Raw genomic sequence first — 136,794 nt, forward strand, 5'->3', positions numbered from 1 at the left:
AGAGGGGATTCTCCAATGTATCTGAAGGCAGGACAAGAAGCACAACAGATGGAAACTCATCAAGGAGGGAAGCAACTGAGAACTAAGGAGGAATTTATTGACAGTGAGAACAATTAATCAGTGGAACAGCTTGCCTCCAGGAGTTGTGGCTGCTCCATCATTGGAGTTTTTCAAAAAGAGATTGGACAACCACGTGTCTGAAATGGTATACGGTCTCCTGCTTGAGCAGGGGGTTGGACTAGAAGACCTCCAAGGTCCCTTCCAACTCTGCTGTTCCGTTAATCTGTTAATGAAAAGGATCCTCTCTTAACGGGGAAATATTTCGTTGTTTATACGATGAGCCAATAACAAGATTTTAAAGTTTGGAGACTAGAGCAGGGGTCCCCAGCCCCTCCCACCTGAGTCCATGGACCAGCACTGGGCCTCAGCATGCCAGAAACCTGGCCACACATCCCATCAGCAGGATGCAGGCAGCATGCAAAATTGATAAAGTGGACGAGGCTTTTGAGAGAAAAGACAAAAAGATTAACGAGAGAGCAGTTATTGGAATTTTATTTGTGGGACTTCAATATCGCTGGCCGAAAGAAGGATACATAATTAATTTGTTTAGGGTTCAAGTAATGGTTTGTTATCTCTGGTGATGCCTAAAGGTGTTTTTTTTTTTTTTAATGGGATTGGGCGATAATTGTTATTGTGGGGAGCAATGGATTAATTTGTAATTATTTTTCATGTTAATTATTAACTGGTATTACTGATTTTTTTTCCCCCTGTACTTTTAAAAAATGTTCTATGTATGTGCGTATTTTATTATGTATTTCTGTCTTAGGGATTGTATTATTCTTACTTGTTTGATAAAATCCTTCATAAAATTATTGGGGCAGGGGAAGAGATTACGCCCAAACTCCTCCTTGGTTCCCCCTAATTGCTGCATTGCTTCAGATATCTGACATATCTCGCTCTTTTCTAAGTATACCCTAGGCTCGGGGGCCGCATTGACTTTTAAAATTTGACAGACGGGCCAGGTCAGCACAAGATACGATACGTATACATCAGCAGGCTGACCCTCCCTCTTGAACCAACATCTAATTGGGGGAGCAAACCGGCCTTCAGTCTCTTGCGAGAAACTGCTGGCTAACCCTGCAAACCGCTTGCCGAGGTGTGTGTGTGTGTGGGGCTTTCGCCTGCCTTTCCCCCCGCTCAGGCCGCCAGTTGCTCCTTGGGGCGCAGCTCTTAAAGCCTGCTCCCAGCACCCGAGCAACTTCCCAGCAACTTTAGGCTTCCTTTTAACTAGCGGGCACTCGCGCCTGGCCCCGAGCCGCGCGGCGGAGGAAACCCGGAGCGCCGCCGGTCGCCTCCTCCAAGCAGCCCGCCCGCCCGCTGGGCGAACCCTTCCCGCTCCTTGGCGGGAAGACGCTCCGCCTGCAAACTTTGCCTGTGCAAAGTTTAAGCCTGAAGCCCGGAAACCGAGCAACTTCCCAGCAACTTTTGGCTTCCTTTTACTCGCAGGCGCCGCGCCTGGCCCCGAGCCACGTGGCGGAGGAAGCCCGGAGCGCCGCCAGGTCGCCTCCTCCAAGCAGCCCACCCGCCCGCTGGGCTTCCCCTCCGCTGTGCGGCTCGGGGCCAGGCGCGAGCGCCCACGAGTTAAAAGGAAGCCAAAAGTTGCTGGGAAGTTGCTCGGTGCTGGGAGCAGGCTTTTAAAGTGCCGCCGAGCAGGACCGCCGAGCCGGGAAGCGGGGCACCAAGGCAGGGCAAGGCTCCACCAGCAGCGGCCTAGCTTTAGGTGGCTCCAAGCAGCCCGCTCCAAGCAGCCCGCCCATCCGCCGGGCGGAACCCTTCCCGCTCCTCGGCGGGAAGACGCTCCAGCCTGCAAACTTTGCCTTTGCAAAGTTTAAGCCTGGAAGCCCGAAACCGAGCAACTTCCCAGCAACTTTTGGCTTCCTTTTACTCGCAGGCGCTCGCGCCTGGCCCGAGCCACGTGGCGGAGGGAAGCCCGGAGCGCCGCCAGGTCGCCTCCTCCAAGCAGCCCACCCGCCCGCTGGGCTTCCCCTCCGCTGTGCGGCTCGGGGCCAGGCGCGAGCGCCGCAAGTTAAAAGGAAGCCAAAAGTTGCTGGAAGTTGCTCGGTGCTGGGAGCAGGCTTTTAAAGTGCCGCCCGAGCAGGACCGCCGAGCCGGGAAACGGGCACCAAGGCAGGGCAAGGCTCCACCAGCAGCGGCCTAGCTTTAGGTGGCTCCAAGCAGCCCGCTCCAAGCAGCCCGCCCATCCGCCGGGCTGAACCCTTCCCGCTCCTCGGCGGGAAGACGCTCCAGCCTGCAAACTTTGCCTTTGCAAAGTTTAAGCCTGGAAGCCCGAAACCGAGCAACTTCCCAGCAACTTTTGGCTTCCTTTTAACTCGCAGGCGCTCGCGCCTGGCCCAGCCACGTGGCGGAGGAAGCCCGGAGCGCCGCCAGGTCGCCTCCTCCAAGCAGCCCACCCGCCCGCTGGGCTTCCCTCCGCTGTGCGGCTCGGGCCAGGCGCGAGCGCCCGTGAGTTAAAAGGAAGCCAAAAGTTGCTGGGAAGTTGCTCGGGTGCTGGGAGCAGGCTTTTAAAGTGCCGCCCGAGCAGGACCGCCGAGCCAGGAAACGGGCACCAAGGCAGGGCAAGGCTCCACCAGCAGCGGCCTAGCTTTAGGTGGCTCCAAGCAGCCCGCTCCAAGCAGCCCGCCCATCCGCGGCGGAACCCTTCCCGCTCCTCGGCGGGAAGACGCTCCAGCCTGCAAACTTTGCCTTTGCAAAGTTTAAGCCTGGAAGCCCCGGAAAAAAAAGGGGGATCGGCGGGGACTCACCTTCGGAGAGGTCGCACTCGAAGGTGATTTCGAACTCCCAGCCGAGGCCTTTGCAAAGTTCTTTTCTTTCCTACCCCAAGAGCGCTCCGCACTGTTTTGCAGCTTTGGGGGCCACGCGGCACAGGGCAATACGCCACGCCCAGCAATTTTTTTTCAGGGACGGGCCGGATTGGACAGACCAACGGGCGGATGTGGCCCGGGCCGTAGTTTGCCCACCCTGCCCTAGGCAGAGGTGGGCTGCTGCTGGTTCGCACTGGTTCGGACGAACTGGTAATTAAGATTCTGCACAATTCAGCGAACTAGCAAGTCCCACCACTGACTGGCCCCACCCCTGCTCATTTTTTGGCCTGGAAAAAAATGGCTGTTTTCAGGCTATTTTGGGGCTGTTTTCAGGACATTTGGGAGGCTGTTTTCAGGCCGTATTTCAGGCCGTTTGTGAGCCATTTTCAGGCCATTTTTTCAGCCGAAAAAACAGCCTGGAAACAGCCCAAATAATGGCTTGAATATGGCCCCAAAACAGCTGAAAATGCCCCCAAAATAGCCAAAAAAAAAAAAAAACCAGGCTGAAAAATAGGCAGGGGCGGGGCCAGCCGGTGGTGGGATTAGCCCCAACTGGCTAAATCCTACCTCTGCCTTTGAGGCAAGTGGCTGGGAGGCGGGACTGGGTGTGATGAGTGACATCACCTACCCAGTCACGTGACCAACTGGCCATGCCTACCCAGACAGAGAAGCGGTTGTTAAGTTATTCAAATCCCACCACTGACCCTTTGGATTGCATTTGTGCTTTTTTCTGCTTCTACATATTCTTCCAAAGATGCATCTTGTGCAGGCTCTGATTTGAAAAGTGTTCCAGGTGGAGAATTTGTGATTTCATTTTTCCAGAGGTTTCTAGGAACATCAGTTGCCTCCAGATCCGGTCACTTCTGGATTGGATACAAGTATCGTGCCCAGGACAGTAAATTTGTCTGGCATAACCCTGGAGTTCCAGCCTACGTAAGTATATCATTTCAGTTTGTCTGTAGCTTGGAATGGAGCTTCACATCTGGGGGAGAAGGCAGGTGATGCAATATGTGGGGTCCGTTGTGCTCCCAGCGCTTGGTGGTTTTCTTGCAGACGTTTCATTACCCAACTAGGTAATATCATTAGTCTAGAAGGAAGGGGGGGCTGTGGACAGGCTCTAATTAGGCCATGAAACGTCTGAAAGAAAAGAACCAAGCCCAGAGAGCAGCAAGGACCCCACAGTCGTTGTCTTCCTCCTCTTCCTCCCCCTTCAAACCCCACTTCCTTCCAGCACTGATGATGTTACCTAGTTGGGTAATGGAACGTCTGCAAGAAAACAACCCTGCTCAGAGAGCATCAAGAACACACAATCATCCTCTTCATCCTCTTCCTCTTCCTCCTCTCTGGAAGCCCCACTCCCTTCTAAGCCCTGATAATATTCCCTAGTTTGGTCATGAAATGTCTACAAGAAAACAACCAAGCTCAGAGAGCGCCAAGGACCCTACAGTTGTCATCGTCCTCTTTGCAAACTGCACCCCCTTCTAGCACGGATGCTGTTACCTAGTTGGGTAATGAAATGTCTGCAAAAAAAAGAAAACTACTGAGTTCAAAGAACACCAAGGACCCCTCATTTCAACCTTCATTTTTAATATTCTCCTTTATTAATGCAAAAGGGGAGGGGTGAGGCAACTTATTCTCCAAAGCGTATGAAGGCAAGACAAGAAACAATGGATGGAAACTAATCGAGGAGAGAAACAACCTGGAATTTTCCTAACAGTGAGGACAATTAACCAGTGGAACAGCTTGCCACCAGAAGTTGTGGGCGCTCCATCCCTGGAGGTTTTCAAGAAGAGACTGAAAAAGCATTTGTCTGGAATTGGGATGGGGGTCTCCTGCTTGAGTTTGAGAGTGGGTGTAGGGTCTCCTGCTCAAGCAGGGGGGTTGGACTAGATGATGTCAGAGCATTTGCAGTGTGATTGCTCTTGTGAGACAAAACAGGAGCAAACACACAGCACTCAGAGACTTAGACATTGAACCGTGGTTTATATACAAGACATATTCAAAAATATACATGGTAGGCAAAATACCTTACAAGCAATCAACCTTCTTAACTCTACACGGAGAACTCTGCAATGAATACCGGACACAAGGAGAAAGAAACCACCCTCTAATTGCTGCCTTATATAAACACCTCTTAAAGGGGTAGAACCCATCCTCAGTCTTAAAGAGGCAATACTAATGCTGATTCGTCTCCATTGCATCTGCCTTATTTTGCATCAGCTTCACTGCTGATCAGCTCTTAAATCCCAAGACCTTAACAGATGACCTCTGAGGTCCCTTCCAACTCGGTCATTCTGTTAAAAGATTCTTACCCTGTGTGGAGGACTGGTGGCTGTTGTTTCTTCTTTTCAGTTACTGGGCTGATGGATTTCCACAGCATCCGAAAGACAACCAGTGTGTCCTACTCAGCAGCAAATGTCCAATGCCTTATAAATGTTGGATGAATCACCCATGTGACGAACACCAGAAGGGGATTTGCAAGAAGTCTCCAGAGATGAGGTGGCTGTCCTAGCTCCTGGCCGAAGGACAGGCAAAACTGTTATTAGATCACCTCAGCGAGAGAAAAGCAAATGATAAAACTGCCGCTTAAAAACAGTAGCCCAAATCAACACTTTTGACATTTCTTCTCAGCCTTACTCTTTTTTTTTTTCTTTTTCTTTTTCTTTTTTGCAGATTAAAAGCACTGTCTTATTTGGCAACTTAGGGCTAGTAAAAAAAAAAATGAAACAAAGAATCAGTTTTCTTTCCTTTTTTTTTTTTTTACAAACATTTTTAGTTTATTCAAAAGGGGTGGTGCAATGGCCTAGAGGTGGAGCTCTCGCCTCACAATCAGGAGGCTGTGAGTTCGATCCTAGGTAGCATGCGGAGAAGAATATATCTGCTGAACAAAAACTCCACATTGGTGACAGGGAAAGGCATCCGGCCATGAAAATACTCAGTTCCATTCAGTTGTCCCCAGACTCCACCCCACAAGGGATTATGGGGCCAGTAATAGAAGATAATGATTTTTAGTTTATTCAAAGAAAATTATATGAATTTTGATCACATGATCAGGGGTGATGCTACCAAAAGTCGTTTGAAAAATGGTCATTGGTTGCTTCCTTCAGTGCTGTTGTAACTTTGAACGTTCACTTAGTAAACTGTCGTAAGTTGAGGACTATATGTATTCTGTTACTTGATCCCTTCGGGAAGGGAAGGTAAGAAGGATCCAAGCCATTGAAGAAACAAAGAAATAACAACAATGAACCAGACAAAGGAAGTGAGAAAACTCCCTCCAGGTCCTATCAGCAGCTACCAGACCTGTCAATCCACAAGGCCAGAGAAACTGTCACTTTTGAGAATCAATAACGAAAGGGCTTTGGGGAGGGAAAGGGGGCCCTGAAGCCCACCCACTCTCAGAATCCTCTATGGGTCCAGACTTGGAGGTTAGTTAGTGCAGGCCAGTCTAGTTGAGAAGGACAGGGTCAAGTGTGTGTGTGTGTATTGCAACTAATAGCTCTTTAAAGTCTCTATTCCAAAGAACAGAGGTGTTCGAAGTGACTTGTGTGTGGCTGTTGATCCGGGCTGGGAATGTGTGAATGAGTGACCCACAAGCCGAATCGACAGCGTGCGTAACATTACTCTACAATTCATGGGGACATCACAATGCCTCCACTGTATTTGAATCCTGACCCCCCCCCCACTAAAACCCAGCATGAAAAAAATGTGAAAAATTGCAGCATAGGTTTTTAGCATGATGATGACCTTTTACAATCCTTGTTTGTTTTATTTTGGGTTTTTTTTTCTTCTTCTTCTACAAAACCTCCTCCTGCATAACTAAGAACTGCTGCCAATTGGTAACATCTGCTTTTTTTTTTTTTTTTTTTTTGCTTTTAAGAAGTTCTACATTGTGCTAATGAATTTCTTAACCTCGGTGGAGTCTCTTGGGACCCTCCGTCAAAGGTTCTCATTCGGTTGCGGTGTACACAGGGGGGAGAAGGGGAGAAAACACATCCATCCTTGTCTCCATCTGGTCTTCCAGATGCTCCTTTAGTACCTCCCTCTCCCTCTCCAGCAAAAACCACCTGGAGGATGAAGACATCAAACGTCTTAATCGTTTAATAAAGACATTTCTGATATGTGGAAAAAATAGCAAATGACCATTTTCACGACATCCTTCTGGAGAGCCGCTGAAAAAGGGACTGTGAAAAAGCTTGATTAAAGTTGTCCGTCAAAGCCAGGAGCCTGGCATTAAGGGTGTGGCATGGATAGTTCAAGGTCAGAGCAGGTGTGGCATTTGCCAAGGCTGCCTTGAGGAAGGGGTAAAAGATGGGTCTCTTCTGATGTTGAGACTCTGGAGAGAAAAAAATGCAGAGAAGAGCAACCAAAATGATTTAAAGGCCTGGAGACTAACACATATGAAGAACGGTGGCAGGATTTGGGCTTGGCTAGTCTAGGGAAGAGAAGGGCCAGCGGGGGACATGAGAGCAGCCTTCCAGGATTTGAGGGGCTGCCCCAAAGAGGAGAGGGGCCCATTTATTTTCCAAAGCACCAGAAAGCAAGACAAGGAACAATGGATGGAAAATGTTAGGGATAACATTGTTTACCCTAATTGGTTTGGGTAAAAATAATAAATAAGGTATCATGGTTTGTTAGTTAAAGTGTGTGTAACTTTAACAGCAAGAATGTAATTAAGGGTGTGGTTGTAAAAGCACTATATAAGAAGCGAGGCAATAGCAGCTCTCTCTCTCTGGCTTACTGATCCCTAATTACTGGAAGGATTGATGACTGCGTTCTTGCTGGAACGGGGAGAGAAAAAGGAGTGTTGATATTTCTCAACGGAGAGAAGATAAAGATTGGACTGATTTATTGTAAGTGTACTGACATTGGCTATTCAACACGGACTTTGCAAATAGAGTATCCCCGACAAGACTTGACTGAAATTGATATATGACTAATGGACCGTTTATTTTGACTATGCTATAATTCTTAAATGGAATAAACTATATTTTTGATAGCACAAGCGTATCTGTATTTTTACTGCGTGTTAACTAAAAAACTTATCTCACACATTTACCTGTCTTCCTATCTGACTTCGCTGCACGTTCTGTTTAGTTTGTTTTCCTTAACACCCGTTGGGGAATCCAGGCTTAACAGAAATCAAGGAGAAAAGCAACCTGGAATGAAAGAGAAACTTCCTAATAGGACAATCAACCTGCGGAACTGCTTGCCACCAGAAGTTATGGGTGCTTCATCGTTGGAGATTTTTAAGAAGAGATTGGACAGCCACCTGTCTGAAATGGTATAGGACAGTGGTGGCTAACCGTTTTGGGCTCCTGTGCCAAAAATTGTGTGCGCTTGTGCCTGCACGCTCGCATGCCAGCCTCCAGAAGGCAATGCGCGTGCCCCCTCCCCGCCCTGTGTATGTGCACGCAATCCCCACCCCCTTGCTTGCACTGCACCTCCCAGCTGATTTTGGGCCCGTTTGAGGCCTTTTTCAGCCTCCCAGAGGCTTGAGGAAAGCCTCCGCAGGCTGAAAAATGGGCCCGTTTCGTCACTTCATGTATTTCCGGAAATACATGAAGTGACAAAACGGGCCTATTTTTCGGCCCGCAAAGGCTTTCTTCAAGCCTCTGGGAGGCTGAAAAAGGCCTCAAATGGGCCCAAAATCAGCTGGGAGGTGCACGCGTGCGCAGTGAGGTAAATTTTGCCTGCGGCTTGCGTGCAGGCACAAATGGCTCTGCATGCCATCACGGGTATAAGATCTCCTACTTGAGCAGAAGGTTAGACTAGAAGACCTCCAACGTCCCTTCCAGCTCTATTCTGATGGATTGATGTCACGCCGTTGTGAAGCTGGTAACACAGTTGTTAAGCAAATCCGGATTCTCCATTGACTTTGCTTGTCAGAAGGTCCCAAAAGCATCACGAATCTGAGGCAGCTGCAAAACATCTCTATGAACACGGGGATGGCGCAATGGTCATTAAGTGTGGAAAAACGGTCATAAAGTCACTTTTTTCAGTGTCGTGGTAACTTCGAATGGTCACTAAACAAATGGCTGTAAGTCAGGAACTGCCCGGACTGCTTTTCTGAATTACAGCCGCATCCCAACCATCACCAGATCTTCTTTCCCTGGTCTGGAAATCCCAAATTTGCTAGCCGCAGAGAAGGAAGATGCCCCCCCCCAATTAGTTCTCCACTCCTCTACTCGTTGTAGAATACCTTATGCCACCAGACTTGAAATTCTAGAACTTGAAAACCTAGAACTACGCCGTCTTCGGTCCGATCTAAGTATGGTATACAAAATCATACATTGCAATGTCCTACCTGTCAATGAATACTTCAGCTTCAACCATAACAACACAAGAGCACACAATAGATACAAACTCAAAGTAAACCGCACCAAACTTGATTGCAGGAAATACGACTTCAGCAATAGAGTGGTCAATGTCTGGAATACTCTACCCGACTCTGTAGTTTCTTCCCCAAACCCCAAAAACTTTAACCTTAGACTGTCTACTATTGACCTCACCCCTTTCCTAAGAGGCCTGTAGGGGGCGTGCATAAGCGCACCAACGTGCCTACCGTCCCTGTCCTATTGTTTCTCTTATTTTATTTTTCTTATATGTACCCATTTCATGTATTCACAACTATGTATACATTTATACTTATTATCTTGTAAACAATTGGCAAATCAAATAAATAAATAAATAAAAATAAATAAATAAATTTCCAGGCGTCTTTTATCATAGCAAAGTCTTTGGCGCCACCTCCTGGCTGAGTAAAGTCACGCCATTTGCTGTTTGATTCTTTGCTCCTTTTCAATCAATCAATCTGAGTTAGAGCTAGAAGGGACTTTAGATCAGCCCCCCCCTCTCCTCCCCCAGCCTTTGGGGCACCAGATACGGGTTCCGTGGACAGTGGTTTTTCCGTGGACCGAAAAGGGCATGGTTTCGCATGCTACCTGCATCCTATGAACAGGGCTTTACCTGTTTGTGTGTCCTGGTTTCTGGTGTACCATGCTGGCTCAGGAATTTATTTATTGATTTGATTTGATTTGTCAACCGCTTACAAGATAATAGATATAAGCATAAACATAAGTAAGAGTACAGGAAATAGGTATGAATAAATGGGGACAGGGACAGGGAGTATGCACGCCTTCTGGGAGTTGAAGTCCACAAGTTATAGAGGGACCCATCAGGGACCATCTTTCCATGCTTCTCCATGCTGCCTCAGGAATTCTGGGAGTTGAAGTCCACAAGTTATAGAGGGACCATCTTTCTCCATGCTGCCTCAGGAATTCTGGGAGTTGAAGTCCACAAGTTATAGAGGGACCATCGCTCCATGCTGCCTCAGGAATTCTGGGAGTTGAAGCCCACAAGTTATAGAGGGACCATCGTTCTCCATGCTGCCTCAGGAATTCTGGGAAGTTGAAGTCCACAAGTTCTATAGAGGGACCATCTTTCTCCATGCTGCCTCAGGAATTCTGGGAGTTGAAGTCCACAAGTTATAGAGGGACCATCTTTCTCCATGCTGCCTCAGGAATTCTGGAAGTTGAAGTCCACAAGTTATAGAGGGACCATCGTTCTCCATGCTGCCTCAGGAATTCTGGGAGTTGAAGTCCACAAGTTATAGAGGGACCATCGTTCTCCATGCTGCCTCAGGAATTCTGGGAGTTGAAGTCCACAAGTTATAGAGGGACCATCTTTCTCCATGCTGCCTCAGGAATTCTGGGAGTTGAAGTCCACAAGTTATAGAGGGACCATCTTTCTCCATGCTGCCTCAGGAATTCTGGGAGTTGAAGTCCACAAGTTATAGAGGGACCATCTTTCTCCATGCTGCCTCAGGAATTCTGGGAAGTTGAAGTCCACAAGTTATAGAGGGACCATCTTTCTCCATGCTGCCTCAGGAATTCTGGGAGTTGAAGTCCACAAGTTATAGAGGGACCATCTTTCTCCATGCTGCCTCAGGAATTCTGGGAGTTGAAGTCCACAAGTTATAGAGGGACCATCGTTCTCCATGCTGCCTCAGGAATTCTGGGAGTTGAAGTCCACAAGTTATAGAGGGACCATCTTTCTCCATGCTGCCTCAGGAATTCTGGGAGTTGAAGTCCACAAGTTATAGAGGGACCATCTCTTCTCCATGCTGCCTCAGGAATTCTGGGAGTTGAAGTCCACAAGTTATAGAGGGACCATCTTTCTCCATGCTGCCTCAGGAATTCTGGAAGTTGAAGTCCACAAGTTATAGAGGGACCATCTTTCTCCATGCTGCCTCAGGAATTCTGGAAGTTGAAGTCCACAAGTTATAGAGGGACCATCTTTCTCCATGCTGCCTCAGGAATTCTGGGAGTTGAAGTCCACAAGTTATAGAGGACCATCGTTCTCCATGCTGCCTCAGGAATTCTGGGAGTTGAAGTCCACAAGTTATAGAGGGACCATCGTTCTCCATGCTGCCTCAGGAATTCTGGGAGTTGAAGTCCACAATTCATAAAAGGGTTATCGTTCTCCACCCCAGTCTATGGACTCCATATGACAAGCTGATATTATCTTTAGCTACATTCCTTGATTTTTCTGGGTTTCCGCATTGAATCTACAAATCAGTAAGGAAAATACCAAGGGGAGTTCCTCATTATGACATACCTTCCTCTCTTCAGTCAGAAGATGAAAACAAACAGGCCACAATATATTTCCTCAGAGTAGAAGAACCAACAAAGGAGAATATTTGTTGCTCAGGTTTGAAGTATGGTATTTTTGGTGCTCTGGTTCCTTGCAGACGTTTCATGACCCAACTAGATAACATCAGCAACGGTAAGAGGGAGTGATGTTTGCAGAGTGCAGGACAGCTAGAGGAGGATGACTGTGGGGTCCTTGGATCTCTCTGAACTTGATTGTTTTCTTGCAAGACCTTTCATAACCTATGTAACATCATCAGTGCTAGAAAGATGCCCTGTCAGTGTTGGTGGGAACGGTCTTGGATATTCTTTGGCTCGGCTGTTTACCATTAGCTTGTTTGGTAGTTCTTTGATTGGGGTATTGTTTATTGTTTCTTTGATTGGAGTATTGATTATTGGTCTGTTGTTAATCATAGTCTTGATCTTTGGTCATCTGGGTGCCGATTGCTGGTGGGGAGATACCTTTTGGTCTTTTGGTTCCCTTGTTTGGCTTGGAAGGAGTGAATGTATTCTCCAAAGCACCTAAGGGCAAGGCAAGTGGAATGGAGTGGAGCAAGTGGCCAGTTTTAAATTTCTGGGTGTTACAATAAAAGAGGTCCTGACCTGAGGGGCTCACAACATTGCAGCCCTGGTCAAAAGGGCCCAGCAGAGATTGTTCTACTTGAGGCTTCCCAGGAAACAACAACTGCATGAAAAACTGCTCGTGACCTTCTACCGCTGCAGCATAGAGAGCATTTTAACATACTGCACCTGTTTGGTTTGCCAATTGCACAGGGGCAGATAGGAAAGCACTCCAGAGGGTTTAATGTCATTGCCCAGAAGATCAATTGGTTGCCCTCTCCTCTCCTTGGAAGAGCTTTAGAGCTCCCACTGCCTTAAGAAAGTTCAAAACATCCTCAAAGATCCATCTCATTCTGGGCAACCCATTTTTTTTTAACTATTACCACCTGGCAGATGGTACAGGATAATAAAAACAAGGACTAATAGGCTGAAAAACAGCTTCTATCCCAGGGCAGTAGCTCTTTTGAATTCTGCTGTATAGTGCAGTGTTGGTGCCGGTTCAATGTGCGAAGGGTGAAGAATGCATGTTGGTGTTTATTTTCATGGTCATGATGTGCACTGAAGATGGTGTTTGATTTCGTTGTATGAGTTGCAATGACAATAAACTAAACTAAACTAAAGAAGTAACAAATGGAAACTTATCAAGGAGAGATCCAATCTACAATGAAGGAGAAATTTCCTACCAGTCAGAACAATTACTTGGTGGAAAGGCGGCTTCCCTCCAAGAGTTTTAGGTGTTCCTTCACTCTTCAAGAAGAGACTGATACAGATTAATAGAGTTGGAAGGGACCTTGTAGGTCATCTAGTCCAACCCCACCACCACCACCACTGCCTAAGCAGGAGACCCTACTACACCATTTCTGACAGAGGGCGGTCCAGTCTCTTCTTGAAAGCCTCCAGTGACGAAGCTCCCACAACTTCTGAAGGCAACTTCTGTTCCATTGGCTGATTGTTCTGTCAGAAAGTTTCTCCTTATTTCCAGGTTGAATCTCTCCTAGTTCAGTTTCCATCCATTATTCCTTGTCTGGCCTTTGGGGGCTTTGGAAAATAGCCTGACCCCTTCCTCCTCTCTGTGGCAGCCCCTCAAATATTGGAAGACTGCTCTCCTGTCTCCCCTGGTTCCTTCTCTTCCCTAGACTAGCCAAGCTAGTCTAGTATAGCTAGTCTTCCTGTAACCATTCATTTAGCCTCCAGTCCCGTCATCATCCTGGTTGCTCTTCTCTGTACTTTTTCTAGAGCCTCAACAACTTTTTTAGTGTGGTGACCAAAATTGGATGCAGTACTCTAGCTGTGGCCTTACTAAGGCTTTATAGAGTAATATTAGTTACTCCCTTGATCTCGATTGTATCCCTCTGCTAATGCAACTTAGGATTGCATTGGCTTTTTTGGCTGCCGCCGTACACTGGATAGTATAAGATGGTATAAAGTCTCCTGCTTTGAGCCAGGGGGGGTGGACTAGAAGACCTTGAGGTCCCTTTCTATGAAAACCGCCTCCCAGCCCCCATCTGAAATAAAGACAACCCAGCTGCGGGCCACGGGGCGCTTCCGGCCATGCCCTCCAGAGGGCGCCCGAGGCGGAGGCGGAGTCCCACTCAGCCGAGCCGGAAGGAGCGACCCTCCCTCCCTAAACATGGCGGGGCTCAGAAATGGCGCCGCCACGTGGTGCCCTGATCCAAGATGGCCGCCGCGCCTTCGAGCGGGGCGTGTGACGCGCGGGGACGAAGCGGAGGGAGGGGGGAGGGCTCGTCGGCCCAGAAGGCAGCCGCCCCCCCCGCCTCGCCATGCCCCGCCGGTTGGAGCGGCTGGCCAACGTGGTGCTGCGGGTGCCCCCCGTGGTCCTCCTGGACCTGCTGTACCGGTGGGACGTGCGGGCCTTCGCCGACGCGGGGCGCCCCCTGGCGGACCAGCTTCAGCTGCGGGGAGCCCGCCTCTGGAGCCTCTACTACGCCGGTGAGGGCGCCGGAGGGGCGGAAAGGGCACCACCCGGAGAGCCCTCGGGGCGCCCCTTCGGCCAGGGGTGGGGGAGGGACTCCGCCTCCCATGGGGCGCGGGAGGGGCTGGGGAGAGTTGCAAGTGGGGGGGGGAACGGAGGGAAACTCCAGAAGGAATGAAGGGGAAGCGCAACCCACCAAAGGAGACGTGGGTGCAAAAGGGGGGGGGGGAGGCGGGACAGCCTGACTTCGCCTTGCACCCAGGACCACGGGGGCTGGGCTGCCCCCCCTCTTCCCATACAGACACACACAGCTCGACCTGGGAAATGGGGCAGGGTCTCCCTCTTTTTGTGCCTGACATGCAAACAAACACACATACATACACACACACACACACCTTTTACCTGGAAATGGGGCAGGGTCTCCCTCTCCCCCCAGTCCCCTCTACCTGGAAATGGGGCTGGACTTACATACACACACACACACACACACACACACACACACCCCTCTACCTGGGAAATGGGGCAGGGTCTCCTCTCCCCCCACCTGGAAATGGGGCAGGGCACACACACACACACCATCTACCTGGGAAATGGGGCAGGGGTCTCCCTCTTTTTCTGCCTGGCATGCACACAAACACACATACACACACACACCTTTTACCTGGAAATGGGGCAGGGTCTCCCTCTCCCCCCAGTCCCCTCTACCTGGAAATGGGGCAGGGCACACACACACACTCTACCTGGGAAATGGGGCAGGGGTCTCCCTCTTTTTCTGCCTGACATGCACACAAACACACATACACACACACACCCTCTACCTGGAAATGGGGCAGGGTCTCCCTCTCCTCCCCCGCCCCCCAGTACCTGGAAATGGGGCAGGACTTACACACACACACACACACACACTACCTGGAAATGGGGCAGGGTCTCCTCTCCCCCCATCCCCTCTACCTGAAATGGGGCAGGACACACACACACACACACACACACACACACACACCCTCTACCTGGGAAATGGGGCAGGGGTCTCCCTCCTTCCTTGTGGGGCGAGGGGCTCTGGTGATCCAGGCGGGGTGTGGGGAGGTTCTGAACTTTTTCGGGAGGCTGGCAAACATTTTATTTGTTTCATTTATTTATTTGTCGGTCAAACATGTGCAAGGCGACAAGTGTAAGTAGGAAGATAAAACAAGGACCCAGGGAGCTCAATGGGGACAGGCAGGGTGCGCTTATGCAGGACCCCCCCTCCCCCATTTGCAACATCCTTGCCAACCATGGAGGGAAAACCGGGGAGGGTGTGTGTGTGTGTGTGTGTGGAGGGGGCACTTCACGTCCACCCGCATCCGGGCAACCAACCTTGGTCCTCGATTTACAACAGTTTGTGTGACCGTTCAGAGTTACAATGCCACTGAAAAGACTTGAGTTATGACCCTGGTTTCCGGCCCCCCCCTCTTATGACCGTTGCATGGTCCTGTGGTGTACATTCGGATGCTTGGCACCTGATTCACGTTTATGACGGCCGCAGTGTCCCCCGCGGGGTGGTGGGGGTGGTGGTCAGCGATTTCCCCTTTCGTGACGGTGAAAAACGGATTCACTTTAACATCCGTTTTACTCACCGTAACAGCTGCAGGGATTCGCTTAACGGCGGCAAGAAAGTTTGTAAAACGGGGGCAAAGCTCGCTTAACAAGTGTCTCGCTTAGCAACGGAGATGTCGGGCTCAATTTGTGGCCGTAAGTTGAGGACTAGCTGTATTTTATTTATGAAAATCCGCAACGCCCGCCCGCCTGGCTGCGGAAGCGTCTGGGGTCCGCTGGCAAGGAGATCAAAGTCAGAGTTAAAACAAAGCGTCTGAAATGCGACTTTCTCCCCTCTTGTCTGAGGTCACCTGCTGTGCCTGATGGTCTTGGTGCTCCCGCTCCTCTCCCTGGTGCAACTCTACCTTCACCTGCTGGCCCTGCTGCTGCTCTACCTGTCCCACCAGGTAGCCTGGTAAGACGGTGCTTCCTCCCCCCAGGAAAGTCCATGGGGAGACTCCTGGCTTTGGAAGCCCACTGGGGATACCTTGTGCCAGGCACACTCACCTGAGCCTGGCCTACCTTGCAGGGCTGTTTTTATTTATATACTAGCTCGATACTCGTGCTTCGCTACGAAACTATGTGGTCGAGCTTAGTTTTTGGGGAGGAAAATAAGGAGGGGCGGGGGGGAATTGTGCCTCTGCCTACCAGCATCCATCAGTATTCATCTGGCTAGCGTCCTGTCAGTGTGTCAGAGAGTTGAGGGTTGTTTGGTAACTGAAAGAGTATTTGCTGTGTGAGCCAAGAAGGAGACAGCAAGGAGCCTGGGCGTGGCTTAGCTCAACTGTTCTGTACTAAAGCTGCCTGGTGCTGCTGTGAAAGTAAAACTGAAACTGAAACTCCTCTCCTCTGCTTGTGTTTTGCATTTGGAAGAGATTTCTTTTCAGGTGGGGAGGGGGAGTAGGACTCCTGAGCATCAGAGCGTGTTAATAATAATAATAATATAGGAAATACTAAATGCTCTAATGGTCATTTCGAAAAACCCTTCCTTAGGGAGCCCCTAGCAGCCAAGAGGAACATAGGTGCCAAATTTCAAATTTGTAGGCTTTACAGTTCTGGAGATTTTGTGATGATGTGTGAGGGGTATTTCATTTTTATATACATAGATTAAATTAAATTAATTAATTAAAGATACTGGCTTTATAAAATTCATTCATTTATTAAATTATTGATGCAATTTATTGATTTAAATGCACTGTTAGGTTTATTACATTTTTTCAATACATTAATTTCTTACATATATGACATACACATTTCTTTAGTAATTTACATTTGTCTCTTATTCGTTACATTTGTTTATTACATTTTATGACCTTTATTTACTAACGTTTTACATTTGTCTCCAAACTTGGCAACTTTTAAGATTTCTGGACTTCAGCTGCCTGGGGAATTCTGGGAGTTGAAGTCCACAAAACTTAAAAGTTGCCCTGTTTGGAGAGCACCTCCCCACTGCACCCCCCATCTAGGTGGCTAACTGGGGAATTCTGGGAGTTGAAGTCCACATAACTTAAAGTGCCCAAAGTCGAGAAATGGGGAGTTAGGGGGGTGCTGTGCAGACAATTGAGCAGGCAACATTGTGCTTATGTCTCCTTGGTGTCCCCCTCTTGCTTTTCCAGGGACTACATAGACCATGAGGTGGAGCGTGGACTCCAGGGCGCCATCTATGAGGACCCAGTGGCCTTTGGGCACTTTGCCACTGCAGTGACTGGTGAGGAACGGGAGTGGGAGATGGTTTGTTGGTTGTGGGACGGAAGGGTGATCTCCTGATGGTCTCCCTTGGTTGGTGTGTTGTTCCAGGGGCTGAAGGTGAGCGGGTGGGTTGCCAAGGCAGAGCATGGCTTTAGTTGTAGAGTATTTGGGGAAAAGAGAGGGAGAGGAGGGAGGGAGGGAGGAGAGAAAGAGGGGGAGAGGGGGAGGAGGAGGAGGAAGGGGGAGAGGAAGGGAGGAGAAAGAAAGAAAGAAAAGAGGCAAGGGAGGGAGGGAAGCAAGAAAGGAAGAAGGAAGGGAAGGAAGGAAGGAGACAAAGGGAGAGAGGAAGGAGACGAGGAACAAAGAAAAGAAAGGAAGAGAGGGAGAAGACGGAGGGGAGGGAAGAAGGAAGGAAGGAGACAAAGAGGGAAGGAGAAGGAAGGAAAGAGGAAAGAAGGAGACGGAGGGAAGAGAAGGGAAAGAGAGGAAGGAAAGAGGAAATGAAAAGAAGAGAGGAAGGAGATGGAAAGAGGAAGAAAGGAGAGAGAAAATAGAAAAGAGACGGGAAGGAAAGAAAGGAAGGAGACAAAGAGGGAAGGAGAAGGAAGGAAGGAAAGAGGGAAGGAGAAAGGAAAGAGGAAATGAAAAGAAGAGAGGAAGGAGATGGAGAGAGGAAGAAAGGAGAGAGAAAAATAGAAAAGAGACGGGAAGGAAAGAAAGGAAGGAGACAGGGAAGGAGAAGGAAGGAAGGAAAGAGGGAAGGAGAAAGGAAAGAGGAAATGAAAAGAAGAGAGGAAGGAGATGGAGAGAGGAAGAAAGGAGAGAGAAAAATAGAAAAGAGATGGGGAAGGAAGGAAAGGAAGGAGACAGAGGGAAGGAGAAGGAAGGAAGGAAAGAGGGAAGGAGAAAGGAAAGAGGAAATGAAAAGAAGAGAGGAAGGAGATGGAGAGAGGAAGAAAGGAGAGAGAAAAATAGAAAAGAGACGGGGAAGGAAGGAAAGGAAGGAGACAGATGGAAGGAGGGATGAAGGAAGGCAGGAAAGAGAGAGATGGAGAGAGGGAAGAAAGAGAAAGAAAGAAGGAGAATATACAATGATGGAATGGATAGAGGTCTAAGGGAAGGAAGGAAGGATGGAAGGAAGAAGAGAAAGGGGAAGGGAAGAAGATATGATGCCTGGCCTATTGGCGCCATTTTCTTGGCAAGGCCTTTCGAAAGAGGGTCCGATCTGCCATTGCCGGCTCCCGAGGGCCGAAAGAGAACGACTGGCCCAAGGCTATGGGTGCCGGCAGGAGGGAAAGGCAGCCCACGAGGAACCCTCCCCTCACTTGGCCAAGTGGCCGTGGGCAATCTGTGGGAGAGGCTCTTCACACACACACACACACACACACACACACTCAGTCTGCGTCCTTCCCAGGGCAGGTTGCGGTCGTCGCCCTCTGCGCTCTGCTGCTGAAGACCCGGCAGGTGGGGCTGCTCTGCGCCCCGCTCCTCCCGCTGGCCGCCCGGCTGTGCTGCCTCCCGGCCCAGGCTCTGCGCACCGTCAGCTCCTGCGGGGCGGTCGTGGCGGCCCTGCAGCTCCTCTATGGGGCAGCTTCCTACCTCCTGGGGCTTCTCTGCACGGCTGCGGCAGGCTGCCAAGAGATCCTCCAGGTAAGGAGGGGTGGAGGGATTCCTGCAGGTGGGGGGTAGGGGCCCGGCCTGCCCTTCGCTTCCTTTCCCTACCAAGCCCTCCTCCTCCTCCTCCTCTTCTCTGCAAACCCCACTCCCTTCTAGCACTGATGACGTTACCTAGTTGGGTCATGAAACGTCTGCAAGAAAACCACCAAGCTTCTCCTCCTCCTCCTCCTCCTCCTCCTCCTCCTCCTCCTCCTCCTCCTGGCCACTAACCCCGCTCCCCTTTTTTAGCACTGATGACGTTCCCTAGTTGGGTCATGAGAGGTCTGCAAGAAAACCCACCAAGCTCAGAGAGCACCAAGGACCCCACATTCCTCCTCCTCCTCCTCCTCTTCTAAAGTCCCACTCCCTTCTAGCACTGATGATGTTACCTCGTTGGGTCTTGAAACGCCTGCAAGCTCTGAGAGCACCAAAGACCCCCTATTTCCTCCTCTTCCCTCCTCCCCCTCCCAGGATGGTTTCTCCAGGGCAGCCTGGGGGCGAAGAGGGCTTGACAGCTGGGTGAGGAAGGCCCCCCCCCAGGAGGGCAACCCACGGGGCAGTTGTTGAGGCCGACCGGCGACCCCTGGGGTGGGAGAGGCCCTCCCCTGCGCCGCTCACACTTCCTCCTCCATCCGAGCTTCCCTTCCGTTGCCACCTCACCTCCCTCCCCAGAAGACCTTCCTCAGCTGCCCGCATCGAAGGGTCGTTGTGCTCTCCTCCTCCACCCCCTTAGCAACCCCCTTGATGCGGGCGGGGTGTTGCCAAGCCCCCCCTCCCTCACGGTCTTCCTTTGCAGGACCCCGAGGCGCATCGCGTGGTGAGCCTGGCCGGGTCCTCTGGAGGCGTCTGGCTGTGCCGCTGGTCTTCTCCGCCTTCTGGCTGGCCCTGTTTGCCCTGCAGATCCTCACCCTGGCCTCTTCCTCTTCCTCCTCCGGCCACTTTTTAGCCCAGCAGGGCTGGATCTTCCTCTTCCTCAGCAGGTAGGAGCTGCACCTGGGGGGCAGGGGCGGTGAGGTTGATGCGTGGGGGGGGGGGGACCTGCTGTCCGGAAGAGGCAGAAGCAGCCCTGAGGCAGCTGGTCCAGCTTGTCCCTCTCTTCGGCTTTCCCAGCGTAGCCAAATGCTGCAGCACCCCCTACTCGCTCGTCGGACTCACCTGCACCGTCTCCTACCTGGCCCTGGGGATGCTCCAGCTGGCCAGGCTCTACTTAACCGGCTTCGGGGCCTTCCAGGACGGCAGCGTCACCCACAGGTGAGAGCCTCCCCCTCCCTTCTTTCGCTTTTTCTCTCCCTTTCTCCCAGCTCTCTCCCTCTGATCCTCTGGCTGTATCTCCCTCTCTTCCTTCTTTCTCTCCCTCTCTCCTTCTCTCTCCCTCTTCCCTCTCTTCCTGTATCTCCCTCCCCTCTCCTTTCTCTCCCTCTCTCCTTCTCCCTCTCTTTCTCTCCCTCCTTCTCACTTCCCCTGTCTCTCCCTTTCTCTCCTCTCCTTCTCTCTCCTTCTTTCCCCTCTCTTCCTATATCTCCCTCCCCCTCTCTCTTTCTCTCCCTCTCCCCTCTCTCCTCTCCCCCTCTTCCTGTATCTCCCTCCCCTCTCCTTTCTCTCTCCTCTCTCCTTCTCTCTCCCTCTCCCCTCTTCCTGTATCTCCCTCACCCTCTCTCTCCTTTCTCTCCCTCCTCCCTCTCTTTCTCTCCCTCCTTCTCACTTCCCCTGTCTCTCCCTTTCTCTCCTCTCCTTCTCTCTCCTTCTTTCCCCTCTCTTCCTATATCTCCCTCCCCTCTCTCTCCTTTATCTCCCTCCCCTCTCTCTCTCTCTCTCCTCTCTTCCTATCATTCTCTCTCCCCCTCTCTCCCTTCCTTTTTCTCTCACTCGTTCCTCTCTCTCCTTCCCTCTGTCTCCCTTCCTGTATCTCCCTGTTTTTCCCCCTCTCCCTCTCCCTCCCTTCTTTTTTGTCTCTCCTCTCTCTCTTCCCCTTCTCTCCTTCTCTCTTCCTTCCTCCCCCGCTCTCCCCTCCTTCTCTCTTCCTCTCCCCCCTCTCTCTCCCACCCTCTGGAAGACCACTCCCTATAGCCCTATAAACAGGTGGCAGCCCCCCAGGGCTGGGATGGAGGGTGGGCTACAATATCTCCCCACCTCCTCCTGCTGACCCACCAGTACTTTCCGTCCCCTCGACCCTCCCCCTTTGGTTCAAGATTTTGACCCACAACTAAGCCCATTCTTCGATCCCTCGGTCAAAACCCGCCATCAGCAGACAGTCCTCGACTTATGACCAAAGTAGTCTTCGACTTAACAACAGTCCATTTAGGGACTGTTGTGAAAGTTAACAACGGCACTGGCAAAAGTGACTTACGACCGCTTTTCACGCTCCTGACCGTTGCAGCATTCCCCCGTGATCAAAATCCAGGCGCTTGGCACACGTGACTCATATTGACGACGACCGCCGTGTCCCGCGGGTCACGTGATCCCCTTGTGCGACCTTCCAGCGAGCAAAGCCCCCCGGGGGAAATCCAGGTTCCCTTAACAACCGTGTGACTTGACTTAACCAATGCAGCCATTCGCTTAACAACGGTGGCAAGAAAAGTCATAAAATCGGGACCAAAGCTCATGTGAACGCATGTTTCATTTAACGTTGGGCTCAGTTTCGGTCTCCAGGACTTCCTGTACAACCCAGCCCAAAATTTCCCATTGCCAAGCGAGACAGCTGTCGTCCCGTTTTACGACTCGTTTTTTTTTTTTTTTTGCTGACGTAGTTTAAGTGAATCACGGCGGTTGTTAAAGTGAACCATGCAGTCAATAAGCGTTGTGGTGGGCTGAGGTCTCGGAGAGTGAGGACTCAGGTGAGGGGCCTGCGTGAGATGCAGGGATGGGGCCAGGACCATCAGGGAGTGGAGTGCTGCCTTTGGAGAGCGTGGAGGCTGGCAGCAGTGAGGAAGAGGACCCCGAGGAGCCTGTGCCCAGTGTGCGTGCGCGTAGGGCTGCTCGAAGGAAAGAGCAGCTGTAGCAGCACGGGCGACTCGGGAGTAAGGCTGCAAGGTGATGGCCCCTCCCCTAAGGGATAAAAGCCAGCGGAGAAACCGGAGTTCTTTGCAGGAAGCAAAGAAGTTTTTGCACTCAAGCCTTGTGGACGTTCGGACTATATTGGTTGGTGTTTGGAGACTCTTTGTGTTTGGACTATTTCTTAGTAACTTTATCTCGTGTTCTTGGCAGCCTTGCACCACCTTGGCAAGGCTTGTTCTCATCAGAGACGATTAGTTTGAAACAGCCTTTTAACCGGGAAGGAACGAAATTTGTAAAGAATCATTAAAAGGTTTTCCTGTTACCTCCGTTTAGTGTTTGTTTCCTTGGAACCAGGTTTGGGTCAGAACCTTAAGCGAATCTGCCTGAGAAGGTCACAAAAGAGATCGCAGAACCCCGCAGGACCATCTTCATAACTATACACGCTGGTTGCTAAAATGCCTGGATTTGGGGCCACACGTGACCGTTGGGAAGGCTGCAACGGTCGTTAAGTGTGAACAAGATGGCTGTAAGTCCCTTTTTTCCCCCCCAACGCTGTTGCAACTTTGAACAGCCGCTAATTGAACAGTCATAAGTCTGGGTTCAAATATGTCTTCCCTCCCCCCGCAGAGAGTTCCTTTTCCAAAGAGGCAGCTTTCCCTTCTCATCCCAAGACCGTTGTGACGGTCACTAAACGAATGACCATAACTGGAGGACTACCAGGTTTTACCCTGCATCCCGAAACCCACCTGCGAGGGGGTCTCCCAAAATACTTGGCCCACCTCTCCATCCTTTCCGCCCGCCCACCCACTCACCCATCCCTTACAGGGGCGTGACGGAAGGGGTGACGCTGTTGTTGCTGGCCATCCAGACGGGCCTCCTGGACCTTCAGCTCCTCCAGAGGACTTACCTGCTCACCGTCATCTTCTTCATCGTGGCCACCTCCACCCTCCAATCGGTGACTGAAATAGCTGAGCCGGTCATTTTGGGTCTGGGGGCTTCGCAGAACAGGTGAGGAGGGGGAGGGGTTTTTCCATCCTGGGGGGTCCACGCAGCTGTGGAAGAGGGCAACGTAAAGACCCACAATCGTCCTCTTTTAAACGACCCCATAATCCCTTGTGGGGTGAAGCCTGGGCAACTGAATGGAGCTAGCAGAGTTTTTAATGGCCGGAGGCCTTTCCTGTTGCCAGTGTGGAGTTTTGTCCAGCAGATACATTTTCAGTGTGCCCAGAGAGAGAAATATCTGCCTCTGTCTAGGATCGAACTCACAGCTTCCTGATTGTGATTTGAGAGCTCCCCCTCTAGGCCACTCAACGTAAAGGCCACAGTGGAGCCCAACAGTGGCGTCTTTAAGCCAAAGACATTTGTTGAGTCAACTTGGCCTCATGTTGCCACTGTTGTTAAGCAAATCACTGCGGTTGTTAAGTCAGTCGCCCGGTTGTTAAGTGAACCTGGCTTTCCCCATGGATTTTGCTCGCCGGAAGCTCGCAAAAGGGGATCACATGATAGGGGTACATTGCAACCATCATAAACACGAGTCAGTTGCCGAGAGTCTGAATTTTGATCACGTAGGGAGGCTGCAATGGTCATAAGTGTGAAAAACAATCATAAATCACTTCTTGTTTCCAGTGCCATTGTAACTCTGAACAGTCACTAAATGAACTGTTTTAAGGCAAGGACTGCCTGGATCTATCTACAGGCAGTTCTCGGTTTACGACCAGACATTTAGTGACCATTCAAAATTACAACCAAAAGGTAAGTTCTTGTTGTGGTTCACCGGCAGCCGGTGCAGCCAGCAGCGGAATCGGTCAGTGGGGAAGAACGGGGACCAGTCAGGGAGTCTGGGGAGGACTCGGACGAGGGTCCTGCATCCGATGCAGAGATGGAGCCAGGACCATCTGGGAGTGGGGTGCTGACTCTGGAGCCTCCGGAGTCTGGCAGCAGCGAAGAAGAGGAACCAGGGGAGCCTGTTCCCAGTGCATGTATGTACAGAGCTGCTAGATGGTGAGAGCAGCTAAGACAAAAGGGGCAACTCAGGAGTAAGGCTGGGAGGTGATGGCCCCTCCCCTAAGGGATAAAAGTCAGGCCAAGATGACGCACTCTTTGCAGGAAGCAAAGTAGTTTGATCAGTTCCGAGTCATCCTTGAAACTCTTTTGTACTTTGGTTGGTTTTTTCTTGTACTTCAGTTGGTTTCTTTTCTAGTTCATTTGATACTTCTGTTTTTGGCAGCATTCCACAGCACTGACAGATATAGAATAGAATATAGAATAGAATAGAATAGAATAGAATAGAATAGAATAGAATAGAATAGAATAGAATAGAATAGAATAGAATAGAATAGAATAGAATAGAATAGAATAGAATAGAATAGAAATAGAACAGAACAGAATATGAATAGAATAGAATAGAACAGAACAGAATAGAATATGGAAGAGAAGAGAAGAGAAGAGAAGAGAAGAGAGAATTCTTTATTGGCCAAGTGTGATTGGACACAGAAGGAATTTGTCTTGTGCAAATGCTCTCAGTGCACATAAAAGAAAAGATACATTCATCAAGAGTTGAGAATCATCAGGTACATCACTTAATGATAGTCATAGGGTACAATAAGCAATCAAATCATACCAGGAAACAGTCGATATAGATCGTAAGGATACAAGTGACAAAGTTACAGTCATACAGTCACAAGTGGGAGGGGATGGGTGATAAGGAGTGATGATAAGATTAATAGTGATAGTAGTGCAGACTTTGTAATAGTTGAACAGGGTTGAGGGAATTATTTGTTTAGCAGAGTGATGGCATTTGGGGAAAAACTGTCCTTGTGTCTAGTTGATCTGGTGTGCAGGGCTCTATAGCGTCGTTTTGAGGGTAGGAGTTGAAACAGTTCATGTCTGGGATGTGAGGGGTGTGTAGATATTTTCACCGCCCTCTTTTTGACTCGTGCAGTATACAGGTCCTCCATGGAAGGAAGGCTGGTAGCTATTGTTTTTTCTGCAGTCCTAATTACTCTCTGGAGTCTGTGTCTGTCTTGTTGGGTTGCAGAACCAACCCAGAGAGTTATAGAGGTGCAGATGACAGACTCAATAATTTCTCTGTAGAACTGGATCAGCAGCTTCTTGGGCAGTTTGAGCTTTCTGAGTTGGCGCAGAAAGAACATTCTTTGTTTTGCTTTTGTGATGACATTTTTGATGTTGGGTGTCCATTTTAGGTCTTGTGATATGATAGAACCTAGAAATTTGAAGGTCTCTACTGTTGATACTGTGTTGTCTAGCATTATAAGAGGTGGTGGTATGGGAGGGTTTCTCCTAAAGTCTACCACCATTTCTATGGTTTTGAGTGTGTTCAGTTCCAGATTGTTCTGATTACACCACGAGGCAAGTTGTACAACCTCCCATCTATATGTGGATTTGTCATTGTCTCAAATGAGACCAATCACTGTTGTATCATCTGCAAATTTCAGTATTTTAACAGGTGGATCGTTTGAGATGCAGCCATTGGTATACAGGGAGAAGAGAAGTGGAGAAACCACACAGCCTTGGGGGGGGGGCTGTGCTAATTGTACAGGTATCACATGTTTAGTGACCAAAGTTACAACGGCCCTGAGAAAGGGGACTTAACAACCGTTTTTCACACTTAACTACCGTTGTAGCCTCAGGATCAAAATTCAGGTAGTTTAGCAACTGACTCACATTTACAACCATCGCAGCATCCGGGGGTGGGGGCATGATCCACTTTTGTGACCTCCTGACTAGCGTAAGTCAAGGGGGGAAGTCAGATTAAGCTTAACGACCGCGTTCCTAGCTTCCGAACTATGGGGATTCGCCTGACAACGGTGGCAAGCGAGGTCGTAAGATGGGGCAACACTCACTCGGCAACTGTCTCACTCGAAGCAACGGAAACGTCGGTGGTGGTCAGAAGCCGAGGACTACCTCCCTGGACGCCATCTTAACCCTTCTGGCCCTGAGAGATGGGGTGTAGGGTTCACAAGCGAGCCTGGGTTGGGGGCTCCTCCTGCATTGGCCAATCCAAACCACCCCCACCCTCCTTTTCACCCCCCTTTCTTGCAGGAATTTCTGGAAGCACTTCCGTGGGGTGACCCTGTGCCTTTTTCTCCTGGTGGTTCCCGGCTTCATGGCCTACAAGATTGCCCACTTCTTCCAGCCAGACTTTTGGCTGGTGATCCTCGTCTCCAGCTGCATGTTGACTTCCCTGCAGGTATGGCTCGGCATTCCCGAATCAGAATGGAGCTGGAGGGGGGCCTTGGAGGTCTTCTAGTCCAGTGGTCGCCAACCGGTGGGCCGGGGACCACTGGTGGTCTGCAAGAAAATTTTGGTGGTCCGCAGAGAAATGTCCCCCCCCCCCAAAAGCAATTAATCCAGGCTGCATGGGAACGCAGGGTTGCACAGTCCACATGGCCCGCAAGGCTTGCGTCGCTTGCATTGTGAACAACACGAGGTAGGGAGGGGAGGGGGGAAAGGGCGGAGGGGGGAAACTTGCCCCACTCTCCCCACTTGCCTGGCCAGGCCACCGGGCTGCTTCTTTCTTCTTCTGCTTTTGGCTGCACGCAAGGAAAGCAGCAAAAGTCTTTCTTTCTCTCCCCCAAACTCCACCAGAAATGAGTCTTTGGGACCCTGCAAGGCCTCCTGCTCCAACAGGCTGCACCGGCAAAGACTCATTTCTGGTGCAGTTTGGGGGCGAGAAAGAAAGACTTTTGCGGCTTCTGCTGCTTTCCTTGCACGAAGCCAAAAGTCTCTTTCTCTGTCTCTCTCTGTCTCTCTCCCCCTGAGAACGGAGCTGGAGACAGTATCCTGCGATCCCAAATAAAGAACGATCGATCGGTAGGAAAACGGGGTGGGGGATTTTCCCAGGGTCTCTGGTCCGCGGGATTTAAAATTATGAGTTTGGTGGTCCCCGAGGTCCCAAAGGTTGGTGACCCCTCTTCTAGTCCAGTGGTCACCAACCGGTGGGCTGGGAACCAGTGGTGGTCCGTGAGAAAATTTTGATGATCCGCAGAGGAATGTCCCTGCCCCAAAGCAATTAATCCAAGCTGTGCAGGAACACAAGGCTGTGCCGCCCACATGGCCCACCCACCCGCTGGCCCCCACCCTTCGGCCGAGCGCAAACCTTGAGTAGAGCCACGCGAGCTGGAACTGGAAGAAGATGAGACCAATGGCGGGGGAGGGAAATCCGCCCTGGGGTGGCTTGCTTGACATTGGTGGGAAAGTCGGTCCCCTATTCCAGAGCTGCAGGAGTCCCAGGACTGGCCATCCCGGAGCAGCTCCTCCAGTCCGTGGCAGGCCGGTGTACCGGGGTGGTGGAGCAGCTGCTCCGGGATGACCAAAGGGGCCAGTCCTGTGACTCCTGCAGTTCTGGAATATGGGACCGACTTTCCCACCGACGTCAGCAAGCCACCGTCGATCAAAATCCATATTAGTGGTCCGCGGGGTTTAAAATTATGAGTTTGGTGGTCCCTGAGGTCCCAAAGGTTGGTGACCCCTGTTCTAGTCCGGCTCCTGGCTCAAGCTGGAGGCCCTCGACCACTTCAGAAAAGTGACTGCCCAGGTTCTTCTTAAAAAAAAAAAAAAAACTCCAGTGATGGAGCACCCACAAATTCTGGTGGCAAGGAGTTCCACTGATTAAATGGTCCTCCCTGTCAGTAAATTCCTCCTTCGTTCCTGGTTGCTTCTCTCCTTGATTAGTTTCCATCCGTCGCTTCTCGTCCCGCCTTCAGGGGCTCCGGTGGACACAGGGTGAAATTATTAAAAAAAATAAAATAAAAAACAGAATAATTGGGCTGGAAAGGACCTTAGAGGCCTTCTAGTCCAACCCCACCTGCTTAGACAGGAAGCCCTATACCACTTCAGACAAAGGGCTGTCCAATTTCTTCTTAAAAACCTCCAGGAATGAGGCTCCCACAAACTTCTGGTGGCGAGCGGTTATATTGGGAGACTGCCCTCATGTGCCCCCCCCTCCCCCCGTCCTTCTCTTCTGAACTTTTATAGAAAGCAGAATGACAAAGAGTTGGAAAGGACCTGGGAGGTCTTCTAGTCCACCCCACCCCCCCCACCCCCTACACCAGGGGGGGGTGTCAAACTCGATTTCTTTGAGAGCCCCATCAGGGTTGTGTTTTGACTTCAAGGGCGGGGGAGGGTTTGAGGAGGTCACGTGGCCAGAGTGGGTGTGGCCAGCGTGACATCGCTTGTGTCGGGTGGGGTGGGGGGGGTGCCTGGGGCAGCTTGAGGGCTCTGCCCGTGAAAAAACAGCTTGGGGGGTGGCACATGTGGCCCTCACGAGCTGCGTTTTGGCCGGCGGAGGCCCTGCGGGCCGGATCTAAGCATTGACGGGGGCCTAGATCCGGCCCCTGGCCTTGAGTTTGACACCCTTGCCCTACACCGTTTCTGACAGGGGGCAGCCCAGTCTCTCCTTGAAAGCCTCCAGGGATGAAGCCCCCACAATTTCTGAATAACAGAATTGGAAGGGACCTTGGAGGTCATCCATTCTAACCCCCCACGCCCCAAAGGAGACACTACCTACACCATTTCTGACAGGGGGCAGTCCAGTCTCTCCTTGAAAGCCTCCAGGGATGAAGCCCCCACAATTTCTGAATAACAGAATTGGAAGGGACCTTGGAGGTCATCCATTCTAACCCCCCACGCCCCCAAAGGAGACACTACCTACACCATTTCTGACAGGGGGCAGTCCAGTCTCTCCTTGAAAGCCTCCAGGGATGAAGCCCCCACAATTTCTGAACGACAGAATTGGAAGGGACCTTGGAGGTCATCCAGTCTAACCCCACCCCCAAAGGAGACACTACCTACCATTTCTGACAGGGGCAGTCCAGTCTCTCCTTGAAAGCCTCCAGGGATGAAGCCCCACAATTTCTGAGCGACAGAAGCTGGAAGGGACAACCTTGAGTCATCCAGTCTAACTTACGCCCCAAAGGAGACACTACCTACACCATTTCTGACAGGTGGCAGTCCTCCTCCTTGAAAGCGTCCAGGGATGAAGCCCCACACATTTCTGAACAACAGAATAATAACAGAGTTGGAAGGGACCTTGGAGGTCATCCAGTCTAACCCCCCACACCCCAAAAGGAGACACTACCTACACCATTTCTGACAGGTGGCAGTCCAGTCTCTCCTTGAAAGCCTCCAGGGATGAAGCCCCCACCATTTCTGAACAACAGAATAATAACATCTAGATCCGTCCTTTCTCAGGTGGCCTCTCGCCTCACCCCCATTTCGATGGAGGGGAGTCCCCACCGCCAAGCACGGGACCCCACACCATTTCTGACAGAGGGCAGCAGGGGCAGCCCTTTTTCTCCTTGAAAGCTTCCAGGGATGAAGCTCCCGCAACCACCCATCAGGCCCAGCCAGGTCTTCGGCTCCCCCAAGTCGTCGGGTGGGAGCCGACCTCACTTCCCTTCTCCCCCATAGGTGACGGGGACCCTCTTCGTCTACGGCCTCTTCGTGGCCGAATTCCTCCAGAAGACCCCCGTGGAGAAGATGGACGAGATCCTTTACTGTGTCCAGGCCGTCAGCCGGGTGCTCGAGTTCCTGGTGGCCCTGTGCGTGGTGACCTATGGCGCCTGGGGGTCCATCGTGGGGGAGTGGACATGGCTGGGGGCCTCGGTCATCGTTATCCACTGCTACTTCAACGTCTGGCGGAGGGCCCAATCCGGCTGGCAGAGCTTCTCGCTCCGCTGGGAGGCGGCCAAGAAGATCGGCTTGCTACCCGGGGCCACCCGCAGGCAGCTGGAGGACCACAATGACGTGTGTGCCATCTGCTTCCAGGTGAGTCCTCCCCTCCCCTCACCCTGAGGTGTGGCTGGTGGCCTCCCGCCCTCCCCCATAGGGGCAAGGATGGGCTTTGTAGTGTAATGCCTCTGAAGGACAAATAGCTTGGGGATGTTTTCAACTCTGGGCAATGGGTCCTTTTTTTTCAAGGGACCACTGGATTTTTCCGGTTTTTCTCTGAAGACGTTTCACTTCTCATCCCAAGGAGCTTCTTCAGCTCTGACTGGATGGTGGGGAATGGAAGGATTTCTACTCCTTGCAGACACAGCTGGTCATTTGCATCCTTTTAGAGAGACGCTGAGGCCGCTTGGAGGTTTGTCTGTGTCCTCCGGGTCACCTGAGTGGTGCAAATGGGTGTGGAGCCTCCTTGGAACTGCTGAAAAGACGGTGTTGTAAAAAGGTTCCACACCCATTTGCACCACTTAAGTGACCCTGATGAGATAGACAAACCTCCAGGTGGCCTCAGCGTCTCTCTAAAAGGATGCAAATGACCAGCTGTCTCAATGGCTGTCAGTTGAAACCATTAGCAGCTGCTCTACATCCTCTTTTCTCCTGTGTACAACACAAGTCCTTTCAACAGTTCCAAGAAGGCTCCACACCCATTTGCACCACTCAGGTGACCCCCCCCCGCCCCCAGGACACAGATCCAAATGGCCTCAACAGCTCCCTAAAAAGGATGCAAATGACCAGCTGTCTGCAAGGAGTAGAAATCCTTCCATTCCCCACCATTAATTCAGAGCTGAAGAAGCTTCTTGGGATGAGAAGTGAAACCTCTTCAAAGAAAAAAAACAAGAAAGTCCAGTGCCCGCTTGAGAGGGGGAAAAAAACCACTTTTGACACAACCTGGATGACTTAAGAATACTCGTTCATTCATCTTCCACGGATTCTGCAGTCTCTTAAATCGACATTGAATCCCACAAATACAAATAACTTTCTTTCATACTTACGACCGTTGCAGCTTCCCCACAGTCACATGATCTAAATTCAGACGCTCGGCAACCGACTCATACTTACAACGGGCACAGCATCCCTGTGTGTGTGTGTGTGTTTGTTTGTATGCGTGTGTCATGCCGATCCCCTTTTGGCAACCTTCTGCCAAACTAAGTCAACGGGAAAAGCCAGATTCACTTAACAAACCGTGTGACTAACTTAACCGCCGCAGTGATTCGTTAAACGACGGTGGCCAGAAAGGTCGTAAAACGGGGCACAACTCAGTCAAGGGGTGAAGCCAGATTTCGCTTAACAATGGTTTCACTCGTTTAAACAATGGCAGGGATTCAATGAAACAGCTCTGGCAAGGAAGGATCCTAAAATGGGACGGAACTGACTTAAGGACCGTCTCGCTTAGCGACAGAAATGTTGGGCTCAATTGTGGTCATAACATGAGGACTATCTGTATCCCCTCAAGTTCACCATAGCAAGATCTTTATTCCAGATGAAATATTTGTATTTATATCCGGGGTTTTTTTTTTCCTTAGCCATATAAATTTTGCTATTCTTTATTCGAATCGTCCAAAAAAAATAAAATTAAAAATCCCCAATTTTACCGGCACCGTTTGAAATAGATATAAAAATTTGGGTAATATGCTCATTTTTATAGTTGCTATCCATCCCAATAGCGAGAGCGGTATTTTGGCCCAGTTATCCAGATCTTTTCGTATTTGCAATATTATTTTAGCGTAATTCTCTTCTTTTATGGAAGAGCATTTCGCTGTGAGCCAAACTCCTAAATACTTTACTTTTTTTTTTTTTTTGCTATCTGCATCCCTAGTTCATGTTCTAATTCTTCATTTTGAGTCTTGGTAAGATTTTTTTTTTAAGTTATTATTTGTGTCTTTTCCTTGTTAATTTTTAAGTCCCGCTACCAATTGTGGTCGCAACACAAGGACTATTTGTATCCCCTCAAGTTCACCGTAGATGAATTATTTGTCATTCTTGGATGTGGCTGAGATCCATCCTCGCCAAGCTTCGATCTACCTCTCCTCCTCACCTCCCTTTTCCTCTCTCTCTCTCTTTTTTCCCCCCCAGGAAATGACCCTCGCTGTGATCATGCCCTGCGGCCACTTCTTCCACAAAGCCTGCCTTCGCAAGTGGTTCTACGTACAGGACACCTGTCCTCTCTGCCACCAGCCGTTTCAGGTCCCGGCTGCCCAGAAAGTCCAGCGAGACGACGCTGAACCAGAAGCGACACCCCAGCCGGAGCGTGGAGAGACCGTCAGCCACCAGAACACAGCGGAGTCCCACGATGACGAGCCGCCGGACTCTGGGATGTCCAGTTGCCCAGAGCAGCCCGGCCCTTTGCCAGCGGGGTCCGCTGGGGAAGACCCCCATCGGGGTCATCCCCATCCAGGAGGGACCTCCCTCCCGGGAGAAGAAAACGACCAGCGGCCTGTGCTGGAAAAACTCGAGGCCCGGTCTGTGGGGCAGCACTCTTCCCAAAGTGACCTGAGATTACCCAGCATGCCAACGGACCCCGGTCCCCCTTGGCCCTCGGCTCCTCGGGGTGTCAAGGGGCATCGGGAGAGGCCCAGGCCGACTGACAGCCACCCTGCAGCCCCGGGCAGCGATGCCCAGACGGTGGGCGAGATGTGGGAGAAACTGGACAGTCTCAGCCACAGCCTCCCCGCATCGCTTCCTGACCCTCGGCCGACATTCGCGGGCATTTCTCCCGAGAAACCCTCCATCCCGTAACCTCCCTTCCTACTTCCCTTATCTTGTCGGTTCATCTTTTTTTTTTTTAAGGCTCAGGAAATCCATACTCCAAACACGGCAGGCTGACTTAAGCTTGGTAGCTCAGCCCTGCAGCTTCCTCATTGGTTTTTTTTTTGGGGGGGGGTAGGAGGCAGAGGATGGCATGTGGGCAAGGCCGGGAATTCTCCAGCAAAATCCTCCCAGAGGGTGACCCAGCCCATTGAGGTCACAAAGCACAAGAGAGGTGTGAATTCCTCTTTTTTTTAATCGTCTTCTGCCCATTGTGCGTTGTGGTAGAGTTGTGCTGCAGAAGATCCGTCCCAGGCTGGGGTTTGTTGCTCTTTGGATGAATAAAGCAAGGGATTCACAATACTGTACGGGCGACTTTTTAAGACCTGTGGACTTCAATTCCCAGAATTCCCCAGCCAGCCATGCTGGCTGGGGAATTCTGGGAGTTGAAGTCCACACGTCCTCAAGTGGCCCCCCAAAATTGGTACCCGTGAAATTCCAGACAGGTGTGGACTTCCAGGTGTGCAACCAGGAAAAAGAAGGAAAAAAACCCACAACTGGGCATAGGGCAGATTCTGTAAAATAATAATAATAATAATAATAATAATAATAATAATAATAATAATAATAATAATAATAAATAATAATAATAATAATAATAATAATAATAATAATAATAATAATAATAATAATAATAATGGGGTCATTAATCCCGAAGGAGGGGGGAAATACCTCAATCACCTTCCCCCACCCCCAAACCAGCTTTAGAGAATTCTCAAATCCCGCAGAATCGACAAATTAAAACTCGACGGGCCAAAGTGGGCTTAACTTTACCAAAGAGACTTTAATCACACCGTGGACTTTTTTTTTTTTAATAAGGGTGAAGGGAGAAGAAAGTGGGTTTGTCAAAGGACGGGCAGGTTTTGTTACGAGTGGATTCTTTTTGACCCTCTAAAATATCTCCGTTGTGACCCAAGGCGATGCTCGGTTGTGTTCCTTGCTCCCTGGGGTGCGTTGCGTGTTTGTGAAGCTAAGGTCGGTTGCTGAACTTTGCCTGCAGAAGTTGCGGCGGCTCCCAACACTTGAGGTGTTCTGTTTTTGTTTTATTAAAGAAAGAGACAGGATAAGCCATTCATCTGGAACGGTTTAGGTCTCCCGCTTGAGCAGCGGGTTGGACTAGATGGCCTCCAGGGTCCCTTCCAACTCTGGTTATTCCACTCCCAAAACTTGGCTCCAAAGGACAGTCTGCACTCCTCTGGAGAAGCCGCTTTCTCAAAACCAGGTGCGTTTCCTGTTTTCTTCGCAACTCAGCCGGGTTTCCGGTTGCCACCACACAACCGAGTTGTGTAACCCGGTGCAACAACTGGGCCTGCGAAGGGATGAACAAGCCGCCTTCCCAGGGGTGAGTAGCCTGCCCGTTAATCTCGGAAACCAGCATGCCTGGCTGGGGAAGTTTAAATGGGTTGTGTAGCCTTGGAAGATAGTGGACTTCACCTCTCTATATACAGGTGGCACACATGACACACTATATGAATACAGCAAACCCCGCTCCCTTCTAATACTGATGATGCAACCTAGACGGAGAAGGAAATGTCTGCAACAAAAGAGCCAAGCTCAGAGAGCACCAAGGACCCCCGCAGTTTTCCTCCTCACAAAACTCAACTCTTCTAGCACTGATGATGTTACCAGGTTGGGTAATGAAACGTCTGCAAGGAAACAGCCAGCCTCAAAGAGCAATACCCCATAGTCGTCCGTCCTTCCTCCTTCACCATCACTTCCTCCGCCTCTTTCTTCTTCTCTTCCTCCTGCTCCTTTTATCTTCCTCCTTCCACTCCACTGTCTTCTAGCACTGATGATGTTACCTAGTTGGGTCATGAAACGTCTGCAAGAAAACCAAGCTCAAGAGAGCGCCAAGGACCCCACACAGTCCTCCTCAAGCCCCACTCCCTTCTTGCACTGATGATGTTACCTAGTTGGCTCATGAAACGTCCTCAAGAAAACAGCCAGCCTCAAAAGAGCACCAAGAACCTCACAGTCCTCCTCCATTCCTCAAACCCCGCTCCCTTCTGGCACTGATGAGGTTACCTAGTTGGGGAATGAAACGTCCACAAGGAAACAACCAAGCTCAGAGAGCATCAAGGAATCCTTTTGTGAGTCTCGGTGCTTTGAGCTTGTTTCCTTGCGGACGTTTCGTTCCCCAGCTAGGTAATCTCATCAGCGCTTCCGTTGGGGTCTCTTCCGTTGGTCTATTAAACTTCTAAGTTTTTCTTTTTAAAAATTTAAAAAAAAAAAAGGCCGCACGTTGAATGGTTTTGGAATTAATACAAGGACTGGGTTTTATCCCTCGCCCTCCCTTACAAAACAATGGACCGGGCTTTGGAGATTTTGAAATTAAATGCTTTGGAAGCTGGTTTCAGGCCAGGCGCGCCATTACAAAAATAATGAGCTGCTGAAATTCACAGCGTGGAAGGAGAGAAAGTGGAATTTTGTTATTTCCTTCCTTCCTGGCCTTTCTGCTTGGTTTCTCCAAGTGTTTTTTCTCTTTTCTGACGCAACCAGAGCAATGGCATTTTGAGTCGGAGCCATAATCATTTTAGTGTAATGGTTTCTGCGGAAATCTACCCAAGCTTTGCTGTGTTTCCAGCTACGCCTAACATCAAGTTAACCTGGCCTCTTCCTGATTGGCTAGGACGTCTCCCAGAATTCTTAGCTAGCCATGGGGCAGAAAATAACCAGGAATTCTGGGAAATATACTCCCAGAACATCCCTGCAATTGATTGGAGAAGACGACCGTAAGCGCCATGTCAATACCCGCCTCGAGCTGAAGATGCCCTGCTAGCTGTTTACGGTTAGTGCTCGACTTACGACTACAGTTGAACCAAACATTTCTGCTGTTAAGCGATAGAACTTGGAAACTTGTACGCCGCTTCACGGTACTTTTACGGCCCTCTCTAAAGCGGTTTACAAAGTCAGCTTCTTGCCCCCAACAATCTGGGTCCTCATTTTACCGACCTCGGAAGGCTGAGTCAATCTTGAGCCGGTCAGGATTGAACTGTCAGTCGACAGAGTCAGCCTGTAATGCTGCAATCCCTGCGCGGCTCAGAAAGTCATTGAGGCCACTTGGAGGTTTATCTGTTCTCTGAGGGGTCACCTGTATAGCGCAAAGGGGTGTGGAGCCTTCTTGGAACTGCTTAAAAAGGACCGTATTGAAAACCTGTAAACCGCTGGTTTAAAAGAGAGGTCAAAGAGGCCACCTAGGTTAATATTAGCAGATTAACAGAGTTGGAAGGGACCTTGGAGGTCTTCTAGTCCAACCCCCTGCTCAAGGGGACCCTATACCATTTCAGATAGGTGGCTGTCCAGTCTCTTCTTGAAAACCTCCAGTGATGGACACCCACAACTTCTGGTGGGAAGCTGTTCCACTGGTTAATTATTGTTTTCCCTGTGAGCAAATTTTAATTCCAGATGGCTTTTCTCCTTGATTAGTTTCCATCCGTTGCTTCTTGTTCTACCCTTGGGTGCTTTGGGGAAAAGATTGATCCTCTCTTTTTGGGGGGCAGCCCCTCAAATACTGGAAGACTGCTATCCTGTCACTCCAGTCCTCCTTTCCACTAGATTAGACCTATCCAATTCCTGCAACCGTTCTTTATATATGATTTATTCTCCAGTCCTCTAATCACCCTGGTTGCTCTTCTCCGCACTCTTTCTAGAATCTCAACATCTTTTTCATAATGGGACCAAAAACTGCGGCATTCTAGGTGTGACCTTACTCAGGCTTTACGTCTCAACCAAGTGGGGGATGGAAGTACACCACCACGCATCTCCTGTTTCCAACATGGTCCTTTCAGCAGTTCCACCCTCAGGGCACAGGTAAACCAAGTGGCCTCAAGGACTCTCTGAGAGACTACCAATGACCAGATGACTGCGAGGACCGCAAATCCTTCCATCCACCACCATTTAGTCAGAATCGAAGCTTCTTGGATGAGAAGATGAAAAGTCTTCAAGGAAAAAACAACAACCAAGAAAGGCCAGTTGCCTCTTGGAAAGAAAAAGAAAAATTCACCTTTGGGACTTGTAATATTTTCCAACCACTCTCCACCTCCAGCATTGTGCAGAGCATAATAAGAGTGATTGGTAGGTAGTGCTTCTGCCCAGCAGCTGCTACCCGGTGGGAGGGAGAAGAAAAGAGGAACTTAAATTATCCACCATAAAACTGTAAGGATAAAACTCTGCACAAATTTCATCCTTGTAGATAAAAGAGTTCGATCATCTGGTTGCGACAAATTACACGGGCCTATTTTTTTCTGCCAACTCAGCCCTGGAGGAATGCAGATTAAAGAGACTGACGAAAACCCTTTGAGAGTTAGGGCCCTCCTACCTCCTCCACCAGGGAGAAAGCATCCATCACTAAGAGGACATCTGTAGACATCATAAGTTCTTGATTTAGGCCAGACATGCTCACCACGGTCCCAGCTGTTGAAGTTCTCCACCGGTTTGGTGGTCTTCTAGCTGAGCTTTGACCTTTGGGTTTCTTCAGATAGCCATGCCACAAGGAGCTGGCTTGTGGGACCCCTCGAGAGACCTAACGGGCAGGAATTCTGAAGTTTTGGATTCCCTTCATCCCACATGTGCAATAGTTAGTGTGGAGGAAACACCCAGTGCTTCTTCACGCAAGGTCAAGCAATCTTAGGGGGTAGGTCTTCCAAAACCACATGTCCATCTCCCTTTCCATCTCCTGCCTGGACATAAAAGTCCTTCTCAATTAAAGCTTGGCTCCAGATGATGATGTCACGTTGGTTTCTTGACAGCTGAGGTGTCCACTCAACCTCCTCCTGGCGTCTGTTGGGACCTTCTCAATGGGATGGCTGACTTGAATCTATCCCTCCAGATGGGAGTAGAAATATAGGTACAGAGGTGGTATATTCAGCCAGTGCTGACCAGTTCTGGAGAACCGGTAGTGGGAGTTTTGAGTAGTTCAGAGAACCGGCCAATCCCACCTCTGACTGGCCCCACCAACCCCCATCTCTTCTCTCTGCCTCCCATCGAGTCCCAGCTGATCGGCTGGGTCTCCTTTGGTTGCCCTGCACAGGAGAACGGAGCTGGAAAGCAGGTTAGTGGGGGGGGGAGGGAAGGGGGATTTTGCAGTATATCCTTCCCTTGTCCCGCCCACCAAGCCACACCCACCAAGCCACGCCCACAGAACCAGTAGTAAAAAAATAATTGAATCCCACCACTGTACAAGTAGTCCTTGATTTACAACCATTCACTTAGTGACTGTTCAACCATTGCAACGGAACTGAGAAAAGTTTATACGCACACACATTGTTATGCTATATATTAAAAGCAAACAAATGAGTTACTTATAATAATAAAAGTGGCAATTTAAAAATCTAATCAATAAATTTATTAGAAAGAAATCTAGATAAAGTGAGCCAGAATAGGATGCGAGTACAGATAGTGAAATTTTAGGAAAATAATTAAACCTGCTAGAAAAGTAGAGAACTAAATGATTTTTTTTGAAAAAAAAAGGATTAAAACTACTGAGGTCTCCTCCACCTCACTCTCCCTCCAGCTAAGCTATGCAAAACTTAGCATAGGCAGTTCTCAACTTACAACTGCAATTGAGGCCAATGTTTCCGTTGCTAAGTGAGGCACCAAGTTTTTTGTCCCATTTTACGACCTTTCTTGCCATGGTTGTTAACCGAATCACTGCAGTTAAGTTAGTAACACGGCCATTAAGTGAATCGGGCTTCTGCATTGAGTTTGCTTATTGGACAGTCGCCATAGTGACCTGATCCTGGGACCCTGCAAAACCATCGTAAATATGAGTCAGTTGCCAAGCATTTTGATCCCGGGGATGGTGCAATGGTCATAAGTGTGAAACACGGTCATAAGTCACTTTTCTCATTGCCGTTATAACTTCAAGTGGTCACTAAACAAGTGCTGTATGTTGAGGAGTATCTATAATGCTTAAAAATAAAAAGTCCAGGGAATAAAATCCTGCAAATGTGAGGTGCTGCAACCCCCTTATAGCAGGGGTCTCCAACCATGGCAACTTTAAGCCTGGCGGACTTCAACTCCCAGAATTCCCCAGCCAGCTGGCTGGGGAATTCTGGGAGTTGAAGTCCGCCAGGCTTAAAGTTGCCAAGGTTGGAGACCCCTGCATATAGAAAGTTTCCATGCGCTTTTTGTGTGTGTGTGAGAGAGAGAAAATAGATGTTGTAGGGTGCACAACAGGGAGTGCAAGGGAAATTCAGTAGGAGCTGGCTGAGGCCCTTTGCAAACTTGGCTACCTTGGCTGGCTTCAGACAACTCGTCAAACCTGGTCCCTGCCAAGCCAACCCGCAACCCCATTCGCATGCCTTGCAGGGCCCCCCAAACGATCAGCTCCTCCACAGCTGAAGGGGGTGGGGGAACCCCGTGTTCCCTGCTCGCTCGCCCTACCTACTCAGGATCGAAGCCCTTTCTTTTTTCCTAGCGAGTCGTCTGAATGCGAAAAGGGACTCCAAGCCTTTGGGGAGAGATTGCAGGACTGTTCTTAGCAGGGAGAAGGAAAGGAAGGAAGCGGTTAGGGAAACGGGGGAGCTTTGGGGGGCTGCGGCTAGGGCCCTATGAAGGGGGTCTCGGGGAACGGAGAGCCCTGGGGGAGGGGGAGATGGATGGGGGCGGGGAGGCTGCGAAACTTTGAGGAGAGAGAAAAGATGCACTTTCCGAGGCTGGAGACTTGGGGGCTGCGAAGGGGAGGGGGGGCGAGGAAGCAAGGATGACCGGGAAAGGAGGAGGACGGGGGTTTCTCCGCCAGGCGGCCGAGCCCAGCGCGCCCCTCCCGCGGTCATCACCGCCGCCGCCGCCGCCGCCGCCTCCGTCCGTCCCCTGGAGTCCGCCCTCCCGGATGATGTCAGCCTGCTCGGCCCGGTGGCTGCAGCCCCCTCCTCCCTGGGGAGGCGGAGGGAGGCGGCATGGCCCGGCTTCGGCCCGGCCGGAGGAGGAGGCGGCGGCGGCGGCGGCCCGGTCCCCCTGCGGCTGGAAGCTGCGCCCGGGCCCGCGCCGCACTGGTTGGCGGTGCTGATGGTGCTGCTGCCGGACGAAGCGGACGAAGAAGACGAGGAGGAGGAGGAGGAGGACGGCGGGCAGCAGCAGCAGCAGCACGGCGGCCAGGCCGGCCGTCGGAGGCAGCAGCAGCGGCGGCGGAGGAGGAGGAGGCGGCGGCTGCGGGCGGCGGGCGCTCCAGCCGACGGGCTGCTCCCAGGGGACCCGCGGCGGCGGCTGCTGCTGCTGCTCCTGCCGGCTAATGGGGGGGAGGAGGAGGAGGAGGAGGAGGAAGAAGCCCCGGTCCGCGCTCCGACCTGCCCGCGGCTCCGGTAAAGTCCGCAGCCGTTGAGACGAGGGAGGAAAGGAGGGAGGGAGGGAGGGGAGACCCCAGCCCCGTCCCCCCGCCCCGCGCGCTCTGGCAGACCCCCGCCCCAACTTTCCCTCCCCCTCCATCCCTCTCTCCTCCCCCGCTCCTCCATCCCACCCATCCCGGCTTGGACGCTCGCTCACCTGCGGCGGACCGGTGGGGTCTGCTTCCCGGGCGCGCTCCGCTCCGGTGGTCCCTGTGGCCCCGGGGGCAGACCTGCCTGCTAGCCCGCTGCTTGCCTCGCCTGCCGCTCGCCGGCCTCCTCCTTCCCTCCTCCTCCTCCTCCTCCTCCTCCGGCCCCCGCCCTTCCCCCACCCCTCCCTCTCCCCCTCCCTCCCTCCCCGGGGGCTTCTTACTCTCTGATTCCTCCATCCTTCCCCCGCCGAGGCGTCCCCACCCAGAGCTCGCCTCCCGCCTGCCTGCCCCGCCGCCGCCGGCAAGCCAGCAAAGCATCCCCGAGCCCCGATTGTCACCCCGACACCTCGTGGCGGCGGGAGCAGCAGCAGCGGCGGCGGCGGCGGGGCAGGTGGTGGCTCGAGGGCAGCCCCCTTTCTTCCCGCCCCCAGGTTGGGCTGGGGGGTCTCGGCCGGCGCTCAGCCTCTGCCGCCCCCTCCCCTCCAGCCCCCGGGGTCCTCCCGTCAGCGTCGGAGAACTGCCGGCCCCGGAAAGCCAGGAGACCCCAAACTTTCTTCCGAGCGTCCCCTTCCCCAACAAGCCCCTCGCTTGGGGGCTGGGATTGTTTTGGTTGGAGGACGGCAGGCGCGCGCCCACCCGACACACACACACACACACGCACACAAATACAAATACACACCCCTCCCGACGCTCGCTAAAAAGCAGTTTTGATGTTCTCCATCCAGGAGAGCCTGGCCAGAGGGGGGCTGACCATGAAAGAAGAGCCCCTGACCGGAGGAGGTGGTGGACTCTCGGCGGTCAGGTCTTGGATGCAAACCACTGGCGTCCTGGATGCCCACACGGCTCTGCAAAGGTAGGACGCAAGAGACGACCCCCCTCGCCCCCCCCCCACTCCCCAAACCCTTATCCTTTTGAACTCCAGCCGGCGACCCCGTTCCCTCTCTCTCTCTCCTTGCCTCAGTTTCCCCTCTGGTTTAGGCACCCGCGCGCGGAGCTTTTGACTGCCTCCTCCTGCGGGAGATGGGAGCTGTAGTCAGGGCAGGAGAGGGCACCTCCCCCTCCATTAAACACCCCCCTCAAAATTACCAAAGGGCTGCTCTGCTTCGGGGTTAGAACCTGGTCTTGGAAGTGGCAGAAGAAAAAAAACCAGGAAGGTTGATTTGCTAAGCGATGCAGAACTTAGAACATAGAATAACAGAGTTGGAAGGGACCTTGGAGGTCTTCTAGTCCAGCTCCCTTGCTTGAGCAGGGGACGCTTGCTTGAATGGGCGCAAAGAGTGGGACTGGGATTGGGTTGTTGTGAGGGTCAGCACTCTCGGTGGGGGCCGTGTCCCAGGCATTTGGGCTAAGCAGCTGACACCCACCCCACCCCCGAAATACTCAAGTGGGTAAGCAGAGATTCCCCCTTTGTTGGTGCTCCTCCCAAGACCACCAGGTCCTCCGTGAAAGTCCCTGCAGGAGATGACAACCGTTGTGCGAAGAAGATGACTCCGAGGTGGCTGATGTGAGGTTTCTTTCGGGTGATTTGGAAAATGTTCCTTGAAAGTAAAATAACACTTCTGGGTGGAAAACCCAGAAAGAATTCAGGCTGAGTTCTCTTTTAGTGACACCCATCCCTGGCATTTTTTTTCCCCAACTTTCCAGCTATCTTCTCAACTTCCTTTTTAAAGAAAGATAGATAGATAGATAGATAGATAGATAGATAGATAGATAGATAGATAGATAGATAGATAGATAGATAGATAGATAGATAGATAGATAGATAGATAGATATGGATGGACGGACAGACAGACAGACAAAATTCTGTAGCTTTAACCATCTTTCTGGTTCTCAAAACAGCGAAAGGATCTCTGTATATATTTATATTTTTCTTTGTTGTTGGACTTGCCCGCATCACAAATCCACCTCCCTTTCGGTCTTTGCTTTCTATCTGCCTCTTCCTGCTTGTCAATAAACAGGGGGGTTGTATGCATGATTTCTCCCAGGGCTTGGCGGGCAGGAGAGTTCGCTCCTTTGGATTCGGATTGATTTTCTATCGATCGCAAATGTCCCCTGACCTTTGACATCCAATCTTGCTTGGCACGGAGTTCAGCTTGGTTAAACAAAGGAAATCGGAATTAGGTTGCATAGCTAATGAATGAGGGGGGGGAGGAAGAGAGAGAAAGATGAGTCCCCCCCCCTCCCAATCCATTCCCCCCCCAACCCCTAAGATTCCCACAGAATTGGATCTTGGCATCTGCCAGTTAATAGAATATCAGAGTTGGAAGGGACCTTGGAGGTCGTCTAGTCCAACCTCCCGCTCAAACAGGAGACCCTACACCATTTGAGACAAGCGGCTGTCCAATCTCTTCTTAAAAGCCTCCAGTGATGGAGCACCCACAACTTCTGGTGGCAGGCCCTTCCACTGGTTAAATGTTCTCACTGTCAGTAAATTTCTCCTTAGTTCTAAGTTGCTTCTCTCCTTGATTAATTTCCATCTATTGCTTCCTGTCCTGCCTTCGGGTACTTTTGGGGAATAGCTTGACCCCGACTTCTTTGGGGCAGCCCCTCCAATATGGGAAGATGACTATCATGTCTCCCAAGTCCACAGCTTCATCGCCTTGCTGCCAGCCTTCCCCGTTGGTTTGAGCTTGAGGATGGGATACCAGGCCTGTGTCCTCCTTTGGCCAACGCGCACCGCCTGAAGACGATGCCCCGTGAAGGAATCCTGCAACACAATTTGTAAATTCACTGGCGCTTCCTCATTGTCCAACCGTTCTATAATTGACCCAATTCTTTCAGCGCTCTCTTTCCTGCGCCACGCACAAATATTTCAAGCCTTTCTGCGGCCCTACAGATTCATCTTTAAGTTAAACGTTCGGTACAGCTTTATAAGGCCTTGGTAAGACCACACCTGGAATGTTGCACCCAGTTTTGGTGGCCACAATATAAAAAAAGATGTGGAGACTCTGGAAAGAGTGCAGAGAAGAGCCACAAAGAGGATTAGGGGGCTGGAGGCTAAAACATATGAAGAACAGTAGCAGGAACTGGGTATGTCTAGTCTAATGAAAAGAAGGACTAGGGGAGACATGATAGCAGTCTTCCAGTATTTGAGGGGCTCCCACAAAGACGAAGAGTTCAAACTTTTTTCCAAAGCACCAGAAGGGAAGACAAGAAACAATGGATGGAAACTAATCAAGGAGAGAAGCAACCTAGAACTAAGGAGAAATTTCAGTTAGAAGAATTAACCAGTGCAAGGACTTGTCTCCGGAAGTTGTAGATGCTCCGCCACTGGATGTTTGTGAAAAGAGATTGGACAACCATTTGTCTGAAATGGCATAGGGTCTCCTGCTTGAGGAGTGGGCTGGACTAGAAGACCTCTAATGTCCCTTCAAACTCTGTTATTCTGTAACCATATAAGGTAGTAGGTAATGAGAAAAAAATTAGAGGCCATCACTATCATGCAGGATAGGGATCGGAGGAGGAGGAGGAGAAGAAGAAGAAGAAGAAGAAGAAGAAGAAGAAGAAGAAGAAGAAGAAGAAGAAGAAGAAGAAGAAGAAGAAGAAGAAGAAGAAGAAGAAGTTGTTCACTCTTGTGATTCTATGGACCAGGTCTCTCGACCTTTTCCAATCTTGTGCTGCTTCTCTTGAGTTCTTGCAAAAGATTATTCCCCTCTTTTTCTATATTTTCTGCAGACCATCCACTCCAGAGCTGCCTTGTGCCATCAGGTTGAGTGCAGAGCAAAATGTCTCCTTTAAACCCCCAAAGCCGTAAAGTTTTGATGGTAGTCTGATCTTCAATCATGGCTAGCCAAGAGGCTGGGAGGGTTCGCCCGAGGCGACCTATCCCGTCGTTGGAGATTTAATCCGGTTCTCCTTTCAGCGTGCAACAGGTTTCTAGATTGCGGTTCAGGTCTCTGAGCCAGGCAGGGCTAGGCTGCTCCAGCCGAGTCCTCCAAAGGCATTATGTATGTAGATCCGGCTTTGTGGATGACAGTCGGTCAAGGAGCGCTGAAAGAAAATGCATTTAGCCATCACTGGATCAGGCCATAAGTGAAGAGAGTGTCCTAAAAGAATAGAGGTAGAGGCCCCACCGGGCTCAGGAAATCGACATCGCAACAAGTGGAACAGGATTTAGCCCTTTTTAATCTGGCTTTGAAGATGACTTCTTTTTTGGGGGGGGAGGGAGAAAGACCTTGGGAAAGGTGGAAGCAGAAGGGGACCGCAGAGGATGAAATGGTTTCTGCCGTGTTTCTCTGGAGTCTAGGCAGTGGTGGCAATATTTCCCTTTTTCCAGTTTTTGCTCCGGAGCAAAGCTTTCCAATTGCTAAGTGAAATCCGACTTTCCAAGGAGTCACTCTGGAAAAAGACAGCGGTGGGTCATTACAAGCATCCACATTTTTGAAATATTCCTCATTCTTGTTTGAACCATCTGGGCTGAATTCATTCAGAAAGAAGCCTTGCTGTCTTAAATTTTTTTCTTTCTTTTTTTAAAAGTCTGCCTGCCTGCTTCTCTCTCTCGTCTGTCTGTCTATCTGTCTGTCTATCTATCTACCTACCTACCTACCTATCATCTATATCCATCTCTCTACCTCTTACCTACCTACCTACCTACCTACCTACCTACCTATTCTTCCGTCCATCCATGTGTCCGTCCATCCATCCATCCATCCATCCATCTCTCATCTGTTTCTCTCTCTCTGTGTTTGTCTCATCTCTCTCTTTGTATCATCTCTCTCTATCTCTATCATCTATCTATCTATGCTATCTCTATCTATCTATCTATCTATCTATCTCTCCTCTATCTATCTATCTATCTATCTATCTATCTCATCTATCTATCTATCTATCTATCTATCATCTATATCCATCTCTTTACCTCTTACCTACCTACCTATTCTTCCGTCCATCCATGTGTCTGTCCATCCATCCATCTATCATCTGTTTCTCTCTGTGTGTGTTTGTCTCATCTCTCTCTCTCTCTCTCTATTATTTAACTATCTCTGCATCTATCTATCTATCTATCTATCTATCTATCTATCTATCTATCTATCTATCTATCTATCTATCTATCTATCTATCATCTATATCCATCTCTCTACCTCTTCCTACTATCTATCTATCTATCTATCTCCATCTATCTATCTATCTATCTATCTATCTATCTATCTATCTCTCTATATCCATCTCTCTACCTCTTCTACTCTACCTACCTATCCACCCATCCATCCACCCATCTTCTATCTATCATCTGTTTCTGTGTGTGTACATGTTTGTCTCATTCCTCTATCATCTCTCTCTATCTCTATCATCTATCTATCTCTGTCTGTCTCTCTATCATATCTATCTCTGCCTCTATCTATCTATCTATCTATCTATCTATCTATCTATCTATCTATCTATCTATCTATCTATCTATCTGTCTATCATCTCTCAACATCTTGTGCCAAGCAGAAGGGAAATCACCTCTTTCCCCCATAAATTATATTCTTGCCCTTCTCTTTCATGGAACCTGAGTTCCACACTCCATAATCTTTCCTAGATTTATCTAATTGGAATAAGTCCAACTTTCATTCTTTCCAGTTCAGACTTACGTCATCTAACTACTTATTTTCTTTCCTTCTATCTGTCTCTCTTTCAGTTCTGGGGTCTGCATTTTTTGTCCACCAGTGAATTGAGAAATGGGTAGATGGGTGCTTCGGTTGTAGAATTAATAATGTTCCCCAGCAAAGCCTTGCTGAATTTGCAGATTGAGAAATATCACCATACACTGAACTTTCTTTGAAAGCCAGATTGGTTGTCATTATTGTTGAGTCACTATGTTGCGTCCAACTCTTCGTGACACCATGGACTACAGCATGTCAAGCCCCCTTGTCTTCCACTGTCTCCCAGAGTTTGCCCAAATTCATGTTCGTTGGGTCCACAACACTATCAGAATAACAGAATAGAATAACAGAGTTGGAAGGGACCTTGGAGGTCATCTAGTCCAACCCCCTGCTCAAGCAGGAGACCCTATAACCCTTTCAGACAAATGGTTGTTCCATCTCTTTTTAAAAAATCACAATTTCTGGAGGCAAGTTATTCCACTGAAGCTGTTCTGCTTTCTCCCTGTTGCTCATCACCGTCTTGTCATTTTGTCCCATTAATGGACGAATTGCTTCCTTGACTTTTTCTCTTGTTTTTCACATGTTGGAAGAAGTTTCGGGATTTATTTATTTATTTTTGTTATTTTTAACTTTTGTTGCAAGCCTTAGTTCATTATGCACCTTAGCTTTCCTGACTTCATCTTTGCAGGCTTGGGCTGTTTGCTGATATTCTGCCTTTTTCCACTTGTCCTTTTTTGGTGGCCATGCTGGTTTCCACTATCTAACCATCTCATCCTCTGCTGTCCCCTTCTCCTTTCGCCGTTCATCTTTCCTCAAAGATACTCAAAGCAGCCTTCGACAGTTGCAATCCAGAAAAAAATTCCTAATGAACGCTTGGATATCTCTGCCCTGGTGTGTTGGACCCCAGGCTGCCCACCTTCCTGTGCCTATAATGTTTAACATCTGAATTCCAATTCAGGGGAAATTTAGCAAGTCTGCTCTGGATTTATTTTATTTTTTATTTTATGTATTTATTTGTTGAGCATGTATTAGATAATAGATATTAGTATAAACACGATTATTATTAATACAAGAAATGTATTTAAAGGGAACATTAGGACAGGGACGGTAGGCACGATGGTGCACTTATGCACACCCCTTACAGACCTCTTAGGAATGGGGTGAAGTCAACAGGAGACAGTCTAAGGTTAAAGTTTTTGGGGTTTGGGGAAGAAACCACCGAGCCAGGTAGTGCATTCCAGGCATTGACCACTCTGTTGCTGAAGTCGTATTTCCTGCAATCGAGTTTGGAGCGGTTTACCTTGAGTCTCTATCTATTGTATGCTCGTGCATTGTTGTAGTTGACGCTGAAGTAGTCATTGACGGGTAGGACATTGCAATGGATAATTTTGTGTACTATGCTTAGGTCGGACTGAAGGCAGCGTAGTTCTAAGTTAAAAAATTAAGCCTAAAATTTCAAGTCTGGTGGCATTAGGTATTCTGTTGCGAGTAGAGGAGTGGAGGACTCCTCTCGTGAAATATCTCTGGACTCTCTCGACTGTGTTAATGTCCGATTTGCAATGTGGGTGCCAGACACAGGATGGCAGAAAGTGGGAGCTGCTCCATTCAGAGTTAATATTTCTTTCTCTTCAAGCTGTGCCTTGCGTTCGTTCCCCTTGCAACCGACAGCAGCGCTAAGCAGAGCTGATAAATAGAAATAAATAATAATTTAATCAGCCGCCAACGCTCAGATCCAAGCCCAACACAAACATTCAATGACACATTGGTGCATGCATTTGAATAAAAAGGTTTTTGCTCATGTCAAGAAGATTTGGGCGGTTGAAATCCAGCAACATAAACGGCGGGAATTGCATGGGATTTATTTATTTTTAATTCAGTGGCCAGATGAGTGAATTCACTCACTTTGAGTTTGAGGCTGAATTGTCAGCCACAATTGCTCAGCCTCTCCCAGGCAGATCTGGGACCATTCCTGCTTCTATAAAGAAGGACTCCAATATTTGTTAAGCGACAACATTCATTTATGGCGTGAAAATATGGAAAAAAGCTCAAACTGTGCAAGGTTTGGGGAGGGCGATCGGACCTGAATACACGGAGTCCTCGACTTACAACCACAACTGATCCCAAAATTTCTGTCACTAAGTGAGACTTCTACTAAGCTATTTTTTGCCCCATTGTATAATCTTCCTTGCCACCGTTGTTAACTGAATCACTGCAGTTGTTACATTAGTAATACGGTTGTTAAGTGAATCCAGCTTCCCCATTGACTTTGCTCGTCAGAAGGTACAAAAGGAAGATCACGTGACCCCCCCAGGACACTGCGACTGTCATAACTATGAGTCAGTTGCCAAGTGGCTGAATTTTGATCACGTGACCATGGGGATGCCCCAACGGTCGTTAAGTGTGAAAAACGGTCCTAAGTCACTTTTTTTCAGTGCCATGGTAACTTCGAATGGTCACTAAACGAATTGCTGTAAGTCGAGGGCTCCCTATAGTCTTGAATCTCGGTGTCCTGACTACCTAAGAAAAGCAAAAGAACCTCTTCTGAAGGAGGTGAACAAGAGAAACCTCCTGAAAACAACGCGATTGAAAGCAGAATGTCGAAAGGAAACAATTGAGCATCCAGTTTCCGACTGGAAAAAGATTATTTGCACGCAGACCCCAGCTTGCTGTGGATGATGGTGGTTGGGGGAAATTACAATCTCACTGACCCCCCAATGAAGCCAGGCGAATTACTCTCTCTGTGTGTGCATGTGCTGGAGGGGACCTCGGAGGTCTTCTAGTCCAACCCCCGGCTCAGGCAGGAGAAGCGATACCATTTCAGACAAGTGTCTGTCCAGTCTCTTAAAAACCTCCAGCGATGGAGCACCTACAACTTTCTGGTGGCAAGCAGTTCCACTGGTTAATTGTCCTCACTGTTTGGAAGTTTCTCCTTAGTTATAGGTTGCTTCTTGGTGAGCTTTCCACCCGTTGCTTCTTGTCCTGCCTTCTGGTGCTTTGGAGAATAGCTTGACTCCCTCTTCTTTGGGGCAGCCCCTGAGATATTGGAAGACTGCTATCATGTCCCCCCTATAGTCCTTCCAACCTGGTGATAGCACAGAGTTGAGGAGCTAATAGTGACAACGTTTTGACTCAGGATGTCGGATTCTTAAAACTTAGAACAATAAAATCATAGAATATAGGGCTATAAGGGACCTTGGAGATCAGTGGGGAAGCCAAATTCCTTAACCGCTTCATGTTACCGACTTAACAACTGCAGCGATTCAATCAATCAATCAGAAAAAAAAAGCTGAAAGGGATGCCGGAGGTCTTCTAGTCCAGCCCCTGCTCAAACAGGAGACCCTCACTGTTCTGCACTGTTCTTAAAAGCTTCTAACGATGGAGCATCCACAACTTCTGGTGACCAGGAGTCCCACTGGTTAATTGTCCTCACTGTTAGGAAGTTTTCTCCTTGATTCAAGGTTGCTTCTCTCCTAGATTAGTTTCCATCCATCGCTTCTTGTCCTGCCTTCTGGTGGTTTGGAGCATAGCCTGAAACACCCCCACCACACACCCCTCTTCTTGGGGGGCAGCCTCTCAAATACTGCCATTATGTCACACACACACCCCCGTCCTTCTTTCCACCGGAGTAGCCTCCGTACTCCATTCCTGCAATCCTTCTTCATTCGTTTTATGACGCTCCTGGCCACGGGGGTTTTCCGGCGGTGGGTCCAAAGCAGGGCCTGAGGTGCCTTTCCTGTAACAGCCCAGGCCCTGGTCTGCTTTGCTAGGAAATGCGCTGATTCCTTTGAATTATTAATGGAAGCCTCTCCAGCGTCGGGGACTGGAGGAGCCCCCCCACCCCCCACCCCGCCCCCAATCTGCAGGCCGCCCCTCCTCCCTCATTCTTGGGGCCTTTGGGGAAATGGAGATAGAATTAAATGCAGGTGCAGGAAAGGGAAGCTGAAGTTTCTCCCCCTTTTAACCCTTTCCTTTTCTTCGTCTGCGCCCATGCCCCCTCCCCGCTGCCGGAGGGGCTAGGCGTGTGTGTGTGTGTGTGTGTGTGTGTGTGTGTGAAGTGCCCCCACCGACCTCCTCCGCACCCCACCTCAAGTGGGGAACCCAGAACATTTGGAAAAGGAGGAGGGCGGGCAAGTTGGGAAAGAACGGTGGGATTGTGCAATGGAAGGGGCCCTCCCAAGGTCATCTAGTCCGGCCCTCTGGGATGTAGAAAGTCAGTTCTAAGTCATCCCGGAGGGAGGGATGCCAAGTTGGAAGCAGAGAGAGGACATTTGGAGGCCTTGAGTGACAGGGGAGATCCCTTTGGGGGCAGCTCCAAAGACACACACACACACACACACACACACACACACACACACACACAGAGAGAGAGCAATAAAAAACATCCAAAATAGATATACACAGCAGTAGACATACAGGTAGCTCTTGGACTTACAACAATTCATTTAGTGGCTGTTCAAAGTTACACCGGCACTGGAAAAAAAAGGGACTTATGACCATTTTTCACCCCTTACGACCGTTGCAGCATCCCTGTGGTCACAGCAAGCAACTCATATTTATGACGGTCGCAGTGTCTCAGGGTCACGGGACCTTCTGATAGGCACTGGGGAACCCAGGTTCATTTAACAACCGTGTTGCTAACTTAACTGCCCTGATTCGCTTAACGGCGGTGGCCAGAAAGGTGGTAAAATGGGACGAAACTCACTTAACAGCCGTCTCCATGGAAATTCTGGGCTCAGCTGCGGTTGTAAGTCGAGGACTACCTGTGCTATCCACGCAGCGGCTTTCTGCACTGGTAGCTTAACTCTTTAGGAGACACGCAAAGGATCACTGGGTAAATATAAACACAGCTCAGAGATTCCAGAGGAGGCCTTCATGGAAATGTGGTTTCCATTTGATTTCTGGAACAGACTGAAGGAAGATATCTGAGTGGGGTGCGGCGGAGAAGCAGAATGAGAGGGTGAGGGGGGTGGAAACAGGAATGAAAAACTGGAATTAAGTGCGTCTGCCTGCAGCTCCCGAGGGATCAGCAGGTGACCGTAAGCGAGAAACCGGATCCTCGTTGTCGCAGGAGGCTCACAGCTGAAGTGTCATTGGGCTGTTGGCTTTAGGGCTGTGTCTGGTATCATCTTTTGAAAAAGTCAGCAGTAGCAGAAAGCTAAGAGGCAGACAGAGAGAGAGAGAGAGAGAGAGAGAGAGAGAGACAGACAGACAGACAGACAGACAGACAGACAGACAGAGGACTTGAAAATAATCTGTCAGTCTCTGAGACTGGTTTTGCAATGGGTGGAAACTAACCAAGGTGAGAAGCAACCTAGAACTAAGGACAATTAACTCCCTCCTGACAGTGAGGACAATTAACCGGTGGAACGGCTTGCCACCAGAAGTTGTGGGTGCTCCAATACTGGAGGTTTTTAAGAAGAGATCGAACAGCCATTTGTCTGAAATGGTATAAGGTTTCCTGCCTGAGCGAGGGAGTGGGGGGTTGGACTAGAAGACCTCCAAGATCTCTTCTGTTATTCTGTTATTTGCAAAGTGTGGGGCCAATTGGCCAAAGAAAGCTCAGGATCATATTGATTGGAAACATGTGGAAGAGGCCTTCATCCTGCAGTGGGTAGACAATGGCTAAAATGATGATGATGATGATGATGATGATGATGATGATGATGATGATGATGATGATGATGATGAAATGCAAGGTATGATGCACCTGTCATTCATGTCATTTATGCATTTGCTTAATCGAAGGAAGACACTATCCCAGTCTCCGTTGCAACTCCAGGAGACGTACAATAAGTGTGTCTGCCTGTCTGTCTGTCTCAATAACAATTTTATCCAGGAAGGAAGGAAGGAAGGAAGGAAGGAAGGAAGGAAGGAAGGAAGGAAGGAAGGAAGGAAGGAAGGAAGGAAGGAAGGAAGGAAGGAAGGAGGGAGGAAGGAAGGAAGGAAGGAAGGAAGGAAGGAAGGAAGGAAGGAAGGAAGGAAGGAAGGAAGGAAGGAAGGAAGGAAGGAATCAAAAGAAAAAGGAAGGAATCAAAGAAAAAGGAAGGAAGCAAAGAAAAAGGAAGGAAGCAAAGAAAAAGGAAGGGAGGGAGGGATATTTCTGCAACTGGCTGGAAGCACTGAGTTCAGGATGGCTTCCGTTTTCCATAATATGAGATTTCCTACCTGGATCAACCCAGTAATTCTATCATCTCCTGCCAGCTGGGAATCTTGGGACTTGTAGTCAGCAAAGCTGGAGAAAGCTCAGTCGGGGTGGGTTGTGCTGTGTGATGAGAGAAGCCGCCTTTTTACAGTCCTCCATGGTGGCTCCTTCCAAGGATGGTCCAGCACAGCGAACGGCAGTTCTAATGTCAGTCAAAGCAGCATCGCTTCTGATGAGAATTGACACAGGAGGCCGCGAGGAATGAATAAAGTTTGTTTTCCCCGCAGAGGAGATGCCCGTTATTAGTTTCCTTGTAATTTCTGCTTTTTTAAAAAGAGGAAATAGATCCTAAGTTTTCTCCCTTAGGAGAACAAATGTTGGCTCTAGAATTATTCCCAAAAACTATTCCAGGGAAAATTGAGTGATTTCTCCCAATCCTCCAACTGTGAACAGGGAGGCATAAAAACTGGGTGCCGAGTCAGGTAGTTTTCTTGCAGATGTTTCACTACCCAACTAGATAACATCATCAGTGCTAGTAGGGAGTGGGGTTTATAGAGAGAGAGGAGGAGGAGGAGGAGGAGGAGGAGGAGGAGGAGGAGGAGGAGGAGGAGGAGGAGGAGGAGGAGGAGGAGGAGGAGGAGGAGGAGGAAAGAAAACGATTCTGGGTCTTTCGATGCTCTTTGAGCTTGGTAGTTTTCTTGCAGACATTTCATGACCCAACTAGGTAACTTCATCAGTTAGAAAGGAGTGGTGCAGGAGGAGGAGGAGGAGGAGGAGGAAGAGGAGGATTATGGGGTCCTTGGTGCTCTTTGAGCTTGGTTGTTTTCTTGCACCTTTGGCCCAGAAGATCTCTATATCACACCCAATGTGTCAACGCACATTCTGATCCACTTAATTCATTAACATTCTGAAACTTTTCCGTCCAATGTTGACCAAGCCTTTCAGGGACTCAAATAGAGGTAATCCTCAACTTCCAACAGTTCATTTAGTGACCACTCAACAGGACTGAATGTTTTTCATACTTACGAGAACTTTGCAACATCTCCATGATCATGGGATCAAAATTCAGGTGCTTGGCAACTGTTTCATATTTATAATCTTCTGACAAGCTAAGTCAGTGGGGAAGCCAGGTTCACTTAAAAACGTTGTTACTAGTTTAACAATGGCAGTGATTCACTTAAGAACTGTGACAAGAAAGGTCATAAAGTGGGGGGAAATTCACTGAACAACCGTCTCGCTTAGCAGCAGAAATTTGAGGCTCAATTGTGGTCGTAAGTTGAGGACCTCCGTCACTACCGCCCTATTTTCCCTGTTTCTCTCTCTGGATTCTTGTTTCTTAGCTAAACAAATCTTGGAGAAAACAGTGGATGGAAATGTTATTTCCTTGGGGAATTGCGCTAAGAAAGGGAAAGTTTGCCTCACTTTTTGTGTGTGGGTTGCAGATTGGGAAGAAATCTTGTTTTGCATTGTTAAAGAAAAAAAAAAAAGATTTTCTCTAATTATTCTTTCCTTTTTGGACTGAAAGGCCAAACCAGCAAGGAGGATAGAAAGAGAGGAAAAATCAGCCTTCCCTAAGAGATCAGCATGGAAACCACAATTGATTATTTTTAAAGCAATTTATTTTTTAGAACTGTCCAAGAAGTCTTACAGGGAAGCCCAAAATGCCACACCTGGAATACAGGTACTCCTCGACTGATGACTCCAATTGAGCCCAAAATGTATCTTTCTAAGCTAGGCATTCGTTAAGTGAATTTTGCTCCATTTTACCACCTTTCTTGCTACCATTGTTACGTGAATTGTTACAGTTGGTAAGCAGCTGTTAAGTTAGCAACCTGGTTGTCAAGTGAATCTGGTTTTCCCATGGACTTTGCCTATCAGAAGGTAACAGATAACAGATAATCAGAGTTGGAAGAGACCTTGCAGGTCGTCTAGTCCAACCCCCTGCCCAAGCAGGAGACCCTACACTATTTCTGACAAATGGCAGTCACAAAAGGTCACAAAAGGGGATCACCTGACCCCCCCCTCCCAGGGACACTGTGACCGTCGTAAATATGAGTCGCTTGCCAAGCATCTGAATTTTGATCATGTGACTATGGAGGGGAATGCTGCAATGGTCGTAAGGGTGAAAAGCGGTCCTATGTCACTTTGTTCAGTGACTTTGAACAGTCACTAAATGAACTGTTGTAAGTTGAGGACTACCTGTATTGCAATCAGTTTTGGTTTGCCATATATCATGGTTGCCATGATATAAAGAAGATGTTTAGAAAGAGTGCAGAGAAGAGCAAAAAGATGATTAGGAGCGTGGAGGCTAAAACATACGAAGAATGGTTGCAGGAATTGGGTTTAATTCTGGTTTAATGAAAATAAAGATTATCGGGGGGACATGGTAGCATCTTCCAAAATTTGAGGGGCTGCCCCAAAGAAGAGGGAGTCAAATTATTCTCCAAAGCACCTGAAGACAGGACAAGAAGCAATGGATGGAAACTAAACAAGGAGAGAAGCAACCTGGAACTAAGGAGAAATTTCCTCACAGTTAGAACAGTTAAACAGTGGAACTCCTTGCCACCAGAAGTTGTGGGTGATCCATCACTGGAGGCTTTTAAAAGGAAATGGACAATCTGGAATGGAATAGGGTCTTCTGCTTGACCTGAGGGTTGGACTAGATGACCTCCAAGGTCTCTTCCAACTCTGTCATTCTGTATTTTGTAAATGTTCAGAAAAGAAGGACTATTGGGGTGATATGATAGCAGTCTTCCAATATTTGAGGGGCTTCCCCAAAGAAGAGAGGTGTTCTCCCAAATACCCAAAGGCAGGACAAGAAGCAATGGATGGGAACTAACCAAGGAGAGAAGCAACCTAGAGGAGTTTCTGACAGTGAAAAAACAATTAGCCAGTGGAACAGCTTGCCACCAGAAGTTGTGACTGCTCCGTCCCTGGAGTTTTTTTTAAAGAAGAGACTGAACAACTGTCAGGGAATTGTGCAGCAGCTGCATGGACGCTGATCCGAACTTGTAGTTGTATATAAATAAATATATTTAACATCTATATTTATATCAGTCAAGATAGGAGCATCATGAGGTAAAATCCACCCAGGAACATCCTCATGAGGTAAATCACTGAATGCGCAGAAGAAAAAGGCGGGAAAGAAGGAAACGCCCCCTTTTGCTCACAGCGACCTATCACAGCGCAGGTTGCCTCAGCTCTCTCCCATCAATCAGCGACAATTGTGTGTTCTGGCAGATTGTACAACTCCACCGATACATTTAAACTATCTTAACAACAACCATTTGTTTGAAATTGTGTAGTGTCTCCTGCTTGAACAGGGGAGGTTGGACTAGAAGACCTCTAAGGTCCCTTCCAACTCTGATATTGCTATTCTGTTATTACTGATAATGTACGGATAATAATAACGACAGAATATTACTATTATTCTGTCATTCTGAAATACATATCTGGAAGTTTGGGTGGTTTCAAAAAAAAGGGGGGAGATGAAAAGGGAGTTTTCAGTTCGTATCAAGGCTCATGCGCCAGTGCAAAACACCTTAATGCATAAAAATGAGGGCCAGTGGAAGAATTCCTGGTTGATTAATCATCTCCCTTTTAACTGATTGACTTAATTTGAATACATTTTCTTATTGCCACTACTTCTGTCGCTTGCTTTGGACCAAAAAAAGAAGAAGACTTCCTTCCTTTCATTCCTCTCTTTTTCTCCTTCCCTCCATCCCTCCCATCTAGTTCCTTCCTTCCTTCTATCCTTCCCTCTTTCCTTCCTTCCATCCATCTATCCCTCTTTTTCTTCTATCCTCCATCCCTCCCATCTATCTCTTGTCCTTTCTTCCTTCTTTCCATCCATCCATCCATTCCTCTTTTTCTCCTATCCATCAACCCTCCATCTCCTTCCCCTTCCTTCCTCTCTTCCCTTCCTTCCTCTTTATCTCCTTCCCTCCATCCCCCATCTTTTCTTCCTTCCTCCATCCCTCTTTTCTCCTACTCTCATCCCTCCCCTATCCCTTCCTTCCTTCTTTCCATCCATCCATCCCTCTTTTCTCCTACCCATCATCCCTCCCATTTCCTTCCCTTCCTCCCTTCTCTTCCTTCCTTCCCTCTTTATCTCTTTCCCTCCATCCCCCATCTATTTCCTTCTTTCCATCTATCCCTCTTTTTCTCCTATCCTCCATCCCTCCCAACTATCTCCTCTTGTCCTTCCTTCCTTCCTTCCTTCCTTCCTTCCTTCCTTCCTTCCTTCCTTCCTTCCCTTCCTTCCTTCCTTCCTTCCATTTATCTATCCATATCCCTCCATCCCTCCCATCTATCTCCTCTCATCCTTCCTTCTACTTCCTTCCTTCCTTCCATCCCTCCCCCTATCTCCTTCCTTCCTTCCATTCATTCATTCATTCATTCATCCCTCCCTCCCATCTATCTCCTCTTCTCCTTCTCTCCTTCCTTCCTCCCTCCCCCTCTCCCTCCTTGAATAATCTGAATAATATTTTATCATGGTTGGTCACACAGTCAGCCAGATGTTTGGACTGGGTTTGGCATTTTTACCCACCAATGGAGTCCTTCCCAAGGACCTGGGATAGGTAGATGTGCTTGTTTGAGTTAACAAAAGGTATGTCATCGGATGTCAGCTGTTCCAAGCCAAACTGCCTTTTGCAATTGACAGGTGGTGAATTTGTCAATGCCGATGGTGTTCAAGGAGTGCTCCAGTTGTTTTTGGGATTGCATCCAAGGCACCTATTATTACTGGTACCACCTTTGCTTGCTTTTGCCACAGTCTCCGAATTTTGTTACCTTCTCCAGTTCTTTCTCTTCTCTTCTGCTGTCTCCTGCTACTGTCACGTCTGTTATCCAGACTTTTGTGTGTGTGTGTGTGTGTGTGTGTGTGTCTTTCTAATCAACAATTGTTAAGTCTGGAGTGTTTTGTGGCAGGAGCTTGTCTGTCTGAATTCTAAAATCCCAGAGGAATTTTATCTTTTTCATTTTTCTTCATCTGTTTTGGGGTCTGTTTCTTGTGTTGCAGTGTTCAGGTTTGAAGACTTTTATAGGCATCAACCTCTCTACAAGTTGGGCTGGTTAACATTTTATTTATTTAATTGTTTAGAAAATTTATATGTAGTCTTTCTAAGATAACGACAGGTAGCCCTTACAAGAGTTCATTTTGTGAGCCTTCAAAGTTACAGCATCCCTGAAAAAAAGTGACTTAGGGCCCGTTTTACACACTTATGACCATTGCAGCATTCCCGTGGGTCACATGTTCAGAATTTGGACGCTTGCCAGCTGACTCATATTTATGACGGTTGCAGTGTCACATGCTCCTCTTATACGACCTTCTGACAAGCAAAGGCAATCGGAAAGCCGGATTCACTTAACAACCAGGTTACTAACTTAATAGCTGCAGTGATTCGCTTAATAACAGTGGCAAGAAAGGTTATCAAATAGGGAAAAATTCATTTAACAACTATCTTGCTTACCCAACATAAATTTTGGGCTCAATTGTGGTTGTAAGTCGAGGACTACCTGTACCAGACCCCAGTTGGGTTTTGGGTTTCCAGACAGCTGTTTCCTACAGCTGGGTCTGTCTCAGGTTTCCTTTAATCTCCTAAAATTTCTCCTTCATTTATGATTCCCGTCCCCCCCTCCAGCCCTCTCACAGATGGGTTTTGCAGATTGGCATTGTACTTTAATTCCCCAAATAAATGAAACCAATGCAGTAAATTTCCTTTATATCTAATATTACCTTTGCCAAGTTGCAAAGCGGCTGAAATTCCTGCTTTTTTCATTTCTGTACAAGTCCAGGTGTCTAAAGTGTTGATTATAGTTCCCAGGAGTTTAAAGCATTTGTTGTCTGGATTGAAATGCTCACAGTGGTCGTTTCCCAACTGGCAGAGATTATTATATCACCAACATGTGCTTTCTTTGCAGAAAATCTGCAGTTCCAGGCTTGACAAATACAGAGCCAGGCCTAAAAATATAACTGTTCATTTAGTGACAATTTAATGACCATTCAAAGTTACAACAGCACTGGAAAAAAAAGTGACTTATGACCATTTTTCATACTTACAACTTGCAGCATCCCCGTGGTCATGTGATCATGGTTGCACTGTCCTGGGATCATGTGACCCCTTTTGTGACTTTCTGACAAGCAAAGGAAGCCATATTCACTCAACAATCATGTCACTAACTTAACAGCTGCAGGGATTCATTTAACAACAATGGCAGGAAAGGTCCTAAAATGGGGCAAAACACATTGGCCAAGTGTGTCGCTTAGCAACACCAATGTCGGGTTCAATTGTAGTCGTAAGGCGAGGACTACCTGTAGATGAAGTTGCATTTGGAGGGAGGGTACAGAGAATTTGTCCTCCTCAAGCTCCCCATGGCAAAGTTGTTAAATGTGGTGTGAATTTTGCCCTCTGCTATAATGGAAGGCACATAATGTTGTGCACCCAAAAGGATGCCATTCAGAGGAATGAAACCTGGTGTGTAAATAAGAAACTGCCCCCTGCACCCCTGCCTGCCCCGATGTTCCTTTAGGTGTTTCTCTGGATTGAAATTCTCAATGTTCCAAGATTGGAAACTTCTCTGGAGCTGCGGGGTCCTTGTTTGCTCTCTGAGCCTGGTTCTTTTCTTGTAGACATTTCATGATCTAACTAGGTAACATGGGCAGACTCCATTGTGGTTGTATGTCAAAGATTACCTGCGGAAGAAAATAGACTGGAAGACCTCCAGGTCCCTTCCAACCTTTTGAATTGTTATTCTGCTATTCTGTATTTTTCTGCTATTCTGTTATTTGTTATTCTGTTAGTTGGTTATTCTGCTATTCTGTTATTCAGTTATTCCGTTATTCTGTTATTCTGCTATACTATTATTCTGCTATTCTGTTATTTGTTGCTCTGTTATTCTGCAGTTCTGTTACTCTGTTACTCTGGTATTCTGTTATTCCACTATTCTGTTTTCTGCTGCTCTGTTATTTGTAACTCTATTGTTCTGTTATTCTATTACCTGCTGTTCTGTTGTTCTGTACTCTGTTATTTGCTACTCTGTTACTGTATTCCATTATTCTGTTTCTCTGTTGTTCTGCTATTCTGTTACTCTGTTATTCTATTTTTATTATTATTTTTGGCATAGAAAGGGAGGATGAGCTCAGCCCCTGCAGATTTTTTTATTTATTTTTATTTGTCAATTGCTTACAAGATAATGGGTATAAGTAAAAACATAGTTATGAATACATCGATACATATAAGAAAAATAAATATATATATAAAAGAAACAGTAGGACAGGGACGGTAGGCACATTGGTGTGCTTATGCAGCTGCTTAAACACCTTTTTTTCTCCCTTTTCTCCCTCCCACAGTGGTATTGGGCTGGCTCGGGCCCACTTTGAAAAACAGCCACCATCTAACCTCAGGAAATCCAACTTTTTCCACTTCGTGCTTGCCATGTACGACCGCCATGGACAGCCAGTGGAGATCGAGAGGACGTCTTTCATCGACTTTGTGGAGAAGGACAGAGTAAGGTCCAAACTCATGCTTGGTTTTTGCAAATGTCTCCCCAAACACACACACAACACACACACGCACAGGAAATAGTCAGGATAGAATATCCTCCAACCTTTCCAGTTGCAGTTATTTCGATATTTTTTCCCCAGCAGTCATCAGAATGCAGCAGAGCTAGACGGTTGTTGGAGTAAAATTGAAAATATCCTTGATGGCTCCCTGAGCGCTTTTTTCATTCATGTATTTATTTTATTATTGAACATTTTGGTGGGGGGGAGGAAGGAAAAGATAAGCCACAGGAGACCCAGCATATAAAAGAAAAAAATAACCAGGAATAAGTGGCAAGCAGGAATACCCGAGAATCTCAAATAGCATAAAGGGAATTTTGCTGCAAGATATCATTATGACTTATAACATTATAAACTATATCTATTTTTTAAAAAAGAGAAAGTGAAAATTCTTCTTCATTAAGCCTTCATCCAAAGCTACCAGGTTAATATTTTAAATACATTTTATTAAGTGTCATTCCAAGATATAAATACAAATAAACCCAAACATTAGAAAACCCAGAGAAAGTGAGAGAGAGAGAAAACATGACTCCTGACTTTTTCAGCCCAGTAAAATGCAAAAAACCCCACAACCGTAACATTTTGCTTTACACTTCACAAATTTTTAAGCTATTCCTATAATAACAAAACCATTGTAATCATCAATATCCAAGTTCCATTTTTTTTCAGTTTCTTACAAAAAGTCCAGAATCTGTTTTCAAGTAGAAACAAAGCTCAGTAAAATCCCTTTGATTAAAACGGCCCTTTTCTCCTTCTCTGCTCACTCTGTCAAACTAGCTGCTTAGTGCAGTATAAATGGCTATTTAAAACTATCAACTATGACACTTCCACTCCATGCTAGAAATCTAGTTTTCCATACAGTTAGATGGTCTCTGGGTAAAAATCCTCATCTGATAAAGACGATATTTGTAGGGCACTGAGGGCATATTTGAGGAGTGCCATCTAGATTTTCACACACACACATATATTATAGACATGCACACACACACACACACACACACACACACACACAGAGAGACAGAGGTAGATAAAAAAAAGGGAGGAGGAAAGAGAGAGAGAGAAGAAAGAAAGAAAGAAAGAAAGAAAGAAAGAAAGAGAAAGAAAGAAAGAAAGAAAGAGAGAGAGAGAGAGAGAGAGGAAGGAAGAGAGAGAGAAAGGAAAGAAGGAAAAAGAAAGGAAAAGAGAAAAGGAGAGAAAGAGAAAGAAAGAAAGAAAGAAAGAAGAAAATAGAGAGAGAGAAAAAAAGAAAGGAGAGAGAGAAAGAGAAAGAAGAAAAAGAAAGAAAGAGAAGAGAGAGGGAAAGAGAAAGAAAGAGACAAAGAAAAAGACAAAGTGAGTGAGAGACTGGTGGGTGGGGGGGAGGCTCAGGAATGAGTCAGCCTGGACAGGATGTCAAGGTAAGAGAAGGAGGTAGAAAAGAAGAAGAAGAGGATGGTTGCACCCCAGGCTAATTTCTGCAAGAGGCACCTTCAGAAGAAGACATCCCCGCCCTCTTCTTTTCCCAAACTCCCCATCTTGGCAAAAGGAAGACCAGGGATTTCCCCAAGACTCAGAAAGCAGGAGACAATCCCAGTTTATCCACTCCCCTTCCAGCTTCTTGTACCTCCCAAGAAAAAGCATCTCCCACTTGCCTGCTGTTCCTGGTTGAACATGTCCCTGAGCAACACCAGGAGGAAAATATCCATCGTGTGGCTTTTTTTCATTCCTCCTTTCCTCCTGACAGGAGCAGAATGGAGAGAAAACCAACAACGGCATTCACTACCGGCTGCAGTTGCTGTACAGTAACGGTAAGGACCCTACAACTTGAGTTCAGTGCTGTGGTGAAGACTACTCAGAAGATGGAAGCTTCTGAGATACATTTGCTCATCCAACTTTTGTCTTGACCTTCCACCTGCAGTCAAATAGTTAGGATAGAGTTCATGGTGGCTTCAGAAGTTTGCAAGGTATATTTGCAAGCAGTTGAAGAAAGGACACCCCCCCCCCTCAACTCATCCCACAGGGCTGGAGATCATCACTTGGGGTCTCCTCTTTTAAGCAAACTCTGGACTTCTTGCAAAATTCGAAGTAAAGCTTGTCTAAAGCAAGGGTCTCCAACCTTGGCAACTTTAAGACTTGTGGACTTCAACTCCCAGAATTCCTCAGCCAGCTAAGGACAGGCTGAGATGTTGGCTTCAGTTTGACTGTCAAGGCAGAGCTGGCTGAGGAATTCTGGGAGTTGAAGTCCACAAGTCTTTAAGTTGCCAAGGTTGGAGACCCCTGGTCTAAAGCATTTGTAAGAAACCTATCTAGGCCTTGAGAAAGAGTGCAACGAAGAGGATTAGGAGACTGGAGGGTAAAACGTATGAAGAACAATTGCAGGAGTATGGCCAGTTTAATAAAGAAGAGGACTAGAGATGACATGGTAGCAGTGTTCCAGTATTTGAGGGGCTACCACAAAGAAGAGGGAGTCAAGCCATTCTCCAAAGCACTGGAAGGCAGGATAAGAAACAATGGATGGAGAAAAGCAATCTAGAACTAAGGAGAAATTTCCTGACAGTGAGAAACAATTAACTGGTGGAACAGCTTGCCACCAGAAGCTTTGTGTGCTCCAAAACTGGGGGTTTTAAAGAAGAAATTGGACAGCCATTTATCTAGAATGGTCTAGGCCAGGGTCTCCTGCTTGAGCAGGGGGTTGGGCTAGAAGACCTCCAAGGTCCCTTCCAATTCTGTTACTCACTTATTCTGTTTTCAAAGCAGGCAAAAACAGTTCTGCATCCCTGCTTGCATTATCTTGGTTGCTTTTCACAGCTCACTCATCTTCTTAAAAAAAAAAAACATTTTGCACCATTGAATGCCAAGTTATGATAGACATTCAGTCCAGTTTTTAAACTTTTAGAACGTTTTCCCCAAATGTGGCCACTTTACAAAAAGAGAACTTCAACTCTTAGAATTCCCCAGCCTGGAATTCTGGTTAGGGAATTCTGGGAGCTGAAGTTGACATGTCTTCAAATGGCCCAGTTTGAAACCCATTGGTGTAGACCCAGGCTGGGGAGTCAGAGGGTTAAACACCGTGGAGACTTAACTTGCAGGGTTGTTGTGAGCATTTAAAAAAAAGGGATGGTTGTCTTGAGCTGCTGTGCTGTGATTCTCAGCCTTGACAACTTGAAGAGAGGTGGACTTCAACTCTCAGAATTCCCCAGCCAGCTGGCGTGGGAATTCTGGGAGTTGAAGTCCATCCATCTTCAAGTCGCCAAGTCGAGATACGCTATTCTAAACTAACTTTGCTTTTTCCCAGGGCTTCGAACTGAGCAAGATCTCTACGTACGACTCATTGACTCCATGTCCAAGCAGGTAACAACACCCTGTGCTTGGGGTGCTATGGGGAAGCATCTGTAACATGTCTTTGGCTGGGCTTAAAAGGTTCAGAGTTGATAGGTCTGGGATTCAGAACAAACTGTTCTGACCTAGGCTTCCTTAGAAAGCATAAAACACAATCTTAGTTCTGGCAAAACCTCTTTTATTTCAACGGCTGTGAATTACGTTCATTCACAGCCTGCAAGGCTTGGCAAACAGTCTTTCAGGGGAATGTTGATAAACACCCACCTTATCAAACTTGGAATGCTGCCAGAGAACGAATTGCAGACGTAGGGCAAGGCCAAACTTGACACAGAGTCAAGTAGAACTTTTCAAAACTTGAACTGACCGGACGAACTAATTGCTTCCTGCAAAGGCTCACGTCCCCTTCGCTCCTCTTTTATGTCCTATGGAAGGGGCCAGTCATCCCTGAGGTGTGGCCTTACTCTGGAGTCGACCCTGCTTTCTCAATTGTTCTTGTCTTCTGCTAACTTTGTGTATGCGCAGGCTGGGAACCGCCTCCAGAAGCTCCCCCGCCTCACTGCTGTCTGAGCCCGAAGGCAGCTGGTGACTGCCAGCCTGCCCTGGCCCCATCTCTGCCTCCGATGCAGAGCCCTCATCCAAGCCTTCCTTAGCCTCCAAGACTGTCCCAGGTTCCTCCCCAACTTCCTCGCTACCGTCCAACTCTGCTGCCAGCTCCATCAGCCACCGGCAGGCCACAACACAAACACACACCACAACGCCCATCACAAGCTCCTCGAAAGGACACTGGGAATTGTCACTTGGAGGAAGCCGCCATGAACAGCTTCTTTTCACAAGGAGATATGGCCTTCCCACCATCTCAACTGTACAGACAGTCCTCGACTTATGGGCACAGCTGAGTCCAACATCTCCGTTGCTAAGCAAGGCAGTTGTTAAGTGAGTTTTGCTTCCATTTTATGACCTTTCCTTCTGACAAGTCGAGTCAATGGGGAAGCCGGTTTCACTGAACAACCATTTTACTAATTTAACAACCGCAGTGATTCACTTAACAAAGGTGGCCAGAAAAGTCGTAAAATGGGGCAAAACTCACTTAACAAATTTCTCCCTTAGCAGTATACATCTTGCGCTCAATTGTGGTCGTAAGTTGAGGACTACCAGTATTGTATTTTACTCGTAGAAATACAACGGTTTCCTATTTACCACAAATCATCGCAACATATGATCTTTGATCTACCCAGGATCAAATAAAATTAAATGTTCCCATTAACCCATGTTACGAAAAGACAGAACTTTTGATCATTTCCCCGCCAAAATTAGGCCTTATCCTAAAATTTTGTAGTGGAAGAAAATGGCTATGAAGATTCTGGTTGTCCCAAAGATGCTTTTTTTTTTTTTTTTTCTCAAGAGGCAACTGGACTTTCTGGTTTTTTTTTTTCCTTTTGAAGATGTTTCACTTCTCATCCAAAAAGCTTCTTCAGTTCTGAGCTCTGAACTGAAGAAGCTTCTTGGACGAGGAGCGAAACATCTTCAAAGAAAAACCAGACAGTCCAGTTGCCTCTTGGGGGAAAAATGGACCTATGGGATAGTGGAGGAAAAATGCAATCCAGTCTCCGTTTGAGGCAAAAACAAATCACTCTCAGAATCTGCACACTCTGAACGAGCTCGCTCTGGAAAAGGAGTCCCAGGGAATTAATTCTTGCAAATAATTGAAGATGCTTCATTAACTTTCCATCTTATTAATCAACACCATTAAGTGGAGAGGCAGATTCCTGGCTGGGTGTTAAGAGCACCCAGCCCAGATGGGGCAGCGGGTGTTTAACACCTACTTTGCACCAAGGAGTATCCAACTCCTGGTTTTTTGTTTTTTGTTTTTTTGAACCCTAGATTTTCTCCCAGAGGTCTGACTTTATGCTTGATGTTAAAATGAAAAGAAGGAAGAGAATAATGCTCCGTTTTAAAAAAATAAAAATAAAGATGGCTCTGCAGTCAGGAAATCCAACTGTTCTCCAACCCTGGCATTATTTGAATTAACTGGTAGTCCTCGGGTTACAATGGCGATGGAGCCCCAAATTTCTGTGGCTAAATGAGACAGTCATTAAGCGAATTTTGCCCCATTTTACAATCTTTCCTGCCAGAGTTGTTAAGGGAAGCACTTCAGTTCTTAAGTTAATAACACAGTTGCTCAGTGAATCTGGCTTCCCCTCTGACTTTGCTTGTCAAAAGGTTGCAAAAGAGGATCACATGACCCCAGGACACTGTGACCGTCATAAATTTGAGTCAGTTGCCAAGTGTCCGAATTTTTGATCACATAGACCCTGGGGATGCTGCAATGGTTGTAAGTGTGAAAAGCGATCATAGTGAGTCACTTTTTTCAGTGCTGTTGTAACTTCGAACAGTCGCTAAACAGAACGGTTGTAAGTCAAGTACTGGAATACTGCATCCAGTTTCGTTCATCACAACACAAAAAAGATGTTGAGACTCCGGAAAGAGTGCAGAGAAGAGCAACAAAGATGGTTAGGGGACTGGAAGATACAAACATACAAAAAGAACAGTTGTGTCTAGTTTAATTAAAAGAAGGACTAGGGGTGATGTGATAGCAGTCTTCTAGGATTTGAGGGGCTCCTACAAAGACACCAAAGCACCAGAAGGCAAATCAAGAAGCAATGGATGGAAACTAACCAAGGGCAGAAGCAACCTGGAATTAAGCAGAAAATTCCAGCTCAGCAATAGCCATTAGATCCCCCTGCAACCACAACCTCATGTGACAGAACCAGGACTGGTCAAGGGGAACATTGGCTACAGTGTGTGTTGAATTTTCTAAGTTGTCTTCAAGGCAAGCCCCAGGTTAGATGGAAACTCAGTAATCCAGCCATGCTGAATTTTGTTCCTGAGTTAACTTGTTTGCCGCATCCCCTCAATACACCAATGTCTCAATCAACTGCAAGTGTGGCATATGCACAAGGCACCTTGTTTATATTACATACCTCTCCCCTCTTCAAAAAACCCCCCCACAGTTAAAGTCAAACAAGCTTTGGCAGTTGCGCAAACACAACTACATTTGGAAGTTCTCTTCAACGCGATGGGTAAATTGCAGCCAGTGGGCCGAGCCGCCATTAACGGTCTTAAATTGCATTGCATTAAATCGAGTGTTCCGAAAATTGCCTACAACGAGGGTGTTTGTCATGAATCATATTCTCCAACAAAGCACTTCATGGGCTGGGTGTCATCAATCCCACTCTCCAATGAAGGATTTTTGGAGGCAGAAGATCCCGTAGCCTAGGCTACAATCTCCACAAGATAAGCGTGGAATGTGCTTCTGGCCTTCACCTGCCTCCCTGCTCCCTCAGTCCTTCCCCCCCTCCTTTTTCTGGCAACTCGGAAACAGGCATAGAAATGATTTACGAGTTGACATTGACGGCAATCCAGTTTTCATTTTAGAGCCGAGTACTAGACTGAGGCTATATATAGTTGGGACTGGTGCACCTTACAAGGTTCCCCTCAGGTTTCTCTCTGCTGCAAGACAGTTCCTGGAAGTTGGCTACATGCAGGAAGACAAGCAAGATGAGATGATGGGTTGCTGCTTTGGAGAAGAGCTCCGAAACACGATGGCTGCCTCCTTGTAGACGTCTACATGCAAGGGGTGAAGTTCACAGTCTTAAAAGGCACCTAATTGCACTTAGATGTCTACTGGGAAGTAACCATCATGTTCTCAGAAGCTGGTGGAGGTGCGGCTGTCCAGGACAGAAATGCCTCACTCTCCTGATGCCCCAACTGAGAAAAGTCAAGGGTGCTCAGCAAGGAACAGAGGGAGGGAGGGAGGGAGGGAGGGAGGGAGGAAGGAAGGAAGGAAGGAAGGAAGGAAGGAAGGAAGGAAGGAAGGAAGGAAGGAAGGAAGGAAGGAAGGAAGGAAGGAAAAAGGAGAGAATAAAGAAGGAGGGAGGGAAGGACGGAAAGACAAAATTTGGATGGAAGGAAGGAAAAGAATGTGGGAGGAATAGAAGAGGGAAGGAAGGAAGGAAGGAAGGAAGGAAGGAAGGAAGGAAGGAAGGAAGGAAGGAAGGAAGGAAAGAAGGAAAAAGGAGAGAATAAAGAAGGAGGGAGGGAGGACGGAAAGACAAAATTTGGATGGAAGGAAGGAAAAGAATGAGGGAGGAATGGAAGAGGGAAGGAAGGAAGGAAGGAAGGAAAAGGGAGAGAATGAGGGAGGGAGGGAGGGAAGGAAGGAAAGACAAAATTTGGATAGAAGGAAGGAAAAGAATGAGGGAGGACTGGAAGAGAAGGGGGAAGGAAGGAAGGAAGGAAAAATGAGGAAGGAATGGAAGAAGGAAGGAAGGAAGGAAAATGGAGAGAATGAGGAAGGGAGGGAGGGAGGGAAGGAAGGAAGGAAAGACAAAATTTGGATGGAAGGAAGGAAGGAAAAGAATGTGGGAGGACTGGAAGAGAAGGGAAGGAGGGAGAGAAAGAGGGAGGGAGGGAAGGAAGGAAAACCTATAATGTTGAATGGATGGAAGGAAGGAAGGAAGGAAGGAAGGAAGGAAGGAAGGAAGGAAGGAAGGAAGGAAGGAAGGCTTAACTGATACTGAGAACTGAAGCCCTCTCCAGAATGGCCACATGCTCTTCTGCAGCAGGTCTGCAACTATCCGGGCCCTTCCTAATGTTGTGTCTCCTCTTTGATTGCAGGCCATCATCTACGAAGGTCAAGATAAGAACCCAGAGATGTGTCGCGTGTTGTTAACTCACGAGATCATGTGCAGGTAAGTTCATGCTCAGGCATGGTGGCAGGGACACAGCTGGTCATGGGTGAGATTAAGGAGGACCTTAGAAACAGGAGGATGTCTGGACAGGGGTCAAAAAAGTTAAAATGAAGACCATGACTGTGACTGAAGAAGGTCCCTGCTGCACATAACCAAAGGGGGAAAATGGAGAAACCGAAGAATACAAAGCAGCCACGCCACAACCATTTTTAGATTTCAGAAAAGGGGTTTAGCTGCCCAGCGTTGGGTTGCTTGGACATTTGACTTGTTGCAGAAAAAATTGTCCAACGTTCTGAATTAATAACAAGACTGTCCAGAATTAATCTTTTGGGTCTAATTTAAATTGATAGTTCTGCTGTTCCTATTCACCTGGTTCATGTGGCCTTAGGGAAGTGGCTTAAATTAAGAGCAATGAGGAGCATTTTAACCCAGATTTGCAGTCATGGTTTGTAGGAAGTTTGTTCCTCTGAGCCACAATTGCAAGGGTTTTAACCTGGTCAAATCTCACCAGTCCTGGCTTTGGAAATACAGAATCACTCCAAGAGGATGGGGGCAAAAGTAGCCATTTTTCAGAGTGCACCTACTTCTTCTAAGGAGGGAGGGAAGGAGGAAGAGGAAAGAGGGGAGAAGAAGGGAAGAAAGAGTGGAAGGGAGGGAGGGTGGGAGGAAGAGGAAAAGAGGGAGGAAAGAAGGAGAAGAAGGGAATGAGGAGTGGAAGGGAGGGAGGGTGGAAAGAAGAAGTGGGAGGGAGGAATGAAATGGGAGAGGAGGAGAAAGAGGGAGGGAAGAGAGGAAGGAGAGGAAAGTAGGGAGAGGGAGAGAAAGGGAGGGAGGGAGGGAGAAGGAGGAGAGGGAAATAGGGAAGGGGAGAGAAAAAGAAAGAGGAAGGAAAGGAGGAAGAGGAAGGAGAGAGAAATAAGGAAGGAGGAGGGAGGGGGAGAGAGAAGGAGGGAGGGAGGGAGAAAGAGAGGGGTGGTGGGAGGAAGAAGAGGGAGGGATGAAAGAATGGGGGAAAAGGAAAAAGGGAAGGAAAGAGGGAAGGAAGGAAGGAAAGCTAAAAAATAATACAGATTTGAGACCCTTCTTTACACAATGAGAAGGTGATGCACAGATCCTCAAGTCCCCCAAAATGTCAACATTGTAGGAAAAGCGCCTTGCAGGTTGCTGGGTTTCCATTCTATCCAGGTGCTTCTCATTCCTGGCGTTGCGTGAAAGTTGTTGTGTCACTTTCAGTGTGCAAGCAAAATCGGGAGGCGTTTCCCGATTGCATATTTTTCCCGGTCCAAGAAATTCTTACTGAAAAGCTTTCACCCTGAGCTTCTCGGGTGAAGCTTTTCCAGCCAAAAGAGCTGGAGCTGACAAATGCTTGCGCCTTTCGATAAAGTTAGAGCCACCAAGCTCCTCCTGATGGTTCATGGCTACGCAGTTGTAAACCAATCTTATTAACAAGGGTGTTCCGGTGCCCACAAATGCACTGCAGTTTTAGGAGGGGGAAGGGTCGGTGTGTCTTAATTGTGCAGCTGTGGGACTGATTTTGAAATAGAAGGTGAGTGGGAGGGGAATCTGGTGAATGTTGCTCCTTATCAGGGATGTTCAACCGTGCAACGTTAAGATGTGTGGGACTTCAGTTCCCAGAATTCCCCAGCCAGCCATGTTGACAAAGTTGGACACACCTGTCCTACCTGTTCTCACAGATACTAACAGAATAGCTGAGTTCAAAAGGACCTTGGAGGTGTCTTAGTCCAACCCACTGCTAAGGCAGGAGACCCTATCCCATTCCAGATGAATGGTTGTCCAATTTCTTCTTCATAACGTCCAGTGATGGAACACCTGCAATTTCTGATGGCAAGCTGTTCCACTGATTAATTGTTCTCCTTATCAGGAAATTCCTCCTTAGTTCTAGGTTGTTTTTCTCTTTGCTTAAAATCAGAATAGAGGTGGAAGGGACCTTGGAGGTCTTCTAGTCCAGCTCAAGCAGGAGAACCTATAACATTTCAGATAAGTGGCTGTCCAATCTCTTCTTAAAAACCTCCAGTGATGGAGCAGCCACAGCTTCTGGTGGCAAGCAGTTCCACTGGTTAATTGTCCTCGCTATTAGGAAGTTTCTGGTCAATTCCAGGTTGCTTCTCTCTTTGATTGGTTTTGATCCATTGTTTCATGTCTTGCCTTCTGGTGCTTTTGAAAATAATTTGCCCGCCTCTTCCTTGTGGCAGCCCCTCAAATACTGGAATAATGCTATCATCTCATCCCTAGTCCTCTACTGGACAAACCCAAATCCTCCTAAAGACCTAAACCAAACTGAGGATTAGTTTCCATCAGTTGCTTCTTGTCCTGCCTTCAGGTGCTTTGGAGAATAGATGGCCCTCTTTTCTTTGGGGCAGCCCCTCAAATACTGGAAGACTGCTATCATGTCACCCCTAGCCTTTCTTTTCATTAAACTGGAATTAAACTGAATTCCAGCCACCGTTCTTCACATATTTTAGCCTCCATCATCTTTGTTGTTTTTCTCTGCACTCTTTCTAGAGTCTCTCTTTCGAAAAAAATAACTCTCACACCAAGCTTTTGCAGGATCCAGATCCTTGCACTCTGATGTGCTTTTGAACTCAAAAGATTGGGCACGCACATGGATGCCGCCATGTTGCAGAGCGAAGGCTTAAGAGGAACCCCTGGACTCAGGCCGGGCAGGCTATGTGTGTCTATGTTCCCTCTGTGGCTACATTTGCATCCAGGACCAGCCAGGAGGAGTGGGGGGAACCGGTGCCTCCCTCCCCAAGTGCTGGGAGGTGGGCTCACCGGAGGAGTGCGGAGGACCCTCCCTAGACAGCCGAGCTCCCCAGCGACCTATTAACGCCCCCCGCTTTGTTGCTTTGTTTACGGCTGTTCGCTCTTGGTGTTTTGCAAATTAGCAGGGCTTCCTGGTTGCCAAGTTGGAGGGCTAATTGATCTTCAGGAACCTTGCTAATGACCCCGGGGGCTAAGGGAACAGGTGGGGCGGCTCGGGAGTTGCAGGAGCGACTCGGGAGAGCAAAATATTGTGCCTTCCACGCACGCTTTTGGTTTTGTTGTTTATGGAACGACGGATGGAATTGCCGGTCCCCCGAGGGGAATTGGGGTGAATTTAGAGCTCTCGGCTGTTTATCAGATCAGCGATTAATTATATTTAATATGAGGGATGGTACTTGCTCTAATGATTGAGAAAACAGTAATTGGGTAGGGATTAGGGAATCTCGAAAAGTGTGGTGTACAAAGGTAAGGAAGCTTAATGCTGAGACAAAATCCGGTCAGTTTCTCCGTCTTTCTCTTTTGGGGAAGATAAATCCAGAAATCCAAGTTCAACTGGCTGCATTAGTGATTTTTCATTTCTGGATTCACTATGTTTGGTATAAGGTTTCTGGCTTGAGAAGGGGGGGCTGGACTAGAAGACCTCCAAAGTCCCTCCCAACTTGGTTACTTTATTATTCCATTACGTATTTTCTTGCAAAACTGTGTGTCTCGGCCACGAAGAGGAACCCATGTCCTGTTTCCAGTGTCCAAACTTGGCATCAGATTTAGAGCGTTAAGTCTCTTGTCGGCATCTCTTTAAAGCATCTGCTTCTTTTCCTTGGATGGAACATCTGCTGTCTATGAAAAGATGCGGTTGCTTTAAAGAGTTTTAGCGGGGCTTCTTCCAAGCCCCATTTGCAGCAAAGCACTTTTTTTTTTTTTTTTAGAACACTACCCACACCACTGCACAGCCTTTGTGGCCAAATTTTTATGAGGAAAACCGGATGCTCTACTTTACGACCAGTTTCTCATGCAGGAAATCTAGTGGGGGGAGGGGCGTGCCTTTCTTGACTGTCCCCCGCCCCCAACGGATGAGAGACCCGATGGTTTGCAAGTTTTGTTCTCTGTCCTTGAGAGGCAAACCAAGTTTCAGAGGGGTTTTTTTGTGGCGAGAAGAACCAAGTTGCAACTGACCCAGCCCCATTGGCACGCTCTTAGGGTGCTGATTTCTCTGTTGACTCCGTGCAGGAGGGAACACGAGGAAAAGGCGACGCAGGGAGACATCCGGTATTTCAGATTTCTGAAACATAAATACGAACATAGTAGTAGTGATAGCAATAGCACTTAGACTTATATACCGCTTCACGGTGCTTTACAGCCCTCTCTAACCAGTTTACAGAGTCAGCATATCACTCCCAAACAATCTGGGTCCTCATTTTACCCACCTCAGAAGTACGGAAGGCTGAGTCGACCTTGAGCCTGGTGAGATTCGAACTGCCAAATTGCAGTCAGCCAGCAGTCAGCAGGAGTAGCCTGCAGTACTGCATCCTAACCACCTCACCACCTCGGCTCTTAGTAGTACCTTTACAGTGCCTTTCAATCCTATCTGGCAAGCCTAAATAATGAAGGGAATAGAGGAAGAATCGGGGTTGCTTTGGGGAGGGAGGGAGGGAGAAACAGAGAGACAGAGGAGGGAAATTGGATGGATGGAAGGGAGGGAGGATAAGATGGGAGGGAGGAAGGAGGGAGGATAAGATGGGAGGGAGGGAGGGAGGGAGGGAGGGAGGGAGGAAGGAAGGAAGGAAGGAAGGAAGGAAGGAAGGAAGGAAGGAAGGAAGGAAGGAAGGAAGGAAGGAAGGAAGAAGGGTAAATGGAAGAAGGAAGGAAGAAGGAGAAAGATAAATGGAAGGGAAGGAAGGAAGGGAGGAAGGAAGGAAGGAAGGAAGGGAGGGAGGGAGGGAGGGAGGGAGGGAGGGAGGAAGGAAGGAAGGAAGGAAGGAAGGAAGGAAGGAAGGAAGGAAGGAAGGAAGGAAGGAAGGAAGGCTATTTTTAAAAACTTAGGACATATCCAAGTAGAAGTGGAAGCAAGACTATTGGTTCTGATTAATTAAATCACACTTCAGGACTGCCAGCTGATTCTGATTTTCTCTACACCAAACATTTAACAAAGCTCCTCTCTACAACAATCAGCTCCTTGCTTAGCCTTTTTTGCATTCCGACAACACCCGAAGCAGATCAGGCTTTTGCTGGGCTGGCCTACAACCCAGATGCTGTAACAGTCCTAAGTGTGGGGGGAAAAAACGGTCATAAGTCCCTTTTTTTCCGTGCCCTTGTTAACTTCGAATGGCCACTACACGAACCGTTGTAAGTCGGGGACTGTCCATAGATGTTGATCTAATCAGATGCCTAACGCCTTCTTCGCCGTGTCTTTCATTCGGAGAGTTGATGGCGGGTCTTTCTTTTGATGTTCAGGGAGGGTCATTGCCATCTTGAGTTTCTCCTTTGCCCTAACCATCCCTTTCTTTCTCCCACCCAACAGCCGCTGCTGTGACAAGAAAAGTTGTGGAAACCGCAATGAGACCCCTTCCGATCCGGTCATCATTGACAGGTAAGTACCAGCAGGACTGTTCTGAATATCCTCATTGCCATTCTCCCAGAACCCATGAGCAGAACTAAATACAGATTTGGTTGAAGTGTTAAGTCGTAGAAAGTGAAGAGGGAGGCGAGGCCAGCCCTTACAGAATAACACTTATTCTTTGCAAGTTCTTACTTTAGTTTGGTCTAGTGGCTAAGGTTAGAAAACAGGAGTCTGTGAATTCTAGTCCACCTTAGCCAAGAAAGCTGGCTGGTGTTAGGCATCCAGAAAGTATCCATGATACCATGTCAGCTGGGAGACTTTGGGCCAATCACCAGGAGATGGTGAGTTCTAGTCCACTTTAATCAAGAAAGCTGGCTGGGAGACTTTGGGCCAATTACCAGGAGACAGGGAGTTCTAGTCCCAATCAAGCTGGCGAACTTTGGGAACAGGAACAGGATTCTTCCAGAAGAATAAACCAGCTAGGGGACTTTGGGCCAATCACCAGGAGATGGTGAGTTCTAGTCCACCTTAATCAAGAAAGCTGGCTGGGAGACTTTGGGCCAATTACCAGGAGACAGGGAATTCTAGTCCCACCTTAAGAATAAACCAGCTAGGGGACTTTGGGCCAATCATCAAGTGACTATGAATACTAGTCCTACCTAACCAGCTGGGTGACTTTGGGCCAAACAACAGGAGCCAGGGAATTCTAGTCCTGCCTTGGGCCTGAAAGCTAGTTGTTCACCTGGAGCTGTTCCCTATCTCACAGCCCAACCTGCAGCACAGGGTTGTTTCTGTGGCGGGGAAAAGGAGAAAGAATGTGTGTTGTATATGTTCATCATTTTCAGGAATTTATAAAAATTATAAAAGCGGGATACAATAAACAAACAAAACAAACAAATAAATAATGGTCAAAGCTCAATTGGCACTAAATAAGGAACAACCAAATTCATGGACATAGGTCTTCGTGGCAACGAAATGATTCTAAATAGGTGACAGGTTTAACCCCACCTTACAGCTCAGTCTCTTCTCAGAATAACAGAATAATAGAGTTGGAAGGGATCTTGGAGGTCTTCTAGTCCAACCCCCATCTTAAGCAGGAGACCCTATACCATTTCAGACAAATGATTGTCCAATCTCTTCTTAAAAACTTTAAAAAATCTCCAGTGATGGAGCACACACAATTTTTGGCAGACGGGCCCTTCTACTATTCAATTGTTCGCACTGTCGGGAAATTTCTCCTTAGTTCTAGGTTGCTTCTCTTCTTGTCCTGCCTTCAGGTGACCCTCCCTCTTCTTTGTGGCAGCCCCTTAAATATTGGAAGCTATCATGTCACCCCTAGTCCCTCTCGTTGTTAAACTAGACGTACCCAATTCCTTCAACTGTTCTTCGTATTTCTTAGCCTCCAGTCCCCTCATCCTCTTCGTTGCTCTTCTCTGCACTCTTTCTAGAGTCTCAACATCTTTTGTAACATGGTGGTGACCAACATTGGATGCCGTATTCCAAGTGTGGCCTCACCGAAGCCTTACCAAGGGGTATTAACACTTCATGTGATCTGGAGTCCACCCCTCTGTTAATGCAACCTAGGATTGCATTGGCTTTTTTGGGGGCATCTGCAGTGCACACTGTGATTTGGGGTGCCTCCCAGTTCCACAATTCTACCTGTTGCATACCGGGAGACCAAGGAAATCTCTTTGGTCTGCAAGGCTGATGTATCTAAGACACAGCAGAAGATGGTGGAGGAAGAATTTGGGGGTGGATAGGGGCAGAAAAGGCAGACCAGCCCAATCCAAATCTGGAGGACTATGGAAAGAAAAAAGGGGTGTTACACAATGCTCGCAAAGTTTTGTTAATTTCTGGTTTGCCTGGAGATCTTCTTGTCCCTTCGACAAAGTCTTCTGCCCTCTTCCACTCAGAAATCGGGATGCTTCTCCTATTGTCACCTTCTGCACTTGTGGGTCGGTGTGTGGACGCACTCATGCAAGTCACTGTCTCCCTCTCCCAGATAAAACACCAAGGGAATGACAAGGGCCCTCCTCTTCCGGCGTATCCCAGTGGCAGTTGGGGGGTCTTGATAAAACACTGACATTTCCCCAGCCTTTGTCCGCTCCCGATAACATCGGCCGCTGGGCGAGGAGGCCCCATAGCTGGGCAGACCCGCCTGTCACTCAGTCCCACTGCTGAGGTCTCCAGCCGCCGAAGGAGAAGAATAAGGATTGACAAGCCGGCGGGGAGATTAGAAGCAGAAGAATCAAAGCTATTAGAGGCTGTCTCGCCTTTGTCCCTGCTGATCTTTCAGCCTTTCCTTACCGTCGGCTGCCTCTCCGTTCGCTTGTTTTTCCTCGCGCGCAGGACAAATAAAATAAAATAATAAATAAATAAAATCCAGCCACCTTCAGATTAAATTCCAGCAAGTTTGTTGGTTCTAGCTTTGCAAATCTTGGAGCTGGACCAGAACAGAGCAGGGGTTTGCAGCACAAGCCTACATGCTGCTTTGCAAATCTCGGGGCACAATCCAGATTCCATCCCGCCCCAAAACTGAGGATATCCGACAGGCGTCAAAGATGCAATGGGAGGAAGAAAGGAGGATGGATTGAGCTTTTGCCGTCCCTTCTACTATGCACGCTTACGTGTGTGTGCCACACCTGTACAGGACCTGCCCCTCCAGATGCAGCCTTTCTCTGAGAATTCAAAACCTCCAATGGTTAAGAATACCCGCAGACCCCAATTCAACCCAACATTTCTGTTGCTAAGCGAGACTGTGGTTCAGTAAATTTTCCCCCATTGAACAAGCTTCCTTGCCACAGTTGTTAAGTGAATCGCCGCCGTTGTTAGGTTGGGAACGTGGTTGTTAAGCGAATCTGGCTTCACCATTGACTTTGCTTGTCAGAAGGTCATAAAAGGGGATCCTGCAACCATCGTAAATATGAGACACTTTGCCAAGCGGATGAATTTCGATCACAGAACCTAGGCATGTTACAACAGTCCTAGTGTGGAAAAACAGTCATAACAGTCATTTTTTTTCAGCACCACTGTAACTTCAAACAGTCACTAAAATGAACTGTTATAAGATGAGGACTACCTCTACTGGCCCAGCCAAGTGGAGGAGTCAAGCAGGGTGTCAGGATTCTGGCAGTCACCCCCATCCTGAGTCTCGAGCCAAACTTCAAAAAGATTTATTGGGAGTTAACATGTCCGGCACTGCCTGGGTGTAGCCGACTCTTGAGACACATCATTTATTGTCACCCTTGACCCTGGTTTTCCCCCCACCCCTCTGGGTGTATCCTAATTCATATTCTCCAATGGGACACCTCCATAGCCGAGGTGGTATTCAGCAGGTTCTGACCAGTCCTGGAGAACCGGTAGCGGAAATATTGAGTAGTTTGGAATACCACCTCTGACTGGTTAGTGGAGTGGGAAGAGAATGGGGATTTTGCAGTATCCTTCCCCTGCCATGCCCACCAAGCCACGCCCACCAAGCCATGCCACGCCCACCAAGCCACACCCACAAAACAGGTAGTAAATATTTTTTTTGAATCCCATCACTGATCCATAGCCAAGAGTCCTCAATCATGCTCTCCAGTTAGAATTTTGCGCTGCAGAAACTTCAGTCGCCTAGTTACTATCTTTGAAAACAGAGAGTAACTTATGGAATGCGGTTTCGGTTTGCAAACTGCTACACCGCTCCCCCCTCCCTTTCTGTTGGCAACTCTAAAAAAAAATAAATATAGAAATATTTTATGAGTTGACATTGGGAATGAGTGTGAAATCTCTACGTGGACACAAACGTTAAGGCTGATTCCTTTGGATTCCATTGAACCTTATTTAGTCTGGCATGAAATCGTCAGTTTGGGAAGATTCCTGTAAAATAGGCACAAGCAATGAAGCATCTGGTTTAAAATCTTCATGTGTGGGTCTGATTGTTCGTGCCTGATGCTCTCCTTCTGCAAAGGCCCAGCAAGACATCCAGGGCCTCTCAGGCTCCCGTGTCCCCTATCCTTCCCCCTCCCCCACCCCCAGCCCTTTTGCCACCCCAGTTGGCTACGTCTTTCACCATCCTTGCAAAGTTGGGTGGCCTTTGGCTAAGGGGAATAAGAAGATAATTGCCAGAGCTCCTATGGGAGTCTCCAAACCAGCATGCCATCTACTATAGAAAAATCCTCGACTCACAGCAGTTCATTTGGTGACCGTTCCAAGTTACAACTGCACTAGAAAAAAAGGGGACACGGTTGTTTTTCACACTTTATGACCATTGCGGCATCCCCATGGTCACGTGATCAAAATTCAGACGCTTGGCAACCGGTTAGTATTTATGATGGTCGCAGTGTGTCCCGGGGGGGGATGGGTGTCACATGATCCCCTTTGGCAACCTTCAGCGGGAAGCTGGATTTGCTCAACAAACCATCTTCCTAACTTTAACAACTGCAGCAATTCACTTAACGACTGTGGCAAGAAAGGTCGTCAAATGGGACAAAATGCACTTAGCGATAGAAACGTTGGGCTCAATTACCATCGTAAGTCGAGGACTAGTTGCATTTGACCAGGTCTAAGCCTAAATTGAGTAGGCTCTGCTCCGTTTCGGGAGCGGGGCTACCGGTGGCAGGAGGAGGTCCGAAAGTTGCCTTAATTCTCTCTTTCTGGCTTCCAAGTCCGTTCTACCCACTTTCTCCTCTCTGGCCATGCAACCCTTCCTTCCCAGCTGACACAGTTGGGGAGTGTGGGTGTGTGTGTGTGTGTCTGTGTCCGTGTGTCTGTGTGCGCGCCCTCCCCCTCTCTCCCTCCCCCTCCCCTTCTCTCTTTCTCTGCCTCCTTCTCTCTCAACCCCCACGTTCCTCTCTCCTCCAACGGCGGCCAGCCCCTCTGGTTTAGAGAGCATGGTAAGTGCCCTATCAACATGTTAATCAAATTACTTAGGAGCTAAAATTGACGCTTTTCATTAATTATACAAGATTATTCTAATTGCGAATTCAAATTTATGCGCTCGGAACAGAAGGTGTTCGGCAGCGTTGCTGGGAATTTGCATGTTAAATGGGGAGCACGCCACATTAGGCATGCTAATGTATGCACATTGTCTTTATTTTTAACTCCCTGGGTTTCTATGCACCACTGCTACTTAAGAAGGTGAGCGAGTCGGACATGTGTTTTTATTCTTATTTCCTTCTCTTTTATTCGGAGTTAGGGGTCTCCGAGGGAGGGCAAGCATGTTGCGTTGGTGTGTATGTGTAAAATTACCAATTCACTGTCAATCTTGGGAGGGGGGGGGTTGCTTCCCTCTTTGCTTCCCACCACCACCCTTCAAAATTTATGAATTTTCCTTCTTCCGTCCTCTGTTCCTTTCCTCTCTTGATTACCACCTGCGAAGACCTCAGGAACCCTACCCAACCGCTGGTCTCAACCAAAATTTCCATGGAAATAGTTTACTTCTATACTGAACTCCTAAGCACTGAACAGAATAACAAGAGTTGGCAGGGACCTTCAAGGTCTTTTAGTCCAGGGGTCGCCAAGCTTGGTGTCACCTGCAAATTTTATGAGTTTCCTCCTCTATCCCCTCATCCAAATCATTGGTGAAGATATTGAAGAGTCCTGGGCCTATGGCAGAGCCTTGGGGCGCCACTATTTCCTCTACCACTCTTATGTTTCATCCATAGATAAATCTAGGGAGTTTCCCCCACTGCAGGAACGGGTCTCAAAAAGGGGGAGAGACCGTCCTTTCTAGAAGTGGCTTCTAGACCAAAGGGAAGAGATGGGCATTGAACCCAGGGCCTCTCCGAGAAGAGAAAGGTCCAGGCCAGCGTTCCTTCATCTTGGCAGCTTTAAGATGGGTGGGCTTCAACTCCCCAAATTCCCCCAGGAATTCCAGGAGTTGAAATCCACCCTTGCTGGCTAGGGAATTCTCGCAGTTTAAGTTACCACCTCTGAAAGTTTTATACACATTTCATCTGTTTTATTGGTAGGAGAGAATATTTGTAGCTCAGGGTTGAACTGTGAAGGACTTCGTGCTCTCTGAGCTTGGTGGTTTTCTTGTAGACGTTTCATGACCCAACTGGGGATCATCATCAGTGCTAGAAGGAAGGGAGGTTATAGGGAGGAGGAGGAGAACTGTGAGGTCCACGGTGTTCTCTGAGCTTGGTGGTTTTCTTGCAGATGTTTCATGACCCAACTAGGGAACATCATCAGTGCTAGAAGGAAGGGAGGTTATAGGGAGGAGGAGGAGGAGGAGGAGGAGAACTGTGAGGTCCATGATGCTCCCTGAGCTTGGTGGTTTTCTTGCAGATGTTTCATGACCCAACTAGGTGACTTCATCAGCGCTAGAAGGAAGGTGGTGGTGCAACCTCAGAGGACACCACAGTCCTCCTTCTCCTCCTCTGTTCAATCCCCCTCCCGCATAGCACTGACGATATTACCTAGCTGGGTAATGAAATGGCTGCAGGAAAACCACCAAGCTCAGGCCCGAGAGCTACATATATCCTCTTCTATCCGCCGATTGTGGGCGTTTCGCTTGTTCTGGGACTTTTTGTGGAGCCTGAGCCACCTTCCCACTTCTCTCTGTTTCTGCCTCTCTCCTCCTGCAGCCAGCCCGGGGCTGCTACCTGTTAATTATTGATGCTAGAATGACAATTATAGGTCCCTGCACAAGCAGGCTAAATATTTCATCAGCTTCGAATGCTGTAGGGGAAGCAGAGCATCCTTACATCCCTTTTCTGGGCAGCTTGGTCTCCCCCTCTGACTTTCTGGATCCAAGACCCACATTTCCCCCTTCTCCTTGGAGCCCGAGGCAGAAAGAACTTCGACCTCACCGGTTATTGGCCCCAACAAGCCGAAAGCCATTCCTTCTCCCAGCAAGAGATCCCTGGAATCCCAGCTCTTTTCCTCTTGGATCGGTCTGCTCTTCGAAGCAGAATAACAAAATAACAGAATATCAGAGTTGGAAGGGACCTTGGAGGTCTTCTAGTCCAACCCCCCTGCTTGAGCAAGAGACTTACCCAACTTTAGAACTTTAAGACCTTGTGGGCTTCAACTCCCAGAATTCCCCAGCCAGCGAAGTCCACAAGTCTAAAAGTTCTCCAGGTTGGACATCCTTACCCTAAACAATGGCTGTCCAGTCTCTTCTTGAAGGCTTCCAGGGATGGAGCAACCACAACTTTCTGAAGGCAAATCATTTCTAACTGTCAGCCTTCAAGATCTTTTCTACTGCTTTGCATCTTTTGGCTGCCATAAGTAATGGGGGAGGGGATATGTCTGGGAAGAGAGCTGGAGGTGTTACATTCTTGTGTTGTATAAATGAGGAGTGGGGGGGGAGTATAAATTCCTACTCTTAAGTTTCTATTCCTTGCTTAGCCTTCTTTTCTCTGCGCAACTGCAAATCTTTATCAAAATATGTCAAGGTCAACGGACAGAGGCCTCATCACCACCTGAAGATGCCCACATGACCATATCCAGAACTTTTAATTGGAAGAATCTTTTGAACTTTGGGGGGTGGGAACAATTCCATCCCTTTGTATATGTAATCTGCACGCCTAATTTCTTAGATTCAGAATTCTACCTGAAGCTACCACTTCAATTTTCAGTAAAAGATTTCTTTCCTCTAATCTATGGAGTCTTTCTTGGATTTTGAATGGAGCACAGACTGACATTAACGGTTAATTATTCTCACTGTTAGGAAATTCCTCCTTAGTCCCAGGTCCACTTGTCTCTTTAGTTAGTTTGAATCCATTGTTTCTTCTCCTGCCTTGAGGTGTTTTGGAGAATAGGTTGACCCCCCCCACCTCTTCTTTGGGGCAGCCCCTCAAATATGGAAACTCTGGTATCATGTCACCCCTAGTCCTCCTCATCTTAGACTAGACATGCCCAATTCCTGCGACCGTTCTTCATATGTTCCAGCCTCCAGAGCCCCTAATCCTCTTTTGTTGCTCTTCTCTGCACTCTTTCTAGAGTCTCAACATCTGTTTTGGAATATGGCGACCAAAACTGAGCGCCATATTCCAAGCGTGGCCTCACCAAAGCATTATAAAGTGATATTAACCCTTCGTGTGATCTTGATTCAAGTCAGCTGCTTGATTCAAGCGTGACAAGGAAGGGGCAAAAGGTGACCTATCTTTGAGACTTTCCAGCAGAGGGCTTTCATCCCACGCTCCCTATTTCAATCAGGTAGAGCTGGAAGGGACCTTGGAGGTCTTCTAGTCCAAACCCCTGCTGGAGCAGGAGACCAGCAGGATCTCCTTCCAGACAAAGGGTTGTCCAGTCTGTTCTTAAAAACCTCCGGTGATGGGAGCTCCCACAACTTCTGGTGGCAAGCTGTTCCACCGGTTAATTGTCTTCACTTCCAGGTTCTTTCTCTCCTTGGTGAGTTTCCGTCCATTGCTTTTTGTCCTGCCTTCTGGTGCTTTGGGCCTCTCTGCTTCCCTCCCTGCGGGCTCAGATTATCTCCCGAGTTCCTCTTCCTGATTGATCATTCTCTGCAGGAATGAGGCCCATTAGCTGCCTGCAAGGCAGCCGGGGATCAGTTTCCAATCAATACCCTTTTAGACAAACAAAGATGTATTTCTGAGCCGCCTTAAAGGGACCACACCAGGTTGGAGAAGAAGAGAAGCGGGCGGATTTTAAATTCCATTTGCCATGGCTGGATTTTAAATTCGGGGCAGAGCAGAGATTCAGCCGGTTCGGACCCGTTCTGGAGAACCGGTAACGGAAATGTTGAGTAGTTCGGAGAACCGGCCAATCCCACCTCCGACTGGCCCCACCAACCCCCATCTCTTCTCTGCCTCCCATCGAGTCCCAGCTGATCGGTTGGGTCTCCTTTGGTTGCCCTGCACAGGAGAACGGAGCTGGAAAGCAGGTTAGCGGGGTGGGGAGGGAAGGGGGATTTTGCAGTATCCTTCCCTGCCACGCCCACTAAGCCACGCCTACCAAGCCACACCAAGCCCACCAGCCACACCCACAGAGCCAGTAGTAAAAAAAAATTTGAATCCCACCACTGGGGTAGAAAGATAGTCAGTGGCTATCGGCAAAAGTCCATTGGGTTTGTAAAAGTTTCTAGCTCTCATGAGCCGAATTGGGGGATTAACCCTCCTCCATTTTCTTTCCACCTTAATTCCTGCCACTCAAAGCCCTGCAGTCCTCAATCAGAAGAGAGCTGGAAGGGTCCTCGGAGGTCTTCTAGTCCAACCCCCCCAGCTCAAGCAGGAGACCCTCTACTGTTCCAGGCATTCCTCGGGTTGCAACTGCTCGTTTAGCGACCGTTCAAAGTTAGAACAGCACTGAACAAAGTGACTTTAAGGATTCTATTTTTTACACTTACAACCGTTGCATTGTGCTCCAGGATCATGGGATCAAAACTCAGGCGCTTGCTCACTTGACTCGTATTTATGACGGCCACAGTGTCTCCAGGGTCACCTGATCCCCTTATGCGACCTTCCTGACCCGCATGGTCAATGGGGAAGGCCGATTCACTTGACGACCGTGTGACTAACTGAGCAACTGCAACGATGCGTTTAACAACTGGGGCCACACAGGTTGCAAAATGGGGCAACCGTCTCTTAAGAAGTGTCTCCCTCAGCCACACAAATTTTGGGCTCAATGGTGGTTGTAACTCGAGGACTACCTGTAACTAACTTAAGTGTGAAGAGTTTAAAGGTATCTGTGTGGCTTACATTAGGGAAGAGACAGGGCGACGGCTTAATAGATATATTAATTTAATGAGTAATAAGCAGTTTTCTAAGGAAGTTGTTGCTAGAATTCACCGGTAGCTTTTAGTGCAAATGAGCCCTAACTATACGGCTTTGAAATTAGGGGGATTTAATGTTGCTTGTCATTCAAACTGCTTTCTGTAGTTTATTTATTTATTTATTTATTTGATTTGCCAATTGTTTACAAGATAATAAGTATAAGTATATACATAGTTGTGAATACATGAAATGGGTACATATAAGAAAAAATAAAAGAATAAGAGAAACAATAGGACAGGGACGGTAGGCATGTTGGTGCGCTTATGCACGCCCCCTATAGACCTCTTAGGAAAGGGGTGAGGTCAATAGTAGACAGTCTAAGGTTAAAGTTTTTGGGGTTTGGGGAAGAAACTACAGTCGGGTAGAGTATTCCAGACATTGACCACTCTATTGCTGAAGTCGTATTTCCTGCAATCAAGTTTGGTGCGGTTAACTTTGAGTTTGTATCTATTGTGTGCTCTTGTGTTGTTATGGTTGAAGCTGAAGTATTCACTGACAGGTAGGACATTGCAATGTATGATTTTATATACCATGCTTAGTTATTGTGCATCGTCACCAAATGGAACCAAACCAAGTTTGTTACACGCTTGGAAGGAAGCACCATATTTTAATCCTAAACGGGGGACAATCCTTCGATATACTATGTAGGGCAAGCTTAATTCGGCTAAGATGAGCCATCTAGTGCCTCTATAAGCCATTCCTGGTATGATTTGCTGTCTTGCCATTTTTATCTTCAGCTTCCTCTTTGGGAGATTCACTTACGGTACAGCCATGGATTTGCGTGGCTATTGGCTTAGCCAGAGCTTATGTGGACAGCCTCCCTGCGGAGGGAGGGAAGTAGGAAACCCCAACAATCTGCTCAGTCTAGTTGGGAAATTGCAAATAGGCAGGGCTGATAAATCACAGGGAAGAAAAGGAGGAAGGGAGGGAGGGAGCGAGGACCGAAGAAAAGATGTGGGGAAAGAAGGAGGGATGGAAGGAAAGGAGGGGAGGGAGGGGGGGGAAGAGGGGAGACGGAGGTGAGGAAAGTAGGGATTGAAGAAGGAAAAGAGGGAGGGAGGAAAGAGAGAGATGGAGCGGGGAGGGAAGGAGGAAAGTGAGGGAAGGAGGGAGGGAAGAAGGAAAAGGGGAAGGAGGCAAGGGAAGGGAGGAAGGAAAGGGAGGTGAGGAAAGAAGGAGGGATGGAAGGCAGGAAGGTAGGCAGGAAGGAAGGAAGGAAGGAGGGAGGGAGGGAGGGAGGGAGGGAAGGAAGGAAGGAAGGAAGGAAGGAAGGAAGGAAGGAAGGAAGGAATTACTGAGGAAGCCAAAGATCAAACTCTTATAAAGATTCCTGAAAGCAATTAATGTTGCTTTTTTCTATTTTCCTCTATTTCTAGATTTTTTCTCAAGTTCTTCCTCAAATGCAACCAGAACTGCTTGAAGAATGCTGGCAATCCGCGAGATATGCGCCGGTTCCAGGTGACGTCTTGTATGAAGCTGATATACCTTTTTCTTCTTCTCTGGAGACCTCCTTGTAAAAAAAAAAAAAGACATCCTCCTTTGTAACATTTGCTCATCTGATCCATTTGAACCTGGAGCCCAGAGGCTCTGCACACACAAAAAAAAATGGAATCCATCTCACTTCAAGGAAGAGGGTGGCCCATAGATTGGGGTGGCCGGGAGCCCTGGAGAAGATGAATGCACCTGGATTCACCCTGGTGATTTTCTTGCAGACGTTTCATGACCCAACTAGTAACTCCATCAGTGCTAGAAGGGGTTGGGGTTTGAAAGAAGGAGGAGGAGGAGGAGGAGGAGGAGGATCGTGGGATCCTTGGTGGTCTCTGAGCTTGGTGGTTTTCTTGCAGATGTTTCATGACCCAACTAGGTAACCTCATCAGTGCTAGAAGGGAGTGGGCTTTGCTAGAAGGGACTGAGAATGGTCTTGGAGATTGTTTGGCTGGACTGTTTAGTGTTAGGTTGTTTGTCAATTCCTTGATTGGGTGTATTGTTTAAGTAAAGTTAAGTGAAGTAAACAATACCCCTTCTGTAATCAGTGCAAACAGCGGGAAGATCTAAAATATTTGGCCAGCCAGCCCTTTGAAGGTCCACCAGGTTTGAAGGACTCTCTGGCCATTCTTTGTCCCGGACGCTGCTCTCCTGCACCAAATGTGGCTCAACTTTTGCTCATCAAGGTGGGTGTGTTTGCTTGAGCAACCGCCCGGCTGCCTGGCACCGATGCTATATGCAAATTGGCACGGCAGTTAATCATGTAAAAATGTCACAATTACCATATCCTTCTGCAAGCAAACTGATGAGGCTACTAGCTAGTCAGCACTGGGGGATACCTGGAGAGTATACCTGGTCCATCAGCCTCTGATTTTACACAGCCCCTTCCTGGCCCCTTTTAGATTTCTGGCCAATGGCCAAGGCAAGACCAAACAAAATGTTTTTTTTTTTAAAAAGGAAAGACAACTTTTTCATCCTCAAATGGTCTTATTTCCGAATCGTGGGTTGCGCTCGTTTCTCGAGGCTTTTGAAAATGGAAGCTTGTGTGCCCAGCTGGTTGTCTTTGGTTAAAATGTAGATAGTGAGCACCAGGAAGATGGAGGATTCCCCAGGTGTGCCCTCCCCAACCTGGTGTTTGGGGCAATGGGTATTATAGTCCCACCTATCTAGAAAGGTGACCCTATCTGCAGGGAGGTGATTGATAGATAGATAGATAGATAGATAGATAGATAGATAGATAGATAGATAGATAGATAGATAGATAGATGATAGATAGATAGATAGATAGATAGATAGATAGATAGATAGATAGATAGATAGATAGATGATAGATAGATGATAGATAGATAGATATAAGATGAGAGATATGGATTGATATAGATAGATGAGAGATTAGATAGATGGATGGATGGATGGATATATAGATGAGAGAGAGAAATGGATGGATATAGATAGATGAGAGATTAGATAGATAGATAGATAGATAGATAGATAGATAGATAGATAGATAGATAGATAGATAGATAGATATAGGATGAGAGATATGGATTGATATAGATAGATGAGAGATTAGATGGATGGATATATAGATGAGAGAGAGAAATGGATGGATATAGATAGATGAGAGATTAGATAGATAGATAGATAGATAGATAGATAGATAGATAGATAGATAGATAGATAGATAGATAGATATAGGATGAGAGATATGGATTGATATAGATAGATGAGAGATTAGATGGATGGATATATAGATGAGAGAGAGAAATGGATGGATATAGATAGATGAGAGATTAGATAGATAGATAGATAGATAGATAGATAGATAGATAGATAGATAGATAGATAGATAGATATAGGATGAGAGATATGGATTGATATAGATAGATGAGAGATTAGATGGATGGATATATAGATGAGAGAGAGAAATGGATGGAGATAGATAGATAGATAGATAGATAGATAGATAGATAGATAGATTTATCAATGAGAGATAGATGGGACAGAGAAAGACAGACAGACAGACAACAGACAATAGCTGTTGATAATGGTAGGTAGATGATAGATAAAAGAATAAATATCTGGCTGACTGTGTAATGAACCATACAGTAATAATAATAGTGATAGGTAGGAAGGTAGGTAGGTAGGAAGGTCGACAGACAGACAGACAGACAGACAGACAGACAGACAGACAGACAAGGACAGGATAGGGGAGAGGGGAGCAATATAGAGGCAGATGGTAGATATGGTAGATAGTTCTCTGAGAAAGAGAGATATAGACTGAAGAGAAGAGAAAAAGAGAAATAATAGAAAGAGGAGAGAGAGAGAGAGATGGACAGACAGATAGATTTGGGGGGGGGTTAGTTTTTTTCCTTCTTTCTGGCTTTCTTTTACATACTTTCTTTTGTATCCTCTGGAAGTAATTCTCCTCTTACTAACCTGTCTTCCTACTTTAATCATAAAAAAATTAAATTTTGTTAAAACCACAGCAACCCACTACCCAAACAATAGAAGGATGGTTTTTTTTTAAACAGCTAAATTTCTCACCTTGCTAGGTTTGGTTCTGTCCCCATCATCCTCAAAGCTCTCTTTCTGATGGTTTGCCTTTTGTTTTCCTCCCTCTGGGGCTTCCTTCTCCGCAGGTGGTGGTGTCAACGACGGTGAATGTAGACGGTCACGTCCTTGCCGTGTCCGACAACATGTTTGTCCACAACAATTCCAAACACGGACGCCGGGCGCGGCGGTTGGATCCTTCAGAAGGTACCCTTGCCTGCTATATATTCGTTCATGTTTGCACAGCACGAACTACAAAAGTATAATAATAATAATAATAATAGTAATAATAGTAATAATAATAATAATAATAATAATAATAATAATAATAATAATAATAATAATAATAATAATAATAATAATAATCTGGAAGGAATGGAATGGAATAGAAAATATGGAATGGAATGGAATAACAGACTTGGAAGGGACCTTGGAGGTCTTCTAGTCCAACCCCCTGCTCAACCAGGAGACCTTAATATACATTTCATACAAATGGCTCAGCCAAGCCCTTCTTAAAAACTTCCAGTATTGGAGAATTCACAACTTCTGGAGGCAAGCTGTTCCACTGGTTAATTGTTTCCAGTTGTCAGAAAAATTTCTTCTTAGTTCTAAGTTGCTTAGGAACCAACTAGGAGCAAAGAATGGTTGCGTTGCCCTACTCTGAAGGAAGATGGGAGATGATCCAGCAGGCTTCAAACACAGTCCTTGACTTACAGTGGTTCATTTAGTGACCATTCCAAGTTAGAAGTGCGCTGAGAAAAGGGAGTCAGGACTGGTCCTCACACATATGACCATAGCAGCCGTCCCACAGTCCCATGATCTGATTGGGGGCACTTGGCAACCAACATGCATCTACAACGGTTGTAATGTCTAAGATCATGTGATCGCCACTTTGCGATGCTCCCAGCCAGCTTTCGACAAGCAATGTGAATGCAGGAAGCGAGATCCACTTAAGGACCATGTGATCTATTTAACAACCGAAAAGGTCACAAAATCGGGCAGGGTTCACTTAACAACTGCATCGCTTAGCAACCAGTCCCGATTGAGGTTGTAAGACAAAGGCTTACAGAACAACAAAATGGTTTTTCCTGCCCTCCAGTTCTTCAGAACAGCTTTCTACAACCCGGTGCCCTCCCAGACCACAAACTCCATCGTTCTCAGCCACGCATGGCCTGGACAAAGCAAGAATTGTGTTGAACAGACACAGTGGCTGCCAGGAAAATGGAATGCCTGTGCTTATTTTTTTTTTTACGACATGCATAACTAAATCACCCAGTTATTGAGCCTTAATCTGGGACCTGTTATGTACTTAGAATAATTTTGATGGATTGATAAGATGGATTTGGTCGATTTAATTCATTTAAGTGAGCAAGCTGGGCCCTGTTTCTCCATGCAGCATGCTCTAACCTTAGTAAGGCCACACCTAGAGTACTGCATCCAGTTTTGGTCACCACACTATAAAAAAGATGTTGAGACTCTAGAAAAAAAGTGCAGAGAAGAGCAACCAGGGTGATAAGGGGACTGGAGGCTAAAACATACAATGAACGGTTGCAGGAACCGGGTATGGCTAGTCTAGGGAAGAGAAGGACCAGGGGAGACAGGAGAGCAGCCTTCCAATATTTGAGGGGCTGCCACAGGGAGGAGGAGGGGAGTCAAGCTATTCTCCAAAGCCCCCGATGGCCAGACAAGGAATAATGGATGGAAACTGAACAAGGAGAGATTTAACCTGGAAATAAGGAGAAACTTTCTGACAGTGAGAACAATCAACCCATGGGACAGAAGTTGCCCTCGGGAAGTTGTGGGAGCGCCATCACTGGTGGCTTTCAAGAAGAGATTGGACTGCCATTTGTCAGGAATGGTGTAGGGTCTCCCACTTGGGCGGGGGGTTGGGCTAGATGACCTACAAGGTCCCTTCCAACTCTGATTATCTGTTATCTGTTAAGATGTACAGTTGCAGGAACTGGGCCTGGCTAGTCTAGGGAAGAGAAGGACAGGGAAGACATGTGTTGTGGTTCGCCAGCAGCAGGTGTGGATGGTTGAGGCCTCGGAGAGCGAGGACTCAGATGAGGGGCCTGCATGTGATGCAGGGATGGGGCCAGGACCATCAGGGAGTGGAGTGCTGCCTTTGGAGCTTGTGGAGGCCTGGCAGCAGTGAGGAAGAAGGACCCCGAGGAGCCTGTGCCCAGCGCGCATGTGCACAGGGCTGCTCGAAGGAAAGAGCAGCTGCAGCAGCACGGGAGGTCGGTTCAAATATCGATCCGGTGAAACAAATGCAAATTTAACAACCGGTTCTCCCGAACCGGTCCAAACCGGTAGAATCCCACCCCTGTTTGTGGGAGTCCTGACCCTCTGCCTCTCCCTCTCTCCCCTCCTCCTAAAGCAGCCACCCCCTGCATCAAAGCCGTCAGCCCCAGTGAAGGCTGGACAACAGGAGGGGCCACCGTGATTGTGATTGGGGACAACTTCTTCGACGGGCTTCAGGTGGTCTTCGGCACCATGCTGGTCTGGAGTGAGGTAAGTCTGACTGTTTCCCCCACACCCAACCCCCCTCCCCATTTCTGGATTCATTGTTACCTTCCCCTTTTCCCAAAGGTGTTTTTTCAAGAGCTAATTGGACTTTCTGTGGTTTTTCTTTGAAGACCTTTTGCTTCCCATCCAAGAAGGTCCTTCAGCTCTCCCCTTTTGTCTTTTCCTTTCTTTCTTTCTTTCTTTCTTTCTTTCTTTCTTTCTTTCTTTCTTTCTTTCTTTCTTTCTTTCTTTCTTTCTTTCTTTCTTTCTTCTTACTACCCTCCATTTTTCCCTTCCCCCTTTCCATCCTCTGCTTGCTTGCCTCCCCTCCCTCCCTTCCCCTCCCTCCCCTTCATTTCTCCTCTCTTTTCCTTCTTCTCTCTCCTCCTCCCCTCCCCTCCTCTCCCTTCCCTCCTCTCCCTTCCCTTTTCTTCTCCTCTTTTCCTTCTCTTGTTTCCTGTCCTGTCCTCTTCTCCTCTCCCCTCCCCTCCCCTTTTTCTTCTCCTCCCCTCCCCTTCCTCCCATCCCATCCCACCATTTTATGTCTGATTCCCCTTCCTTTCCTCCTCTCCTTCCCCTTCCCCCACTTCCTTTCCCCATCCCTTTGCTTCCTTTCCCATCTGTCCCAGTGCAAAACCTTGTTTGAGTCCCAGCAAAATCCGAAGTGTCTCAGCCTGATCTGGCTCCATTTTGGGGGGGGGACTGGACTTCATTTATTTATTTATTTATTTTGCTCCTAAGAGAGTTTGCAGAAACAACCCAGCTCAAGTTAACCGCAGGCAGAAATGGCCCAAATCCCACCTCCTCCCACCCCCACTGGGCGAAAGACAGATATAAAACCCAAAGCCAAAGAATGGGTTTTGGTCTGGGGTCAAAAAGCAGACGGTGCAGAAGCCTTTTTCTAGGTGCCAAGAAAAAAAAAACATAATTTAAGGTGTTGATAATTCCCATTTTCAAGTCCAAAGCACATCACCCTCCTCATTGGGGAGGAGGGAATATATTGGCACCCCCTTTGTGAGCAGAGTCAGCTTTACACTCAAAAAGACTCTCCGCCTCTTGAAAGGAAATTCCCCTGAGCCCCTGCAGTGGCTACTTGTCCATGGAGTCTTTCCCAGGTGGGGTGACCGGGAGGGAGAGTGCAGGAAGAAGGGTGACCGGGAGGGAGGGACAATAAACCCCACAGATTGGGGGAGGAGGGGAGGAGAAGCAGAAGGAAGGGGAGGAAGATGAGAAGAAGGAGAAGCGATACAGGAGGAGGAGGAGGAGGAGGAGAGTAGAGATGGAAGGGGAGGAAAAGAAGAGAAAGGATGCAGGAGGAGGAGGAGGAAAGGAGAAGGAAGAAAAAGAAGGGGAGGAGGGATACAGGGACAGTGGAGAAGGAGCAGAAGGGAGATGGAAGGAAAGGAAAAGAAGAGAAGGATGCAGGAAAAGAAGGAGAGTGGAGAAGGAGATTAGGGAAGGGAGGAAAAGACAAGGGATGCAGGAGGAGGAGGAGGAGAAAGGGAAGGAAGAAAAGGGGGAGGAGGGATACAGGGACAGTGGAGAAGGAGCAGAAGGGAGATGGAAGGAAAGGAAAAGAAGAGAAGGATGCAGGAAAAGAAGGAGAGCGGAGAAGGAGATTAGGGGAAAAAAGGGAGGAAAAAGACAAGGGATGCAGGAGGAGAAGGAAGAAGAAAGGAAAAGAAAGGAAAGGAAAAGGAAGAGAAGAGTGGTTATGGAAGGGGAGAAAAGAAGATAAGGGATGCGGGAGTAGAAGGAGAGTGGAAATGGAAAGGGAGGAAAAGAAGAGAAAGGATGCAGGAGGAGGGGGGCGGGGAGGAAGTGACTGCTAGCCTCAAATATTCCTGGCTTCTGTGTGCCTGGGCCCTTCCCTTAGTGTAAAGCTTCACCTCCAAGTCTGACCATCCTCTTCTCCCCATAACAGTTGATCACGCCACACGCAATCCGGGTCCAGACGCCGCCCCGGCACATCCCCGGCGTGGTGGAGGTGACGCTCTCCTACAAGTCGAAGCAGTTTTGCAAAGGGGCACCTGGGCGGTTTGTCTACACAGGTAAGCGCTGGGCATGGGGGAGGGTAGTGTGAGAAAATAAGGGGGAGAGACAGGCGTTTACAGCTTCTGCCATGGGACGGTTGAGCCACAAAGCTGATGGCCAGGAGTCAGGCAGTGCCCCCACACTGCTGCTAAGAAAGAAAGGAAAGAAAGGAAGGAAGGAAGGAAGAAGGAAGAGAAAGAGGGAGGAGGAAAGAAAGAGAGAGAGAGAGAGAAAGAAAGAGAGAGAGAAAGAAAGAAAGAAAAAAGAGAGAGAGAGAGAGAGAAAGAGAGAGAGAGAAAGAAAGAAAGAAAGAAAGAAAGAAAGAAAGAAAGAAAGAAAGAAAGAAAGAAAGAAAGAAAGAAAGAAAGAAAGAAAGAAAGAAAGAAGGGAGTAAGGAAGGAAACAAGGCAGGAGGGAGGGAGGAAGGAAAGAAAGAAAGAAAGAAAGAAAGAAAGAAAGAAAGAAAGAAAGAAAGAAAGAAAGAAAGAAAGAAAGAAAGAAAGAAAGAAAGAAAGAAAGAAAGGAGGGAGGAAGGAAAGGGAAAGAAAGAAAGAAAAAGAAAGGAAGGAAGAAAGACAGAAAGAAGAGAAAAAGAGAGAAAGAAAAGAGAAAGAAAGGAAGAAAAGAAAGAAGGGAGGGAGGGAGGAAAGAAGGAAGGAGGGAGGGAGGAAAGGGAAAGAAAGAAAGAGAGAAAAAAAGAAGAGAGAAAGAAAGAAAGGAAGAAAGGAAAGGCAGGAGGGAGGGAGGGAGGGAGGAAAGAAAGAAAGAAAGAAAGAAAGAAAGAAAGAAAGAAAGAAAGAAAGAAAGAAAGAAAGAAAGAAAAAGGAAGGAAGGAAAGAAGAAGAAAGAAATAAGAAAGGAAAGAAAGAAAAAGGAAGGCAGGAGGGAGGAAGGAAAGAAAGGGAAGGGAAGGAAGGTTTATGTAATGATTATTTAAAGTTAAAACAGCACTGAAAAAAATGACTTACGACCATTTTCCACACTTACGTCCGTTGCAGCATTCCCCATGGTCACATGATCAAAATTCAGCCAATTGGCAATTGGTTCATATTTACGACCATTGTTGCATCTCAAGGTCTCGTGATCCCCTTTTGCAACCTTCTGACGAACAAGGTCAACGGGGAAGCCCGATTTCCTTAACAACTGGGTTACCAATCCCCCCCACACCAGTGATTCACTTAACAACAGTGGCAAGAAAGGTTCATAAAATGGAGCAGGGCTCACTTCCACCACTGTCTTGCCTAGCAACAGAAATTCAGGGCTGTAAATCAAGGACTTCCCATATAAGAGAGGAGCGTGGAGGATACGTGAGCTTGCGCAAGGAATCGCAACGCCGCAACCAGGTCCAAGAAATGATTGCAAATGGAGTCCGACAGATGCCGGTTAGAAAAGCGTGCAAAATTATGCTCAGTTGCAGCTTTTTGTTGTTGTTGTTGTTGTTGTTGTTGTTGTTGTTGCTTGTTTGGCTTAATTCGTGTTATTTTGTTGACAGGGAAAGCAGCAGTTTTATGACAAACTGAAAAACTTCATCCTTTAGGGTGGTTTGGGGCCTTCCATTGCAAGCTAATCTGGCGTGGGTGGGGTTTTTTTTCCCCTTCAACTGGCTGTCGCCCAAAGTGTGCTGCCAAGCAGAGTTCTTAAGGACTAGAAACTTGATTTGGAGGGGCGTGTGGAATCATTACAAAAGTGATGTTGACATTGGGGATAAGTGTGTGTGTAGGGGGAAAAATCATACTATTTTTTAGCAACTTTTACCAGTTAAAGTTTCCACTCGTTCAAGCGTTTCCAGAGGTGCATTTTGATAAGTTTGCCTATTTTTTCCTACTTCTATAACTGTCTGGTTTGGCACAGCAACTGAACAGGACAGGCACAGACTTCAATGGGTAGTTAGGACTGCAAGGGGGAAAAAAACCCCAAACAATTGCAACCAGCCTGCCTTCAGCTGAGGACCTATATATTGCGTGGGTCAGAAAGAAAACATCTGCAGACCCCTCACATCCTAGACACAAACAGTTTTAGCTCCTCCCCTCGGGATGGCACTACAGGGCATTGCATGCCAAAACAACCAGACACAGGGACAGCATTTTTCTCTCCCTCGTGCCATCGCTTCTGCTGAACACCTAATTCACACAGCACTTGTCTGATGTCTAAGGATATTCACTCCCTGTAGTAGCACTGTATTTGTTACTATTATCCTTCTCATCTTTCATATCACCTTCTCCTATTGCTATCTTGTGGTTACGTTAATTTTTTGTTTGTATGTAGGAATAGAATAGAATAGAATAGAATAGAATAGAATAGAATAGAATAGAATAGAATAGAATAGAATAGAATAGAATAGATGGTGAATGGGATGGGATGGGATAGAAAGGAGTAGAGTAGAGTAGAGTAGAGTAGAGTAGAGTAGAGTAGAGTAGAGTAGAGTAGAGTAGAGCAGAGTAGAGTAGAACAGAATAGAATAGAATAGATGGTAATGGGATGGGATGATGGTGATGGGATGGGATGGGATGGGATAGAATAGAATAGAATAGAATAGAATAGAATAGAATAGAATAGAATAGAATAGAATAGAATAGAATAGAATAGAATAGATGGTGAATGGGATGGGATGGGATAGAAAGGAGTAGAGTAGAGTAGAGTAGAGTAGAGTAGAGCAGAGTAGAGTAGAGTAGAACAGTAGAATAGAATAGATGGTGAATGGGATGGGATAGAATAGAATAGAATAGAATAGAATAGAATAGAATAGAATAGAATAGAATAGAATAGAATAGAATAGAATAGATGGTGAATGGGATGGGATGGGATAGAATAGAATAGAATAGAATAGAATAGAGTAGTGAATGGGAGTGGGATGAGGATAGAATAGAATAGAATAGAATAGAATAGAACAGAACAGAACAGAACAGAATAGAATAGAATAGAATAGAATAGAATAGAATAGAATAGAATAGAATAGATGGTGAATGGGATGGGATAGAATAGAATAGAATAGAATAGAATAGAATAGAATAGAATAGAATAGAATAGAATAGAATAGAATAGAATAGGAATAAGAATAGAATAGAATAGAATAGAATAGATGGTGAATGGGATGGGATGGGATGGGATGGGATAGAATAGAATAGAATAGAATAGAATAGAATAGAATAGAATAGAATAGGAATAAGAATAGAATAGAATAGAATAGAATAGAATAGAATAGAATAGAATAGATGGTGAATGGGATGGGATGGGATGGGATGGGATAGAATAGAATAGAATAGAATAGAATAGAATAGAATGTGGATAGGATAGGATAGGATAGGATAGGATAGGATAGGATAGGATAATGAAGAATAGAACAGAACAGAACAGAATAGATGAGATGGTGAATAGGATGGGATCAGATGGGATTGGATAGGATAGAATAGGATAAAATAATAGAATAGAATTGGATAGGATGGTAGAGAGGAGGAGAGGAATGGAGAGGTAGAGAAGAGAAAAGAATATAGAACAGAATAGAATAAAATAAAATAGAGTACAGTAGAATTCTTTTATAGGCCAAGTGTGATCAGACACACGAGGAATTTGTCTCCAGTGCAAAAGCTCAGTGTACATGCAAAACAACAAAGTAATCATAAGATGGGATGGCTGCCAAGGACCCTCTCCCCCCCCTTCCCCCTCCTTCTCTCTCCTCCCGGACATAACCCTAGCCAGGAGGGGTACGTTATAGCCCCTCCCTCCCGTTGCATGACTAATCTTGTATGCTGTGGCCTGGAAAAGGGGTCTGCAGGGATGGGGGCCGCAGAGGCAGCCCAGGAAATCAATAGCAATTAAGGCTGCAGAGAGGCTGCCCAGAACTGAAATGGTAGCATATGTTTACACTAAATCAAGCAATCCATCTTCATCCCAATGTAGTAACGAAGCACATGCCAATCTGGGCTTTGGGGGGTTGGGGGGGGGGAACAGAGGAGGAGGGGGAGGAGTTTGTTCAGGGAAGCTGCGTGCGTCTGTTGGAGGGGATCCAGGAAAAGGGGGCGGGGGTCTCTGATGCGCTGGGCTTGCTATTTGTTCTTATTTATTTAATGCCTTTATTATTTTTTGTAAATAACTCAGGGAAGCAAACGGATGCATTACGCCTTCCTCTTCCTCCTGTTTCCCACACAACAACAACCCTACAAGGTGGTCTGGGCTGAGGAAGAGGGAGGGGCCCAAAGTCACCAGTTGGGTTTCGTCCCTAAGCCGGGACTAGAACTCACTGTCTGCTGGTGAATGGTCCAAAGTCACCCACCTGGCTTTCTTGGCTAAAGCTGAACTAGAACTCACTGTCTTCTAGTGATCGGCCCAAAGTCACCCAGCCAGCTTTCATGGTTAAAGTGGGACTAGAACTCACCGTCTCCTAGTGACTGGCCCAAAGGAACTGAGCCAGCTTTTGTGCCTAAGGCCAGACTAGAGAACTCTTCGGTCTGACTTAAGCATGGTATATAAAATCATACATTGCAATGTCCTACCTGTCAGTGAATACTTCAGCTTCAACCATAACAACACAAGAGCACACAATAGATACAAACTCAAAGTTAACCACACCAAACTTGATTGCAGGAAATACGACTTCAGCAATAGAGTGGTCAATGTCTGGAATCCTCACCCGACTCTGTAGTCTCTTCCCCAAACCCCAAAAACTTTAACCTTAGACTGTCTACTATTGACCTCACCCCTTTCCTAAGAGGTCTGTAGGGGGCGCTGCATAGCGCACCAACGTGCCTACCGTCCCTGTCCTATTGTTTCTCTTATTCTTCTTTATTTTTCTTATATGTACCCATTTCATGTATTCACAACTATGTATACACTTATACTTATTATCTTGTAAACAATTGGCAAATCAAATAAATAAATAAATAAATAAATAAATAAATAAATAAATAAATAAATAAATAAATAAAAACTCACTATCACCTGGTGATTGGCCCAAAGCCACCAGCCGGTTTTCGTAGCTGACCTCAAACAGCTTAGAGAGGGCTGGAACGGCTTTAGATTTGGATGGGAGACCACGAGGAGATCCTAAGGCAGCAGATGAGAACAGGAAGCTGCAGCAAACCACTTTCAGACAGCTGCCCCTGAAAATGGCCTCTACGCACTGCAAGCCCAAGGTCACGGTCAGCCGAGCTTGAGCCAGCTGGACGCTGCGACTGCCAAAAAGGCCATCCTAACTTCACAAAGAGAATTAGAGTCAATTAAGGAGCCTTGGCTTCAGGCCCACCATCCCTAAATCTCACCCTTTTAGGATGTGGCTGTAAGGATCCCTGCATTTGCATAGGATTGGTACTGCCTATAGCAAAAAGGACAGGTAGTCCTCGGTTTATGACCACAGTTGAGCCCGGCATTTCTATTGCTAAAGCGAGACAGTTGTTCCGTGAGTTTTGCCACATTTTATGACCATTCTTGCCACAGTTGTTAAGTGAACCCTGGCAGGTGTTAAGTTAGTCACACGGTTGTTAAGTGAATCTGACTTCAATGAGAGAAGCAACCTAGAACTAAGGAGAAATTTCCTTACAGTGAGAACAATTAACCAGTGGAACAACCTGCCACCAGAAGTTGTGAATGCTCCAACCCTGGAAGTTTTTAAGAAGAGATTGGACAACCATTTGTCTGAAATGGTACAAGAATTTCCTGCCTGAGCAGGCGGGGGTGTTGGACTAGAAAACCTCCAAGCTCCCTTCCCACTCCGTTATCCTCAGGGGTGGGATTCTTACCAGTTCGCACCTATTCGCTAGAACCGGTTGTTGACATTCTAAGCAGTTCGGAGAACCGGTTGTTAGAAGAAATTACTGGCCTAATCCTGTAAGGAAGGCAGGAAGGAAACATTCTGGTGTTGCTTACAGAAACTGCCTCTCCGTTAACCCTTCTTACATTCTTGGCAGGACTAAACTTCCTGTCTCAGGAACTTCTCTGGAGTTATTTTTCCCTCCTTTGCTGGTACTTTGCTTGCGTGGAGTGGCCATTCAAAGTTACAATGGCACTGAAAAAAGTGACTTATGACCGTTTTTCACACTTACGACTGTTGCAGCATCCCCACAGTCATGAGAGGCCAGGCGAGGAGATGCGTGCCTCAATGTGAGTGACATTGAGTTAGCCACGCCCAGCCAACAACATGACCACCAAGCCACGCCCACCAACTAAGTCACGCCCACAGAACCGGTTGTTAAAAAATTTGAATCCCTCCTCTGGTTATCCTATCCTGTTGCTCGTCAGAAGGTCACTAAAGGAGATCACGTGGCCCCAGGACACCGCATGAGTCAGTTGCCAACCGTCTGGATTTTGACCACGTGACCACAGATGTGTGTGTGTGTGTGTGTGTGCGGCAACCATTGTGCGTAAAACAGTCACCGAGTCATGTCTTTTTTCACTGCCATCGTAACTTGGAACGGTTGCTAAACGAACCGTTGTAAGTTCGAAGACTATTTGATGCTCTTTGCACCCTGCAAAACTGATGGGTTCCTTCTTTCCACGCCTAGCCCTGAATGAGCCAACGATCGATTATGGGTTCCAGCGCCTACAGAAGGTGATCCCCCGGCACCCAGGCGACCCCGAACGCTTACCAAAGGTAAGACACACACGTCCCCACACCCCACTTTTCCCTTCAGCCTCTCAGCGTTGCGTCGATGTGTCTAAACACCGGCTGCGTTTTCATTTCCACGCCAAACAGGAGTGGTTTTTTTTTCTTTTTCTTTTGAATTTTCTGATGAGGGTGAGAGACAAACCACAGAGGACGAAACATTTAGGAAACCTGGTTTTCTTCTCTTTCGGCTGGTTGGGTTTGTCATCGGCAGGGAGTTGTGTTGTTGTGGTTGTGGTGCACACCCAAACACTTGTGCACATACCAACACACTTATCTGCACACACATATATGCACACCATGCCAAGAATCCAGAAGGACACACTCCTCATTACGCCTCGATGAGCCTTAAGGGACGTCAGCGCCCACACACACGTACACACAGATGTATGCACAAACACACATTTGTGTGCACAAATATACATGCACACAAGGCAGAGGGCTCACACACACACTATGCATCGTGCCTGGAGGAGCCTCAAGGGACATCACCACCAACCCACACGCACATACACAAACACACAAGCATATGTACATGCACACACACACATGCGTGTGCACACATACATGCATGCGATGCAAAGGGCCCAGAAGGACACACTCCACATCATGCCTTGATGAGCCTCAAGGGACATCAACACACACAAACACACATTTGTGTGCACAAACATATATGTGCACAATGCAGAGGGCTCACACACACACTATGCATCGTGCCACCACCCCACACGCACATACACAAACAAGCACATGTGCATGCACACACACATGTGCGCATACATACATGCACGTGATGCAAAGGGCCCAGAAGGACACACTCTGCATCATGCCTTGATGAGCACTTCCACATACACACACACACATACATTTGTGTGTGCACAAACACACAAACACCTAGCTGCCCAAACATACATGCACCCAATGCAAAGGGCCCAGAAGGACATGCTCTGCGTCACGTCTTAACAGATAACAGATAATCAGAGTTGGAAGAGACCTTGTAGGTCATCTAGTCCAACCCCCTGCCCAAGTGGGAGACCCTATACCATTCCTGACAAATGGCAGTTCAATCTCTTCTTGAAAGTCTCAAGTGATGAAGCTCCCACAACTTCCCGAGGGCAACTTTTGTTCCACTGGTTGATTGTTCTCACTGTCAGAAAGTTTCTCCTTATTTCCAGGTTAAATCTCTCCTTGTTCGGTTTCCATCCATTATTCCTTGTCTGGCCTTCAGGTGCCTTGGAGAATAGCTTAACTCCCCTCCTCCTCTCTGTGGCAGCCCCTCAAATATTGGAAGATGCTCTCCTGTCTCCCCTGGTCCTTCTCTTCCCTAGACTAGCCAGACCCAGTTCCTGCAACTGTTCATCGTATGTTTTATCCTCCAGTCCCCTAATCATCCTGGTTGCTCTTCTCTGCACTTTTTCTAGAGTCTCAACATCTTTTTTATAATGTGGCGACCAAAACTGGATGCAGTACTCTAGGTGTGGCCTTACTAAGGCTTTATAGAGTGGTATTAGTACCTCCCTTGATCTGGATTGTATCCCTTTGTGAATGCAACTTGGGATTGCATTGGCTTTTTTGGCTGCTGCTGCACACGGCTGGCTCCTATTTAGCTGGTTGTCCACTAAAACTCCAAGATCCCTCTCCCAGTTCCTGCTATTGAGCCTGGTTTCACCCAGTCTATATGTGTCCTTTTGGTTTTTCTTGCCAAAGTGTAGGACTTTACTTTTACCTACATTGAATTTCATTTTGTTAGATACGACCCAGTGTTCTAGTCTGTCAAGATCCATCTGGATCTTGAGCCTATCTTCTTGGGTGTTAGCTATTCCTGCCAGCTCAGTATCATCTGCAAATTTGGTGAGTTCCCCTTCTATTCCCCCATCTATGTCATTAATGAAGATATTGGCAAACCTCAAAGGAGGTCTCCACCACCCCACGCATACACACACACATACACACACACACCCAGAGCGTAAAAGGCCCAGAAGGACCCATTCCAGTGACTCCTTGAGGACCTTAAAGGGACTTCCGGGAGGGAAGTGGGATGGCATAGAGACCAACCAGGATTCCTCAAAGACCCGGAGGAGAATGTGGCACCCATCCACCAACAGGCTCCTGCCACAGTGACTGGGTGCCTCTTGCTCAGGCCACCGCCGCCGTCCTTGGGAAATCCGACTGATGCTTGTGGGCAGAGAGCAGCTGGAGGCAAGAGGGGCTGCAGATGGGGAGTGACAGCTGAAGGCAGCCGCCAAATTGGAGCCATTAATCATGGCTTGACACAGATGCAGGAGAGGCTGTTTGCCTGCATGGCTTCCCCACCACTCCTGCCTTGGGGGAGGGGGGGAGGCTCAGCAGCCTCCCACTGACTCACTGGTGGTCCTAACCCCCTCCCCCATCTCTCTGGTTTTTCTTTCTCCCCACCCCCATTTCAGCCCCATCAGCGAGTCTGGGGTCTCCTTCTAAGAAGGCCCTGCAGAGACTGTCAGTCCCTGGAAGAAGGACCTCTTTTTATCCAAGTTGATTTACTTTCAGGATTAGATTGGTTGAGAGGGAGACAGGCAAGGTGGGTTTTCTTAGGCACAGCTTTCTCCTCCAGGAGGGAGTTAAGGAAATACCACAACAGATGCTGCATTGGAGATGGTTCTTGAGGTAGGCGGTCTCTGTATATGGAGGCTCTTCCGTCTCACCCTTGTGTTGGTCTGAATTCTTTGGGGTAGGTGAAATTTGGACAATTGGTGCATGGAGTTATTTATATCTTGGGGGAGGAGGAGGAGGAGGAGGAGGAGGAGGAGGAATTAAGGATGTGAATGAAGAATGAAGGATCCTGACTACATCCTAAGTTGCAGAGCTTGCAAAAATTTTAAAACGCACGTTTTAAGAAAAAATAAATAAACAAATCTCCCGTTTTGAGCTAACTTTTTAGAAAAGGCGATTGAGCGAAGAAAGAAAAACCTCCAGAGGAAAATAAAAAGACAGAGTAGAAGGAAAGGAAGAGAAATTAAGAACCAAAATTGCAGGGACGGAAAAGATAAAAAGGGCAGCCAAACACAGGAATATGCACTCCTAGATACGAAAATATTAGGAATATGCCCAAGTTGGGCCAATCTGGATCCAAGCCAGTTTTCCTAAAATCAATCCTCTAAATTGTAGGTTAGTTTGATGTTGAAAGCCACAACCAACTGCTGAACCACAGCCAAATTGGAAACGCTAACTTTTGATTATCAGTTGTGTGTGTGTGAGAGAGAGAGAGAGAGAGAAAGAGAGAGAGAGAGAGAGAGGGAAGGAAGGAAGAAAAGGAAGGAGGGAGGGAGGGAGGGTAGAGGAAGGAAGGAGGGAGATGGTGATAGGGATGAGAGGAAGGAAGGAAAGAGGGAGGGAGGGTAGAGGAAGGAAGGAAGGAAGGAAGGAAGGAAGGAAGGAAGGAAGGAAGGAAGGAAGGAAGGAAGGAAGGAAGGAAGGAAGGAAAGGAAGGAAGGAAGGAAGGACAGAAGGAAGGGATGGAGGAAGGAAGGAAGGAAGGAAGGACAAGGACAATGACTGTGGGATGGAGGAAGGAAGGAAGGAAGGAAGGAAGGAAGGAAGGAAGGAAGGAAGGAAGGAAGGAAGGAAGGAAGGAAGGAAGGAAGGAAGGAAGGAAGGAAGGAAGGAAGGATGGATGAGGAGAAGGACAATGACTGTGGGATGGAGGAAGGAAGGAAGGAAGGAAGGAAGGAAGGAAGGAAGGAAGGAAGGAAGGAAGGAAGGAAGGAAGGAAGGAAGGAAGGAATTCTCTGGCCACATCCTTCTCACCTTCTGCTTTATACCGTTAATTGTAAAAAAAGCAGAATCGACTCCTCCGGCTGGGATCTGACTCTCCTTTAGCCAAGGCTCGGAGTGGGTAGCCAGGCTGGGCTGCTCATTCATCATAGTTAAGCAGCCTGTCTCAGACACACACACACACACACACACACACACACACACACATAGCTCCTCAAGTGAGACTGCCAACAGTTAGAGCTATTCTGTCCGTGTGTGTGTGTGTGTGTGTGTGTGTGTGTGTGTGTGTGTGTGCACAACTTTGGAAGGATGCAAAAGAAAGAGATTTGTGTTTTTCTGTCTCAGGGAAAAAAACCTCTCTTGCAAACTGCACAACCCTTGAAACCTTCCATTCTGGCCAACACAAAACAACAACAATCTCCTTCCCCCTCCCCCCCCCCGCCCAAAACCCCCCAACAACAACCCCTGTGTGATTGTTGTGCTGCAAAGACTGTAATCAATTGAACATTGAACCTGGAATACAGGTAGTCCTTGACTTACAACAGTTCATTTAGTGACCGTTTGAAGTTACAATGGCACTAAAACAAGCGATTTATGACCCATTTTCACACTTGCGACCGTTGCAGCATCCCCCCACCATCACGTGATCAAAATTCAGGTGCTTGGCCACCGACTGGTATCTATGACGGTCGCAGTGTCCCCGGGGTCGACCGATTCCCATCTGACAAGCAAAGTCGATGGGGGAAGCCAGATTCGCTTAATGACTCTGTTCCTAACTTATCCATGGCCGTGATTCACTTAACAACGGTGGCGAGAAAAGTTGTAAAAGGAGGCAAACCTCACTTGAGAGCCGTCTCGTGCAGCACTGTAAGATCTGGGCTCAATTGTAGTCATAAGTCAAGGACTGCATGTGGAATGTGCGCCTTGCGGGGTAGCGCATCGTTCAGACAGCAAAGTCAAATTTCTAGTCCTCATGAGAAGTCAAGGTTCCTTTTGGGTACCCAATTGGGGCTTTCAACAGCAGCCTATCAGAACGCACAGGCAGGGGCACACAAGTGGTTCACGCAAGGCCACGAAAAAAATGGGTGGGAGGGGAAGGGAATGATGGAAAACTGATCCCGTTTCCCAGATCCCACTTCAATTTCAGATAAAATATAAGTTCTCCTCGCCTTACAATCCCCCCAAAGAATTTCTGTCACTAAGCAAGGCGTTTGTTAAGTGAGTGGGACCCAACGTTATCACCTTTCTCCTCCCCCCCCCAAGTTCTTAAACAAATTCCTTCCCTTATTAAGTGAATTGCACAGTCGTTAAATGAATCCCTATTGACTCTGGGAGTTGAAGCCCACCTGTCTTAAACTTGCCGAGGTCAAAAAGATAACAGAGTTGGAAGGGGCCTTGTAGGTCATCTAGTCCAACCCCCGCCCAAGCGGGAGACCCTACACCATTTCTGACAAATGGCAGTCCAATCTCTTGTGGAAAGTCTCAAGTGATGAAGCTCCTACAACTTCCAAGGGCAACTTCTGTTCCATGGGTTGATTGTTCTCACTGTCAGAAAATCCCTCCTTATTTCCAGGTTGAATCTCTCCTTGTTCAGTTTCCATCCATTCTTCCTTGTCTGGCTTTCGGGGGCTTTAGAAAATAGCTTGACCCCCTTCCTCATCCCTGTGGCAGCCCCTCAGATATTGGAAGACTGCTATCCTGTCTCCCCTGGTCCTTCTCTTCCCTGGACTAGCCAGGCCCAGTTCCTGCAACCGTTCTTCATATGTTTTAGCCTCCAATCATCCCCTAATCATCCTGGTTGCTCTTCTCTGCACTTTTTCTAGAGTCTCAACATCTTTTTTATAATGTGGTGACCAAAACTGGATGCAGTACTCTAGGTGTGGCCTTACTAAGGCTTTATAGAGTGGTGTTAGTACTTCCCTTGATCCAAAAGCACGAGAACCTCTCCATCCCTGCTCCCCCTGCCACCCAAAAAGTCTGACTCTCGAGACGTTGTGGGGTGCAGGGTGAGTGGCAAACTTGGGGCGGGGGGGGGGCGCAGGGGGGGAGATTGCCTTGCTGCTGTTTCCTTCCCCAATCCCTCCACCCCCGGACAGTCCCTGCCCAGAGTTAAACCAACTGTTTTTGTGACGCCCACCTTCACGTGAGGGGCTGGGGGCTCAGTGTGTGCCGAAACCAGCTGGAAGCCACCACCCCCTCCCTCCTCCATTATGGTATTGATCGGGGAGAGATTGCCGAAGACAGAAGAGCAAGTGGCCGTGATTGTTGGCACTTAGCTTGACAGCTATCCAATAGCCTTGAGATCCTGATGTATGGTCCGGAGAACCTGCCCGGTTGGTCGTCTCTCTCGGTTGTCGGGAAGCTGGGAGAAGGAAAAGTGGAGCGGGGAGGTGGGGGTTGGGGGGTTGGGGAGGGAGTTCAGGAACGAAACCTTTCCAACCTGTGCCAGGGATTGGTCAGTGATGGCGTTCCTTCTCCCAAACAGGGTTAACAGGAGAGTCCTCGGCATACAGCCATCTGTTTAGCGACAGAGTTATGACAACCCTGAAAAAAGGAGTCACTCAAGTGGCTGTCCCAGAGGTGCTTTTATTTCAAGAGGCAACTGGACTTTCTGTTTTTTTTTTTTTCCTTTGAAGAAGTTTCGCTTCTCATCCAAGAAGCTTCTTGAGCTCTGGACGGTGGGGGATGGAAGGATTTCTACTCCTTGCAGGCAGCTGGTCATTTGCATCCCTTTTAGAGAGCCGTTGAGGCCACTTGGAGGTTTATCTGTGTCCTTTGGGGGGTCACCTGAGTGGTGCAAACGGGTGTGGAGCCTTCCTGGAACTGCTGAAAGGACGGTGTTGTAGACTGGAGGTAGATGATGTAGTATCCCTCCCCCATGTTGACAGAGCTGTTCAATTTGGACATAGATGGCCTCTTTTTCAAACCAGAGGTCCCCTCTGTCCAAAATGTGGAGTTTATTGTCTTCCAAAGAGTGACCTGTGTCTTTTAAAGGCAGGTGGATTGCTGACTTTTGTCCTGAGGGCTTTGTTCTCCTATGTTGTGCCACGGCGTTTGTGAAGTGGTTGTTTTGTTTCTCCGCCAATCTTCTGTCTACGACACAGTCCTTTCAGCAGTTCCAAGATGGCTCTAGACCCATTTGCACCACTCAGGTGATACCCCGAGGACACAGATGGTGGCCTCAATGACTTTCTAAAAGGACGCAAATGATCAGCTGTCTGCAAGGACCAGAAATCCTTCCGTTCCCCATCATTCAGTCAGAGCTGAAGAAGCTTCTCGGATGAGAAGCGAAACGTCTTCAAAAACAACAACAACAAGAAAGTCCAGTTGCCTCTTGAATAAAAGCACCTTTGGGACAACCACGCCCTGGGTGACTGAGAATCTCCGTAGACACACAATTGCTCCACACACTTTGCAACTAACGTGGCATTCTCCAGGGTCACCTGATCAAAATTTGGGCACTTGGCAACCAGTAGGGGCAATCCTCGACTTACAACCGTTTGTTTAGTGATTGTTTGAAGTTACAAGGGCACTGAAAGGGACTTATGGTTGGTTTTCACACTTAGGACCGTTGTAGCATCTCTGCAATTGCCTGATCAAAATTTGGGCACTTGGCAACCGGCATGTTACAGCGTCTCGGAGGGTTGTGCGATTGCTATTTGCAACCTTCCCAGATGGCTTGCGACAAACAAAGTCATGCAGGAAGCCAGATTCACTTAACGACTTCAAAAGGTTCTCTAAATGAATGATTGTCAGTCGAGGATTATCTGTATCTGCAGTTAGAACCTGGTTTTGCCACAGCTCAACGATAATCTATCTATCCCTGTCGGTCTGTTTGTCCATGCACCCACTCACCCACCTCTATCCATCTATTAATCTATCCATCTATCCATATCTATCTATCTATCTATCTATCTATCTATCTATCTATCTATCCTCTATCTATCTATCTCATCTATCTATCTATCTATCTATCTATCTATCTATCTATCTACGTCTCTATCTCTATCTCTATCATCTCTATCTCTATCTATCTATCTATCTATCTATCTATCTGTCTATCTATCTTCTATCGATCTATCTATGTCTCTATCTCTATCTTCTATCTATCTTCTATCTTCTATCTCTATCTATCTCTCTATATCTATCTATCTATCTATCTATCTATCTATCTATCTATCTATCTATCTATTTCATATTTCCCAACTGCCAATTTGGGCAGTGTACAAGTTTATACTCCCTGATTGAAGAGGAGGAGGAGAAAGAGAAAGAGGAGGGAGGAGGAAGAGGAAGAGAAAAATGAGGAGGAGGAGGAGGAGGAGGGGAGGAAGAGAAAAGTGGAGGAGGAGGAAGAGACAGGCAAAGGAGGAGGAAGAGGAGAAGGAAGAGAAAGAGAAAGAGGAGGAGGAGGGAGAGGGGGAGGAAGTAGAGGTAGAGGAAGGAGGAAGAGGAAGAGAGATGGAAGAGAACAAAGAGAAAGAGGAGGAGGAGGAGGAGGAAAAATTTGCACAGCCTCTGCAATTTTTCAGTGGGTTTCCATCCCAGCAAAGCGATGGCTTTGTGATCCAACCAAAAACAACCACCCCACACAAGAACAACAACAACATCAGAACAATCCCTGAAATTGGAAGAATAGTTGGCAACCCTCTCGGTCAGCACCGCCAAGGCCTCCTCCGGATGCATTCAATTTGTCTCCCACGTTGACAAAAAAAAAAAAAAACAATACAAGTGGAGTTTTGATGAGCTGCTGTGTTCCACAAATCGTAACAACCACACCCCAAACCACAAAGTCTATCCTGATTCTTGGAATGCAGAAGCTGTTCTCCTCCGGTTGGAGAAGGACCCTGGGCAAAGTTTTGGTAACAGGATTGGCCCAAAGGACAGATCCTATCTTCACGGGAGGAATTGCCGAGGCCCGAAAGAGTAGTGTCAAAATGCACAAAAGCGTTGGCCTCGTGGTGAGATATCGAATGCATTCCAATTGTGGACAGTGTCCGCAGCTGTCCGATCTTTGCAGAGAACCCTTCCGCCCCTGCGTGCCTGCCAGATGTTTTGGCCAGGATCTCTGGGAAGATCAGAGAGGGAGCACAATGCATCTGGAAGGCCTCCAGGAGAGGAAGAAAGGGTGGCCTGCTAGATTGTCTGAATGGCTGGCCCTCCAAAACCTCCAATGACTTTTTTATTTCAAGGTGCTCCATGAATTCTATTTTACAGTAGGGGTGTCCAATTTTGACGACTTTAAGACTTGTGATGCCCACAGGCCTTTAAAAGTGGCATAAGGTGGACACCCCCTGCTTTACAACTTTACTTGGATTTGATTCTGATCTCAACGAACCAACCAATCAATCAGAATAGAGCTGGAAGGGTCCTTAGAGTTCTTCTAGTCTAGTGATGGTGAACCTTTTGGTGCCAAAGCGCGTGTGCACATACCCAAAATGCAAGGCGTCACCTTTGTGCATTTGTGCACCGCCCCGCGCATGTGCCCATGCCCCCTGTGCATGCACCCTGCCCAGGAGTGGGATTCTACCAGTTCGCACCTATTCGCTAGAACTGGTTGTTAACATTCTAAGCAGTTCGGAGAACCGGTTGTTAGAAGAAATTACTGGGCTAATCCTGTAAGGAAGGCAGGAAGGAAACATTCTGGTGTTGCTTACAGAAACTGCCTCTCCGTTAACCCATATTACATTCTGGGCAGGACTGGACTTCCTGTCTCTGGAACTTCTCTGGAGTTTTCTTTCCCTCTTTTGCTGGTACTTTGCTTGTGTGGAGTGACCATTCAAAGTCACAATGGCACTGAAAAATGTGACTTATGACCGTTTTTCACACTTACGACTGTTGCAGCATCCCCACGGTCATGAGAGGCCAGGCAAGGAGATACGTGCCTCGATGTGAGTGATGTTGAGTTGGCCACACCCAATCAGTCACATGACCACCAAGCCACATCCACCCAGTCACATGACCACCAAGCCACGCCCACCACCTAAGCCACGCCCACAGAACCAGTTGTTAAACAATTTTAATCCCACCCCTGACCCCACTCCCGTGCATACACGGCAGAGACCCGAAGGCCAGCTGGCCAGTGGGAGGTGCGCGCGCATGCGTGGTGGAGCTGAGCTAGACTGACAGCACACGCGCCCACAGAGAGGGCTCAGTTCTAGTCCAACTCCTTGCTCAAGCAGGAGACACTATACCATTTCAGAGAACTGGCTGTCCAGCCTCTTGTTAAAAACCTCCGGCGATGAAGCACCCACCACTTCTGGTGGCGGGCTGTTCCACTGGTTAATTGTCCTCACTGTTAGGAAGTTTCTTCTAAATCCCAGGTTGGAATTAAGCTCATCGGTTAAGCTTTCATTAAAATAATTCGATTTAATTAAGTTGGATCAAGCTGGTCTACCAGCTGAGCACAGCTAGAGTTTGTTCAACCCTCTGGGGTTATTTACCCATTCAAAATCCTGTCTTCAGAAAGCGTTCTTCTTTAACGGGGTTTGTTAACAAGGCATTTTATCTCAGCCGTGTCTCTCTTCCCGTAGGAAGTCCTGCTGAAAAGAGCAGCCGATCTGGTGGAGGCTTTGTATGGGATGCCCCACAATAACCAAGTAAGTCTCACCTCCTGCACTCCCCTCCCCCACCCCCGCCCCGGCATTGGGGAAGAGCAGAGAGAGGCCACCAACGTCTGCTTTGGTTTAACATCTGGTGAACATCTGGGCGAGATTGTCCATGGTCATTGATGGCCCTGGTCACCGGTGGACTGATGATCTTTGGTGGTCCGTCCCTGCCTTCTGACCCATCAAGGGTTACTGTCTCGATTCCATCTTAGGTCTGGATGGGGGGAAAAAAACACTAGGCTCTGATTCAAACTTAGCAAATCCACATATCTGGGCTTTCCACTCCCACCCCTTATAAAATTATAGATTTCCAGGTTTTATTTACTTATTTATTTTTATTTTAATTCATTTTAGTTATTTTCGTTTCGTTTCGTTTCATTTTAATTTATTTTATTTTAATTTAATTTATTCTTTTTTTTATTTCTATTGATTTATTTGCCATATGGCACGCAACTCTTAAGTCATACGGAGACAGCCAGTTTGGTTTAGCGCTGAAGGCGCCGGCGCAAAAAACCAGGAGACGGTGAGTTCTAGTCCTGCCTTAAACTCAAGCCAGCTGGGTGACTTTGGGCCAATCACCAGGAGATGGTGAGTTCTAGTCCCATTTTAGGGCATAAAGGCAGCTGGGTGACTTCGGGCCAATCGCCCAGAGAGACAGTGAGTTCTAGTTCTGCTTTAGGCAGGAAAGGTACTCAAATGAGCGGTGGAAGCTTTCCAACCAAAAAGGAAAGAAATTCGGTTGCCGTGACTCAACTTCTAGACCATTCTTCCTGGTTTATCTAAGAATCTACATCGAGGTCTCTGGGATTTTTCAGCCATAGCTGGTTGGTAAAGCTAAGGATGGAAGTAGGGCTGCCAGAGATGGCTTCCAAGACCTTTCAGGAATTATTTTTTCTGGATCTTTTTAAGGCCACCTGAAGGTTGTTTTTGCAACCATGCCTGGGAGCTCCCGATGAAACAGGCAAAGCTCCCAAGATGCCTCCTTGGGACGCAGAAGTCCCATCTTTCCCTACCTGAAACCCTCCACCGTGCTGGGCTTCAAATTCCCACGATGTCTCAGGTGTAGCTCATATCAGGTGTAGCTCATATCCCAACCTCCAGCTGGTTGCAGACGCATGAAACTGTCCCAGCTTGCAAATCCACCTGTGGACTTGTAGATATGAAGACCTTTTTTTATTTTTATTTTTTGGATGCAACATTCCAAGGTTCCCAAAAATCTAATACCTTGTTTAGCTGTGCAGACGATCATTTCCATTTCTTGGATCTTGCTTGCTACCCTCAATGCTGAGAGAGAGTGAAAGAGAGAGGGAGGGAGGGAGGGAGAGAGAGAGAGTGAGTTCGCCCCCCCCAAACATCCCTGTACAAACATCTGGCTCCCAAGCCAACATCTGTTTGTCATCAGGAATTCCAGGGCGATTGTGTAACCGGCTTCGAACATCTCCCTGCTTCCTCACCCCTGTCCAAGGTCCAACCAGTGTTTTCACAGCTCTGTCATGGCTCACAACACCTGGGCGGATATAGCTGAGGTCCTGAGGAGGCGTCAGGTCGGGCCAAACAGGTGGGAGGTGTTGGCTTTACAGAGCCAAAGTCCCCCGGACTTCCTTTTCCAGGGTATAAATCTTCCACACCCGTTTAGGGGTGACCAGCAACAGAACAGTGGGGCCGAATTCTCAGCCGCCCACCAAGGAGAAAGGGAAAACCAGCGTTGGGGCCCGGCTACATGTTACACCCATTGCTTGAGACGATGGAAGGGCCGGGCTGGGACACATCCTAAGCAGGGTTGGGTTCAAAGTGGGTAAGGTTGGCAGCACCAACTCACCGTTCGGTGCGGAAAAAGGGTTTCCGAAGAAGAGATTGCTGTGTTTTCCCTTTCAGCCATTTTAGAACAAAGAATGCTAGGGCTGGAAAGGATATCAGAGGTCTTCTAGTCCAACCCCCTGCTCAAAGCAGGAAACCCTATACATTCCAGACAAGTGGCTGCCCAATCTCTTCTTGAAAACCTCCAGTGATGGAGCACCCACAACTTCTGGTGGCAAGCAGTTCCACTGGTTCATTATTTTTACTGTTTGGAAACTTCTCCTCGGTTCTAGGATGCTTCTCATCTTGATTAGTTTCCATCCATTGCTTCTTGTCCTGCCTTCAGGCATTTTGGAGAATAGACTGACCCAATTGTCTTTCATGGCTAAGGTGGGACTAGAACTCACCATCTCCTGGTGATTGGCCCAAAGTCACCCAGCCAGCTTTCATGACTAAGGCAGGACTAGAACTCACCTTCTCCTGGTGATTGGCCCAAAGCCACCCAACTGCCTTTCATGGCTAATGTGGGACTAGAACTCACAGTCTCCTAGTGATTGGCCCAAAACCACCCAGATGGCTTTCATTCCTAAGGCAGGACTAGAACTCACCTTCTCCTGGTGGTTGCCCCAAAGTCATCCAGATAGTTTTCATGGCTAAGGCAGGACTAGAACTCATTGTCTATACCCTTTGCCAGGCCTCTGCTTGAGCCCGAAAGGATTATGCAGGACCGCTCCCCAGATATGCTAGGACTCCAATCCCCAGCATCCCCAGCCTGTGGCATTCCTGACACTTTGGAGGAGGGGCTGAAAGGCTGGGAAAGGGCGTGTTCTGAGCAGCCTGATCTCTTGCACTCAAACAGGACATCATCTTGAAACGGGCAGCCGATATCGCCGAAGCTTTGTATAGCGTCCCGCGCAACCCTAACCAGCTGACGTCCCTGGCCGGGAACCATGGGCACTCGGGCATGATGAGCGTCAACTCCTTTGGGAGCCAGCTGGCCATCAACATCAGCGAGTCCACCCAGGGCTCGGAACAAGGTAGGCCAAGGAAGTCCTCACTTAAAGACCCAACCTTCCACGAATGTTCGAAACGACGAGAGTGCTGAACGAAGGAACGTAGAATAGGTACTCGAACTTGCGGCCATGGCGATCCGACTGCCTGGCAACTCGTTCGAAGTTGTGGCAGGTTTGCCACGATCACCTGACCGCCATGTGCAATCCTCTCCGATGGCTTCAATGGGGAGGAGAGCCAGGATTGCAGTCATTGAGTGAGGCGGTCACGTGGGCGTCTCGCTGAATGACCGCAATGACTTAAATTTTGGGCTCAATTGCAGTCATAGGTCAAGAATCACCTGTCCTTGAAGCCATCCCAGTTGATGACACTCATCGCATGATCGTCCTAATATGGCATTTGTGGAGAGTGAGGGGTAGACGACTCCTAAAGCTGGAGGCTCTGTTGGCCAGTCCATCCTAAGCGCCATCTCTTTTCCTTCCAGCTCCTTGTGGGTCAGAGGGTACAGGTTGGTCCTCGAGCTGCAACCGCAACCGATCCTAAAATTTATGTTGCTGAATGAAACATTGGTGAAGCGAGTTTTACCTCATTTTACAACATTTCTTGCCACCGTTGTTAAGTGAACCACTGCATTTGCTAAGTTAGTCACATGGTCGTTAAACGAATCAGGACTCCCTGTTGACTCGGCTCATCAAAAGGTTACAAAAGTGGATCACGTGAGCCCCGGGACCGTCATAAATACGAGTCAGTTTGTGATGACCCAAAGGGGCGTGGCACAAAGGCAACACAGCCAGATAATCAGTAGGAGTCCCTCTATTAACTCCCAGCTTTGCCCCCAATATCCTGGTTACATTCTGGGCTGGAGAAAAACTCTCCCAGGAACAGCCTTTGGCTGCAGAGAATCAAGTCCAAAACGTGGCCAAGAAAAACTGGAATTGTAAGTCCAATCAAGGCAAGAGGAGGTCATTAGTTTGGCAGGGTAAGAGAAGGAATTTCAGCCATGAAGGAGGGGCAGTAATTCAACATGGTTGGGAGGACACCAGGAATGCAAATAAGCAAAGTCAACACAAGATAGACTCATGTTTGTTCCCAGCAGCTGCCGCACTCAGCATGCATTTCTTTTAAACTCTCTTCCCAGCTGTGGCTAATGAAGGGAATCAGGGCCCTTTCCTCCCCCGTAAGCCATGCAACCCATATTGCTCTCTTCTCCGTTCCTTCCTGCATGCCCTAGGATGAAGAGAGGGTGGGCCTGGTTCTTCCTCTGAACTCCCTCTCCCTTGTTCTACCCCTCCCCTGCTCTGGCCAGCCGGACATTGCCCTTCCCCAGTTTCCTCCACAGCTAATGGAGCCACACTCCCGCTCCCTGTCAGCTGTTCGTCTTCCTCCTCAGATTCAGACTCCGACAGGGGCATGACGCAGTTACCAATTTGATCATGGGGAATGCTGCAATTGCACTGTGTGAAAAATAAGTCTCTTCTTGTCAGTGCCGTTGTAACCTGGAACGGTCACTAAACAAACTGCCGTAAATCGAGGAGTGCTGGTATTTTTAATTTCTCTCTCTCTCTCTCTCTCTCTGTTTGTCTCCATCTGACTTCCAGGATACCCGCGCAGCGCAAGCAGCGTCTCACCCCGGGGCTACGTGCCCAGCTCAACCCCGCAGCAGAGCAACTACAACACAATCACGTCCAGCATGAATGGTTACGCGGGGGCCGCCATGACTGGCCTTGGGGTGCCAGGCTCGCCCAGTTTCCTCAACGGCTCCACTGCCAACTCCCCCTACGCCAGTGAGTATTGTGGCTGTTGGATTAGAGACCGGCAACTGGGCCCTGGTCGGATTCATTCCTCGCCATGGCTTCACACCAATGTTTCTGTGCAAATTTGTCGTTTGTTTTCCGAGCTGGGGTTAATGTCGAACGGAGAAAAAACCTTTGAAGGAGGGCTGTCGGTCTAAGGATCTGTTTTTCTGCTGAGCTGGATGGTTTGTTTCTTATTTTCAAGAATAATTCGAGGCAGCAAACCTATCCCAATGTATCTTTCTCCTCCTATTATCCCAACAAGAACAACAACCCAGTGAGGTGGGTTGGGAATGAGTGGCCCAAGGACACCCAGCTGGCTTTTCAGGAGCCATCCCCGACTCATACAAGGGAACAACCTTCTGAATGGACTTCATCCCTTCTGGGGGGAGACTTCCTGGGTCGGGAACATTTCTTTCTAGCTCCTCCCTGGAAGACTCCAGTCCATTCCCAAAACTGGACACCATGGAAGACCTCGTGTGTAATGGTATAGAAGAGTGGAAGAGGAGGAGGAGGGAGGACTGAGGGGTCCCTGGTGCTCTCTGAGCTGGGTGCTTTTCTTGCAGTCGTTACATGACCCAAATAGGTAACATCATCGGAGCTAGGAGGGAGTGGGGTTTGTGGAGAGGAGGATGAAGGAAGGAGGGATGGAGGAAGGAAGGAAGGAAGGAAGGAAGGAAGGAAGGAAGGAAGGAAGGAAGGAAGGAAGGAAGGAAGGAAGGAAGGAAGGAGAAGGACAATGAGTTTGGGGTCCTTGGTGCTCTCTGAGCTTGGTGTTTTTCTTGTACTCGTTACATGACCCAACTAGGTAACATCCTCAATGCTAGAAGGGAGTGGGGTTTGTGGAGAGGAGGATGAAGGAAAGAGGGATGGAGGAAGGAAGGAAGGAAGGAAGGAAGGAAGGAAGGAAGGAAGGAAGGAAGGAAGGAAGGAAGGAAGGAAGGAAGGAAGGAAGGAAGGAAGGGAGGAGAAGGACAATGACTGTGAGGTCCTTGGCGTTCTCTAAGCTTGGTGGTTTTCTTGCAGATATTTCATGGCCCAACTAGGTAACACTATCAGCGCTAGGAGGGAGTGGGGTTAGGAGGAGCAGAAGGAAAGCATAAGAAGGGGGAAAGCAGCAACAGGAGCAGGAGGAGGACTGTGGGATCCTTGGTGCTCTCTGAGCTTGGTTATTTTCTTGGAGACGTTTCATGGCCCAACTAGGCAACATAATCAGTGCTAGAAAAGTGTGGGGTTTACAGAGGAGGAGGAGGAGGCCAGCCATCTTCCTCCCTTCCCAGGACTCGAGCCACACACACACACACACACACACACACACCCATTTCTCTGCCCCACTGACCCTTATCCTTCTCTCCTCCCCACCCGCCAGTCATGCCATCCAGCCCACCCCTGGGGGCTTCCTCCACTCCGGCCGGCGTCTTCTCCTTCTCCCCGGTCAACATGATCTCTGCCGTCAAGCAGAAAAGCGCCTTCGCCCCGGTTGTGCGACCCCAGGCCTCCCCAACCCCCAATTGCACCAGCACCAACGGGGCCGGCCTGCAAGGTAAGGAGGACTTTTGTCTTCAATCCAGGCTTACCATCCTGGGGACCGTCGCGAGCTCACCTTCCCCACCCCCACCCCGTGTAGAAGTAGTCCTCGACTTACGATGGTTCATTTAGCGACCGTTTGAAGCTACAACGGCACTGGGGGAAAAAGAGGGGGGGGGCTTATCGCCGTTTTCCACATTTTTTTAATGACGGCTGTGGCATCCCCGTGGTCATAATTCAGACGCTCGGCAACCGACTCGTATTTATGACGGTTACAGTGGGTCCCTGGGGGTGGGGGTCACGTGATCCCCTTTGCGACCTTCCGACAAGCCAAGTCAAGTGGGGAAGCCAGATTCATTGAACAGCCGGGTGTCTGACTTCACAACTGTGGTGATTCGCTTAACAAGCTGTGGAAGAAAGAGTAAAACGAGGCAAAACTCACTTAAGGAATGTCTCACTTAATAACAGAAACTTGGGACTCCGTGGTGGTCGTAAGTCGAGGACTACCTGCATAATCTGGGACAGGGATCTCCAACCTTGGCCCCTTTAAGACTTGTGGACTTCAACTCCCAGAATTCCTCAGCCAAATTCTGAGAGTTGAAGTCCACAAGTCTTAAAGCGGCCAAGGTTGGCTGGGGAATTCTGGGAGTTGAAGTCCACACCTCTTCAAGTGGCCGAGGTTGAAAAACACTGATAGGATCTACCCTTGGCATGTTGTGAACCAGAAACATCTTTTTAGGGGATTTAAAATACTAAAAATTAAGAAAATATTAGACGTCTAAGCAGAGAGCATTTCCGTGAAAGAGAGTAGAATGTCCTTGGAGGCATCTTCTATCGTTCCCAAAGTGGTTTGCGGGACCTAGAGGGAGAGAAATAAATCCACTTTCAAGAAGAAACAGGCCCTGTTTTCACCCCCAAAGACTTGTTAGGCTGACGGAATTTAAATGTTCTTTCACATCCCCTAAAGCTAAAATTCTTCTTGTTTTTTTAAATAAAGAGCTTTCAGCCAAGCGGGCCTCAATGAGGACTAGTCTAAGGTCTGGGCTGATTGGTAACAGAGATTTGAATTTCCCCCAAACCCTCAGTGGACAATGCTGTTTCCAACTCAACAAAGTCCCCGGAAGAGCTACCAGACGAGGCAGCTTCTTCCCAGGGATTTCCTTGTGGTGCTTTTTCCCTTCTCTCTTACTCCTCTTCCTTATGGACACCCTAAAAGGGTGCACCCCCTAAACCTCTCCTATTCGGAAAGGAAATGGGAAATCTGGATTATTCCATACGTGTCAAAAGCTCCTGGGAGCTCTTTGGTCGCTACTTGTCTAAATCCAGGATCTGGTGTTTTATTGAAAGGAATCGAGGATCTTAAATCTCTTGTCTTCATAGATTCTCAAGTGTATCTTTACTGCAGTTTTTGTGCTTCACTAACTGTCTTTTTATTTTTATTTCTTGGCCTTCCTCTTTTCTTGCTTTTTCCTTCCTTCTTTCCTTCCTTCTTCTCTTCCTTCTCTCTGTTTCATTTCTCATCCTTCTTTTTTCTCTTTCCCCCTCCCTTCTTCCTTCCTCCCTCCCTCTCCTTCCCCTCCCTCCCTCCCTCCCTTTTTCTTTCTCCTTCCTTCCTCTCCTCCCTCCCTCCGTCCTTCTTTGTTTCATCTCTCATTCTACCTTCCTTTTTTTCTTTCCCCTTCTTTTCTTCCTTCTTTCCTCCCTTTTTCCCTTTCCCCTCCCTTTCTCCCTCTTCCTCCCTCCTTCCATTTCACCCTTCCTCCCTCTCTCCTTTCCTTTTTCTCTTTTCCTTCCTCCCTCCTCCACTCCTTCCTCCTTCCCTCTTTCCTCCCTCCTCTCTCTGTTTCATCTGTCTCATCCTTCTTTCCTTCTTTTTTCTCTTTTCCCTTCCTTCCTCCCTCCCTCCCTCCTTCCCTCGCTGCTTGCTCGATCCCACCAACCAGACCAACCCTTTGAGGATTCTGCAGACAAGTTTCAAACAGCGTCTCGGTCACTCCAAGGATTGGCTTACTCTTAATCACAGTATGTTCCTTCTCTCCTTTCGCTGCTTTGCCTTCTCCTCTCTCTCTCTCTCTCTCTTTCTTTCTCTCTCTCCGCTGCTCCTCCCACTTTGAATAATTCCTCCGCAACAGCCTCGTAAGCACCTACATTGTCCACCAGAATCAGGACAGATGAGGGTAGATATTTAGGTGGATGTAAATATGTATGTACAGGTATGAACAAACATTTGACTGGGATGGCATGAGGCTCCTGCCTTGAGCGAAGGGTTTGACTAGAAGACCTCCGAGGCCCCTTTCATCCCTATGTTTCTAAGACTTAGTTTGATCTTGCCAAAGGCACACAAAGACAGCCAGGAATGACTGCAGGATGTAGTCCAAAATGAGAAATTAATGGCCTCAAGAAAGCGATCCAATCTCCTCCTAATTTTTTATGGGCCATGGCGTTGTGGCCCCGCCGGCAGCTGACAGAGCCGGTAGCAGAGTCGGACAGTAGTGAGGAGGTTGGGGAGGAATCCGGGTCAGTCTTGGAGGCTGGGGAGGGCTCGGACGAGGGCTCTGCGTCAGAGGCAGAGATGGGGCCAGGGTAGGCTGGCAGTCATCAGCTGCCATCAGGCTCAGACAGCAGTGAGGCGGGGGAGCTTCTGGAACCGGTTCCCAGCCTGCGCATGCTCAGGGCTACCAGAAGGCAAGAACAATTGAGAAAGCAGGTTCAACTCAGGAGTAAGGCCACGCCTCGGAGATGATTGGCCCCTCCCATAGGACATAAAAGAGGAGCGAAGGGGACGTGAGCCTTTGCAGGAAGCAATTAGTTCGTCTGGTCGATTCAAGTTCTGTTTGACTCTGTGTCAAGTTTGGCCTTGCCCTGCGTTTGGCAATTCGTTCTCTGGCAGCATTCCAAGTGTGATAAGGTGGGCGTTTATCAACATTCCCCCGAAAGATTGTTTGAGAAGCCTTGCAGGCTGTGAATGAATGTAATTCACAGCCGGGGAAATAAAAGAGATTTTGCCAGGACTAAGATTGTGTTTTGTACTTTCTAAGGAAGCCTAGGTCAGAATACATGCCTAGAAGGCAGTGCTTTTATAATAACGGAACGGAATAACAGAGACTACACTGAGCCAGACAGAACAGAGATTAGTTTTATCAAAGATGCTTTTTAAAAAAGGCAACGATGATTTTTTTTTTCCCTTGAGGCAAGAAGAAAAATGTTTCACTTCTCATCCAAGAAGCTTCATCAGTTCTTGGATGAGATGAGAATGGAAATGTCTCCTCCTCCTCCTCCTTCTTCTTCTTCAAGAAAAATAATAATAATCCAGTTGCCTTTTGAAAAAGCACCTTTGGGACAACCATGGTTTGGATGACGGAGAATTTTCCACAAACAAAGAGGGAACAGAACAAAATGGAATAAAATATTTAATTTGGCCGTGTGGTTAGACACACAAGGCATTTGACTCCGATATACAAGCACTCGGTGTACTTGCAAAACAACAGAAAAATAATAATAATATTACAAAATACAGTGTGGCTCTGCAGCTTCGCAGTCAGCCAGCGACCTCCCCGGGCCTGCCAGTTGGCCCAAAAGAAGCATTCGCATTGTCTTCTTTCTAGCAATTGGGGCAAAGATGCAGCCCAAATGTGGAAGTCCTCTGTGACTTTCGGGGAGGGTGTCCAACATAGGAAACCAGCCTGCCATGTTGTGGGACATCACCCTTTGAGGATATTGTGCCAAAAGTGATCTCCACAAACCTAGGTGTTCTATCCTAGGCCTCCCCAAAAAACACTAGGTCAATTCTGAGTCCCGGCAAAAACCTCTTTTATTACATTAATGTGAATTTATTTCATTCACAGTCAGCCAACGGCTTGGCAAACAGTCTTGCGAAGATAGATTAATTAGCTTAGACCTTTATCAATCCTGGAACGCTGCCCGGTAAATAGTTCCACACTCAGTGCTGACAGGGAAGGGCTGGGTTATACAGACAAATCTTCACGAGGCTGGAACGAACGAACGAGCGAGTTGTTTCCTGCAAAAGCCCCCCTCCCCTTTTGCTTCTCTTTTAATCCTGATGGGAGGGGCCATTCATTGTCCACCTGTGGCCTTACTCCCACGTTGAACCTGAGTTCTTAATTGTGCCTTCCTTTTGGCAGCTCTGCGCATGTGCAGGCTGGGAACCAGTTCCAGAAGCTCCCACGCCTCACTGCTGCCTGAGCCCGAAGGCAGCTGATGACTTCCGGCCTGCCCTGGTCCCATCTCTGCCTCTGACACAGAGCCCTTGCCCGAGCCTTCCTCAACCTCCAGAAATGGCCTGGGTTCTTCCCCAACTTCCTCACTACTGTCCAACTCTGCTGCCAGCTCTGCCAGCCGCTGGCAGGCCACAACACTAGGTTCAATCGAGGTTAAAGAGAACCTGTCTGTGAAGACTCTCAAATCCTTCAGGTCCTAGTTGACCCAAAGATGTTTTTTTCCCAGAGGAAACTAGACCTTCTTGGAGGAGGGGAGGATGAGTGTTCCTTGAAGATCTTTTGTTTCTAATCCAAGAAGCTTCTTCTGATCTAACTGGAGAAGAACTGAAGAAGCTTCTTGGATTACAAGCAATATGTTTTCAAAAAAATAAAACAAGAAAGTCCAGTTGCCTTTTGGAGGAAGCACCATTGGGACAGAACCTGGACACACTTGTGTGCAAATTTGGGGATGCCCAGTCTGGGCTCAAGAAACTCACCATAACTCTAGAGTCATGATGGCATGTCTACTTTGGAACTGGGTTTGTCTAGTTTAATGAAAAGAAGGACCAGGGGAGACTTGATAGCAGTCTTCCAATATCTCAGGAGCTGCCACAAAGAAGAGGGAGTCAAGCTATTCTCAAAAGCACCTGAAGGCAGGACAAGAAGCAACGGGTGGAAACTAATCAGGGAGAGAAGCAACTTAGAATTAAGGAGGAATTTCCTGAGACTGAAAACAATTAATTAGTGGAACAACTTGCCTCTAGAAGTTGTGGGTGCTCCATCACTGGAGGAAAAGATTGGACAGCCACATTTCTGGAATAGTATAGGGTCTCCTCCTTGAGCAGGGGGTTAGACTAGAAGACCTCCAAGGTCCCTTCCAACCCTATTATTCTGTGTTGTAACTTTTAAGAATCCAATGCCTTAAAGTTAAACATGGTCACCGTTAGCTCCTAAACTCTCTTCAGTGACCAGATCTGCAGGACTAGGGATGAAATGACAGCAGCCTTCCAATATTTGAGGGGCTGCCCCAAAGAAGAGGGTGTGTGTGTGTGTGTCAATCTATTATCCAAAGCACCTGAGGGTAGGACGAGAAGTGTTGGGTAGAAGCCAGTCCAGGAGAGAAGCAACCTAGGACTAAGGAGAAATTTTCTGACGCTTAGAACCATGAATCAGTGGAACAACTTGTCCTTCAGAAGTTGTGGCTGCTCCATCACTGGAGATTTTTAACAAGAGATTGGACAGCCATTTGTCTGAAATGGTGTAGGATCTCTTGCCTGAGCAGGAGGTTGGACTAGAAGACCTTCAAGGTCCCCGTCCGACTCTGTTATTCTATATTGAATTATACCCAGAGAACCAAGAACCATGGATTTCTGCATTGCTCTTCAGGAACAATGGAACGACTTGCCTGCATAAGTTGTGGGTGTTATTCTGGGGTGGTGTCTTTAAGGCGCGGACAACTGAACTTCTCTAGGGGGGGTTGATTGGGACCTTCTCTGTTTTCCAGGCCTGTCGGGGCTCATTGTCCCACCCATGTGAATCATGGGAGGAAGACAACGCAAACAGATTAGCACTTGGACTTTTGGAGACCCTCAAATGGACGCCTGGGCCCAGCCAGGGGTGCAAGACCTGCCTTCCTGAATTCTCCTCGTCCCTGGTGACTTCCCACGTTGTCGGTTGGACCCCATCCCACAAGTTCCCCTCTCTTCGACCCAGGCTGCATCGGGGGCTGAAGGAGGGTGACGATCGACCGATGCCCTCTTGGGAGATCTACAACAACTCTGGATTTGGGGAAGGGGGCTCCTTCCTGAAAGAGGAGGAGGAGGAGACAACCAAGGAGGAGGGGGAGACAACCAAGGAGGAGAGACCTCCAAAGCGATGGGAGCTCTACCATCTTCCACTAAGGGGTCCTTTGCCCGTTCCTGTCCCCCTCCTGGTTCAAGGATAACAAACAGACCGAGGGAGACCCTCACCACACCCAGACAGGGACCCTCACTCAGGTAGACTTGCTGATGGCCAAGAGGGAGGGGGTCTCCATTTTCCCAGCAGGTTTGCTTTTCTTAAAAGCTTAGGAGTCCCGTCTCCCACTCCCTCAATGGAAAAGACACCCCCCCGTGTAAACCAGGCCCCAAGTGTCAGCCCCCACCCCCACCCCAAGCTGGTTTGGATGAAGTCTACCCACCCAGACTACACCCCCACACACACACCCTTTTTCATCCTGGCTAAAAGCCGGCTTGTCTGCAGCCCATCTTCTGTCTGCTCCATTTTTCTTTTCCAGGCCTTTTCCTCGTCTTTGCTACAGGTTGGTTCTCGACTTACGACCCCAACGGAGCCTCAAATTTTTTTTTGGGGGGGGGGGGCTTCCGTTGCTAAAGTGAGTCTCACCTCGTTTTACGACCTGGCTTGCCCCAGGGGGTTAAACCAGGGGTCAGTAACCTGCAGCTCTGGAGCCGCATGTGACTCTTTTCATCCCTCTTGCTGAGGCTCCCTGTCGCTGGTTGGCTCCACGATTGATCGGGCTTTTGGTTAGGACAGGTAGAGGAAAAAAAGGACGCCGCTCTAGGAGGAGACTCTATGGTGGGGGGAACCGCCATTAGAGTCTGATTGGCTCCAGAATTGAACGCGGGGGGGCTTCCGGTGAGGACCTTTGTGGCTCTTTGAGCGCTTAAGGTTGCCGACCCCTGGGTTAAGCGAATCGCTGCTTCAGTCCGTCCCACGGGGGTGAAGTGGATCTAATCTCCCCATCGGCTTTGTCAGTAGGTCGCCAAAAGGGATCACGTGATCCCAGGATGCCGCGACCGTCACCAATAGGAGCCAAGCGTTGACCAGCGTTCTGGATTTTGATCACGTGACCGCGGGGTCGATGCTGCAACGGTCGTATGGTGTGAGAAACAATCGTCAAGTCAAGTTTTTTTTTTCCAGTGCCGTTGTAACTTCAAGCGGTCGCTAAACGAACCGTTGCACATCGAGGACTCCCCTATATTTAACAGGGAGAGACAGAACCAATCCCATTTTTTCCCTCCGGGTTTACAAAAGAGCCAGGCATTTAAACAACGGCCACCACCACAACTCTCTCCTAAAAGGCCTCCTTTTCCCCTTTTCCCCTTTCCAATTTTTTACATTCTTTCATTCCCCACCCCCTCAAAACGATCCAGTTTTCCAAACTGGCCGGTACGCTGGCTCGGGTTCAAGCTTGTTTTTAAAATAATAATAATAATAATAATAATAATTTTTCATCCTGCTCTTCTTTTTTGAAACCAAAAAGAGAGAGAGAGAGAGAGATTTTGTACCAAGCGCAACCAATTCTTTGTCACGCCTTTTCCATTTTGTCTCTTTTGCTTTTCGTTTTGCAAAACAACCACCACCACCACCACAAAAAAGAGAAAATAGTGAGATCCAAGGGAGGGTGAAATCCAAGCAAGCACCAGGTGTGTGTGTGTGTGTGTGTGTGTGTGGAGAACCGATTCCAGCTGGGTGGCAAGTCCCATTGAAAGCAACCTCTCAGCTTGGCAAACCCCTGGGGTTTTGGTTTCCTCTCCCCACCTCTTGCATTATTTTTCTAGCCTTATTTCCGAGCGACAAAGGGGGGAGGGGAATGGGGGGGGCATGAATATCTGTAAATAAAGACTGCGGAAACAAAAAAAACCACCCTCCCAAGTTGGGATCTTAATCTGTCTGGCCAGGTTCTGTTCGCTGTGTATTTATCTTTGTCTCATGTTTTCCCTGCTCTTTCTTTCTTTCTTTCTTTCTTTCTTTCTTTCTTTCTTTCTTTCTTTCTTTCTTTCTTTCTTTCTTTCTTTCTTTCTTTCTTTCTTTCTTTCTTTCTTTCTTTCTTTCTTCTTCCTTCCTTCCTTCCTTCCTTCCTTCCTTCCTTCTTCCTTCTTTCTTTCTTTCTTTCTTTCTTTCTTTCTTTCTTTCTTTCTTTCTTTCTTTCTTTTTCTTTCTTCATGCTCTTCTTCACTGTACGTCCTGTAATAACGTCCTGTTGTACGATACCCTATGTCGGTTAAACCCCTTGGCTGCATTGTTCTTTTTTGTTTTTTGTTTTTTTTCCAGTGTAAGCACATGTAAATGAAGCATTAATGCAATTTCTTAGGAAAAAGCCCTAGAATATATATCAATATACCACTTTAATTGCCTCCTGCAGCAAATCCCTCTCTTAATTTGTAGCTGATTACTGTCTCGGGAAGCAAAAGAAAATCTTGCCCTTTTAATAGGTCTGGGACCGGTATGAAGACTCCTGCCTTGGTCAGGAGGCTGGACTAGATGACCTCCAAAGTCCCTTCCGGTTCTAGGATTCTATGATTTCCCACTCAGTGCTCTAAGCAGGGGGCTGGACTAGAAGACCTCCAAGGTGCCTTCCAACTCTGTTATGCAGTAAATTTTGGTCAATTTCTTCCGCATGATATTATCTCAAGCCCGATCCATTGGAAGCCGAGAAAAGCTATCCTCGAGACCACCGAAATCCAGGTGAAATCTGTGACAGACCACGGCGGTTTTTCTGCAGCAGTTGCGAAGCATCGTTGGAAAGAGAAAAAGAAAAGAAAATCCAAGTTGTCCCTGGAAAATTGTATCAGTCAACCACCTATAGATTCTCCTTGGTGGGATGCAATGGAGCTTATTTTGACTTAAGGGGCCCTTGGTGCTCTCTGAGATTGGTGGCTTTCTTGCAGACGTTTCATGACCCAGCTAGGTAATATCATTGGGGGGGGGGGGGGGGGGGGGGGGGGGGGGGGGGGGGGGGGCGGGGGCCTTCGGGTTGGGTTTTTTGCAGTAATGTTATACCAGCTGGCAATACAGGTAATGTAAGAGTCGGTGATGTTACCTAGTTTTACAGAAACATCTGGAAAAAGAAAGCAGCCAAGCTCATGGTCAACTGGGGAATTCTGGGAGTTGAAGTCCACACATCTTAAAGTTGTCGAGGTTAAGAAACACTGCTGTTAGAAAACAAGGGAGGCTTTGATTCATGAGCTCTGAACTGTTTGTACCTCTGCTGGTTGGGGAACCCTTGGGGTGGATATGCTGAGAGCTTTTCCTGAGAAGTTTCTGCTGGGTCAAGGGGCAGGCTGGAACCCAGGCATTTGGCCTGCCCTTCAGAATCCAGGCCTGGGCACATGCAGGGGGATCAGGGTTACAGCACTTGAGTTGAGAATTGAGGCCCCGCAAAGAAGAGAGCATGGACGGACTAAAGCAAAGGCTCCGTTGCTCTCTCACAGAAATGCAGCTTTGTGAAATGCATGTAACCTTCTTTTTTCTAGGTTGGGTTGCAGAGGGAAGGGAAGGGAAGAAAAGAAAGAAAGAAAGATGGATGGAAGGAAGGAAGGAAGGAAGGAAAGAAGGAGAAGAGAGGAAGAAAGAAAGAAAGAAAGAAAGAAAGAAAGAAAGAAAGAAAGAAAGAAAGAAAGAAAGAAAGAAAGAAAGAAGAGAAAGAAAGAAAGAAAGAAAGAAAGAAAGAAAGAAAGAAAGAAAGAAAGAAAGAAAGAAAGAAAGAAAGAAAGAAAGAAAGAAAGAAAGAAAGAAAGAAAGAAAGAAAGAGGAAGAGAAAGAAAGAAGGAAAAAAGAAGCCAGGAAGGGAAGGAATAGAAGGAAGGAGGGAGGGAAAAGGGAACTGAGAGGGGAAGGGGAGAGGGAGGGAAGAAGGAAAAAGGTGGGAAGGAAGGAAGGAAGGAAGGAAGGGGAGCTGAGAAGGAAGGAAGAGAAGGAGAGGAAGGAAGGAAGGAAGGAAGGAAGGAAGGAAGCAAGTTCCGTATTGGTTCCATCTCAAGCAGAGGTTGCATTCAGCGGGTTCTGACCAGTTCTGGAAAACTGGGAGTGGAAATTTGGAGTAGCTGGGAGAACCGGCCAATCCCGCCTCTGACTGGCCCCGCCAACCCCATCTCTTCTCTGCCTCCCATTGAGTCCCAGCTGATCGGCTGGGTCTCCTTTGCTTGCCCTGCACAGGAGAACGGAGCTGGAAAGCAGGTTAGTGGGGTGGGGAGGGAAGGGGGATTTTGCAGTTTATCCTTCCCCTGCCATGCCCACCAAGCCCACAGAACCGGTAGTAAAAAAAAAAACTTGAATCCCACCACTGATCTCAAGCCTCTTGGCCAGACACAGAGGCCTTTCTCCATTTCCCAATGGGCTCTGCACGCCAGAGGAGTGTCTTACAACCCTGTGTGGATTTCAACTCCCAAATTCCCCAGCCAGGTTGTGAAGAGGACGCAGAGCATCCCAAACAATCCTGCGGACCCTGCTGAAGCGTTCATATGTCATGTCCTGGGTAGAAGGGAGTGGACTTCCGGGGGTCTTTTTTTACTGTCCTGACCACTCTCTGCTCTGTCTGAAGCAAACCAGACAGTAATGCCATATGACAGGATGCTCTTTATCGTCCCTCTATAGAAAGTGGTGAAGACAGTGGGAGGAATAATAGATTCTTCAGATTCAAATCATATTTTACCCCCTTTTGGGATGGGAGTGGATCCAGCCTCTCTCAGTCGATCCTCTCTTCCAAATTCTCTACGGAGGGCAGCCGAATGCTTGTGCTAATTTTTCTTCTTTAGTTTAGGATTTCTCAAAAGACAAGCCTTCAGACGGACCTTTTGCTGTGGCTTGTCAGCTGCTGGCCCCCTCCAGCAGCCGAATGAGGAGGAGGGGAAGGCATGGGAGTCAGGGTCGGTATCAGGGCAACCTGGGACCTCCGAGGGGGAAGAGGGAATGGAGCTATCAGAGAGAGAGAGAGAGAGAGAGAGAGAGAGAGAGAGAGAGACAGGAGGCAGAGCTTGGGCCTTCCATCAGCCCTCAGAGGGAGAGTCAACAGCCCCCAGGTCTGGAGGTGGCTGATGAGGAAGAAGAGGAACAGCGGAGTCCAGTGCCTGACGCATGGATGTGCAGAAGGGAGAGGAGAGGAGAGCAGTGGAAATCTATGGGCCCGTCCTTGGGACGAAGAGCTACCGCTGCTAGCGAAGCCCCACCCTACCGGTGGGGATAAAAGGCAGGGGGTGGCGATGAATAAATGTGGCAGACAACTATTCATCTTCCAGCCAGATGGTCTGGTTAGCCTGTGGTGAGAGAGAGGGAGGGAGGGAGGGAGAGGGAGAGAGAGAAAGAGAGAGAGAGAGAGAGAGAGAGACTTTTGATGGGGCTGCCGGCATTCCTAATAGAGGAATCTTTTGAGTTCACGCCAGAGGGTTTGTCATGTTTGGGGAGGTGGGTCAGAACACTGTTTATATAGAAAGCTGGATACCCACCTCCCTTGTTCTGTGGACAGAGAAAACAAAAATCAAACATGAACTGTCGTAATTCAAGAACTATCTGTAGGTATCGGAGAAGGGGAGGGGAAAGGTAGGGGGCAGGCCAGGGAAAGGGGGGGGGGAAATGGCTTCCTGCAGCTGTGTTGTTGTGTTTTCACAGCTGGCTCACCATCACAACATACTGGCCAATGGGCTTCCCTCAAGCCAAGGGGGACGTCATCCTTGGCCATTGCAACATATCCGGAGGACACCGTGTGTGGGAAATGATAGTCCGGTGCAACTTTAAGGGACCTTATGGTCAGAATGACGGAGGGTGTTTTTGGCAGCTGCTCTGTGGAATTGGCTCACCCTTGCCTTCTCCTGGGAGGAGAGCAGACATGTGAGGATGCCTACATGGAGGGAAGTAAGCAGTGGGGTGCCACAAGGTTCCATCTTCAATATCTTCATTAACAAACTTAGATGGGGGAATAGAAGGGGAACTTACCAAATTTGCAGATGATACTGAGCTGGCAGGAAGAGCTAACACCCAAGAAGATAGACTCAAGATCCAGATGGATCTCGACAGACTAGAACACTGGGTCGTATCTAACCAAATGAAATTCAATGTAAAGAAAAGTAAAGTCCTACACTTAGGCAAGAAAAACCAAAAGGACACATGTAGACTGGGTGAAACCAGGCTCAATAGCAGGAACTGGGAGAGGGATCTTGGAGTCTTAGAGGACAACCAGCTAAATAGGAGCCAGCTGTGTGCAGCAGGAGCCAAAAAAGCCAATGCAATCCTAAATTGCATTAACAGGGGGATACAATCGAGATCAAGGAAAGTACTAATACTACTCTATAAAGCCTTAGTAAGGCCACACCTAGAGTACTGCATCCAGTTTTGGTCACCACAGTATAAAAAAGATGTTGAGACTCTAGAAAAAGTGCAGAGAAGAGCAACCAGGATGATTAGGGGAATGGAGGATAAAACATATGAAGAATGTTTACAGGAACTAGGCCTGGCTAGTCTGGTGAAAAGAACGACCAGGGGGGACAGGAGAGCATCTTCCAATATTTGAGGGGCTGCCACAGAGAGGAGGAAGGGGTCAGGCTATTTTCCAAAGCCCCCAAAGGCCAGACAAGGAACAATGGATGGAAACTGAACAAGGAGAGATTCAACCTGGAAATAAGGAGGAATTTCCTGACAGGGAGAACAATCAACCCATGGGACAGAAGTTGCCCTCAGAAGTTGTGGGAGTGCCATCACTGGCGGCTTTCAAGAAGAGATTGGACTCCCATTTGTCAGGAATGGTGTAGGGTCTCCTGCTTGGTCCCTTCCAACTCTCATTATCTGTTATCTGATGCTTCATGGCTCTGGGGGTCTTCTGGGCATCCCCCAGAGGTGGTATATTCAGCAGGTTCTGACCAGTTCTGGAGAACCGGTAGCGGAAATTTTGAGTAGTTCAGAGAACCGGCAAATCCCATCTCTGAATGGAAATTTTACAGTCTCCTTCCCCTGCCACGCCCACCAAGCCACGCCCACAGAACTGGTAGTAAAAACATTAGAATCCCACCACTGGGGTCCCCACATCCAATTCCTAACCAGTCCCGCCAACTGCTTAGCTTTTTCAACTAAGTCAAGCTTCTTACACACTAAGTCAGGGGTCTCCAACCACCAGCCCTGGACCGGACCGGTCCGTGGATCATTTTGTACTAGGCCGCAAAGAATGAAAGTAGGGCCTACTTTGCTTGGGCGCCGCCATCTTGTTTCGACGGCGCTTGAGAAAGTGCTTCCGGGTGAGCTTGTCGGTCGTTGGTTGGAAAGCGGCGTTTGGGTGCTGAAGGAATCCTCGCGCCTTAGTTTCGTCGAAGGGGGGCAGCCTTGAACGAAGAGCCGTCCCGATGGCGGTGGAGTCTCGTGTTACTCAGGAGGAGATTAAGAAGAGCCCATTGAGTTTCCGGCTTCAGCGGTAGGGATTCGCGCGCGATCCCGCTAGCCGTTTGGGGCTCCGACCCGGACGGGTGCGGAGCAAGGCTGCCCTGCAGGGTAGCTGAAGGTAAGGGGGATCCGGAGGAAGGGTTTGGGGTGTTGCAGCCCCTCCTGGCCGGCAGAACCCCTGTTACCAGGAGTGCAGCGGCGGTCCGTAATGGCCGCCACAAAGAAGTTGACAGCCGGGCAAGTATGCGCAGGAGGAAGAAGAGAAAGTTATTGAAAGTAAAAGTTCTTCTTGGTCGACCCAGGGCTTTGAGATTTATCTAATTTAATTCCTGGAAAAGATGGTTTTCTGATGATTTCTTCCACAAGAGAAAAAAAAGCGGCTATTTTGAGGTGCTGAAGGAGTTTACTCTCCTCCCGACGGAATTAAGCCGGAAGGGAGAGGATAAAGAAAATATATTAATTTGGATCTTGTTGGAGAGATGCCTTGAAGACTTGAGGACAGAAATACAATCTTAATAAGGCTTTAAAATATAGACTTGGATTCTTTTTTTTTTTTATTTGTTTGATACCACCCTGGAAGAGGAAGGGGGAATTTTGGCTTGCTTGGATTTATTGAGGATTGTGGATTTTGGGATTGTTTTGCCTTTCTCTCGGAATATTTGGTTGGTGTAAGAAGAAAGAGGAATAAAGAAAAGAAAAGATTTATTTATAATGGCTTTCCTTTTTGAAGACCTGAGGATGAATATGAGCAAACAAAAGCAGCCTGCAAAGATGGCATGGAAAAAGCTTTTCTATTTCTAGAAATGGCGCTGGTCAATTACCAACAGACAATGGAACAGATGGAAACGGAAGAAGAACAACAAGGAAGAGACGAAGACGCCATCTTCATTGAATCCCAAAACTTATCTAAGGAAGAAGGAAGGAAGAGAGCAAGGAAAATGAAGGACTTAAGATCTAAAAAAACATTTGAGAAAGAGAAAAATATGATGCAAAGTAAATATAATGATAACAAACAAGAGAAAAGGGAACACAACAGAGAAGGGATCCCAGCAAGGTAGAGGTTAGAAGAAGAAGGGGGGTAGGAAGATTTGGTGGGGGAAGAAAGAAAGGGAAAAGGCGGAGAAAAGCCTCAAAGCTTTAAAATTGATGGGAGAAGAGGGATTTTTTTAGAGACAAAGGATGAAATATAATTTTCTGTAAGAAAGATTCTGCTAAGGTACAGAAGATGGTATTGTAACATTTATATTTGAAATAGTAAATTAGAATGGTTTAAGATTTAATAAGAAATTAAAATGTTGAAGTTTTTAATAATGATTGATTTTTAAAATGTAATAAAATATCGAAGGAAAGGAGGATACAATGTATTTAAACATTTTTGGTGGATAGAATGTACCAAGCAGAACCAAATTGGGTATTTGTTATGCTGAATGTTAATTTTACTAACTTAGGGGAGGATAGAAAGGCATCATACTCTGATTAGTGATTTCAGGAGAAATTTTTTTTTATTATAAGAAGAGATAGAGGGATAATTGAATGGGCAAAAGATACAAATTTAATGATTTAATTAAGATGGATTAAATAAGATAGAAATGTGAAGAGTGATATGTGCTATTATTTTAGCCCATGCAAAGAGAGGTAACTGGGGCCAAGGTACTTTACTAAAAGATTTTTTTATGTTTGTTTGTGTTTGTTTGTGTTTTATGAGAATATTGGGGAAATTATTGTAGAAAGACAGGGAAAGATTCAATATGTAATGATTTGTTTGTTGTTGAAACTTTTAATAAAACTTGTTTTAAAAAAAAAAAAAAAAAGAAAGAGCCCATTGACTGCGAGAAGGTACAAAGCCCATTGACTGCGTAGAAGGTACAAAGGAGGAGTTGAAGGTGGCGGGGAGAAGCGGGGGACAGCTGGCTGGCCAGTCGCTCGGCTCGCCTTGCCTTGGTCGTGCGTGCTGATGCCGGTATCGGTCCATGGATTGTACCAGTCCGTGGTACAAAAAGGTTGGGGACCACTGCACTAAGTAAACCGTCATCAGCCGAGGACTACCTGTATTCTGTTAAAACTCAGCAAGATGGCATTGAGATGGCAATGGATATGTGGGTGGGAGGGAGTTTTCATAACCAGCCCCCTCTCTCCTTCAAGGTAAGGCTACAAAGCTACTTCCTTGACGTTGCTTTTAGTCGCCGCCTTGATGGGCCTCCGCCGGCACGTGAAATTAGCCAGATAGGCCTATAAAAAAACCGTGCCGTTCATGTCTGTCAGATCTAACAGCCCTCTTAGCCGCACTTTCTAAAACGCCTGCAGAGGTTGCCTGCTCTCACAACACATGTGTGCAGACACGCACACCTCCGAGGGCCTCCCCCCGTGCATAGAAACCCTTCTCCTTTTGCAGACGGGAAGTGCTGTGCTCCAGAGGTGGTATATTAAGCCGGTTCGGACCGGTTCTTGAGAACCGGTAGCGGAAATTTTGAATAGTTTGGAGAACCGGCCAAACCCGCCTCTGACTGGCCCCGCCAACCCCATCTCTTCTCTGCCTCCCATCGAGTCCCAGCTGATCGGCTGGGTCTTCCTTTGGTTGCCCTGCCCAGGAGAACGGAGCTGGAAAGCAGGTTAGTAGGGAAGGGGGATTTTGCAGTATATCCTTCCCCTGCCAGACTCACCAAGACACGCCCACCAAGACACACACCACACCCACAGAACCGGTATTAAAATTTTCTAGATCCAACCACCGTCGTGCTGTTTTTTGGGTGGGTAGGCGGTGCTTAGGAATGCATCCCTCCTTTGGTATCTCTGCCTCCCTCACCCACTCATCTCAGGCATGTAAATTCGCTCGATCGATCGATCAAATAAAATCCAGCCAGCCTCCTTGCCTTTAACTGTCGAGACCCTTCCTGGGGCACCTTGAGCACCTGAAATACAAGGCCTTGCCAACTGGGAACAGGAAGGAAAGAGGCACGGGGTTCGAGTCTGTGCCTCTCGGAGTGTTGCTATGGGTCCTGGCTTGGCCCCACCGCCGAAATACTCCTCTCTACGAGTTGTGCAGCTTGAGGCTCCGTTGGTGAGCCTCAGGCCGGCTTTCCCTGGGAGAAAAGAAGACGTTTGTGCAAAGAGATTTGGTCTCTCTCCGACAGACACAATCACACAGCCGCCCTCAGAGCATCGGCAGAAGTGGACATGAGTGAGACGCCGAGGAGAGGCGTCAGTGTAAATGCAACAGCTGGCAGCTTCTCGGAGTTCTTTGTTTGGATGGTGAAAGAGGATGGATTTCATCTGCCAAGCTGGAAGCCTGGGCTGAATCCCAAGAGGGGAATTCAATTCCATCCATTCTGTCTCCTCCCTCCCTTCTTACCTATTTATCCATCATCATAAATCCCCCTTTCTTTCTTTCTTTCTTTCCTTCCTTTCTTCTTCTTCTTCTTTCTTTCTTTCTTTCTTTTTTCCTTCTCTTCCTTCCTTCCTTCCTTCCTTTATGCCTCTTTTTTACCTTTACTTTCTTTCTTCCTTCCTTCCTTCCTCCCTCCATCCCTCCCTCCCTCCCTCTCTCTTCCTTCCTTCCTTCCTTCCTTCCTCCCTTCCTCCCTTTCTTCTTTCTTTCTTTCTTTCTTTCTTCTTTCTTCTTTCTTCCTTCCTTCCTTCCTTCCTTCCTTCCTTCCTTCCTTCCTTTATGCCTCTTTTACCTTTACTTTCTTTCTTCCTTCCTTCCTTCCTCCCTCCATCCCTCCCCCCTCCCTCCCTCCCTCTTCTTCCTTCCTTCCTTCCTTCCTTCCTTCCTTCCTTCCTTCCTTCCTTCCTTCCTTCCTTCTTCCTTTCTTTCTTTCTTTCTTTCTTTCTTCCTGCCTTCTTTCCTCCCTCCCTCCCATGTTATTTCCTGCATTCCTTCCTTAGCACTTAGCAAGAGCATTTAGACTTACTGTATATACACACCGCTTCACAATGCTTTACAGCCCACTATAAGTGGTTTACAGAGTCAGCCTCTTGCCCCCCAACAATCTGGGTCCTCATTTTACTGACCTCGGAAAGATGGAAAGCTGAGTCAACCTTGAACCGGTCACGATCAAACTTCTGGCAGTTGGCAGAGTCATCCTGCAGTGCTGCATTCGAACCACTGTGCCACCAGGAAGAAGAACGAGAAAGGGAATAAGAGAATAAGGAAGGAAGGAAGTTAGCACCCACCCTCCTCCTAGAAGCATGAAATATTTTGACAAATATTTAAAAAGGCAGGATAAAATATTCCTCCGAAAAGAGAAATAAAAATCTTAAGGGAGACAGAAACTCAGGGGCCCAGCTCCCTCCCCCCAGCAGATATTTTGTGCCCATTGAGAAAGATTGGGCCAGTCTACCTACAAAACGAAAGACCTCCACCTCCAGCTCCAGGATGATGGGATTAAGACGTGACTCCTCAGGACATAATGGGAGTAACCCTCTACCATCTAAGCAGCAGAGCTCGCTGCATTGCACAATCTCCTAAGGACACTGCATCACCCTCCAAACTTCAGCCAAACTTAGCTCAGACAAACATGACCCTTACATGACCCCATAGGAATCTGACAACAGCTAATAGAATACATGTTCTTGCACAGGAACAGGACGTTCAAGAGAAGGTATAAAAGCCACCCACTCTCAACTCCATGTGGTCACATGCACCAGGACCTATGTGGTTTTATTTCATCATTAAACCATCTTTCCAATCAGCCTCCATGTTTTCAGTGTCTTTCTCCCGGCTAGGAACAGAACCAGACGGATATTTCTATTGAAGGAAGGGAGGGAGGGATAGCAATAGCACTTAGATTTATATACCGCTTCACAGGTTTTTCCAGCCCTCTCTAAGCATATCACCCCCAAACAATCTGGGTCCTCATTTTACCCACCTCAGAAGGATGGAAGGCTGAGTCAACCTTGAGCCTGGTGAGATTCGAACTGCCAAATTGCAGTCAGCCGACAGTCAGCAGAAGTAGCCTGCAGTCCTACCCTCTAATCACTGCACCACTGCGGCTCATAAGAATAATCCATCTAGAAAAATAATCAATCAAAATAGAGTTGGAAGGGACCTTGGAGGTCTTCTAGTCAGAGGTGGGATTCAAATTTTTTAACAGCCGGTTCTGTGGGTGTGGCTAGGTGGGTGTGGCCATGTGACTGGGTGGGTGTGGCTTCTTCTTTTTTTGCAGCACCCCTCCATTTCAGGGTTGCCATCTGGCCGTTTTTCTGGCCAAATTCGAGAAATCTGGCCGTATTTCTATCTGCTTGGCCGTGAAAAAAATGATGTCTCCGGTCAAATTTATTTGGCCGGAAATTTGGCCGTACGAAAGTTGCTTGGCCGTGAAATCGGCCAGATCTCTCCTTCCCTCACATGGCCACCATGAGCAAAAGGAGGACAAGCGCCCTCTGGTGCTCTCCTCCTCGCGCGCACCACCATGAGCAAAAGGAGGACAAGCGCGTCCTCTCAGTTCTCCGACACGCCCGCTTCCTCTCAACTCCCGTCACACACCCCTTCGGGACCTTGGCGCCCGGCCACGCCCCCTTCCCGCCTGTGACCCGAGCAGGGGCAGCTCCTCCTCCATCAACACCACACCCATTCCTTCCTATTACGGCTCGTTCCAACGCCACGCCCCTCGGCTTCCCCACCCATCCCGAGCTCTCCTTCCCTCGCGCATGCGTGTGACCATGAGCAAAAGGAGGACAAGCGCGTCCTCTGGCGCTCTCCTTCCCTCGCGCATGCGCAAAAAATAATTTGGCCAAATTTGGCCGTATTTTGACTTGAGTTTGGCCGCAGAGCCAAACTGCGATCTGGAAACCCTGCTCCATTTTTCTTTTGCCTCCTGGGCCTCAGGTACCCCTCCTGGGGGTGTGTTTTTGCTCCCAGAAGGCTTTCCTGGAGCCCAGGAAGGCAAAACATGGAGCGCAAGGGGGGGCGCAGCACACACACACACACCCTTGCGCACCTCTTTTTTGCCTCCTGGGCCTCAGGAAGCCTCCTGGGCAAAGCAGTAAGACAGCGAGGGGGATCCCGGCACGGCTGATCCTCGGAACAGCTGATCTTCGGGAGGGGGGGGAAAAAGAAATAATTTAAGGAGTGACTGGGCAGGAAAGAACACAGTCAGCGATGTCACGTATGCGCGATAAGGACTGACTGGGCAGGGAGGGAAGGGCCGAAGGAGAGGGGAGGGGCCAGCCAGGGGCACGATTTGCCGGTTCTCCGAACTGCGCAGAATCGTAACAACCGGTTCTATAGAACCAGTCCGAACCGGTAGAATCCTACCCCTGCTTCTAGTCCAACTTCCTTTGCTGGCAAGCATGAGATGACTCTCTAACATTCCAGAAAAAAAAGGTCCACCCATCCCTTCTTCAACCCCTCTGGTGATGGAGCATCCACAACTTCTGGTGGCAAGCTGTTCCACAGATTAATTGTCCTCCCTCTTAGGGAGGACCCTTTCTCCTTAAATTCCAGGTTGCTTCTCTCCTAAATTAGTTTCCATCCATTGTTCCCTGTCCTGCCTTCGGGTGTTTTGGAAAAATAAGTTGGATTTCCCCTTCTTCTTTGTGGCAGCCCCTGTAAAATGGTATCTGAACTTCCAGTTGCATCGAGCGGGCTAATTGTCCTGGGTGCAAAACCTTCCCTGGTGGGGGACTGTCTCAAGGGCTCCAACCTCAGAAGGAAAACTTTTCCCCTTCCAGGAAGAGATTGGGCAGGGTGCTTAGTGCAGCTTTACCGGTGCTTTCATCCCACCGCACCGCACCGCACCTCGCACATTAAAAACACATTTAAACTCTCCGGAAAAAGACCGAGGTTAATGCCAAAGAAGGCCATTTTTAAAAGCGAAGGTGCTCTTAGGCTTTTCCGTGTCGGCCACCCACAGAAAATTCCAGAGCAGTAGCATTAAGGGTTAGGCCTCCTCTGGGATGAGAAATTGAGGGGAGTGGGCTTCCTTTGGTAATTGCTTGTCAAGGATCAGGGCGAGGCTCAGAAAAAAGCCGCTTTTAGCCATCCCTCTTTCCTGGCCCTCAAGAGTCCTTCAGGGCAGAGGCAAAAAAACAACAACAACAACAAGCCAACAACAGATTCCTTTGTGATTGCTTCCATTTCCCAAACCCTTCCTCTCCCTCCCTCCCCCACAAACCCCGAAAGAATGGCCCCAGCTATTAGCCATAATGGTAATGGGCCATTAAAGAACTGCCTCTCTCGAACATTAATGTCTGCTGAAGAGCCATCTAGGCCTCCCCCTGCAAGCAATCAGGGTCAAAGGATCGCTTGGAGCCAAAGGAAGGCGCTTGCCCTGATCCAGGGCAGGAGAAAGGAAGCAAAGTCACTTGGTACGCGGATGGGGGAGCACTAGGATAGCTTTGGGGGAGGTTGGGGGAGGAGAAGGAAGGAAGGAAGGAAGGAAGGAAGGAAGGAAGGAAGGAAGGAAGGAAGGAAGGAAGGAAGGAAGGAAGGAAGGAAGGAAGGAAGGAAGGAAGGAAGGAAGGAGACAGAGAGAGAGAGAGAGAGAGGAAGAGGAAGGAAGAAAGGAGAGAGAGAGAGAGGAAGAGGAAGGAAGAAAGAGAGAAAGAAAGAAAGAAAGAAAGAAAAAGAAAGAAAGAAAGAAAGAAAGAAAGAAAGAAAGAAAGAAAGAAAGAAAGGGAGGAAGGAAAAGAAGGAGAGGAAGGGGAGAAAGAAAGGAAGAAAGAAAGAGAGGGGAGAGAGAAACAAAGAGAGAGAGAGAGAAGGAAGGGAAGAAAGGAAGGAAGGAAGAGAGAAACAAAGAAAGAGAGAGGAAGGAAGGAAAGAAAGGAAGGAAGGAAGAGAGAGAAAGAAAGAAAAGGAAGGAAGGAAGGAAGGAAGGAAGGAAGGAAGGAAGGAAGAGAAAAGAGAAAGGAAGGAAGGAAGAGAGAGAGAGAGAAGAAAGAGAGAAAGACAAGGAGAAGGATGGAATGGAGAAGAAGGGGGGAAGAGGACGACAAAAAGGAGGAGGAGGAGGAGGAGGAGGAGGAGGAGGAGGAAGGAGGAGGAGGAGGAGGAGGAGGAGGAGGAGGAGGAGGAGGAGGAGGAAAGGATGCTAAAGGATGTCGCCTCCTGATGGGATTGGACTCTGGTCAATCTCTTATAAGATCCAAACAGTGTGAAGGATTGATGGGGATTGTATTCTAAAACATCTGGAAGGCTGCTGTTTATTGTTTGTCTTGCAATGAGCAACATCTCAATTGAAGAACTACTAACTCTGAGAAACAATCAAGCTGTAAACAACAGTCTAGTCAAGGAACTAGCAAGAACACTCCCACTAGCACTGATGACATTACCTAGTTGGGTCATGAAACATCGACAAGAAAAGAACCAGCGCAGAGCCCAAGGACCCCATAGTAATCCTCTTCCTCCTCCCTTTCCTCCTCCTTCTCCCCACAAACCCCACTCCCTTCTAGCACTGATGATATTCCCTAGTTGGGTAATGAAATGTCTTCAAGAAAACCACCAAGCTTAGAGATTACCAAGAACCGCACACGATGTTTTCCTTCCCCCGCACTGTGCTAATAAACTGCAGGAAAACCCCACAACATGCAATCCAGGTCGGGCAATCACATTCTTATACCGTCTCACCAAAGTTCTTGTCAAGGCGGATTTTTTTTTTCTTTTCATTTCACCCTCTCATTTCAGGTCCAGCTTTTTCAATATTCCAGCTGTGAGCTCTATTTTATTTATTTATTTATTTTTATTTATTTGATTTGCCAATTGTTTACAAGATAATAAGTATAAATGTATACATAGTTGTGAATACATGAAATGGGTACATATAAGAAAAATAAAAGAAGAATAAGAGAAACAATAGGACAGGGATGGTAGGCACGTTGGTGCGCTTATGCACGCCCCTACAGACCTCTTAGGAAAGGGGTGAGGTCAATAGTAGACAGTCTAAGGTTAAAGTTTTTGGGGTTTGGGGAAGAAACCACAGAGTCGGGTAGAGTATTCCAGACATTGACCACTCTATTGCTGAAGTCGTATTTCCTGCAATCAAGTTTGGTGCGGTTAACTTTGAGTTTGTATCTATTGTGTGCTCTTGTGTTGTTATGGTTGAAGCTGAAGTATTCATTGACAGGTAGGACATTGCAATGTATGATTTTATATACCATGCTTAAATCAGACCGAAGACGGCGTAATTCAAGGTTTTCTAGTTCTAGAATTTCAAGTCTGGTGGCATAAGGTCTTCTACAACGAGTAGAGGAGTGGAGAACTCTTCTTGTGAAATATTTCTGGACTTTCTCAATTGTGCTAATATCAGATACGTAATGTGGTAATGTGGGTTCCAGACTGATGAACTGTATTCGAGTATTGGTCTAGCAAATGTTTTGTATGCTCTGGTTAGTAGTGTGATATTACCAGAGAAAAAGCTACGTAGGACTCTATGTTAGGAAGGGTGAGGAAAGA

The 136,794-nt window shown here is 47.8% G+C and overlaps 2 protein-coding genes across 7 annotated transcripts; both read left to right on the top strand.

Moving 5' to 3' along the window:
- The first annotated feature begins 13,777 nt into the window (after positions 1-13,777).
- Positions 13,778-32,787, top strand: LOC113428950 (RING finger protein 145-like). 2 transcript variants are annotated; one of them, XM_087962608.1, is made up of 10 exons: positions 13,778-14,041; positions 15,903-16,011; positions 17,213-17,304; positions 18,705-18,935; positions 19,738-19,921; positions 20,052-20,192; positions 22,761-22,943; positions 25,998-26,145; positions 29,367-29,723; positions 31,755-32,787. In XM_087962608.1, exons 1-10 carry the CDS (start codon positions 13,873-13,875, stop codon positions 32,415-32,417), a joined length of 2,277 nt encoding a protein of 758 aa, XP_087818734.1. In that variant the 5' UTR covers positions 13,778-13,872; the 3' UTR covers positions 32,418-32,787. The 2 variants fall into 2 exon arrangements, with proteins under 2 accessions (XP_087818734.1, XP_087818735.1); XM_087962609.1 differs by lacking the exon at positions 20,052-20,192 and having other exon boundaries at positions 13,811-14,041.
- Positions 32,788-39,680: 6,893 nt separating this feature from the next.
- LOC113428725 (transcription factor COE3-like) lies at positions 39,681-121,640 on the top strand. Of its 5 annotated transcripts, XM_087962616.1 has the most exons (18): positions 39,681-39,787; positions 40,686-40,813; positions 59,040-59,196; positions 60,973-61,036; positions 62,524-62,579; positions 67,245-67,318; positions 72,621-72,689; positions 83,758-83,839; positions 86,509-86,626; positions 88,800-88,933; positions 90,852-90,978; positions 97,456-97,544; positions 107,837-107,902; positions 110,568-110,745; positions 112,318-112,503; positions 113,882-114,055; positions 115,983-116,061; positions 119,761-121,640. In XM_087962616.1, the coding sequence occupies exons 2-17, from the start codon at positions 40,713-40,715 to the stop codon at positions 116,054-116,056; spliced, it is 1,749 nt and encodes a 582-aa protein (XP_087818742.1). In that variant the 5' UTR covers positions 39,681-39,787; positions 40,686-40,712; the 3' UTR covers positions 116,057-116,061; positions 119,761-121,640. The 5 variants fall into 5 exon arrangements, with proteins under 5 accessions (XP_087818742.1, XP_087818738.1, XP_087818739.1 ...); XM_087962612.1 differs by lacking the exon at positions 115,983-116,061 and having other exon boundaries at positions 39,772-39,787; XM_087962613.1 differs by lacking the exon at positions 39,681-39,787 and having other exon boundaries at positions 40,671-40,813.
- The last annotated feature ends 15,154 nt before the right edge of the window (positions 121,641-136,794 follow it).

This window comes from Notechis scutatus, chromosome 4 (genome assembly GCF_049901735.1).
Source record: "Notechis scutatus isolate UNSWTSFEM ecotype Mainland chromosome 4, rNotScu1.2, whole genome shotgun sequence".
NCBI classification, from domain to species: domain Eukaryota; kingdom Metazoa; phylum Chordata; class Lepidosauria; order Squamata; family Elapidae; genus Notechis; species Notechis scutatus.

Excerpts from the sequence above, each read along its gene's own strand:
- LOC113428950 (XM_087962608.1), top strand. The coding sequence starts at position 13,873 with ATGCCCCGCCGGTTGGAGCGGCTGGCCAACGTGGTGCTGCGGGTGCCC. Across the intron at positions 18,936-19,737 it reads GCTGCCAAGAGATCCTCCAG|GACCCCGAGGCGCATCGCGT; the intron begins GTAAGGAGGGGT and ends CTTCCTTTGCAG. Across the intron at positions 26,146-29,366 it reads GCATGTTGACTTCCCTGCAG|GTGACGGGGACCCTCTTCGT; the intron begins GTATGGCTCGGC and ends TCTCCCCCATAG.
- LOC113428725 (XM_087962613.1), top strand. The coding sequence starts at position 40,671 with ATGTTCTCCATCCAGGAGAGCCTGGCCAGAGGGGGGCTGACCATGAAA. Across the intron at positions 67,319-72,620 it reads ACTCACGAGATCATGTGCAG|CCGCTGCTGTGACAAGAAAA; the intron begins GTAAGTTCATGC and ends CCCACCCAACAG. Across the intron at positions 110,746-112,317 it reads CACCCAGGGCTCGGAACAAG|GATACCCGCGCAGCGCAAGC; the intron begins GTAGGCCAAGGA and ends TCTGACTTCCAG.